We start from the raw sequence: 125,893 nt of genomic DNA, 5'->3' as shown, positions 1-125,893 counted from the left end.
TATGCAGTTTCTCTCTCTCTCTCTGTCAGTGTTTTTAACTAACAAATGTATGTTGAGGTTTTAAAAGGAAAAGAAAAGGATAAAGTCAGCCAGTTACAAAACGGACGCGGTTGTTGAAAAGCCAAAGGATTATGCTTTAAGTAATACAATTAGAACTATCGTCATCTGTTGTAGTAAAAATGCCATCATAGCAGTCTCTAATCCCAGTGCTCAGGAGGCAAAAGCAGATGAAATTCTGTGAGTTCAAAACCAGCCTGGTCTTACATAGTTCCAGGCCAGAGCTACAAAATGAGAACCACTGTATTTTGTTAAGTTTGCTGTATAAAGAAGTCTAAGAACCGTTACAGAATGGGCAAGTTCCACTATAGCCAAAGATGACCTTGAATTCCTGATCTGCCTGGCCCCGCCTTTCCTGTACTAGTGGTTCCCTTTCATCTAAAAGCAAGACAACCATCTTGGATAAGGCTAAGGATTCTGAAGTCTGAATGCCGGGCTTCAAATTCCACTTCTGTGACCTGCAACAATTTCTTCATCTAAGAAGTGAGGCAGGGGGTTGGGGATTTAGCTCAGTGGTAGAGCGCTTGCCTAGGAAGCGCAAGGCCCTGGGTTCGGTCCCCAGCTCCGAAAAAAAAAAAGAACCAAAAAAAAAAGAACCAAAAAAAAGAACTGAGGCAGATCTCACAGCATTATTTAAGAATTAAATGAGTAAATGTAGGAAGAACCTTAAAATAGTGATCAGATCACAGAAAACATTGTGTGAGACCCAGGTTTTTGTTTTTAATACAAAGTACTGAGCATACATGAAAGGAGAGATGGCTCAGCACTGACTGCCCTTCCAGAGGTCCTGAGTTCAAATCCCAGCAACCATATGGTGGCTCACAACCATCTGTAAATATTTTTTTAAAAAAAGGAAGAGTCGCCCGGCCCGCAGCAGCTCTCGGCTCCCAGACCCGGTGAGAGAGAGACCCAACCGCCTGGTCAGGTGGGGACTCCTGAGGCTGCAGAGCGGAAGAGACCACCAACACTGCTCACCCCTGCCCACATCCCTGGCCCAAGAGAAACTGTATAAGGCCTCTGGGCTCCCATGGGGGAGGGCCCAGGAGCAGCAGGACACCTGCCTGAGACACCGCCTTAACCTGAAAGAAACAGACCAGATAATCAGTTCTCTGCACCCAAATCCCGTGGGAGGGAGAGCTAAACCTTCAGAGAGGCAGACAAGCCTGGGAAACCAGAAGAGACTGCTCCCTGCACACACATCTCGGACGCCAGAGGAAAAAGCCAAAGACCATCTGGAACCCTGGTGCACTGAAGCTCCCGGAAGGGGCGGCACAGGTCTTCCTGGTTGCTGCCGCTGCAGAGAGCCCCTGGGCAGCACCCCACGAGCTAACTTGAGCCTCGGGACCACAGGTAAGACCAAATTTTCTGCTGCAAGAAAGCTGCCTGGTGAACTCAAGACACAGGCCCACAGGAACAACTGAAGACCTGTAGAGAGGAAAAACTACACGCCAGAAAGCAGATCATTCTGTCCCCATAACTGACTGAAAGAGAGGAAAACAGGTCTACAGCACTCCTGACACACAGGCTTATAGGACAGTCTAGCCACTGTCAGAAATAGCAGAACAAAGTAACACTAGAGATAATCTGATGGTGAGAGGCAAGCGCAGGAACCCAAGCAACAGAAACCAAGACTACATGCCATCATCGGAGCCCAATTCTCCCACCAAAACAAATATGGAATATCCAAACACACCAGAAAAGCAAGATCTAGTTTCAAAATCATATTTGATCATGATGCTGGAGGACTTCAAGAAAGACATGAACACACTTAGGGAAACACAGGAAAACATTAATAAACAAGTAGAAGCCTACAGAGAGGAATCGCAAAAATCCCTGAAAGAATTCCAGGAAAACACAATCAAACAGTTGAAGGAATTAAAATGGAAATAGAAGCAATCAAGAAAGAACACATGGAAACAACCCTGGATATAGAAAACCAAAAGAAGAGACAAGGAGCTGTAGATACAAGCTTCACCAACAGAATACAAGAGATGGAAGAGAGAATCTCAGGAGCAGAAGATTCCATAGAAATCATTGACTCAACTGTCAAAGATAATGTAAAGCAGAAAAAGCTACTGGTCCAAAACATACAGGAAATCCAGGACTCAATGAGAAGATCAAACCTAAGGATAATAGGTATAGAAGAGAGTGAAGACTCCCAGCTCAAAGGACCAGTAAATATCTTCAACAAAATCATAGAAGAAAACTTCCCTAACCTAAAAAAAGAGATACCCATAGACATACAAGAAGCCTACAGAACTCCAAATAGATTGGACCAGAAAAGAAACACCTCCCGTCACATAATTGTCAAAACACCAAACGCACAAAATAAAGAAAGACTATTAAAAGCAGTAAGGGAAAAAGGTCAAGTAACATATAAAGGGAGACCTATCAGAATCACACCAGACTTCTCGCCAGAAACTATGAAGGCCAGAAGATCCTGGACTGATGTCATACAGACCCTAAGAGAACACAAATGCCAGCCCAGGTTACTGTATCCAGCAAAACTCTCAATTAACATTGATGGAGAAACCAAGATATTCCATGACAAAACCAAATTTACACAATATCTTTCTACAAATCCAGCACTACAAAGGATAATAAATGGTAAAGCCCAACATAAGGAGGCAAGCTATACCCTAGAAGAAGCAAGAAACTAATCGTCTTGGCAACAAAACAAAGAGAATGAAAGCACACAAACATAACCTCACATCCAAATATGAATATAAAGGGAAACAATAATCACTATTCCTTAATATCTCTCAATATCAATGGCCTCAACTCCCCAATAAAAAAACATAGATTAGCAAACTGGATACGCAACGAGGACCCTGCATTCTGCTGCCTACAGGAAACACACCTCAGAGACAAAGACAGACACTACCTCAGAGTGAAAGGCTGGAAAACAACTTTCCAAGCAAATGGTCAGAAGAAGCAAGCTGGAGTAGCCATTCTAATATCAAATAAAATCAATTTCCAACTAAAAGTCATCAAAAAAGATAAGGAAGGACACTTCATATTCATCAAAGGAAAAATTCACCAAGATGAACTCTCAATCCTAAATACCTATGCCCCAAATACAAGGGCACCTACATACGTAAAAGAAACCTTACTAAAGCTCAAAACACACATTGCACCACACACAATAATAGTGGGAGATTTCAACACCCCACTCTCATCAATGGACAGATCATGGAAACAGAAATTAAACAGTGATGTCGACAGACTAAGAGAAGTCATGAGCCAAATGGACTTAACCGATATTTATAGAACATTCTATCCTAAAGCAAAAGGATATACCTTCTTCTCAGCTCCTCATGGTACTTTCTCCAAAATTGACCATATAATTGGTCAAAAAACGGGCCTCAACAGGTACAGAAAGATAGAAATAATCCCATGCGTGCTATCGGACCACCACGGCCTAAAACTGGTCTTCAATAACAATAAGGGAAGAATGCCCACATATACGTGGAAATTGAACAATGCTCTACTCAATGATAACCTGGTCAAGGAAGAAATAAAGAAAGAAATTAAAAACTTTTTAGAATTTAATGAAAATGAAGATACAACATACTCAAACTTATGGGACACAATGAAAGCTGTGCTAAGAGGAAAACTCATAGCGCTGAGTGCCTGCAGAAAGAAACAGGAAAGAGCATATGACAGCAGCTTGACCACACACCTAAAAGCTCTAGAACAAAAAGAAGCAAATACACCCAGGAGGAGTAGAAGGCAGGAAATAATCAAACTCAGAGCTGAAATCAACGAAGTAGAAACAAAAAGGACCATAGAAAGAATCAACAGAACCAAAAGTTGGTTCTTTGAGAAAATCAACAAGATAGATAAACCCTTAGCCAGACTAACGAGAGGACACAGAGAGTGCGTCCAAATTAACAAAATCAGAAATGAAAAGGGAGACATAACTACAGATTCAGAGGAAATTCAAAAAATCATCAGATCTTACTATAAAAACCTATATTCAACAAAACTTGAAAATCTTCAGGAAATGGACAATTTCCTAGACAGATACCAGGTATCGAAGTTAAATCAGGAACAGATAAACCAGTTAAACAACCCCATAACTCCTAAGGAAATAGAAGCAGTCATTAAAGGTCTCCCAACCAAAAAGAGCCCAGGTCCAGACGGGTTTAGTGTAGAATTCTATCAAACCTTCATAGAAGACCTCATACCAATATTATCCAAACTATTCCACAAAATTGAAACAGATGGAGCCCTACCGAATTCCTTCTATGAAGCCACAATTACTCTTATACCTAAACCACACAAAGACACAACAAAGAAAGAGAACTTCAGACCAATTTCCCTTATGAATATCGACGCAAAAATACTCAATAAAATTCTGGCAAACCGAATTCAAGAGCACATCAAAACAATCATCCACCATGATCAAGTAGGCTTCATCCCAGGCATGCAGGGATGGTTTAATATACGGAAAACCATCAACGTGATCCATTATATAAACAAACTGAAAGAACAGAACCACATGATCTTTTCATTAGATGCTGAGAAAGCATTTGACAAAATTCAACACCCCTTCATGATAAAAGTCCTGGAAAGAATAGGAATTCAAGGCCCATACCTAAACATAGTAAAAGCCATATACAGCAAACCAGTTGCTAACATTAAACTAAATGGAGAGAAACTTGAAGCAATCCCACTAAAATCAGGGACTAGACAAGGCTGCCCACTCTCTCCCTACTTATTCAATATAGTTCTTGAAGTTCTAGCCAGAGCAATCAGACAACAAAAGGAGATCAAAGGGATACAGATCGGAAAAGAAGAGGTCAAAATATCACTATTTGCAGATGACATGATAGTATATTTAAGTGATCCCAAAAGTTCCACCAGAGAACTACTAAAGCTGATAAACAACTTCAGCAAAGTGGCTGGGTATAAAATTAACTCAAATAAATCAGTTGCCTTCCTCTATACAAAAGAGAAACAAGCCGAGAAAGAAATTAGGGAAACGACACCCTTCATAATAGACCCAAATAATATAAAGTACCTCGGTGTGACTTTAACCAAGCAAGTAAAAGATCTGTACAATAAGAACTTCAAGACACTGAGGAAAGAAATTGAAGAAGACCTCAGAAGATGGAAAGATCTCCCATGCTCATGGATTGGCAGGATTAATATAGTAAAAATGGCCATTTTACCAAAAGCAATCTACAGATTCAATGCAATCCCCATCAAAATACCAATCCAATTCTTCAAAGAGTTAGACAGAACAATTTGCAAATTCATCTGGAATAACAAAAAACCCAGGATAGCTAAAGCTATCCTCAACAATAAAAGGACTTCAGGGGGAATCACTATCCCTGAACTCAAGCAGTATTACAGAGCAATAGTGATAAAAACTGCATGGTATTGGTACAGAGACAGACAGATAGACCAATGGAATAGAATTGAAGACCCAGAAATGAACCCACACACCTATGGTCACTTGATTTTTGACAAAGGAGCCAAAACCATCCAATGGAAAAAAGATAGCATTTTCAGCAAATGGTGCTGGTTCAACTGGAGGGCAACATGTAGAAGAATGCAGATCGATCCATGCTTATCACCCTGTACAAAGCTTAAGTCCAAGTGGATCAAGGACCTCCACATCAAACCAGACACACTCAAACTAATAGAAGAAAAACTAGGGAAGCATCTGGAACACATGGGCACTGGAAAAAATTTCCTGAACAAAACACCAATGGCTTATGCTCTAAGATCAAGAATCGACAAATGGGATCTCATAAAACTGCAAAGCTTCTGTAAGGCAAAGGACACTGTGGTTAGGACAAAACGGCAACCAACAGATTGGGAAAAGATCTTTACCAATCCTACAACAGATAGAGGCCTTATATCCAAAATATACAAAGAACTCAAGAAGTTAGACCGCAGGGAAACAAATAACCCTATTAAAAAATGGGGTTCAGAGCTAAACAAAGAATTCACAGCTGAGGAATGCCGAATGGCTGAGAAACACCTAAAGAAATGTTCAACATCTTTAGTCATAAGGGAAATGCAAATCAAAACAACCCTGAGATTTCACCTCACACCAGTGAGAATGGCTAAGATCAAAAACTCAGGTGACAGCAGATGCTGGCGAGGATGTGGAGAAAGAGGAACACTCCTCCATTATTGGTGGGATTGCAAACTGGTAAAACCATTCTGGAAATCAGTCTGGAGGTTCCTCAGAAAATTGGACATTGAACTGCCTGAGGATCCAGCTATACCTCTCTTGGGCATATACCCAAAAGATGCCTCAACATATAAAAGAGAAACGTGCTCCACTATGTTCATCGCAGCCTTATTTATAATAGCCAGAAAATGGAAAGAACCCAGATGCCCTTCAACAGAGGAATGGATACAGAAAATGTGGTACATCTACACAATGGAATATTACTCAGCTATCAAAAACAACGAGTTTATGAAATTCGTAGGCAAATGGTTGGAACTGGAAAATATCATCCTGAGTGAGCTAACCCAATCACAGAAAGACATACATGGTATGCACTCATTGATAAGTGGCTATTAGCCCAAATGCTTGAATTACCCTAGATCCCTAGAACAAACGAAACTCAAGACGGATGATCAAAATGTGAATGCTTCACTCCTTCTTTAAATGAGGAAAAAGAATACCCTTGGCAGGGAAGGGAGAGGCAAAGATTAAAACAGAGACTGAAGGAACACCCATTCAGAGCCTGCCCCACATATGGCCCATACATATACAGCCACCCAATTAGACAAGATGGATGAAGCAAAGAAGTGCAGACCGACAGGAGCCGGATGTAGATCGCTCCTGAGAGACACAGCCAGAATACAGCAAATACAGAGGCGAATGCCAGCAGCAAACCACTGAACTGAGAATAGGTCCCCTATTGAAGGAATCAGAGAAAGAACTGGAAGAGCTTGAAGGGGCTCGAGACCCCAAAAGTACAACAATGCCAAGCAACCAGAGCTTCCAGGGACTAAGCCACTACCTAAAGACTATACATGGACTGACCCTGGACTCTGACCCCATAGGTAGCAATGAATATCCTAGTAAGAGCACCAGTGGAAGGGGAAGCCCTGGGTCCTGCTAAGACTGAACCCCCAGTGAACTAGTCTATGGGGGGAGGGCGGCAATGGGGGGAGGGTTGGGAGGGGAACACCCATAAGGAAGGGGAGGGGGGAGGGGGATGTTTGCCCGGAAACCGGGAATGGGAATAACACTCGAAATGTATATAAGAAATACTCAAGTTAATAAAAAAAAAAAAGGAAGAGTCATTCTTAAATCATATACAAAATGAGAAATTCCAAAGATCTTTTAAATTACTGATTTATTTTTCTCTCTGTGTAAGCCAGACAACAGTCCACCCTTCTCCTATTGCCTAATTCTGGATGATTCTCAAATCAAGTCTCACTCACTCAGGAAGCCTTTCTAGGTAAAGCAGACTGAGAGGGCTCCCCTCTCACAGACTTCAGTTACTATTTATTTCTGTTTTATTCCTCTTCCTTCCCATACCTTTGAGCCTACCTAACAAGAAAAAGCTATAGCAAGATTAAAATTCCAGTAGCATCTTAAGAAGTAAAACTGTGACTCCAAATGATAGTTGTAAGTAAATAAACATCTACTTGTAAGGCAGTATATGAAATTTTAAAAAGTATAAAACAATATACATTATCTGACTACTTTCTTTAATTTAGACTACCCCTTTATTCTTTCAGTCACTTCCTTCCGAATTTGTGTCAGGTGTTTTCCTGAATTTAAATATTAATTTGCTTTTATTTTGTGTATATGTGTGAGTGCTTTCCTATATGCATGTTACAGGATATTTAATGATTGTTCATAGAAGACCTAATTGCAAAATATCCAAGCTTAGAAGGATAATGCATTTGTGAGAGGCATTGAGGTGTGTCCTGTAGAGAGGCCGTTTGGGTGTGCCTCTAAAAGCTTCCTTAGTTAAAGCTAGAGAATGTGAAGTTCCTGTCAATTTTAAGGCAAATTGCTTAGGACAGTTCTTGTGGTCTTTGCTTTATGACCAGAGGCAAAGTCAGCTGGATGGCCTTGAGCCGCACCACCTTTCAGGTGAAATGGTTCTGCCCCTGTGGACTGAAAGACCCTCGCTCAAGTCGAGGGATGGCGCGCCCCAGGAAACACGAGAGACCGGTCTTGATATAAAAGCAAGAGGCCGTTTAATAACAACGAAGCTTCGGGCCGACATGTATCTCACGCAAGAGACAGGGGAGTCGACCCCGAAACTCAAAAGTCAGGGGTTTATATAGGGAAAGCTAGGGGGTTTTGGCGCAGTCACACACAATTGGCTCATTTAAACATAGCAGTGAGGTTACGAAGAAGAAGAAGAGTACATGCTAAAAGTCAGGGGCTTATCAGGGTCCGGAGGACATCTAGTTAAAGTATGACCCTGAGTAAACTGGGGGGCATGTCTTCTTGCCGGATGGCCCATGAATCAGTTCCGATAGCCTGGGCTGGATCCTGCATTCCTTTTCTTTATCTTTATGGCCTGCTATTCCTAGCGGCAATTTATTTATTTTTTTTTTGTGTCAAACCAGGAGAGGAAGAGAGGAAGAGAGGAAGAGAGAGAGAGAGAGAGAGAGAGAGAGAGAGAGAGAGAGAGAGGAAGAGCGGAGGCAATTTATATTTTTAAACCTTAAATTCGTATAATTTTCCTTTCAGGACCTGGCTTGGAGTCCCAACACCATTACAGTGACATGGGTCAGCCTATAGAAACTTCGTTTGTGGCCCGTGGACCTTTGAGAGCACTTGTCTTTTAACTTAGAAGAGCCTTATGGAGAGAGCCCCGAGCAGAAGATAGGGACTTTCCTCTTTGGCCTTGCAGCAACAACAGAGAAGCAGCGAACAGGACACAAGTAAAATAGTATTCTAGGAAAGAGAGCTGGGGAGCCCTCTTGGCTTTGGAGGAGCTCAAGAGAACTGTGGGCTAGCTCAGCACAATGACACAGATAGAGATTTCTAAAGAGCTGGTAGTTTAGTTGTAGAATCTGGCTTGTAAATAGACCTTTTGTATATAACTAGGAAAATAAAGTTACCTCACTTTATTTTGAGCAGGCTTTTACCTCAGTTCCCACCTCCCATGTCTTTTGGTGGAAATATCCAGTAATTTAAAGAGATAAATATTACATGGATGTGTGCCCTGCATGTGTCTGGTGCCCTGGGAACCCAAAAGAGCCTTGAATACCTGCAACTGGAATTCTAGTGGTTATAAGTTGCCCTATGGGTGTTGGCAACTGATCCCAGGTCCTCTGCAAGAGCAGCAAATGCTCTTAACTGCTTCGTGATCTATCCAGCCTTTACCAGTCTTTCCTAAAGACTTCCTCAGGCTGGTGAGATAATCCAGCAGGTAAAGGTACTTGTTGCCTAGGCTGACCACCTGAGGTTGACCTCCCAGACCAACAAGTAGAAGGAGATAATCGACTCTCTCAGGTTATTCGCCATGACACCAGGTTGTTCACACAGGAGCATAGGCACATCTTTTTCTTAAGTGTAAACGACAAAGACTTTCCTGAAGCAAAAGTTGGACAGAAGTCCTTCATCTAATACAACCTACCTCTTCTTATAACAATCTTCCCTGAATAACCATGGGTCATTGATTCTAGGACCTCCACAGTACACTCAGGTCTCTCATATACAACGTGATAGTGTTGTGCCAGAAAAATATTAGTGATCCCGCAAAAAACAGACAGGAGCCAATCCGGTGCAATCGCAATCGGGCCTTTCTATTTTATTCGAGCTAGCTTAGGCCTCTCGGTGGACTGCCATCACCAAGGACAGTTTTGGTGGTAAGGAACACTGAATATCCACTGAGGCAAGACTTCATAGAAAGCTACAAGTGGGGGAGGGGAGGTGGGGAAGGTACGTATGCATCTAATTGGAGAGCTACCTTTAGATTGGCCGGTGCTGGGAGTCATATCATAAACTTAATTTCTCCTTCCCTATGCATTGGTGGTTGTTAAGCAGGGGAAGGGCTTGTAACCTGGGGGGGGTGCAGATTTGTGGTGGGAATAACCTGGAGATGATGGTCTTCTTGGGGGTTAGCCTAGAGACTGGAGCTAGGCTCTGGCTTTGTTGGGAGGTTACTTGGAGACTAATGCTAGGTACCAGCCTGTTAGTTTACCTGAATTCAGGTCAGGTTCTCTAAAATGGAATCTGAACTCAGAAGATTTGGTCTCTCAGTAGTATGCAGTGTGGTGTGGTAGGAAATGCCTATAAGCCCAGCATGTAGGAGACAGAGGCAGAAGAGGCAAGAGCTCAATGTAAGGTCAGCTTTGTTACGTAATACATTTTCAACCTGTCTTTGTTGATAAAGAGTCTGGTCATCCAGTATCATGTGGTCCCATCCCACCCCCTGTCAGTCCACCCCTATCCCACCCTCTCACCACCACCCCCCCAATTCCTGCCCAAAGCCTTAGGTTACTGAATGAAGTCTGTGCCAAGATTGGTCTACATCCCTAGAAGTTATTGGGCAGGAGGTCCAGAAACCTTGAAAATAGTTCAGACTTGCTATTGCTGCTGGCTGTCCACCAGAACTAGACGGTCAGACACTACTGCTTAAAACAACACAGGCTTGGTTTGCAGGATATAGAGAATTCAAGCTGGAACTGAGCTAGAGACTTCCTCCCTGATGACGGGGCTTCATTGTGCTAGAAGATAGAATGAAATTTTTAGCCCACTCAAAAGGCAAGCATCGGGCACCCAGAGAGGGGTGAGCACCCCTCTACTCATGGGCACAGACATTTAAAGAAATGTTCAAATTACAAACTCTTGCAAGATTCTTTTTTTTTTTTTTTTTTTTGGAGCTGAGGACCGAACCCAGGTAGAGTGCTAGGCAAGCGCTCTACCACTGAGCTAAATCCCCTCAGCTCCTTGTATGTTAGTTCTACCTCCATAGAACTACTGTTTGTAAGTTGTTCTGAGGCCAGCAAGTTGGTTCAGTGAGTAAAAGCTCTTACTGCCTAGCCTAATGACTTGAGTTCAATCCTGGAGATCTGTACGGTGGAAAGAGAGAAGTGATTTTGCCAACTTGTCCTCAAACATCCACAGGTGTGCCCAGGGATGGAACTGAGGTCCTCAGGCTTGACAGCAAGCACTTTTACCACCTCACCAGCCTTCTCTGTCTCCATAGGTTGCCTTTTCCAGAACGAGCTATGGTAATAATTATGCGGAAGGCAACCTTGTTCCTGTAGGATTAGACATCTCGTAACTAAACCTTCCAGTGTGATCTTTCCCTAGTACACATTTTCAGAATGTCGGGTTCTTAGGTTTTTGAAGATTTTGATATTTGTCAAAATTTTTCTATAGAAATTTTCTTCCAGTTTACATCCCTTTTAGCATTGCGGAGAAATATACCGATCCCACAACCCCCTTGTCAGTCTCCTGCCACCACCTCCAGGGAGTTCATTACCTTTTATTTCTGAGTTAGCATTGTCAAATCCGTATAATGAAATGTTTTAGAAATGGAAATCTCTTCTTTTATTTGCTGAATAATAAAGAGAATTCATGCTTATGCTGCTATCATTTTAAATTATTTGCAAATTGAAAGGTTAGAAATAGTGTTTCATTATTTCATTTGTGTTTCTTCAACTGCTAACGAAGATAAACATTTTGTCAGAAAAAAGTATTATCTTTGTGCCACTTAAACGACACAAATCCAATGGGTAGGTGATAAATAGTAGAGCACAGCATGACACACATACATCAAATTATTGAGCAGCAATTCCAACATACTCTTTCGCTAGGCATTCCACCAGCACACAGGGAAGAATCGATTTATTTTTTTATTTTTTTTTTTATTTATTGAAGCAGGGAGCATGAGATTACAGTGCTTGTGCAGAGGTCAGAGGGCAACTTGTTCTCTCTGTCCACCATGTAGATCCCAGGGGCTCTCTGGAGCTGGAGTTACGTGTAGTTATGAGCTGTCTGACATGGGTGCTAATAACAAAGCCTGGGTCCTCTGGGAGAGCAGTATAGGCTCTTAGTCATCTCTCCAGCCTCTAATTAGAAGTGGCTAGAGTCAATCTCACAGAGATGCTCTGATCTCTGCCTCAGGAGTCCTGAGATTAAAGGCAAGCACCACCATGCCTAGATAAAACTTTCCCTAAAAAAAAAAAAAAAAAAAAAAAAGTCAATCTGGCTCTGTAGAGATGGCTCAGTGGTTAAGGGCACTGACTGCTCTTCCAGAGGTCCTGAGTTCAATTCCCAGCAAGCACATGGTGGCTCACAACCATCTGTAATGAGATCTGATGCCCTCTTCTGGTGTGTCTGAAGACAGTGACAGTGTACTCATATAAATAAAAATAAATAAATCTTTTTTTTAAAAAAAATTAGGGGTTGGGGATTTAGCTCAGTGGTAGAGCGCTTGCCTAGCAACCGCAAGGCCCTGGGTTCGGTCCCCAGCTCTGAAAAAAAGAAAAAAAAATTAATCTGCTGGGCTGTGGTAGCACACGCCTTTAATCCCAACACTCTGGAGTCAGAGAGGCAGGTGGATCTCTAAATTCAAGGCTACTCTGGTCTATAGAGCAAGTTTCAGGACAGCCAGGCTGCACAGAAAATCCCTATCTCAAATAAATAAATAAATAAATAAATAAATAAATAAATAAATAAATAAATAAATAAATAAATAAATAAATAAATAAAAAATCAATCTGGCCAGGCATGGTGGCAAACACCTTTAATCCCACACTGGGGAGGCAGAGACAGGCAGATCACTTGTGAACTCCAGGCCAGTCTGGTCTTCACATTGAGTTCCTGATCAGCCAGAGCCATAGAGTGATCTGTAACAGTTAAAACATTCCCTCCTGCAGGGAAGCTCTTTAAGCAGGAAGGAAAACAAATCAAAGTAGTGTCCAGGAAATCCCCTGCAACCGACCAGATTCTTTAGGCCCTAACTTGTCAGAGTAACCAACAACAGTGGCAAAGAAGCCTCCAACAGCAAACCCACTGCCTGAAAGAAGCAGAAACCAGCGGAGCTGCTCCCGGGAGGTTTCCGTCAACTGAGGAACCAGAAAGGTCACTCTTCGAGTGGTTGAGCTGCCTACAGCTTGTGTAACCTATGTCCAGCTTTTGTGAGCTGTTACTCATGCTGGGGTGGGTCTTGGTGATGCAGCTGTCTTTGAGTTCATTTTTGTTCCTATAAGTGACCCCTCACCCATATCCCTGGAAGTAACCCTAATAGAATCCATTGGTTCACCAAGTTATGCTTTGTTCTGCCGTGGGATCCCTATCTGGGGTGAGTAGATGTGTGTGTTGGGTCTTCCTAGGAAAAGTAGTTTTTGTTATTTAACACATAGAGAGATACTGGAGTGAGGGAGAGAGAGAGGGGGGGGGAGGGAGATTATCTAAAAGAGAGGAAAGACATGAAGTTCACATTCTGTCCATCCCAAAACACCATGTCACTGCATTACTAGGAAGATGAAAGGGGAGCCGTTGAGATGAATCGGGGTACAGGCGTTTCCAGGCAAGCCTGGTTATCTGAGTCTGAGCTCCAGAACCCACCCACAGGGGAAGGAGAGGGCCAACTCCTGAGAGTTATCCTCTGATCCCCACCAGCCCATGTTCGACACTCACACCCGTACCATGCACACACACGTAGCATTAAAATGCTTTTTTTTAAAAAGAGTTGTTTTGACTGGGCTGTGGTAGTACATGACTTTAATCCCAGCACTCAAGTGGCAGAGGCAGGTGGGTCTCTGTGAGTTTGAGGCCAGCCTGGTTTATATAGCGAGCAGGACAGCTAGAGATATATAATAAAGAGACCTTGTCTCAAAAGGTTGGCAGGGGAGGTGGGTTGGGGAGCTGGTTGTGGTGGCACACAGCAGAAGCAGGCAGAGGCAGAAGCAATTAATGTGAGTTTGAGGCCAGCTTGGTCTACAGAGTTGGTTCTGGGCCAGGCAGAGGTACATAGTGAGTCCCTTCCAAAAATCAGAAGCGGTGGGGCTGGTGATATGGCTCAACAGATAAAAGTGCTTGACCAACCAGGCCTGAAGATACCCACAGTGGGAGCCAAGAACCAACCCCCAAAACCTGCCCTCTCACCTCCACACATCCACACATTTTCTCTCACATACACCTCTCCATATAATAACAGTGCAGATGTGTTGTTACTGTTGTGTTTTTTAAGCTGAGAATGAAGAGAAAGCAGAAAGCACATGCCACAAATATCTTCATAAGAAATGATACACCAAGAAGTTGGTTAGGCTACATCAGAAGCACGGGACTTTAGCCACACAAACCATGAAGTGTAAGTGTTGGTTTTAATTAATCTGCCACTGTGCAATAAGAAAAATACTTTTAGAACTAGGAGAGAAAGATAGATGTCGTGACACCAGTAATTTCAGCATTTGTATGGCTGAAACAGGAGGATTTCCATGAGTTTGAGGCCAGCATTCACACTAAGTTAGTCCTAGGCTAGCTAAGGCTAAAGACTAAAACCCTGTCTCGATACCAAAATAGAGCGCCGTGAAAAAAATTAAAAGATAAAAGGCCCAAAAGAAGAACAACACAGATATATGTGCTGTGGAGATTTGTCCTTCCTGGGGAAGGTCTGACTTCCTTTGGAAATTCCCTGAAGAGTGGGAGGAGTGAAACCAGCCTGACAACAGTGGGAATGTGACTGGAAACCAGGTTCACTCGTGAGAGTGACACTTGAGTCAGGCACACTTCTCTAACTGAGTGCAACCTGAGTTCAAGACCATAGACCTACGTCGTCATGGCTAACACCCTCACCACACATCAAAGTGGGGAGGATGATACAGACCTTAGGACATAAAACTTGGAACCTCTGTGGTATGCATTTCTACCTTTGGCTGGTTATTTGCTTTAGTTTCTTCAGACAGGGTCTGGCTGTGTAGCCCAGGCTATCCTTGAACTCAATCCCACGCCAGCATTCTAAGTGCTGGGGCAGGAATGTATCATTGCTCTTCACTGTGTCATTTCATTAGTGTTGTTGAACTACATCTGTCAATCCCAAGTTCTGAGACTTGTTCCAGAAGAGTTTCGAACTTTCTAGTAATCATGGGAACCTAGCTCGTTTAAAGTGTATGAATCTGGGGTTGGGGATTTAGCTCAGTTGTAGAGTGCTTGCTTAGCAAGCTCAAGGCCCTGGGTTCGGTCCTCAGCTCCGAAAAAAAAAAAGTGCATGAATATGCACAGAATGCATGAAATTGGCACACTGACTTATTTAAGAGGCATCAACGTCTCTCATACTATCAGACTCTCTCAGGGGAGGGGAGACTTGGTAGACCTCACTAGGAGCAAACTTGGGCATCTAAGGAAACTTGTAGTTCAGAGTAAAGACTGTAAATTGTCCCAGAATTGGTACTGAGCACATCTACACTAACATGTGCAAGTTCGTTTTCTCAATATACCATAATGTAACAAGCCAAAAAACCAAAGGGACAGAGGAGACTGACGAATAACTAATTTCAAGAAAAGATAACAAGGTAAAATATATGGAATCCGGGGTTGGGGATTTAGCTCAGCAGTAGAGCGCTTGCCTAGCAAGCACAAGGCCCTGGGTTCGGTCCCCAGCTCCGAAAAAAAAGAAAAAAAAAATATGGAATCCCTATTCTAGATGTGTGAGTCAAAGCTACAGGAAGAAGCCATTTTAAACCATCAGATTGGCAAAGGAAAATTGTTAGATATTATACCACATCGTGAGGCCCAGGGAAACCTGGTCTAGTAGCCTCACACATCCCAGGAGGGATTCAGAATGAGTGCAACTTCTGTGAAGGGCAACGTGGAAATGTGTCAGAAAACTGCTAATACACTGTCCCAATACTAAATAACTCTCCCATTAAGGTTTGAGTCACTTTCCTTACATTCTGGATCTGAGATAGCTCTGTGTTTGGGTTGTATCTATCCGTAAAGTATGGCAGAAGCCACGTTGTGCTGGAGCCTAACCTCTGAAGGCTTGTGTCTTCTACTGCCTTGCTGGAACTCTGCCTTTGGACCAGCTGGTACTAAGAACTGGAAACCCACCAAGGAGACTGTGAAGGAAGGCTGAAAGGATGGGGGAGCAGCAGCTGCTAGTGCTGGGAAAGAAACAAGATAGCAGTTGCTGCGGCTGGAGAAATGGCAACTCATGTTATGTAGTCCTCATGTGACTGGCCTCTGGCAATGAGAGAGAGGGGAGAGGGAGGGGGGAGAGATTGATTTAGTAATGTTTCAAACAGTATTTGGGCTTGTTTACTGTATGTGTGTGTGTACTATGAGGATGTGTGTGTATGTGTAGGTATGTATGAGGTATGTGGATGTGGAATGTGTGTGTGTAGGTACATAGGTATATTATATATGTGTGTGGTATGCAGATTGTGATGTGGTGTGTGTGTGTGTGTATGCTTGTAGGTATGTGTGTGTGGAATGTATGTGTGGATGTGTGTAGGCATGTGTATATGGTATGTGTGTGTGCTATGTGATTGTGGGGTATGTGGATGGGTGTGTGTGTGTGTGTGTGTCTGTGTGTGTGTGTGTGTACCTTAGTATGCATATTTAGGTAAGAGGACTATTTGACTTCAGAGCTATCTTATTGGCTTTTTCGTGGTTTTAAGTAGGGAGATGGTAGGGCAGAATGGGAAAATTCCATTTGGTATCTCCTAACTCTATGTATTTACAATGTTTTCAGCCTTAGTTTAGGCTTGTTCCCCAACTAGCTCTTAGCTTATATTAACCCTTTTATACTACTCTGTGTTCTGCCATGCAGCTGATTACCTCTCCTCAGTTTCATACATCCAATTTCCTCATCATCTTCGTGGAGAATCTCCTTCTCAGAGTTCCTATCTCGGCTGGATGTCCCACCTTACTATTCTGCCTTTTGCTGTAGGTCATAGGCTTTTTATTTTAACCAATCAGAAAGTGTCTTAGACAGACAAGAAAGAACAGAGACACATCTTCACACAGTGTACAAAAAACATCACTCTAACGGATGAGCAAAAAGAGAAATTATGCCTTTCCTAGGCAGAACTTGGAGGAATTCCTACTTCCCTTTCTTTCTTTCTTTCTTTCTTTCTTTCACTCTCTCTCTCTTTCTTTCTTTCTTTCTTTTTGTGCTTTGTCTCTGTGTATCCTGGCTGTCCTGGAACTAGTTCTATAGGCCAGGCTGGCTTTGAACTCAAGGATCCACCTCTCTCTGCTTCCTGATTGCTGTGATTACAGGGTGTCACCATCTGGAGACTGGAGGACATTTTTTCCCCCAAGGGTTTACTCAAGGTTTGGAAATGAAACGATAGTGAAAAGGCTAGGCTGATTCCGTGGTGACAGTCATCAAATTGGCAGTTCAGGAGATTAGGCCTAAAAACCCAAGCTTCGGGCAGCAAATCAGAAACTGCCCCACCATCTGGCCTGAAACAAGGACAGTGGGTCAGCAGTTTCCAGCCATCCCCCACCCCCCAGTAATGAATGTTCTTAGAGATAGAGTAAGACAAAACCCACCTACCCTGGAATTTCCCAGGTCGGAGCTCCCTTTGGTGTCTCTCTCTCTTGGTAATGGAGAGGCCCCAGCATGCTGAACTTCCGCAGAATAAAACACTCCTTGCATTTACATACTATTTGAGTTTGGGCTGTCATTCTTCAGTGAATCATGGACCCTTACAATAGCTGACTCATTCCTTTCCGCAGTGGTTAAAATTTTCTCAGAGCCATAGGTTCGATCTCTAGCACAGAAAATAAAACAAGCAAAGCGAAAGACCAATCCAAGATAAACAAAAAAGACAAAACAGAAACAACAAAACCCTTTCCATCCATATGTAAGATGGCTCAGGAGGTTTGAAGGGGACTCAGAACAAGGAAAGGCTCTGCGGCAGTATCTGGCTACGGTTAGCGCGGCCTCGCTGCTTGGACCTTGTGACAGTAACTGCGTGTTACTAGAGCCCCTTTTCATAGATGTACATGCCCGGTGGAGGCTCTCACAAACTCCATTAGAAAAGTCATAATAAGGAGCTAAAGAGCCAGTTCCGTTGTTAAGGGCGCTTGCTGCTCTGAAAGAGGACCTGAGTTGAGCTCCCAGCATCCACGAGGAGGCTCGAAAGCATCTATAACTCTAGTTGAAAGGACTCACTGCCCTCTTCTGGCGTCCTCGAGCACTCCATTTATTGGTGCACTTAAACAGGCAGGCAAAGCTCTCAAATGCATTTTTAAAAGTTATGGCGTTATATTGTCTAGGGTTCTGTGAGGCCATTCTACACCCCGTTCTCCGTTAAGAGAGAGGAAGATGCAGCAGATGGAGAGTTTGTAGCTGGATATCCCACCTCTGTTCCTCTGGCGGAGTAAGTCTGAAACGAGCTTTACACCCTCTCTCGGAAGATTAAGCTCCAGCTCTTCGCCTCTATTGGCTCCCTTCCTTTTTCGCAGACATCTGTTTCCTCACTGCCAGCTCTTTTCCCCCATAAACTTCTGTGCTCGAAACTTGGTCTCAGCGTTACCTCCAAAACTACCTGAGCCACCAGAAATTAGAAGGTCTGATATCTTGTTCATCTTTGAAAACTTCTCAAACCAGAGCTTTCTCCGAGAACGTAAAAATCTCTTTGAAGCAAGGGATTTTTGACTGGGAGTTCAGTGAGACTTTTGTTCTGTTTGCCTGTACTAAAGGAAGTAGAAAAAATAGTGGGTCTAGCGAGATGGCTTAGTGGTGAAGACACAGCACAGGCCGATTTTTATTAAGTTGACTCGAGTTAGATTCATTGGGGAAGAAGGATTATGGTAGATATTGATCATCAACGTTATGGGTTCTAGAATCACGAAGGAGTCAAGTCTCTGGGCATGCCTGCAGGAGTCACCTGTATTAGGTTATGAAGAAATAAAGTTTCATAGATGTGAGAAACCAAGTTGTAAAAACAAGGTTTTGAGAAATACATCTGACGTCAGGTTGCCTAATGTTATGACAAGGTTTTGGTGGTCAAGATATTGAGTCAGAAGACCAGGCTATTTTGACCGAGCTAAAGTTAAGAGAAAACAAAAATAACTATTCTCCGAAAGACACCCCCTACCCCTCCCTGTGGTAAGTTCTGAGAACAACCGCAAGATGTCACCCTGACCCTGCCCGACCATCCAGTTCACCCACCCACCAAAGGACCTGCCAACTTAGCCCTTTCCCAGTGATTCACCAAGGTGTAGGGCTGGATGAGGAAAGTGACCAACTGAGCCAAGAACAGCCCCTTGAGCAGGCCAGCCAATACCTGACCAGATCCTTTGTCCTGTGCACCACCAATGAGAATGAGCCAGCTCACCCTGTTGCTGAAGTCTGCCCTCTGTAACAAATAAAAGTTTGTGCTTTTTGAGTTCAGGGTTTCCTCTCCCTGCGTGGATGAGCAACCCCATGTACGTGGATTAAAAAATCTTATACCCTCATGCTATTGCAGCGGTCACTTTGTCAGTCTGTGCTCTGTGGGTTGCGCTCCTGAGGTAAGGCCAATATGGGGTCTTACAACATTTTGGTGCATTTGGTGTTAGCCCTGGCTACCTTTGTGAGGCATTGGGTAGATTGGGTTAATTGAGATAAGAAGACCTACCTTAAATATGCACAGCACCGTTCCATATGCTGGAATCCTGGACCACATGAGAAGGAGCAAGCTAGCTGAGCATTGGCGTTCGTCTGAGAAAGCAATGGGGCCAGCCTCTGGAACTCCGCCGCCATCGCAGGATGACTCGTAACCTTAAACTGTGAGCTGAAATAAACTTGTCTAAGTTGCTTTTGTCGGGGTATTTTATTACAGGAGAAGTAACTAAGACTACAAGGTAAGGTTTAGGGAACTGAGAGGAGAAACAGATTCTTAGAGTAGCCCTTTAAAACTTTCAAACCTTAACATTTTCAGCTAACAGTCCTCAAAATGTTTGTCATTTCCTAGTTTAAAATGAGCAAAAAGAACAGCTCGGGGTCCTAAACTGGTCACAAAGTGAAAGGTTTTCTCAGAGCTCTATGGTTTTCTTGAAAGTCCCCTTAGTGGAGAGGTGGTGGTAGTGTGTGCCTTTAATCCCAGCACTTGGGAGGCAGAGGCAGGTTTATCTGAGTTCAAGGCCAGCCTGGTCTGATGAGCAAGTTCCAGGACAGCTAGGGCTGCAAAGAGAAACCCAGTCTTGGAAAAACAAACAACAATAGATCCCTTTAATCATCCCTCTAGTCTCGGTTTGGTTTGTTTTCTTGGAAGGTGCCTGGAGGAGGTGTCTTTGACCTTAGGCTGCCTGGTCCACACTGAGGCTCAGCCTGATAGCAGTGCCCTTTACTGCCTAGAAACACATAGCGTGTCACCTAGAAACCTCCGAATGACCTGCTGCACACTGGGAGTTCTCATGAACACCTTCCTTGGATTTAGCTCACCAGAATGGCTCACACAACTTAGGAAGACTTTTCACTTAATATAAAGACTACCACAAGGGACTCGGGTGGGCAGCCAGACGGAAGAGACGCACCGGGCAAGCATGAGAGACAGCATGAGAGACGTGGGGACACACCTCCTCACTCTCTGTAGAGCGCCATCCTGGAAGCCTCCACCTGGTCAGCTGTGCCAAAGCTCCATGGGCTCTAGAACCTGCACTAAGTAGGCATAACCGATTACATCATCGCTCAACAGGGATCCGCTCAGACATCAGTAGGTTCCTCACATCCTCCAGAGGGTTAAGTGCTGAAGCTCCCAACCTCTGTCTCTTTTGTGAACAGCTTCAAGAGGGTGCCCTAGCCACCTCATTAGCATGATAAGGATTCTTATCACTCCCAGAGATCTGAAGGGCATTAGGAGGTTTGTGTCAGGAGAGAGAATAAATTATTATTATTATTATTATTATTATTATTATTATTATTATTATATTTTGTTGTTGTTGTTATTCACAGCAACAGAGGTAAGGCGGTTGGAAGTCACAGAGCTCAGGACAGCTTCTGTTCGCTCAGAGAGCATGGGTTTGGTGAGTTCTAAGAACCTCCACTCGCTAATGCTTTGCATCACAGCAAGCACTCCATAAGCACTGTAATTTCACTTACTTTACAAAAGAAGGTAGTACAAAAGAAGTACTACCATATGCTGGGATCAAGCTACGCACTGACCTATGTTACTCTACATTGCGCAAAAATGGTGCTTCTCTAGACTCTGCCTTGCCCAGAGAGACTCCATTTTACAAACAGCTTTTTACTCCATTCTGAGTGCAAACACAGAGACAAAATGACTCTGCACCTTGGCAGACCAGTAAACAACACCAGCTGTTCAGCACCACCCACAGGCACAGAGGGATAAATAACTTATTCTTAAAAGTAAGAGAAAAAAAGGTGCCACTTTATACATTTTTTCAAAGTAAAGCGGGACTAAAGGAGCACATGGAGATATTAAAATCATTTGGAAAGCCAGACCCGAGAACTTACCAGAACTTACCTGAGAAAGGGTATAGGAAAAGAATATATGTATGTATGTATGTATGTATGTATGTATGTATGTATATATATATATATGTGTGTATATATACATATATGTATATACATATATATGTGTGTACATAGATAGATAGATAGATATAGACATGAAAAGGAATGAAAGGTTCTCTTGCACAATTGTGCTCTTTCTCTTGCTGCCCTAAGAAAATGCAATAAAGGGGTTGGATTGTCATTATAGACATTTCTGGAGTAGGAGCATGGGACAGAGATAGAAGTGGCACACTCCACTACAGCTGAACACTCTTAACAAGACCTCATAACATAAACACTATGTAAGAAAAGGAAGAAATTTCTATCCCAGGGCCTGAAGTAGTCAACATAAATGTCTTGTTAACTAATTGGGATAACAGGTCTAGACAGATGGCTCAGCAGTCAAAAACACTCGCTCTTGCTGAGGACCAGACGTCAAATTCCCAGCTGCCAAGTGGTGGCTCACAGCTGTCCATAGCTCCAGTCCCAGGGATCCAATGCTGCCTTCTGACCTCTGGCACCAGGCATGCATGTGGCACACAGACATAACAATCATGGACCAAAAAATAAATAAATAAATAAAAAAGAATAAATGAAAAAATATGCAACCAACTAGATATATGCATATGCTAATAAAAGTTGAAATCCTCAATGAAAAAAATACACTTATAATATCTCCTTACATTTATAAATCAAATTTAAAGGCCATTTGTTGGGTTGAATGAGTTTGTTTTTACATTGGTCACTTCAAGCCTAGTTTTCTGGCATGAAGGCATGAGGGTATGACATTCCAGGACTGTTATACATGTGCACAGTTTTATTTACTGGGGTCATTAATAGCCTCTAACCTTCTAGGTAAACATTAACTTCGGAGCATTAGCATATGATGACTCACTAGTTTTAAACCCTTTTTCCCTTATATGTACATGTTAGGGCCATTGGGGCTTCAGCCTTTAAGCCCTTATGCCAAGACACAGGAACAAATCCACATATATTATCTGCAGAGTGCCACGGTTTACATAAGACCGGCTTAGTTCAAATCAGATTGTTAGTTTTGTATCCCGAATTAGTTCCTGCCAATCTAGCAACTGAGAAAATTCCTTTGTAAAAGGAAAAGAGCTTCCAAGCATGACCTACCAATTGTTTTAATGGCTTTTCAATGAAGGGTGAAGTGCTAAGTTATGTAGCCTGCAGGCGCTCCATAAATATATTTAGACTGATTCTTCTAGCAGCCCACATAGAAAAAGATCCAAATATGTGCAGCTTCAATCTTCGAATAGTGTTTCTTCTAGGAAGATTTATGAGGGAGCCGCTACAATGTATGTGAACCACCCAGAGCCCAAAACCACGTTGGGCTGGAGATCTTTCCTGGGCAGAGAGCCATATGCTGGTTAAAAGAGAAAGAGAGCTGCAGAGTGAGCTCACACGCTAGGCATATCATTTCCTACTAAATGGTCAACTCGGCTCACAATAAATCCGCCATAATCTTGCTGCGTGTCACTCTTCCTATAGTTATTTAGGTTTTGTCATACACTGAGTATCCTTTGAGAGTCAAGATTGTTACGAAAAGTATCGGCTGGGGATCACCAAGGCCAGTTTCTGAGCACAAAGGAGATTTATTTGTCCCAGAGGGACAGAGGACAGGAAATAAGAGACAAAGACAGGAGATACAGGACAAGGGAGAAGGGGAAGGGAATAAGGGAGAGGGGGAAGGGATATTTGTCTCAGAGGACAAAGGACTGCCTCTGGATAGAGAGGACACAGATGTGGCCCATAGGAAAATGGCAGTTTATAAAGAAGGTACAAGGGGAAACCCTGTGTCAGGATGAGGTGTTTAATTTTAATTAAGCATGTTAATTAGATGAGCCAAGGCGGGGGGGTTTAATTGCCAGACTTCAGTACTTTGATAGTTGAACCTTGGTAGTTAACTACTAGCCCTGTCCCTCTCATTGGGAGAGCAGGCTCTGCACCACACCTGGACAGCACAAATAAAGCTGACCCGTGTGGTGTGTGTGTGTGTGTGTGTGTGTGTGTATCCAAGAGTGCAAGGGTGGGTGGGGTGGTGAGCTGGCCCCACCCCTGTCTGCCAGGTGCTGCTGACCTTGGTGGTAGGAGAGCTGGTGAGCTAACCAACTCAGCTACCCCCCAGCCCCAATCAGATCCAGGGCTTTGAACTGGCCCACCCCAACATCTACACCATCTATAAACTGCTGGAGTGTGTGAAGGCGCCAGTCCTGCCTATTCAAAGCTGCTGGATGTCTATGACATGGGGCAACAACAGGAAATCTAAGGGGAGTCAAGGTGAAGGTTTCCTATTGAGAGTGTAGCAGAAGCTAGAAGCCTTGAACCAGACCAATGACTCATCGCAATGAACATTTCCAAGTAAAGATGTGTGGACAAAAGAGTATACCATATGACACACTTCAGCTTCCAAGATGAGAGATTTTTTTTTTCTTCCTGCGAGGAGGTTGCAAGGCCAGAGAGTGGAGATAAAGGAACAGGGAGACAAGAGGGAGTAAGATGATGATGTAAAATTCACAAAGAATGAATAAAACGTTTTTTTTAAAAAGCGCACATACATATTGAGATGTTTGCACCCACCTCTCCCTTGGGTATGTTAAACTATCCTTCTATTTTACAGTAACTTTTATTTTATGTGTATCAGTATTTTGCCTGCGTGTATGTCTATGTGACGGTGTCTGATCCTGAGACAGGAGTTACAGACAGGTTTGAGCGGCCATTCGAATGCTGGGAATAGAAGTCTGGGTCCTCCGGAAGAACAACCAGTGCTTTTAACCACCACCTCTCCAGCCCCAACTATCCTTTTCTAAAACCTACCCCAGAATACGCTAGAAATACGAGGGTGGCCCACAGACATGGGCTGGAAGCAAGAGAAGCCAAGCTGTGTGCTCGCTAAGTTGTGCAGGGATGCCACATTTTATGGCTTCTGAATCCTCCAGTTTAAAACTAGACTCTCCGCATGGTTCTTAGTTGAGAAGCCCATTTTCTGACATTTACAAGAGATTGTGTCCCTTTCCAGAAAGAAAATGTAGCATGTATAAGCCACCCCACTCTCACAGATGCAGAATCACGGGATGCCTTAGGTACCTTGGCAGCAGATACAACGGCATTTTCAACTACCTACTCCCCCTGCTGCAATTTCCATCTAAGTACAGAAACAGCCGCCTTTTGCCCTGGCTCTGATTTGAGAATCCTCCACAGGCTTTAGCTCCGGGGAGGATTCTCATTAATGAGGCAAAGTCTGCCATCTGGTGGCGAGAAATAAAAAGCCATTTGCTCTCTCTCATCTAATGCTTATTTTAAATATTTTTTCAATCTTAATTTTTTATTTACTTTTGTTAACTCCAGCATTACTTGTGATAATTATGCCAAAGGCTCCTTACTGATGATAATAATGGGACCCTTTAGGGAATAATTGTCAGCAGATAGCTGAAACTCAATCTTTTTTTTTTTTTTTCTTTTCGGAGCTGGGGACCGAACCCAGGGCCTTGCGCTTCCTAGGTAAGCGCTCTACCACTGAGCTAAATCCCCAGCCCCCTTGAAACTCAATCTCTTAAGTCACCTTAAGAGTGTTTCAAACAGCCAGAAGCAGCAGATGGGGGACATTCATAAACAAACACTGAGTCACACTATAACCTGTATTAGTTGGTTTACAGGTAAAAACATGTAGACCACGCCCGTCCTGCTTCAGTGACTGATGGACAGGTTAGAAAAACCAATCAAGTAGTTCTTCCTTCCTTTGTCCCTTTGAAAGGCTGCTCAAGACTTTTTGGGTTATGTTTTTGGTTTGTTTGTGCTTTGAGACAGGATACCTCTAGTCCTACTGTTCTGGACCAGACTGACCTCAGACTTAGAGAGATCCTCCTGTCTCTGCCTCCTGAATGTAAGGGTTAAAGCATGGCTTGCTTTTATGGACAGGAGTGAATTATGAGTCCATTGAGAGGAGCGCCAGTCTCCAAATACACACACACACACACACACATACACACACACATACAGAGAGAGAGAGAGAGAGAGACAGACAGACAGACAGACAGACAGACACGCACACACCAGAAGGTCTTCCAGACATTTGGTTTGGTTGTGGATCTCTGCCTGAGAATGAAGATACCCCAGCCTCTCCAGGACTGAGTACTTCCGCTTCCACCTATATCATCAGCCCCATTCGTCCTTTCCATCTAGACTAAGCTCTCACAGTGAGGATGCTATTGCAACAGCATTACCATAGTAGTCACTGGGCAAGCTCTTAGAAATGCAAATTGCCTGGCCGCTTCCCAGATGAAAAAGAATCGGAAACTGTGGGTGTTCAGATCTCCAAGTGATTTTGATGCAAACTGTATTTTGACCAGCGCAGAACTGGAGACTGAAGGGAGAGGAAGGGAAGGAGGCCCAGGAGCCCATCAGCCAGCCTAGTTACTTCCCCTGAGTGGCCGAGAAAACAAAACAGCCCCACATGGAAAAACACAGGGTCGTCTTAGAAGGTTTTGCCAATTCCACTTGGCACCGTTGCTGTGAACATAACCTCCAAATTAGCCTTGGTGAGACAGGTTATGGTACTGTGATCTTTATACAGAAGTCAGAGACTCAGACGTCATTTCACGTTGCTTTAGAGAGAGAGACCTCTACGGTGTCCAGAATAAGTAACTGGGACTGTCCCCGTCCCAGTATCCTTTTCTCCATTCCTTCAAAACTCATGGAAGACTCACCTCCCTTCTTTATAGTGGAAGACTGGAAAGTGCCCCGAGATAGAATTGACTCCATCAAGTCCCAGGGGCAACCAAGCCCCTTGCTCTGTTGGATGGTTACAGTGCCACCCTAGTTAAACATGCAGTACCACAGCAATAAACTACAGCAAGTATTATTCCTTGTTATTTTTACTCTGCCCTCCTTGCACACCCCCACCCTATCCTTTATTTGTCTGTGCCTCCCTACTTGCGTTTCTAGCTCAGGACCAGGGTGGCAGACTGTCAGTCTCATCTGAAGAAACTACTCATTTTAGGAAGAAAGTAGTAACTGAATTCAGGCATTTCCCCTTTCCCTCCATGACTTCTCCCAGCAGTGAGGACACACAAAAAGCACAGGACAGATGCGGTGGGAGTGGGAGACAGGCTCCATATGTCCTAAGTCCGGGGTCACCTAGGTGTGGAGTCCGCGGGACTCAGCTGCTGACTAGAAGAGGGGCGTGGGCGCGGAGCGGAGCCCTCCCCCGCCGCCCCGAGCTGGGTGACTGACTGCCAGGCCGCATCTGCTCCAAATTTACGACGCCTCCTCCGGCCGCGGGCGTCCTCTCCACGGCCTCTTTACCAAGTGCTGCCCCAGCTGAGGCCCCTCCCCCGGGGAGGGGAAGGCCACGCCCGCGCTCGCCGGCCGGGGGCGGGGAGCAGGTGTGAAGCGAGGGGCGCAGCGGCGCGCGTGGTCACCCTCCACCGCGCCGCGGAGACCGGGCCTCGCCCCGGCGCGCACACAATGGCGTGGGGCCAGTTGCCTGGCGGCTCATTACTCCAGCCCGCCAGGGAGCGGCTGATGGTGAAAGTGGGAGCCAAAAGCGCTGCTACTCGGTCGCTGAGAAGATACCCGGGCTGAGGCGCGCAGGGATGATGGAGAGGTCTGCACCGGAGACCAACGGTCAACCGGAGGGGCGAGTCCCTGGCGGGGCGCTGGATGGCAGGGCTGGGGAGGGACCAATGCACAACTTTCGCTGTGCCCGGTATCCTCGATGGCCCATTGTGTGTCGCCGCGCGATGCCAGCCTACGTCTCACCGCCGCTCCCTCCGCGTGGGTGCAATTCATTCTCCCAGCCGCCCTGCCCTTTCTTCACTAAGTGAGCAGCCCTAGCCGCAGATGCGTGCCTAGCAAAGGGATTCTCCTTAAATAAAGGAGAAATGCAAAGAGGAAAGAGACTTTACGGAAATCATTCACACGGTGCTGCTCGGTCTCTCAACGTGCCTTTCGATGAGCGGTCTTTCCCTAGTTTCCCCTTTCCGCCCCAGACGCTCTCCCTCTCCAGTTTAACAGCCCCTTTCTAGCTGCTGGGTCCTGGGGTCCAGTCATACCTTCGTTTGTTTATTCTCCTAGGTAGTAGAAGCCTTTAGCCTCTGCAAGGATGAAGCCTGGCTACCTGTACTGTCCACCTTTAACACTTGGGTAAAGATCTTAGGGACAGGTTCTAGGTGGCGATACTTAACTCCCAAGGTCCTTATCGTGTAGTGTCCCATGCCCAGGAATTCAGGTGGCTTTATTTAACTATCCTCTCTAGAAAGTGATCTAAAAAATGGACTAAAAAAAAGGGTTTATGAGAGCGAGGTCTGGTAGCCAGGGTTTGAGTTCACTGGTGAGGTGGATTGGATGAAAGTCAACTTTGATCAGATCCAAATGTCACAGTCTGTCACAGCCCATGGACCAAATTCAGAGCACAGGCACGTTTGGGCCTATAAATGTATTCTATATACACTGTGCTGTCCAAACTATTGTCATGGATAACACAAACACACAAAGTTAGAACCCTCAGATGTCCAGCTCAGCACTTCACATCCAATATCTGTCAATATCAATATCAGTCCCAGCATCTGCTCATGGTTTTGGAGCAAATACCAGAAACCTTACAACTTCTTCTGTAAATATTTCAAGATAGTCCTTTTGAAAATAAGGACTAAAGAAATCTTTTAAATAGCATTAGTGGGCCAACGAGGTGGCTCTGTGGGAAAATATGCTTGCCACCAAACCTTATAGTCGATTTTGATTCGATCCCCAGACCCACAGAGTAGAAGGAGAAAACCATCCCTCCTCACAAGTTGTTCTCTAACTTCCGCGTATGAATTCTGACGCATGCGCAATCCTATACATACGCGCACACATAGAGATGGCAGTTAAAACGTTTTAAATAAAAATAAAGAACAATGGGATTAGCATATCTAAAATCACACTTCTTTATCACCAAATCTACAAATCTGATGATGGGTTATCTTTAGAAAGGATTCCAGCTCATGTGAAGAGGAAGTCATGGAAAGAGAGTCTCAATTTGCCCGCCTCCAATGAAACAATACACATACTCCACCACTGTTCCCAGCTGTCTTATTCCCTTCAGTGTTCAAACTTAGACCCAAATGAATATATACAGTGTGTTGTCTCTTTTAATCTGCTGTCCTCCCCACCCCTTAATTATTTTTTTTTCTCCTTGCAATTCATTTGTTGAGGAAACCAGGTCATTTGTTCTGTGGAGTTTCCAGTCTGGGTTTGGTTGAATGTATCCCTATGGTGTCATTTGACATGTTTTTCTGCCCCTATTATTTCCTGTAAATTGGCTGTTAGATATAGAGGCATGATCAATTAACGCTTGGGTCCCCCTCCCCCGCCCAGAGTGCGTCATAGGCGATGTGTCTCCACATGTGTCTATCAGGAGTAATGTCTGCTTTTCTGCGTTGTCATATGAGCATGCAGTGACAGTGATTACCCAGGTTCATTATTCAGGGGAGACAGCTAATTCATGACATTCTGTCTCTATGATTTCCTCATTATGAGCTAAGATACTTTTCTTTTTTTTTTTTTTTTTTTTTTCTTTTCGGAGCTGGGGAGCTAAGATACTTTTCTAAGGTGAACCTGCCTTCAACTATTTGTTTATCCTCTTTTGAGTAAGAAAGGCAAGATAGATGTTTGGCTTGAACCCTCTCTGTAGATTAGGCTGATCTCAGAGATCCACCTGCCTCTGCTTCCCAAGTGCTGGGACTAAAGGTGTGCACCATGCCCTGCTTACTTAGTACTTTTTAAATAACCAGGTTGATTTGTAGGTATCTTCTAAAGGTGAGTGGTGGTTTTTTAAGTCCAATCCAAACCAAATCGAAACCCACCCTGATGGAGGGCTAGGGTTTGGTTCAGTGGTAGAGCATTTGCCTGGTATTTGATAAACCCTAGATTTTGTCTCCAGCACTTCCAAAACTAGCCAAAAAGGAAGGCATTACAATTTAGACTTAAATACAGTTGACGTGTTTTAGACTTCATGTATGTTGACCGCTACTTTAAAGTGAGATTTCATAGGGAAACCACTAAGCTCTGGGGTCTGTTCTTTGTCCTGTTTCTAGAAGATTAGAGCAGACTTTTCCTCAGGGGTATCATCCCTCCAGTGGTCACTTAACCCTGCCTTGCTATCTATTTCTTGGGTTGTTGCAGCTGTGTGTGTGTGTGTGTGTGTGTGTGTGTGTGTGTGTGTGTATGTGTGGAGGTCAGAAGACAACCTGTGGGTTGGAATATATCTAGCTGACCAACACACACACACACACACACACACACACACACACACAACCTTGACTGCATGGAAGTGTTCTTGCTACTTACCAAGAGGAGAAAGCAGATGATGTTGGGGGTGGGGGAGCAAGTGGCCTGTGCCTTACCTTCTATTTGAGCTGAGCCAGAGGCCTAGGACATCTCAAGAAAATCTCCTTCCTGATTCTCAGAGCATGCTTTGCAGAAGAACATTGGGAGTATTCTAAATGCCTCTTTTACCCCCCACACCCAGTCACCTTGCATGCTAATTAGCCTCCCCGCCTTCATTCCAGGCTCCTCCCATTCATTCTTCTTTGCACCAAGGTTTTCCAAAACATAAGTCTTGTAGTTTTAAAATCCACCACAAATTCATTATTGCCTTTGGAATTTAACATTGAAAGGCTGGGCTGCCTTCCACCTATCCTGTCACCTTGTCATGGCCAGCTACAGTGAATTATGGCCCGGCTCTATACACACTTGTCTATGTAGTTTTGCCCTTTCTATTAGCTCTTTGCTTCTAACTCCCATTTACAGGTGAAGACCCAGCCTGAGGCTTGAACTTAAGAAACTGGTTTTGATCCGCCTTGGCAGGTTGGTATTCAGCATACCACTTTGCCTCCCTCTCCACAGCACGCGGTGTTTTCCTTAAGAATAGCACTTAGTGGGGGCTGGAGAGGTGGCTCAGTGGTTAGGAGCACCGACTGCTCTTCCAGAGGTCCTGAGTTCAAATCCCAGCAACCACATGGTGCTCACAACCATCTATAATGAGATCTGATGTCCTCTTTTGGTGTGACTGAAGACAGCTACAGTGTACAGCATATAATAAATACATCTTAAAAAAAATAGCACTTTGCTACTGGTGACTTTTTGCTTTGTTTGGATATTTAAGTGTATTTGGACCTGTGCTCCTAACCAGCGCTTTGTCTGTATTTCAACACCTGGAAGAGGTGGTGAGTAAATGAAGTCAGATGAAAGAAATGGGTCGGTTGTGCGGAAGAAGATCTTCAAAGCCTTACAAAACGGAGAAAAGACTCCACAATGGCTCCTGGAAACTTCGGGGAAACAGCCCAAAGCCGAGCTTTTGGCTAAGTCGCGCCTGGTCCTACCTGAGCTCAGTCATCCTCCAGTGTGTGGATCTGTAGGTCTGTGTGTACTAGTGTAGCGCCTGCCCGGCCAACCACTCCTTCCTCCCGCTGGGAGGATAATTAAAGCGCCAAACGGCGGAGCGGGCGGGCAGTGTTCCCGGGGGCGCATTTCATCGGGGCTGATTAATGAGGCCGGGGAGTTAATGAGGAGAAAGCTAAACGGTGGAGCTGAGCAGAGGAAGACCTCTCTGCGGCCCTGGAGGGGGTCCTCCGAAGGCATCTCCCGCCCTCTTCTCAGTGGCAGCAGCAGTAGCGCCAGCCACATGGTGCCCCTGGCTCCACTCTCAGCATTTACTCAGGGGAGGGGGTGGCCTTACCACAGCCAGCCTCAATGTAGAAGTCATCTTGTCCTTCATCTGTGGATGCTGAACAGACAGAACCTGACCGTGCATCCAAAACAGCAAAGGACTTCAGGAGAGCCCACTTTCATTTTCTTTAGGGGAAACTTTGAACCAGCGTCTCAGACCACCTGCAGATTTCACTCCTGGCCAGAACTGAGAAACAGCTCTGCTATCGCCAACCCAGTGACCTCAGGCAGGTTTAGTCCTGTAGACTAATGCACATGTAAACAGGAGTCATATTCCAACCAACCAAACATGGCTCGCCGTTATCTGGAATGGACAATAAGAATTTGCTGTGTAGTTCTGGCTTATTCTTCCCAACAACTCTAGCAAGCAGGCTCTAACATTAATACCTCCATCCCACAGATTAGGGCACTGAAACAGGGGACCATGACATAGTCCACACCCAACCTAGCTACCTGTCTGCTGTGATCCAGTGACCCAGCACTTAAAGCAGTAGAGCTGGGAACTGAGTGCACAAAGGCATAGACATCAGAGTCTTCATTCCTAGCATTGAGCTATAGGTGTTGTTCTCAAAGCGATTGCCAGGAGTGGAACCCTCAAACCTAAAGAGAATAGCGATGATGATCTTTCCAAGAGTCTGTCCTTGGTCCTTAACCACTTCGGGTCTGCATGAGATGGCTCAGGAATCAAGAGTGTCTGTTGCTCTTGCAGGACTGGACTTTGATTCCTAGCATCCACATTGGGCAATTCCAGGGGATCCAATGACCTCTTCTGGCTCCTGTGGACCCCAGCAATCATGCCCCACACACACACGGGGAGGTGGGGCAAAGGAAGAGAATAAGGACTTTTTTTTAAAAGGAATGTCTTGAAATCAACCAGTTTCCAACATAGAGCAGATGAGTTAGAGATTCGCAGACTTCTTCTGGACCGGTATCTTCTACTGAATTAAGGACACTGAAGCTACTCAGGTCCACGGAAAACAAATCTATCTGCCCCTTCTTGTCAGACACTAAATGAACCCTGAAAACCCCACCCTTACTGATGCTACCCCCCCCCAACACCCAAACACAGGGAGAACCAGCAGCACCTACAAAAGGGGAAGCATCAATAATTTTCTCCGAAGGACCTTGAGTCTAGAGAAACCAATATTTAACATACCCATTTACATTGAAAGCGTGATTCTGATTATGAGATGGTAATGAGGGGATTAGCTAGAAGAGAGAGCCCCCTGCTTGCTGCCCTCGCCCATTATTTCCAACATCTCTCCCTCACCAGGCAGGGTGGGCTTACTCCTGGAAGAGGAGCGTGGGGGAGGGGGGTTGGGCCCTCCCAGAGGGAGAGCATCCAAGATGCCAGAGCAGGGCCAGGGCCCTTCAAGACCCATGTGAGAGCCCCTTATTCATGTCTGGAATCAATTAGCCCAGGAGAGGTGATGGGTGAGATGGGAGGCACCTGACATTGGTCCTTCCTAGTCACCTCCTCTTCTCCTCTTCTCCCCCATCTCCCTAAAGGAGCTCTCTCTCTTCAGTGGGATTCTGTTGATATATATATATATATATATATATATATATATATATATATATTATACACACATACACATACACACACACACACAGTCTTAGGACTCTACACACTGGTGTATGCACAAAAGCACAGCACTTGGAAAGTGGAGGTGAAATGAGCGGTTCAAGGTCATCCTTGGCTACATGATGAGTTTGAGGCCTGCCCGAGCTACATAAGATTTCGTCTCAAAGAACTGAAATCCAAACCAAAGTGTGGGTTGGGAGAGACAAGAGAAAGAGAGAAGACAGGAGAGTACAACACCTCAGCCTGGCTCCTCTGTCTAAATCCCCTGCCTCTCTGAAACGGTGTCCTCATTGTCCTTGTCCAGAGCACAGCTTTCCTTTTAACCAGGCAGCAGTTTACCTCTGGCTCTTCCAATGAGGCAAGCAGTGGGGATGGAGATCACCCAAGGGGGTCACCCATCCAGAGGCCCCGTTTGTTGGTGGACAATAGTGTTCAGACAGGATAATTCGGTGTGTGATTGTGGTCACGCCCCCCCTTTTGTGCCCCTTTCAGAGCCAATCTCCCAGGCCCAGATGGGTTAATCCATAATGCAGAAGAGCAAGTAATTGGCTGTCAGCCCAGCCCCCTGAACCCCCTCCCTATTAGTGCCACTGCCCTAATGAAGCCCAGCTTGGAGGGCCCCCTTCTCAATGAGGTGCCGGCCCCAACTCAGCCAGACACACATGTGTCTCTGCTGCTCTGCCTGAAGCTTGGCTCCCTTTAGGGACCCCCAGCCCAGCCTCCCCGGGGTGACCCAGCTGCCAGGGCTGCAGCGGCCTTGGGGGGAGGCTGTGATGGATGGGAGGGAGTTAGTTAATAGAGTCCAAAACACATGGGCCCTGTCTCCACACACATTGCTCCCATCCCTGACACTTTCGCAGCGTCTGCTGGCAGCATCCCTTGTCTCTTAAAGGTAGCCCCGTGGAATAGTCCCCAAACTCATGTCGGACATGAGCAATGCTGAAATACAGCATTAAATGGAGTTGGTGAAGCTGCTTTCTTGGACACTGGCCCAACTCCTTGCTACATATCCCGTGTTTGCCAATTTAAGTCTCCGTGGGACTTTTGGCCAGAGGTGGATTGCAGGGCTCCACAGTCTCTTTCTTAACCAACAGCTTTTCTTTTCTTCCCGGTTTGCCTTCCCATCTCTGTCTCTTGACCATGTTTCTATTGCCACTCACTTCCAAACCAATTCTTCAGTTTCGAGGCAGGATCTGCACCAAGACCAGCAGAGGAGACTGACTCTACAATCAGGAGCTGTTTTGCCTAGCACATCAGGCTTGAGTTCCCTGACTGGAAGGAGTCAAGCCGAGTGGGATGACATTTGTTTAGAATCTCACAGAAGGCCGTGTCAGGGGATGTTTGCAAAAAGGACTATCGTCATTTGACTCCCCCCACACTTACATGCTAACCTCTCTGCTCCCTCCTTTCGTCTAATGCAAAGGTGGACCATCATACCAAACCAAGGAGGGAAAGAGGTATGGTTGCTATCTGGTCTCAGGCAGTTCTCCAGTGTCCATTGAGGAGAGGAGCTCTGCAGCCTGAGGGTTCCAACTAGCCCTTTATAAGTGATCTTTTAAAGTCCTTTTCCTTATTGAAGTTGAAAATCAGGTTGGTGTGTGAGCATGTTGGCATATGCTTATCATCCCAGCATTAGGTGAGGGAAGAGGTTCCTGAGTTCAAGGTCGGCCAGAGCTACATATTGAAACCCTGTTTCAAATAAGGAAAAGTATGGAAAGAATGGGGGGGGGGGAGGATATATTCTTTCTTATCGGATTCAACAGTTGCTTACCCATTCAGTTTCTTCTTTTCTACTTCCCTATGCCTAAGTCATTTCACACAATAAAACTGAGTGTCTATGCCAGGCATAGCACTTATCATTTTTATACCTGAATTGTAATTGCAGATTCATTCCTGTTTTCTTCTCCTTTTTCAGTGGCAGGGCTTTTGTCGTGGGTTGGGTAAATCTTCTCATCTTGGAGTATTTAGAGATAGGGGCCTGAGACTATCAATGCTCAAATCCGTAAGGGGTTCCAGTCACAGTAAGAAATCCCTTTGTGATTAAGCCTCCTGCTGATAAGTGCAAGGTGAAAGGGACAGAGACAAGTGACTGAGGAGAGTCCAGCCCCATTTATGATGAGATGGGTGAACAACACGGGTGGTGAAATAGCATTCAGAGGTTGCTCCTAGGAAATGCTGAATATGTATGAACTATGCAATCAGGACCGAGGAGGTAAGGCTTAAAGAATAAACGGGGCTGCAGGATGGGGGTGGTCAATAGGCACAGAGAAAGATAAAAAGACGGGAGCACGCAAAGGAATGAAGAAAAGGAAAAAAATATTTTCTGCCCAGTAACTTCTCCTTCTATTCTTTTGCTCTCTCTGTAGATGGGGAACGAGGTTCCAGCAAGGCTGGACTTATCAGATTGTGCTCTTCTATGGGGAGCTCAGAGAGATTTTTGGAGTCACCTGTACTTTAAGGATGAGCTCCTGGAGAGCCAATGGCAAAGAACACCTCATGGTGTGAGAAACCAACAGGGAGCAAAGGGTCCCTGTTGATTCGGGAGATAAATCTGGGATTCAAGGAGAATAGAAAAAAAAAATTCTATGAACTCATAAGCAACAACAAAGCATGAACGACTCTCAGCTATGTGACCTGGAAAACTCACATATGTGTTTAACACAAAAGCATTTCCCTCTGAATGGGACTCATTAGAGACAAGGGAATATTCCTCTTTAATTGAAAAGTGGGACATTCTCTGCAGGACTTAGGGGATTTGAAGATCCTAATTGGTCTCTTCCTTTGTTAATTTCATTCCCACCAAAGAAGAAGGGCCAAGGGAGGGGGAAAAAGAGGGAGAGAGATGAAAGAAATTGAGAAGAAATGTAAGAGTCCGTTTTTAGACCTTCCAGAGACCGGAGAAATGCCAGGTATTACAAATATGACCAAATACAGATCGCAGCAGGATTATTCCAGGAGGATTTCAGACTTAAAAAACAGAATAGCAGAAAAGGAGTCATAGGTCTCGGTGAATTTCATACAGCAAAGTGACTGTAGATGTCATTGTGCCCCTTGAATTATGCATGAGGGTGGGATATGTTCATGTGGGAGGTGGGGCAAGGGAGCTTTTCTTCTGCTAAGGAAATGCAGAGCTTTCACGAGGATACTGTAAGCCTTTCTGATTAAGCCTATCTGTGTAGGGTCCTGGAGCCTCTGTTTCCTAATCAGAGAGCTCTGGGCTACTTCCTTAATCACTCTGCTCATCTCCCTGTCTATAACATATGAACAATAACTGTATCTAATTTTAGTTATTAGAGTTAACAGAGTAAATACACCAAACATATACAAAACAGCCTTAGTAATGGTATGTTTATAATAAATATCTTCATCATTAAATGAGGCTTTCTAATAATGTGTCATATGTATGGTGGGCACCATAAATACAAAGAGAAAGAAACTCGCTTGCTCTTTAAGCAGGACTTGGAATTTATGGGGAAGAAATAAGAAAATAAAACACTGTCTATGAGAGCCAGCCATGTAGCTGAGTTGGCAGAATCCTTGTTTAATATACACCAAATGCACCAGGCCCTGGGTTTTCCCCTCAGCGTTATATAAACTGAGTATAATGTCATATGCTTCTAATTCCAGCACTTGTGAAGCAGAGTCAGGAGGACCAGACGTTCAGGGTCATGTTATTTGCATAGAGGGTTTGAGGCAACATCAAAAATAATACCATCTATGAAGGCATATAGGAATAAACCAAATGGCCTGGGGAAAGGCTCTACACTAGGAGATTCAGGAAGATGCACAAATCAGGTAACTAAGGCTGGATCAACAGGTAGAAGGAATTTAGAAACTGCTTAATGTGGGGAGATTGGCAGAATATTCTTGGAAGAAATAGCAAGGTGCAGAAGTATAAAGACACATAGACAAGGATAAGAGGGAGGTCAATGTTGGGATAGAGATGGGTAGGGGGGTGAGGTGACAGTAAAGAGTAATGACAATATTTTGGGAAGGTAGACAGCTCCTTAAGGCTATGATGAATGTTGTCTATTGCCTGTATGGAGATCTATCTACAGAAAGGAGGGAGCCACTGTGATGTAACATGATCAGATTGTACAGAGGCAGACATGTACTTCAGTGACTGGCACTTAGTAGGTGCCTTCTAAGTGGTAGTTGGACAAATGTATAATAACTCCCTATAGTGCTGGCTTTGCAGTAGTCTGGGTGAAAAGATGGCAGAAATCTAAACTGGCCCAGCGAAAATGGAGACATATAAGAGGTGACGATAGCACTTGGAAACTCACTAGAGTGGCATGGTCACTTTGATGCTTGAGACATGAAGTTAGAAAAAGTTCAGAAAAAAAAGAGCATTTATTATTGAAACTCAACAGTGATATAAACATTAGAAGAACTGTAACAAAACTGTTGCAGATGTAAAGGAATAAAGCTTTAAGATTATTAAAGGTAAGCCTGGTAGCTAATCTGACAACTGGCATCCCTGGACTTAGGGGTGGAATAAACTTCTTATGGTTAGATCTGAGTTAGTCTCCTCCTCTCTAAAACATGGTAATATTCTGGTACCCTCCATCTTTTTTTTTTTTGGTTCTTTTTTTTTTCGGAGCTGGGGACCGAACACAGGGCCTTGCGCTTCCTAGGCAAGCGCTCTACCACTGAGCTAAATCCCCAACCCCCCTCCACCTTTTTTTTAAAGATTTATTTATTTATTATATATAAGTATACCATAGCTATCTTCAGACACACCAGAAGAGGGCATTGGATCCCCATTACAGACGGTTGTGAGCCACCATGTGGTTGCTGGGAATTGAACTCAGGACCTCTGGAAGAGCAATCAGTGCTCTTAACCACTGAGATATCTCTCCAAACCAAGGTGCTACCCAGCCCTTACTTTTGTTGTTGTTATTGCTTTTAATTTTTGTTTTAATTAATATATTGATTAATTAATTAATTTTTTGGAGACAGGATTTCTTTGTTTCTCTCTGGATTACTGAAACTCACTTTGTAGACAAGGCTGGCTTCCGACTCAGAGGTCACCTGCCTCTGACTCTCTGAGTGCTGAGATTAAAGGCAAGCGCCACTGTACCCGACTCAATCCTTACTTCTAAGGCAATGACATCTCTTTTTTTCTTTTGTACAGTTTGCTCCCAGATCGCTGCTACTTTCTCCAACTCTTTCTTCCTCAGCTCTCACACTCTGTGACTTTAATATGAACTCAAACAACCCATCCACTACCTTTGCTGCATTGCCTGATCTCCTGTTGTCCCACAACCTTGTCTACTAGCCATGCGTTTCTGTGACTTGTGGTCACATCCTATTAGACCATCATAAATAGTAAGAACTCCATGACCTCAATTTCAAGCATTTTTATGTTCTATCTCCACTTCCTGTTTCTTGACTAGTATACTTATTATTACTTCTTTAAGTAATTTTTAATGTGTTGTTGTTATTAATGTGCATGTTGGAGGTCAGAAGACAACTTGATGGAATCACTTCTGTGCTTCTGTCTTTATGTGGGTTGCAGGGTTTTGACTCAGGTTTGCATCCTTCGAGCCGTCTTCTCAGACAGCACTACTGTTATTTTCATTCCAGCAAGTCTTAGATCAGAACGGGACAGCCTACTGATCTCAATTCCCTTCCATTGGCTTCAACTTCTTTTCACATAGCTTCTTCAGTTTTTTAATTCATGGCCTCATTTCCATCCTTACCTTAAACTGATATGGCCACTCGTCAGGGTGTTTCCTGTGTACATCCTCCCCCAACTTTCACTGGTGTGAGCTTGTCTGGCTCATCCACAGCTATGGACAAAGGCAACTAGCTAATCGTATCTCCTGTACCTGTGCTCAGAGAGCCAAATGGAATGACAAGGCCATGTAAAGACTTGTAATTCATGACCACTAGCCACAGGTTGGTTTCTGCTAAGTTCACTCTCTCTTGATAGTGTTGCTTTCTATCTTATGGAGAATAGGAAACAACCAGAAGAGCAGGGACTCTTGTGGGCTGCCAATACTACATCTTACCACCTCCCTCCACTGTGTCCCTACCTGCTATTCTATGTCTTGTTGGGGTGCATGTAGAGGTCAGAAGACAACTTGACAGAGTCAATTCTGTGCTCTGTCTTTATGTGGGTTCCAGGGTTTGAACTCATGATGCCCGACTTGCACCCTTTGAGCCATCTCAACTATAAGTCCTAGCCAAGTGAACTCATTGACTTGCCCATTAGACTTCCCCTTTCCTGCTTGGGGATATTGCTCCTGAAACTCTCTTTTCTTGTGTCATAATTTCTCCCTTTCAATGACAATCTTAATGACTATATCAACATGAGTGTTTCTTTCAACTTAATACATTTTATCTTATTTTTCAACTATCTCATCCCCCCCACCCAACCCCAAGCCGAATTTCAATAAGACTCTAATTTCTGTTTATCCTTGAATCCACTCTAGGCTTTCTCTAGTCTATCACATCTACTCTTAACAAGGGCAATAGTGGCATTCCCATGATTAAATCCAGGTCCATCTGAACTGTTCTCATAGCTCTTGAGGCTGGGAAGTCCAAGCAAAAGTGCCGACAAAGTCAATGGTAGGGCCTTTCTTCCTTTTCTTAATTCCTAGATAGAATCACATAATGAAAGAGTTTAGACACCTCTAGGATCAGGATCTAATCTCACTTTTGATGGTACCACCCTCATGACATTATGTATGATGTATCAAAATATCATGAAGATGTATATTATTTTTGTATGTGTGTTAAAGATTCATGAATTGTTTTCTAAAAAAAAATCTGTTTTTTTTCACAATTCAACTTACTATTTAATATTAGCTGATTTGACTAATTTAACTTATTTATTGTCATGTATGACCTCCACCAGAAAGCAAGCTGGTCTGAAAGCTTTATTTCTTTTTTTTTCTTTTTTCTTTTTTTCAGAGCTGGGGACCAAACCCAGGGCCTTGCGCTTGCTAGGCAAACGCTCTACCACTGAGCTAAATCCCCAACCCCTGAAAGCTTTATTTCTGAGGAGTAGCTTTCATGGTACCAGAAGGTGCCATACAAGCTCCCTGTTATGGTAAACATTATTTGGGGGTTTCTACCCCACTTTAGATCATTTAGTTCCCACATAAAAGATATAAAACCTTTATATTTGTAATGTCTTAGAGCACCAGAGCTGGACAGATATCAACCTTCTGTGCTAATTTTTTTTTAATTCCCTATCAGTAATCCTGAGATCTGACTTGCCATGTTCTGCCTGGGTCTTTCCTACTCCAACTGGCCAACCCTCATGACCATGTACTCAGGACCCACCTATTCCATGGCATCTTGCTTGCTAGGCAAGCGCTCTATCACTGAACTAAATCCCCGACCCCTCCATGGCTCCTTCTTTCTCCTCCTATCCTCCTGTTCTCTCTGCTTCAGACCCCAAGCTTCAGCCCTGAAGCCACACCGACCTCTTTTCTGCGCAGCTCAGACTGTAGGCATCTTTTTTAACCAATAATTTTAAACCAAGGAACAAGCTTTGCACAGTAAAAGCTAGTATAAGTGAGAATTCACTCATCTGAGGCAACTAGACCTTGAGATACAGAATTTAACACTACAATACATAGCCACAAACCAAACCTCAACAGCTCCCAAAAGAAAAAAGCAACCACACTAGGACCATAACAATTACTGACAGGGCTTGATAACCCTGAGGGTGTGGTAGTGGCACATCTATGTTGGTGATAACCAATAGCTCTCAAATTGGATTTAATAACCACTCAACAAGAGGGAAATTACACCTAATATTGGAAACCCAGTCAACTACACAAGGGTAATGAAGTTGTAGATTTATAACTGCCACTTTACTAAACCAGAATAACTAACTACATTCCAAATTTTTGTTCTTATTTATTTATTTATTTATTATGAGTACCCTGTTGCTGTCTTCAGACACACCAGAAGAGGGCATCAGGTCTCATTACAGACGGCTGTGAGCCACCATGTGGTTGCTGGGAATTGAACTCAGGACCTCAGGAAGAACAGTCGGTGCTCTTGATCGCTGAGCCATCTCTCCAGCACCAAATTTTTGTTCTTATACCCACGCATAAGTGTAGTCCTTACCCGTCACCAAGGAAACGTCTCTTTGTAACAGACAGAGATGATTAGAGACAACCACAATCAGAAATACAGAGTGGTAGAACCCAGTCCCAGGAGACAATCTACACCACATACAATGTCTATACCCAAGGCTCTGGACATATTGCAGAAGATGGGGCAGAAAGACTTTAAGAGCCAGAGGAACATGGAGTTTGCTGTGAAATTGTTTCCTGATGTCAGGAGCTATACTCATAGAGTCTCACCAACACAACTTCCTAACCATGAGCTGTATAACGGCAGTGGGCATGCTAATGTGAACGGGAGAAAGTTCATGGGGCCTTTCAACCCTACACAAAGAACCATGGTGGGGCTGGGGATTTAGCTCAGTGGTAGAGCGCTTACCTAGGAAGCGCAAGGCCCTGGGTTCGGTCCCCAGCTCCGAAAAAAAAAAAAAAAAAAAAAAAAAGAACCAAAAAAAAAAAGAACCATGGGCAACAAAGGAATGCTGAGAGCGGGAGAAACAGTCCAGTGTCAAATAGTCATCCCTGAAAATGATGGCTTGCAACTTCAGCACTCAAGGGGCTGAAGAGCAGGAGTGTGAGGTCAAGGCCAGCTTATTCAATGCAGACTATCACAAAAGAAAGCTGTATGCTGCTATGAGACTTTAGGTAGTTTACTTAATTAAAGTAACTGTTTACTGACGACATGGTCTCATATAGCTCATACTGACCTCAAAACTCACTGGGAAGCCTTGAACTTCTGATCATCTTGTTTCCACATCCCAAGTAATGAGGTCACAAGCATTTGCTCACCACATCTTGCCTAAGGATAATGTTTTCTACCCTTAAAAAAATTTGTTTTGCATTTGGGCTGGAGATTGGCTTAATGATTAAGAACACTGGCTGCTTTTCTGAAGGACCCTGTTTATATTCCCAGTACCTACATGCCAGCCTCTAGCTGTAAGTAACTCAGACAAATGTGCACACAAAACACTCGTACACATACAGTAAACATATAAGCTAACGTTTATTATTTATTTGTGTGTGTGTGTGTGTGTGTGTGTGTGTGTGTGTGTGTGCTCGCTCATGGAGGCCACACATGCATGTGGAGGTCAGAGGACATGTTGAAGGAATTGGTTCTCTTGTTCCACCATGTGGTTTCATCTGACTTGGGGGGAGGGGCTTTCCTGGCTGACCCCTCTCCCAGGCCCCCACAGATAAGGTACAGCAGGGGAGACAGCAAGGTGGGTCAGTGAGTAAAGGCAATTGCCACCAAACCTGACAACCTGAATTTTATCCACTCAAACATACACGATGTTAGGAAATAACCAGTCCCCATGGGCTGCCATCCAACCTCCACAAACATCCCATCGTATGGTTCCCCCCATTCCTCCAACACAAATAAACATATTTATTAAGAAAAAAATGCTTTTAAAAGGGTCTAAAGAGATGGCTCAGTGGTTAAGAAGTTTGAGTTCAGTTCTCCAGATCCACATCGGGCAGCTCTCGACCACCTGCAACTCCATCTACACACACATGTAAATGTGTACACATACATGCACATACACATAAATAAAGATAAAACAATAACTAAGTTTTTTGTCTAAGTGCAGCTAGCCACAAGGGTTGGGAAGTCAAGGCAAGGTCAGGAGTTGGGGCTAAAGAGACAGCTCAGCAATTAAGAACACTAGCTGCTCTCCCAGGTCAGGGTTCAATTTCCAACACCCACTTGACGGCTTACAACTTGCCCTCTTCAGGCACTACATGTACATGGTGCATAGCTACAGGTAAAACACCCGTACGTATTACAACAGCAATAATAAAATGAATAAAAAAAGATCAGGACTTCAAGGCTATCCTTGGCTACATAGTCAGTACAATCTGTGGTACATGTGTGAAAGAAACCAGAATTTATTCAACTGGGGTGTGGTAGTACAGACTTCCAATTCTAGGAAGAGGAGCAGGGGTTTGAAATCAGCCTGCGCTATACAGCAAACCCTCCTAAAAAACAAATGGCTTGGCCCGGTGGTGTTCACTGTAATCCGAGCACCAGGAGTCTGAGCAGGAAGATTTTAATTTAATTTTAATCTAGCCTGGCCTACATAGTAAGAGCTTGTATCAAATATCCAAACCAGCTGGGCATTGTTGCACGTGCCTTCAATCTCAGCATTGGGAGGCAGAGACAGGAAGAACTCTAAGTTCAATCAAAACCAGCCTGTCCTACAAAGAAGTCTCTGGCCAAACGGGGTTACATGGTGAGACCCTGCCTTAAACAAACAAACAAACACTGTGCACCTCTGACCAACACCACCAAAATCTGAAACAAACAAAACTACAGAATAATAAAATGTAAATAAAAAATGTACCCTGCAGATATGCTAACATGCAAAGGCGCGCGCGTGTGTGTGTGTGTGTGTGTGTGTGTGTGTGCGCGCGCACGAAGCTTATTTTGTAACGCTGTCTACAAAACAAAATCCAGAAATAAACTAAATGTGACTAAGTAGGAGACTGATCATAAGGGCACTGTATGGCTGTGCACCGTTCAGCATAATATGGTGGTACTCAGGTTCCCAAAGGATAATGATGTATGTGCTCAGATGCTTTTTGAAAACTTCAAAAGGGCTAACGATGTGGAGAAAACAGTCCCAGTTTTCTCACCCTTTGTTATATCTGCAATGAGATGTGTACACTTTCACCCAAGTGCCTCCCAGATTTCTGGACTTGGTTGGGTGTATGGCAAAGCGTGCCCCTGCAGGGCTTTCCACTGGAACCCTGTAGGGAAAGGGATACTCTGGGGCAGGGGGCCTGGCTTATTATTTCAGCTACTACAGGGTCTCAGCCAAGGAACCTTGCTCCTGCCAGGGGAAGCCCCTGCTGTCTGCCTGCCAGCTGGGTGCTGCTCTTTGCTCTCTATCCCCCCTCCTATCACCTCTCCCCACCCCACCTCCGCACCTCCCCCAGCCCCGCTGGCTGGGTCATTGGACCCAGAATCATCATTCTGAAGTTAGCAACCCTGTTGGGGCTATTCTTGGCATAGCTCAGTGGGGGTGGGGCAGATGTTAGGTCCGTGTGTCCCTTTCCCCTCCCACACAGACAAACACACCCACCCACACATATGTTCAATGGGTATCTATAACCTGGGAAGAGATCCAGGCAGGGAGGATGCTGGGAGGCAGTAAGCTCTAGGGGGATATAAACAGAGTTCTCTCTCTCTCTCTCTCTCTCTCTCTCTCTCTCTCTCTCTCTCTGGAAGAGGCAGAGGCAAAATAATCAGTGTGAGATTGCAGGGGCTGTCTTCAGACTATCCTCTGGGGCAATCACATGCCAGCAGCTCATCCACTACCAGCTGGCATATGGGTGTTAGACCACCATGAAGCCCTCCCATATGGCCCCCAGCATGGTCACTGAAAATTCCCAGCCACATTCTCTGGCCTTTGTGCTGGCACTAGGCCAGCAAATGTTAGCCTGGGGTACTATTCTCTTATCCAATCCAGATTCATATTCTCTCTCTCTCTCTCTCTCTCTCTCTCTCTCTCTCTCTCTCTCTCTCTGACAGGTGGGGAGTCCCTTAAGAGTCCCTTGACTCCCCAAACACCATTCATGTCAGATTCCTGTATGACACAATCACTTTCTTCCTTAGTGCAATCTCCAAAATGAAACCCAGAGAAAGATGTCTGCCTCATCAATCCCCTGCCCCATGCTCTCTTCTGCAGTTCCACCAGTAAACACACACTCCTTTCCCTTTGAGACCAGAACTCTTTCAGGGTATACACTCGACCCTTCCCACTCCTATGCCCCTTGTCACTTTTCTTCTTTGCCAGCTCCCCTTTGAAACCTCCTTTTCTCTCCCCTGCACTTTCTAAAGTTCAATAGTATGTAGAAACACACTATTGGCAAAAGGAAGTTCCTCGAATAATATAAAGAAGTCCTCAGCTGGCTATGGCCCATGCCTGTAATCCTAGACCTTGGGATGTAAAACAGGGGTTCCAGACCATCCTTGTCAGGTGAGACCACTTTGGGCTACATGAGACCAACTCAGCCAACAAACAAGATGCACAAAACAAAACAAGCAACCAGAGGAAGTGGAGTTGCTTGACATTGAGCTCTGGTTCTTTCATCCCAAGACGGAAGCTTACAAGTCAAAGGCACAAGCGAAGCCCTCCAAGGGCAATATATAGGCAGTGTGTTTTGTGCTTGCAGGGCACCGCAGATTGGAAAACGGAGGTGGGGGTATTGCTGTCTATCGAGCTAAGCAAAAGACAAAAGCCAGCGTTGTGGTATTTTTGGTTGCAATCTGGTGTGAGGAGGTAAGCAGGAGTCACGTTCTTTGTACAATGCCTTTGGAAGCAACTCGAAGGGCAGCTGTGCGTGAAGAGGTGAAGGGCTTTTTTCCTGTCTGTCCTAGGACAAGGGGTAGGGGCCGCTGCAGAACTACTGGACCCGTGACCCCTGTTGGGTCATCTCTTCCTTCTCTGGGTTCCACCTTTGCCAGTGGAGAGTCTCTGGGGACCCTGGTGGATGAGGAGGTGGGAAAGGAGACGGAAGTAACTTGTGATGTAGATGGCATAACTTAACCTTCTAGCCATCTCCCTCGAGTCCTTAACCCTCTTTTGTCTTTAGATCTGGCTGGTTTTCTGAGAGGTAATATTCTAGAGATACTGCAAACATATCGAAGGAAAGAGTGGAGACAAACAGGAAACTAGGAAGGTTTATTATTATTTTTTTATTTTTTAGAAGTTAATTTAAAAATAGGAGGGAGGGAAGGAGGGAAGAAGGGAGGAAGGAAGGGAAGAAGGGAGGAAGAAAGAGGGAAGGAGGGAGGGAAGGAGGGAGGGAAGAAGAAGAAGAAGAAGAAGAAGAAGAAGAAGAAGAAGAAGAAGAAGAAGAAGAAGAAGAAGAAAGAGAGAGAGAGAGAGAGAGAGAGAGAGAGAGAGAGAGAGAGAGAGAGAGAGAGAGAGGTGAGATTCACAAGATGGACCAGACAGGGGCCAAGAGTCCTAGAAAGATGGCTTTCCTCCGTTTGTTCAGCATTCAAATCCAGATGACAGGGATTAGGAAGCAGCGGTGCCCACGGGCTGCGCTGCCATCTCCGCTTAGGGAACCCAGAGCAAATACGCCCTGATCCCCACATAAAGGGCCAATTAACTGTGCGGTCTCCGGAAACAAATCCGCTAACAGGGTGACAAGCCCCTAGACACCGGCGGGGGGTGTGTTTGCCCAGAGGCCGGCCGGGAGCAAATCAAGGGATTAGGATAGGGCAAAATCTGCATGGTTGGGGTTACCAGCCTTCCCAGCTCCAAAGCAAGGCCTGGTGCGGTGAAGTTAAATTTCTGCCCTACTTGGGCTTCTAATGTGATGGAACCCGCAAGACCGGCCAGCAGAAGGCCAAGCAAAAGGTCCCTAGGATCCTGAACCCGAGGATCAGAGCAGATTAAACAGTCCGATTCATCCTTAACCTAGAAGAGATTGGTCTAGAATGGTGGTGTCTTCTGATTGGCAAATACAGGACTTCAGCACACACACCCTTTACCTCTCCTGCTGAATGTGGTATAGCCCTGCATCATGGCCCTGCGACCAGGGTCTGATGGGGGAAAAAAAAACCCTTCTCTTTAGTGCCCTAACCTATCCCATCCGCAAGATCTGCCCAGATTTCGTCTTCAGTGGATGCACCAGGGACCAGTTCAGCACCCACAGATGACACACTGACATATTAGCTCCCAGGACTCTAAGTCCCGTGGGACTGTTGAGCCCCATCAAACACCACCATTTAGTTCATCCCGCCTTGAGGTCTCTGGTCCTGGGCAGAGGACTCCGAAGCACTAAACGTCCCAGACCGTTGGTAAGAGAGTGGATTGCTGGCGGAAGGAGTCTCAGGTTTCTTTGCTCGTTGACCTGCTTTCGGTTTGGAATCGCCGCAGCTTCACCTTCCACCCCGGGATTGAGTAGCCTAGAGAGCTCTCAGAGTGTCTTCCGGTGCAGGCGTCCCCTTACGGATCAGAAGCAGCCACTGCACGGCGGCCTTTCCGCGGAACCCACAAGACGGGGAACCCAGGATCTCTTGCTCTTACCTTCAACAACATTTCCAGTGTAGAAAAAGTGTGTGCAGAAGAGGGGCAAAAGCAAAGATGGTTGACTGCGACATCTCCAAGGTCAAAATAACCCTAGACAAGACAGAACTGGGGCTTTGGTTTTCCTGTTGCACACCCCACCCGACCCCAACCCCGAGGATAACCAGATGTTATCCAGTTCCAGTAATTTCGCACAATCTGGCACTTTGCTTCCTTTGTTCTAGACTTTGTTCTCTTCAAAACTGTAAAACAGCTTCTAAAACACGTCAGAGAGGAGCGATGCACTATGCTAATAGGTGCGAGAGCTGCCTGGATTTTCGGAGTCTCCTCCAGTTTTATTCAGTTCTGAACATCCTGCAGGAATTCCTGACTGGGGCGTCTGGGGCAGGACTCCAGGTCAAGTTGGGAGACTATATACCGTGGACTTCGACTGCCAAACCACAGGGCTAAGGGGGAATCAGGGTGCGCAGATGGGGCGGGAGGTGATCCAGCAGTGGAATTCTCTTCCTCCTAGTGTCCTAGCATCCTAGCATCCTGCGCTCACCTCTCCAAGCCCCAGAATTTGGAAGGGACTGGAATGGAAGCTGGGACATTAGAGCTCAACAGCGTTTGCTCTTCCAATGCCTCAGTTTCCCTGACGTTCAAGAAAGGATATAATTCCTGCTATAATTTTAGAAAGAAGGGCAGAGTCTGACAGAGGTTCAGTCCGCATCTTGGGTGCTCTGAGAGAGGAAAACTCTCCCGCCAGGTTCAGAGCAACATTTGATGAGAGGAGTGTGGGGCGGGGATTCTAACTTGCGCGCTGCCCTGCTAGTGGCCGTTCTGGTGGAGGTGGGGGTATGGAGGGAGGCGGATTAAGCCCTTAATTACGGCGTGATCCGAGTGGCACCTGCTTTCCGCCCGCCCAGCTCCCAGGGGACTCTGGCACTGGAGGGTGGAGAGAAGAACCAGCGAAGGAGGACAGCCCGCGCAGAGGCACGGCCGTACCCAGGCACGCCTGCAGGACAGCGGCATCGTGGCTGCGGCAGCGCGCAAAGGCTGTGGAGGGGCTTACGGCTCCCGGCCCACGGGTTCCAGACCCAGGGGCTGGGCTCCGAGGCCCCCACCCAAGACCCAGGCAGGCCGCATTATGCTGCGCTACCTGCTTAAAACACTACTACAGATGAACTTGTTCGCGGACTCCCTGGCGGGAGACATCACCAACTCCAGCGAGCTACTCTTCGGTTTCAACTCCTCGCTGGCAGCGCTCAACCCTAGCCTGCTTCCTCCTGGAGACCCCTCTCTCAATGGTGAGACTGTTTGATGGGGACCTTAGATTTGGGGATCGGAATGAGAGGGCTACTTGGAGGGGAAGACAAGGTCTCCTTCCCTTCCAGGACGCAGAGGTGCCTGTCAGGACCTCCTGGGAAGTGGGGTCCCAAAGGAGCATCTGAGTTGGTGTATCTCCTCATCTCTCCTACTACCCACCTATCACGCCCACCCCAGGTGGGAGAACCGTGAAGGGCAAATTCCGAGCTAAGAAGGGACATTAGAAGAGGGCACGCTGTCGCCAGTCGGCCAAGGCTTAACCAGGCACTAGGTGATGCACTCAAGTAGCTGATGTCACCTCAAGGACCTAAAGTTTTCAAAAACCTTACTCAGAGCAGGGGTGGGAAAGCCCCCAACTTTGTAGGTGTTTTGATGCGGAGAGTCAAAGTCAGCGATCTTTTCAAGGAAACTTAGTAATAAGTTTGTATCCCCTGTGAGACTCACAGCTGACCCAGCCTGGCAGAGTAGTGGCGAGGTCGTTACCGCTAATTACAGTGATTAATAAATAACTTGAGACAGCGCTGCCTCCCTGAGCGCCGCAGGCAGTCTGGAGAGAAGCCTGATCGTGCTCCCGGCTGGCGTCGGGAACTCTTCCTCTGGGAAGCCTCTGTCCCACTGAGGCTAGGTCGCCAGACTCTGGCCAGGGTCCACATTTTCGGGCGTCTTAATGATGGGGGAGGCGCGTTCTCTCTCTCTCTCTCTCTCTCTCTCTCTCTCTCTCTCTCTCTCTCTCTCTCTCTCTCTCTCTCTCTCGTACTCAGGTGCAGGGGAGGAGCCCCAGAGCCCTATTTGCATGGTCATTAGCTATTCATTAGGCTGCTGTCGAAGCATCTCTGGAGACCAGGAACCAGCAGGAAGAAATTCCAGGGAAAGGGAGCCCTGGGCTGCCTCTGCAGGAATTAGGGGGGAAGAATGGACCAGAAGGGTGTTGATAGAAGGAGTAGGGCTGGGATTCTCCAGTCTTATCACCTTTGAGGAGTCCCAAGAGACTAAGCAGTTATTTTCACCGACTTTCTTGACTCACCTAGAGCTTCACACAAGACATCTATCCTCTCATTCCAGCTTGAAAAGCCAGTGAGGGAAGAGGACTGTTAGTCGCTACACACTGCCACTAGGGAAACACAGCTATGGGGGGTAAAGAATAGGGCAGTGATCACAAAAGCTGCATAGAACAAAGTCTTGGCAGCAGGGAACCTAAATGCATTTTCATCACATGTGAGGGGTTTGCGATGTGGAGATAGATGGGTTTACAAATTCTAGAGCCTGGAGTCTCACTCAGGTAGAGACTGTAGGAGCCATAAGAAAGTGCTGGGAAGGAAAGGATATTAAATAGCAGTAAACTTGTCATAGCTACTGATGTGCTTTACATCCTTTTGGGGTTTTGGACTTCTACATTGCACGTAAAGTGAAATTTAGAGACGAGCTTTGTGTGTGTGTGTGTGTGTGTGTGTGTGTGTGTGTGTGTGTGTGTGTGTGTGTGTGTGTGTTTTGAGACCTAGACTAGCTATGTAACCCAGTCAGCCTCTGAACTCCTAATCCAAATGCCTTTACATATTTACATCCAGAGCCTACAGGCATGGGCCACCAATGGGCTGAAGTTAAATAATACGTCCAATTTACTAACTCTGAGAAGTGTCAAGCCTGAGGTTCCAGCTCAGAGCATTTCAATGCCAAAGCCTGGGCTCTAGCCATTCCAGGGGCCTCTCCTCGGTGGAGTGTTTCCAAACCAGGATTGGGGTGGAACGGAGAAAAGAGACACGGAGAGCAGAGATTCCATCTAGAAGGGAAAGGACTGAAAAATTTATTCTCTTCTATACGTGGGAGAGAAATTGATTTTATTCCGAGCAGTCAAATCAACCCCACCAGGGTGGAGCCTGCACCCGCCACGTCCCAGCTTTCTCTATACCAGAACTCTTAAAAGGAAGGGCAAGAAACGAAACCTAATCCCCCACTGGGCTTAGAACCAAGAGGCCCCCGAGGATCTTGGAACAGGGTAGGAGGGGTGGGGGCGAGAGAGATCCACAGAACAGATGCGCCCAGCAGTCCCTGGTTATTTAAGGTCACCGGATTGTGAAAGTCTTCAGCGCCGCCTATTGGCAGAAGCGGATAGCTCTGACTGAGTGCTCAGAGTCAGTATTTAACTATTCCATATCTGTATAGGTGAAAACGAGGATGGGGACACAAATGGGGGAGTGGGGACATTTGTGGGTGAGGATGACACCTGGATTCCAAACTTGAGGCGGGAGATGAACCAGCTTCAGAACGGAGGTCTGTAGGACAGGAGAAAGGAAGGGGCAGAATCTACAGAGAAATTGTTTCAAGAAAGTAAGGAAGGAAAGGAATTTCTTTCCTGATTTTTAAAATTGTACCTTTCAGGAAAAGCAGCGCCACTCAAATTTCCACTTCCGCCATGTTTAGTTTCTGTGATATCACAGGATCCATGGAAATAATAATAATAATAATAATAATAATAATAATAATAATAATAGATTATCTGGGGCCTCATAGTATTCAAATTAAGAACCTTTCTAGTCTTAGCCCCAACTCTCAACACTTTTTCTTAAATGAAGGACAATTTGCTTTGTCCATTTCACCTTGGGGGGCAGGGATCACTCAGAGGTGAATAATCTAGTGTCTGCTACGGTACAGCATGCATGGTTGGTTGCTCACTGAGCAAGAATTACATGTGTGAGTCAGTGTGTGTGAGTGCAGACCAACTTGCTAGGGTACAGGTTCCTCGCTAAACTATGCTCAGCCATCTCTCACTTACACTAGTCAAGAAAGGAGGCCTGGATCTCAAGGAGGCCCAGAAAGCCTTCCTAGGAGTTTGTGCCCGGATCCTTCTATAGATCTGCCTATCTGAGGGCATTTCCTTTTCAGGCTAAGACGATATCAGAGCCTACAGAGGTGGGCTGATGCAGATGGCTCTCTAGCAAAGAAAACATGAGAGATGAGCGAGGCAGAGTGTTCTCTTACACTCTAGAGCAAGCCGTGGTTTTTTTTTTTCCCCAGTTGCCTTGCCTGGGCACTTTGAGTTACCTCCTTCTCCAGGGTCAAGAGTTGGACCCGAGGATGCCATGCCACGCATCGTGGAGCAGCCGCCAGATCTGCTCGTTTCCAGGGGCGAGCCGGCCACTCTGCCCTGCCGTGCTGAAGGCCGGCCTCGACCCAACATCGAGTGGTACAAGAATGGGGCGCGCGTGGCCACTGCACGCGAGGATCCGCGGGCTCACCGCCTGCTGCTGCCCAGCGGCGCCCTCTTCTTTCCCCGCATCGTGCACGGGCGTCGCTCTCGGCCTGACGAGGGTGTCTACACCTGTGTGGCTCGCAACTACCTGGGAGCAGCCGCTAGCAGAAACGCCTCTCTGGAAGTAGCTGGTGAGAGTTTGGTCAGCTGGTGCTTCTAGAGCCTGGGGCACTCGGCAAGACCGACGGAGAGTTGCCTGGGGGGGGGGCAGGGCGGGGTGGGGTCAGCCCACTGAATCTCTTTTTGGAACGAAGACCTTTGGTCTCTAACGCCAAACCTTGACCGTGGGGAAAGAAGTAGGTTTGACTTGGTATTTCAGAAAACCGGGTCAGTCGGGACCCCCTCCCGGGACACTCAGCTCCTGTTAACCTCATTCTACCTTGTTTATTTTTCTGACCTTTCTCCCCATGGCCCCTTCTCTATTCTCAGTCCTCCGAGATGATTTCCGGCAATCTCCTGGGAACGTGGTGGTAGCAGTGGGGGAGCCAGCAGTAATGGAATGCGTGCCCCCTAAGGGTCACCCAGAGCCTTTGGTGACCTGGAAGAAGGGCAATACAAAGCTTAAGGAAGAGGAGGGAAGGATCACCGTGAGTGTGTGTGTGTGTGTGTGTGTGTGTGTGTGTGTGTGTGTGTATGTCAGTGTGTCAGAGAGAGAGAGAGAGAGAGAGAGAGAGAGAGAGAGAGAGAGAGAGAGAATATGCATGTAGGCAATGAGCCTACAGGAGGAAGACTCAAAGAAGGAAGTCTAAAATCTAAGACTGCTTTTTAGCCTCTGGGTTGTGACTCCTTTGGGGGTTGCATATCAAATATTCTGCACATCACACATTTACATTACAGTTCATAAGAGCCACAGAATTACAGTTATGAACTATCAAGAAAAAAATTTATGGTTGGCGGTCGCCACACCCTTATGAGAATACATACAGGAGAAACTATGTATTAAAGGGTTGCAGCATTAGGAAGGTTGAGAACCACTAGTCTTAAGGGTCTTGAGACCTAGTAATAATGTCTTGTTATTGTATAGTAGACGGTCTGAAATTAAGCTACTAAGTAAAGAACTGAGTTTTGTTTTGTTTTGTTTTGTTTTAAAGTGGAGAGAACTGGGTGTGCTGATGCATACCTCTAATCCCAGCCCTTGGGAGGCAGAGGCAGCCCATCTGTTCTACAAAATGAGTTCTAGGACATCCATAGCTAAACAGAGAAACCCTGTCTCAACCTCCCTCCCCCAAAAAAATTCAAGAGAGAACACCATGATGCCCCAAACCCCCATATCTGACACATGAATCAACTTCATTAGTTTTCTTAATTAACTTACTATAAGAACCAAAAAAGAAATTTACACACACATATACAAGCACACACACACACACACACACACACACACACAAACATTTTGATGACTGTAAAGGACCAATGTTACCCTTGTTATTCTCCAGATACGTGGAGGAAAGCTGATGATGTCACATACATTCAAGAGTGATGCTGGCATGTACATGTGTGTAGCCTCCAACATGGCTGGAGAACGAGAGAGTGGGGCAGCTGAACTTGTGGTACTGGGTAGGCACCGGGCATTTTGGAGTTATGGGAGTGTGTAGCCCAGTGAGCAAATAACTGTGCAGAACAGAACCCCTGACAGTTCAATGGCTCCTACTCTGTAGAGCGTCCCTCATTTCTGCGTAGACCAATAAACCAGGTTGTCCTGGCTGATGCCCCTGTGAATTTCCTGTGTGAGGTGCAGGGAGATCCCCAGCCCAATCTACGCTGGCGCAAGGATGATGGGGAGCTGCCCACTGGCAGGTGAGAAGCCCCTTCCTTCTGACTGCAGAAGGATCCAAGGAATCCCAGACCCTCCCTGACCATGGCATAGAGAAATTTATTTCCCAGAACTAGTGGTCCCTGGCTTAACTTATTTCATAGAGTGGGTGCCATCTTCTTTTGTACCATGTGAATCCTGCCTTGCCTATCTTGACCCTGGTGTTTGCTCTGGGGGAGAGAGAAGGGGTTTGTAGCTGTGGCCAACCCAGCTTGATATGGGGAGTGGAGCAGGTATGAGATTCGGAGTGACCACAGCCTTTGGATCGAGCAAGTGAGTGCTGAAGACGAGGGGACTTACACCTGTGTGGCGGAAAACAGTGTGGGCCGAGCAGAGGCATCTGGCTCCCTCAGTGTTCACGGTGAGGGCTCCTCCTGGGTCAGCTTGCAGGGGTGGTATGAGGGGTGATGTTGGAGGAGAATGGGGAGAGAGAACAGAACAGGAGGTATGGGTAGATCATGAGAGATACTTCTGGAGGGAGAAAAGATAAAACCAAGGAGATTTGAGCGAGGATGGATGTCTGCTTTGTTAAGCCAGCTTTGCACTCCCTACCACTGAATCCCAGCTCCCTTTTCTGTCTCTCTCCTTCCCAGTCCCACCACAGTTTGTGACTAAGCCCCAGAACCAGACAGCAGCTCCTGGAGAAAACGTGTCTTTCCAATGTGAGACCAAAGGAAACCCACCACCTGCCATCTTCTGGCAGAAGGAAGGGAGTCAAGTGGGTAGAGCATTCCAAAGCTCCGACCGATTTTCCTTCTGGATCTTTCTCTCCCTCCACTTTCTGCAAACTTCTCTCTCAGCTTCCTGTCCCAGAAACTCTTGCAGGTTGAGAGGAGCAAATAAGGCGATGAGGATAAAAAGGACCAGGTCATTTCGACACTTGGACAACTCAATGATAATATGTTAGGTGGTGCGGAACAGTTCTGAGAGGATCTTTATGTGCTGTCTTGAAAGTAGAAATCCAGATAAGTTATTCTTCCCCCAAGCCCTCTAGGCCTTGGCTTTTGGACCTGGAAACCAAGTATTGAAGGAATTAACTCTTCTTAGGGTAGATGAGTTGCTCTATTGATTGCTCATTTCACCAGCGGCACTCATAACCGTCTCCTTTCCACCCAGTGAACAAATCCAGATCACACTACCCAATAGAATGGAAGTTACAACTTAAGTGATTTTCTCTGTGGAAGGAGGGTCACTATAGTAAACTACAGTAAATCTACACTTCAGGAAAACTACAAGATCTTTGTTCCAAACCCATGGCCACAATTCCCCAACATCTCCAGTTCTTGTGACTGTTGCATTTTAATTAGGTCCTCATGGGGATGAAAATGGTGTTGGTAGGAGGGAGTAAGAGGGGAATCAGAGTCTCAGCCTGACCTGTTGTCCAGAGACTAAAACTTGTTTTCTCTCCTCTCCACATGTCTCTCTAAAGTAAAATGCTAAGACAGAAAATATTTAGCCTTTATCATGCTGTTTTATGAAACATTCCCATGATTCCTTCATACTGAGTTTGATCCCTAAGCTCTGAGAGTCAAATTTGGGGAAATTGGGGCTTATAAAGATATACTGGGCCAGAGATTTTATTTATTTTAGTTGTTGTTGGTTAATTATTCTTCTTCTTCTTCTTCTTCTTCTTCTTCTTCTTCTTCTTCTTCTTCTTCTTCTTCTTCTTCTTCTTCTTCCTCCTCCTCCTCCTCCTCCTCCTCCTCCTCTTCCTCTTCCTCTCCTCTTCCTCTTCTTCTGATTTGTTTGTTTATTTATTTATTTAATGTATGTGAGTACACTGTTTCAGACATAACAAAAGAGGGCATCAGATCCCATTACAGATGGTTGTGAGCCACCATGTGGTTGCTGGGAATTGAACTCAGGACCTCTAGAAGAGCAGTTAATGCTCATAACTGCTGAGCCATCTCTCCAGCCCCTAGTTCTTCTTTTTAAAAAGATTTGTTTATGCTCATTGGTGTTTTGCTCGCATGTATGTTTGTGTGAGGGTGTCAGATCTACTAGAACTGGAGTTACAGACAGGTGTGAACTGCTATGTGGTTGCTGGGAACTGAACCCAGGTCCTCTAGAAGAGCAGCCAGTGCTCTTAACCACTGAGCCATCTCCCCTGGCCCCAGATAGTTCATCTTCTGAGCTAAGGCCAGTCTCTTAACTTGTGATCCTCCTGCCTTATCTCATAGCTAAGTTTCTTAGAGGTTGTCAACCAATAAAGTCACAGAACGGGGACATGGAAGCTGAGAGCTTCTAATAAATGTCCATTACTTTTGTCAGTTGGCTAACTAATTGACCAGGGTCATGTCAATGACTGGAGGCAGAGTGCAAACTAAAATCTTAAGGCTTCTCTCAGCAGGAATAGGGCTCTCTACACACTGCCAATTCCCTATCTTGTTTTCTTGCTCCATTCCAGGTCTTGCTTTTCCCTAGTCAGTCACTCCAGCCCATGGGACGCCTCTTAGTCTCTCCAAGAGGCCAGCTCAACATCACTGAAGTAAAGATCGGGGATGGTGGCTACTATGTGTGCCAGGCTGTCAGTGTGGCTGGTAGCATCCTGGCTAAGGCCCTGTTAGAGATAAAAGGAGGTACGTGTCTGTGGAGAGAGGGTTGGACCCAGGATCCATTCTTTTAAGAGGTCTGTTTCCATTGGATGTTGTTCAATGTGTCTTAAAGGGAAATGGCATTTTCCTGAGGGACATTCTTGATGTTTGGAAACGAGCAGCAAAATGGTCCCAGGCAGAGACTAGACATGATTGTTAAAGCCGTCTTGGAGGACAAGGAGGGAGGGATGAGATGATGAGCCATATAAGGCAGAAGGACAAAGGTTTCCTGACCCAAGTTCTCCCTCTCTCTCTCAGCCTCCATAGATGGACTACCTCCCATCATTCTCCAGGGACCAGCCAATCAGACATTGGTACTTGGCTCTTCTGTGTGGCTGCCATGCAGAGTGATTGGAAACCCTCAGCCCAATGTCCAATGGAAGAAGGATGAGACGTGGCTGCAGGGGGATAACTCACAGTTCAACTTAATGGACAACGGCACACTATACATTGCCAGTGTACAGGTGAGTGCCATCCCTGGAGTCCCTGTAACTGGAAAATAGCTATCTGGTCCACATTCCAACTCTAGTAAGTACCAACTAGGCATCTAATCCATTTCTACCTCTCTGCTCTCTCAGACTTCCTAAAGTATCCAGCATCTTCCTCATCCTTCTGTTACCTGCCTCTCCACCCCTTCACCCTACTGTGCTCCACTTCCAGTGGGGCAGCACTCTACCTTCTCCTACAGGAGATGGACATGGGTTTCTACAGCTGTGTGGCCAAGAGTTCCATAGGGGAGGCCACATGGAATAGCTGGCTTAGGAAGCGAGGTAAGTTAATTCACTAGTCTAGTCTTGCCAGTAGCTTTCTCCAAATTTGTTTTTTAAAAATAGTCATTATCTTCTGAGCCCCAGGATTAATTTTGTCTTCCAAATGCTATGTTGGTGGGGATGGGGATGGACTGGTACACTTGGGAGGCAGATGTGAATCTGGGCTAATATACTATGTTACCTCTTAGCCATTGCCATTCTTGGAGTCCTATAGCATTTCTAGGAAGGAGGCAGGTCTCACTTTCTTCCCCAGTCTCTCTCTCTAATGATAATCTATCACTGCAGAACATTGGGGAGCATCACCAGGTCCAGCAACAGAACCCGGTAATCCTCCAGGCCCTCCCTCTCAGCCAATAGTCACAGAGGTAACCACAAACAGCATTACCTTGACCTGGAAGCCCAATCCACAGTCTGGGGCCAGAGCTACCTCCTATGTGATAGAGGCCTTCAGGTATGGAGACTATTTTGTGCGTCTATATATGTGTGCTTGCAAGTCTGCATGTGTGTATGTCTACGTGCACACAGAGACCACAGCGTAGTATCAAATGGCCTCCCGTATGGTCTGTGAGACAAAGTCTGGCTTTGAACCTGTCTCTCACTAATTGGTTAGACAGGCTGACTGACTACTCAGCTTTGGGGATTTGCCTATCTCTCTGCCCTCTTCCCCCAGCAAATGCTAAGGTTACAGATGCATGCCACCACACCTGGGGTTTATGTGGGTGCATTGGATCTGAACTCAGGTCCTCATACTTACTCAGTAGTCAATTTACCTACTGAGCTATCTCTCCAGGCCCACGGAGACGACTATTGATACAGTTAAGAAGGGGGGTGGGATCCTATGTCCTTAGGGCATTTGCTATTTTGAGAGAACGATTCTCTACCCCCTCCCCCAAGGAGGTAGTATGGTTCTGCAGGGAATGGGTGAGCCTGAGTTGGGCATTCCTGGCTTAGACAGTCCTGTCATCTCCTTCCTTCTTAGCCAAGCAGCTGGCAACACGTGGCGGACGGTGGCAGATGGGGTACAGCTGGAAACGCACACCGTCAGCGGCCTGCAGCCCAATACCATCTACCTATTCCTCGTGAGAGCTGTTGGAGCCTGGGGCCTCAGTGAACCCAGTCCTGTCTCTGAGCCTGTTCAAACCCAGGGTAAGGCCAGAGGCCTTATGGGTATGTGTATGATTGAGTGAGAGCAGGGAGTAGCCCCCACCCCATCCAAACCACAGAATGGTGGTGGTTCACCGGGCTTTCTTTTGATATGCCAGGTCTATACTGACAGCCCAGATTACAGCCGGATGTCATGTTTCTCTCTCCTGAAGGCCCAAGGAAGGGAGGAGGGGGAAATGAGGGCGCCTGATAGGCAGCCATCTTAGTCATCCTTCTCAGGAGCTCCCTTACCGTTGAGCCTCCTAACCACATATAGTACAGATTGTTAAGACTAGAAGGGACTTGGAGGGAATCAAGCCCATATGAGAGACAATGAGTTGAGGTCTTGAACGGATGCAGAAAAGAAGAAAAAAGAGACCATTCATATTAGCTGCTCCTCCTGGTTACCTCTGTAAAAGACTCCCCTAACACGGCTGTGCTGTAATGCATTGCAGTCTGTGAGCCTGGCACAGACAGAACACAAACATAGCCTTAGTACACACTTCTTGCCTTCGGTGGCCTCTGCTGACTGGGCTCTTTGGTCAACAGACAGCAGCCTATCTAGGCCAGTGGAGGACCCGTGGAAAGGCCAGCAAGGACTGGCTGAAGTGGCCGTGCGAATGCAGGAGCCCATAGTCCTTGGACCCAGAACTCTGCAGGTGTCCTGGACTGTGAGTGTGGCACAGGGATGTGGTGAAAGTTGGCATGGTGGTGGGGGGACATGAGGGCATCTGTGGAGCGAGGGGGAGAAGTTGGGGAGAGGCTAGGGAAGGCAGGAGTGGACTAGGGGCGGGGCTTGGAGGTCCGTGTGGTTCCAGCCTCCTCCCAGGACTCGAACACACTTTTTTCTATTTCCTTTAGGTAGAGGGCCCTGGCCAGCTGGTTCAGGGATTCCGTGTGTCTTGGAGGATTGCAGGCCTTGACCAGGGAAGCTGGACAGCGCTAGACGTACAGAGTCCACACAAGCAAAGTACTGTGCTAAGAGGCCTCCCCCCAGGGTCCCAAATACAGATCAAGGTGCAAGTCCAAGGCCAGGAGGGGCTGGGGGCTGAAAGCCCCTCTGTGACCCGGAGCATTCCTGAAGAGGGTAAGGATGTGATGCAGAGTGATAGAGACTGGAGAGGAGGGAAGGGAGGGTGCCTTTCTGTTCTGTCATGTATGGGCTGGGAGAACTAAGCTTGGGGTAGCTTGCAATGACTGTCTGTGCCTTTCTTCTTACCACGCTCCACCCTGGGCCAGCCCCCAGTGGCCCCCCTCAGGGAGTGGCTGTGGCCTTGGGGGGTGATCGCAACAGCAGTATCACTGTATCCTGGGAGCCTCCACTTCCCTCCCAGCAAAATGGGGTTATCACTGAATACCAGGTACAGGGTTGGGCTGGGGGATTGGGTGAGTGGTCTGGGGGCTGGGAGTGGGGTGGAGGAGGTGAGACATAGAGCCTAAAGCTATGGTGGAGGGAACCTAGGTCTGGCTTTGGGTCTGGGAAGAGTCTGGGAGAGAAGAAAAGGGTTCACATTTTCCCTAGCTAAATCCCGTTTCTCCTTGGGGCCTAAATCCAATTCCTGACCTTACTTGTATCTGGGATCTCCCTAGATCTGGTGCCTGGGTAATGAAAGCCGATTCCACCTCAATCGATCTGCAGCAGGCTGGGCACGCTCTGTGATGTTCCGGGGACTGCTACCGGGCCTGCTCTATCGAGCCATAGTGGCAGCAGCTACCAGCGCTGGCGTGGGCGTGGCCAGTGCCCCAGTGCTAGTGCAGCTGCGTGAGTCCGATGGTGGGCATGGGAGAGAAGAGCTAGAGAACTTGGGGGAGCCAAGAGTGTCAGAGCTTTAAGTCCCTCACTCGGGAGGCGGAGGTAGATGACTCTGTGAATTCGAGGCCAGCCTGGTCTACATAGAGAGCTCCAGGCTAGCCAAGGATACAGTGAGATCTTGTCTCAAAATAAATAAATAGAATGAAATTAGGCAATAAAAAAATAAAAGTGATTAGAAAAATAGCTTGGGGGAATACTGGGGTTAGCTGGGCTTACGGATCCGGAATGGCGCCTTCCGAGCCCCTGGATTTCGGGTTCGTCTCCTTTTATCTCTCTGACCCCCACAGCATTCCCTCCGGTTGCGGAGCCCGGGCCTGAGGTCAGCGAGGGGCTGGCGGAACGGTTGGCTAGGGTGCTGCGGAAGCCTGCTTTCCTGGCTGGCAGCAGCGCGGCCTGTGGGGCGCTGCTTCTCGGGCTCTGCGCCGCCCTCTATCGGCGCCAGAAGCAACGCAAAGAGCTCAGTCATTATACCGGTGAGAGCCACGCCTCCAGGCACTAGGAGACTACATGGGTGGGGCTTCGGGGGATATGGGACCTCCACTGAGCGAGTGGGTGGAGCCTAAGGTGTGTCCACAGGGACCACAGTCCACCGGAATGGGGAGTGGCGCTAAAAGTGGAGAATAAGCTTGGTAGTGAGAGTGCGGGTCCAGAGGGGGAAGTACCCAGATTTGGACAGAGGTGTTGGATAGAGCACAGGGATGCTGGCTTTTGCAGCTCAACCTCAGGAAAGAGGAAAGTATTTTCCAAGTCAGAGGACCTGTATGACCCTTGATATTTAGACTGCTCAGCTCAAAGATCCACTTCTTAATAAAAGTAATCTCTGAAGTTTGGTTACATGTTGGAATCACTTGGGGAAGCTTTAGGGGGAAAAAAAGTGAAAATGAAGCCAGATGTGACTCTCACCTGTATTTCCAGGGAAGGGGGACTGGCAGAAGCAGGAGGATAGTGAGTTCGAGGCAGTTTGGGCTACATGAAATCTTGGTGGGAGGGAAAGAGAGAGAGGTGGGGGAGAGAGAGAGAGAGAGAGAGAGAGAGAGAGAGAGAGAGAGAGAGAGAGAGAGAGAGGCAGAGGCAGAGAAAGAGAAAGAGACAGACAGACGAGTCCCATTCTAAAAAATTAGTATAAAATTGGCCCAATGTGCAACGTGAGTAGATTTGGGTCCAGGATCAAGGAGTACACAAGCAAATGGGTTTCCTACAAACAAATGGGTTTCCTAACCACTCACCTCACTTTCCCTCTTCTTTTTCTTCCGGGTTCCTCTTTGGAAGCCTCCTTTGCCTACACACCTGCAGGTAAGCGTCTCTACTCTTCAGGGTTGAGAACCCCAATACCAGCTCTTCTCTTACCACTTTCTCCTTTATCTTCCTCAGTGTCCTTTCCACACTCAGAGGGCCTTTCTGGATCCAGTTCCAGGTAATTCTTGTGGCCTTTCTAACGACTGTTGTTTCTACAGACAGAGTGTCCCTTCCACTCCAGGCCTGACCACCTCTCAATGTCCAGCCTCTCCCAGTTCCTACTCCTAACCATCATGTCTGTCCCGTGACTCTTGATTTCTGCCATTCTCCTCCCTTTGCTGGCTTCTTTTGGCTCCCCATTCCCAATATTCACCTGCTCCCCTCAGGCCACCCATGGGCCTTGGCCCTGCTGCCTACCCATGGCTGGCAGACTCCTGGCCCCACCCATCTCGAAGTCCCTCAGCTCAGGAACCCCGGGGGAGCTGCTGCCCGAGCAATCCTGATCCAGATGATAGATACTACAATGGTGAGCAGCTCTAATACCCTTAAGGAGGTACACCTACCCCACCCCCAAGACTTAGCCCTCTTCCACCCTCGCTTCTCACTCTGTCAGCTTCCTGGGGCACACTGAAAGGATCTGAGGAACCCTGGCCTTCCTGCGTTTGGTTAATCCTTGCAGGACTGGGGAATGGACCTTGAGTTATAGCACAGCCATCAGACCTTAACCTTTGCCTCGGTTTGACATGTCAGACTTGGGGTGGGGGAAGTGGATCCTATGGAATCTCCTTCTGCCTGCCCTCTTCCTCTGTCCCCTATGTCTGTGTGTCTGTCTCCTCCCCCGGGCCTCCGTCTTTCTCCTCCTCAGAGGCAGGAATCTCCCTGTACTTGGCTCAGACTGCACGGGGTGCTAATGCCCCTGGCGAGGGTCCTGTCTACAGCACCATTGACCCAGTAGGGGAAGAGCTACAGACCTTCCACGGAGGGTTCCCTCAACATTCTTCTGGGGACCCAAGCACCTGGAGCCAGTATGCTCCCCCCGAATGGAGCGAGGGGGACAGTGGTATGACCCCAATTCTTAACTTCCTCGTTTTAGTCCTATCCACAACATCCTCCATCCTCGGGCACCCGGCCTGTCACTTCCTTTTGACACACTGACTCGTCTCTGGCTCTTTTCTGAATGCTCCTGGCATGCCCCTCTCTCCTCTCCTCAGGAGCCAGGGGAGGCAAAGGGAAGCTTCTAGGCAAACCTGTGCAGATGCCCTCTTTGAGCTGGCCAGAAGCCCTGCCGCCACCTCCCCCTTCCTGTGAATTGAGCTGCCCAGAGGGGCCTGAGGAGGAGCTGAAGGGCAGGTAGGGACACTGCCAGCAGCACGTGCCCTTCATGTTTAGAGAAGCCCCAGAGCAGGGAGTGGTCAGAGATGCTTCCAGAGGAAAGTGGGAAGCTTCTCAGTCCTTTGCTTCTCACCTTCCTTCTCCACCTCAGTTCAGATCTGGAAGAGTGGTGCCCACCAATGCCTGAGAAAAAACACTTGATTGACTCACGTTCCAGTGGTGCGTGCATGGTGGCTCCAGCCCGAGGGGAAACTCCCTCCCCTACCTCTTCTTACGGACAGCAGTCCACAGCCACTCTTACCCCCTCACCTCCTGACCCTCCCCAGCCCCCTAGCGACATCCCACATCTCCATCAGATGCCCAGGTGAGGAGTTGTTGAGTGTCCCGAGTCTCATAGGCCCTCAGTATATAACTGGTTTGGTGGGAGGATGGATATATAGGTGAAGAGGGGCCAGAGGGCTCACGGCTGTGTTCAGGTGGCAGCATGACATGGGAAGGAAGATGACGTCGAGCAGAGCTCTCACTCATCTTTCAGGTGGTCTCTATTTGGAGTGGGTCTGTAGACTTCTGAGGCATTGCCTGTAAACACGGATGTCCTCACACTTCCCTGGTTGGAGGCCCTGTGGGGGACAAATCGTGTCTCGCCTAAGTATTAGGTTGAGCGTACAGTACAGTGCCTGGCACACAGTAAGCTCTTGCTTTTGTGGCGTGAGCAAATGCTGAGGCCTTATGTCATTGCAGGAGGGTGCCCCTTGGACCAAGTTCTCCTCTCAGCGTATCCCAGCCTGCTCTGAGTAGCCATGATGGAAGGCCTGTTGGCCTGGGTGCTGGCCCTATAGTCTCTTATCACCCTAGCCCCAGTCCTGTCCCTAGTACAGCCAGCAGTGCACCAGGTGAGTCTGCCCACATTCAACTTGCCCCCACCTCACTGTCTCCCCTCAAAGCTTGTTTTCCCTTTACCTTCGACCTCCTTTCTCAATGCCTTCCCATACCTGTCCCCCATTGTCTCTTAATACTACAGGGAGAACTCGCCAGGTAACTGGAGAGATGACTCCCCCACTCCATGGACACCGTGCCCGAATCCGGAAGAAAACCAAGGCTCTTCCACATAGAAGGGAACACAGTCCTGGGGGTGAGAAGGGCCTGGGAGACGGTGACAGTAGGGAGAATGGGCAGGAAACCGAGAGGAATGGAACAGGAGACACCAAACCTTGGATCATTTATTTGCCTCCCAGTGTCAGGGTGTATTACTGTCGAGAGAAGCAGGAGACTTGGCTAAAAAACAAGTTTTCTCCTCAGACTTGCCCCCACCACCCTTGCCACCACCAGAGGAAGAGACGAGCTGGCCCTTGGGTCTGAGAGCAGCAGGCAGCATGTCTTCCCTAGAGCGAGAGCACAGTGGGGAGAGGAGAGTGGCCCAGGCAGTGCCTCTAGGGGCCCAACCTCCAGGGGCCCAACGTGGCCCCCACCCTGATGGTAAGGAGAGCCAGGGCAATGGGAGGGGCCTGGAGGCTTGCAGAAGTCCCCAAAGTCCCCAGATTCCGTTGGATTCACGTGTCTGATCAACATTGATATTGTCTCTTATCTCTTTCACTTCCTCTAAGTAAAGGTCCTCAGATTCCCCAAAATTCCCTCCCCTCACTCCTAAGGACTAAAGCCAAGGATGAGGGAAAACTAGGGTCTGGGTGCTGTGTCCTTCGTTCCCTAATCTCTCTGTGCTCAGGAACACCCCACATGTTCTTGAACCCATGTCATGTCAAGGTCATGTGTTAGTTAGGCCTTTAACCTGCCGGTGCCCATCCCTCAGTCATTACCCAGAGCTGGGAGAGTGTGCAGGGTGGCCAGCGGACAAGTGGTGACAGTCTGCTTCCTCTTGTGGGCTCAGCTGCACTTCTGGGTTGTGCTGCAGAAGAGGCCTGGCTTCCATACGGCAGACCAAGCTTCCTGAGCCATGGCCAGGGCACCAGCACCTGCTCTACCGCTGGTAGCAATTCTTCTAGGGGTTCCAACAGCTCTCGAGGTTCTCGGGGCTCTCGGGGCCCTGGACGCAGCCGAAGCCGGAGCCAGAGTCAGAGCCAGAGGCCGGGACGGAATCGCCGACAGGTGGGAGTCAAAGGACTAAAGAAGCAGAGCAAAGGACTGGGAGGATAGGCCAGAGGGAAACAGGGAAGAAGTAAAGGGCTCCAGAGGAGACTGCAAAGAGAAGACCCAGGAGGGCTGTAAGGGAGGAGTCCTTCAGAAGAACTGACAAGGGCTGAGGGCGTAATGACACAAAAGAAGAGAGTCTGGGTCCACCACAGGAGGAGTAGACTAGAAAAAAGGCTGGTCCCTCCTGTGCATGTCCAGTGACAGAAGAGCAGGCCCTCCCTCCTGGCATTTCACACACTTTTCTCCTTAGGAACCAAGATGACCCTTCCTGAAGCAACGAGCATATTGAAAGTGCCACAGGGCAAAAATGGGGACCCCTTCCCTGGTCAGCAGACATGAGTCACGAGGAGCAAGGATGGACCACCTTTCCTCCCGGCAATGATGCTCGTGACTCACTGAAGCACACGGTCTCAACAGTTCTAGTTGCTATGGGAACCGGAGGACTAGCTCTTTCCTTTCCATCCCTTTATGACTGAGACATGTCTGTACAAAAGGAGAAAAGAAAAAGCCTCTGCTCTGAGTCCTGGCCCCGACTTGTTTTGTGCGGTGTTGTAAGCACAGCAGGCTATGAAGGGCTGTAGATCAACACACACGGGTAGCTTCTGCATCCTTTGGAATTTCTGTTAAAATCACAAGATAAGGACAGATGATAAGTGACACTGGCTGGCCTGATTCCCAGAGGAACAGAAGCCACTCTCCTCCAGTGTGTGTCAGTCCACTGTCCCCCAGTGTGTCAGTCCACTGTCCACCAGTGTGTCAGTCCACTGTCCCCCAGTGTGTCAGTCCACTCTCCTCCAGTGTGTGTCAGTCCACTGTCCCCCAGTGTCTCAGTCCACTGTCCCCCAGTGTGTCAGTCCACTGTCCCCCAGTGTGTCAGTCCACTCTCCTCCAGTGTGTCAGTCCACTGTCCCCAGTGTGTCAGTCCACTGTCCTCCAGTGTGTCAGTCCACTGTCCTCCAGTGTGTCAGTCCACTGTCCTCCAGTGTGTCAGTCCACTCTCCTCCAGTGTGTCAGTCCACTGTCCCCCAGTGTGTCAGTCCACTGTCCCCCAGTGTGTCAGTCCACTGTCCCCCAGTGTGTCAGTCCACTGTCCTCCAGTGTGTCAGTCCACTCTCCTCCAGTGTGTGTCAGTCAACTGTCCCCAGTGTGTCAGTCCACTGTCCCCCAGTGTGTCAGTCCACTGTCCTCCAGTGTGTCAGTCCACTGTCCCCCAGTATGTCAGTCCACTGTCCCCCAGTGTGTCAGTCCACTGTCCTCCAGTGTGTCAGTCCACTGTCCTCCAGTGTGTCAGTCCACTCTCCTCCAGTGTGTGTCAGTCCACTGTCCGCATTGTGTCAGTCCACTCTCCCCGAGTGTGTCAGTCCACTGTCCTCCACTGTGTCAGTCCACTGTCCCCGAGTGTGTAAGTCCGCTGTCCTCCACTGTGTCAGTCCACTGTCCCCAGTGTGTCAGTCCACTGTCCCCCAGTGTGTCAGTCCACTGTCCCCCAGTGTGTCAGTCCACTGTCCTCCAGTGTGTCAGTCCACTGTCCTCCAGTGTGTCAGTCCACTGTCCCCCAGTGTGTCAGTCCACTGTCCCCCAGTGTGTCAGTCCACTGTCCTCCAGTGTGTCAGTCCACTGTCCTCCAGTGTGTCAGTCCACTGTCCCCAGTGTGTCAGTACAGTATCCTCCAGTGTGTCAGTTCACTGTCCCCCAGTGTGTCAGTCCACTGTCCTCCAGTGTGTGTCAGTCCACTGTCCCCCAGTGTGTCAGTCCACAGTCCCCCAGTGTGTCAGTCCACTGTCCTCCAGTGTGTCAGTCCACTGTCCTCGAGTGTGTCAGTCCACTGTCCCCCAGTGTGTCAGTCCACTGTCCCCCAGTGTGTCAGTTCACTGTCCCCCAGTGTGTCAGTCCACTCTCCTCCAGTGTGTGTCAGTCCACTGTCCCCCAGTGTGTCAGTCCACTGTCCTCCAGTGTGTCAGTCCACTGTCCCCCAGTGTGTCAGTCCACTGTCCCCCAGTGTGTCAGTCCACTGTCCCCCAGTGTGTCAGTCCACTGTCCCCCAGTGTGTCAGTTCACTGTCCCCCAGTGTGTCAGTCCACTCTCCTCCAGTGTGTATCAGTCCACTGTCCTCCAGTGTGTCAGTCCACTCTCCCCCAGTGTGTCAGTCCACTGTCCTCCAGTGTGTCAGTCCACTGTCCTCCAGTGTGTCAGTCCACTGTCCTCCAGTGTGTCAGTCCACTGTCCTCCAGTGTGTCAGTCCACTGTCCCCCAGTGTGTCAGTCCACTGTCCTCCAGTGTGTCAGTCCACTGTCCCCCAGTGTGTCAGTCCACTGTCCTCCAGTGTGTCAGTCCACTGTCCCCCAAGTGTCAGTCCACTGTCCGCCAGTGTGTCAGTCCACTGTCCCCATTGTGTCAGTCCACTGTCCCCCAGTGTGTCAGTCCACTGTCCCCCAGTGTGTCAGTCCACTCTCCTCCAGTTTGTGTCAGTCCACTGTCCCCATTGTGTCAGTCCACTGTCCCCCAGTGTGTCAGTCCACTGTCCTCCAGTGTGTCAGTCCACTATCCCCCAGTGTGTCAGTCCACTGTCCCCCAGTGTGTCAGTCCACTGTCCCCCAGTGTGTCAGTCCACTGTCCCCCAGTGTGTCAGTTCACTGTCCCCCAGTGTGTCAGTCCACTCTCCTCCAGTGTGTATCAGTCCACTGTCCTCCAGTGTGTCAGTCCACTGTCCCCCAGTGTGTCAGTCCACTGTCCTCCAGTGTGTCAGTCCACTGTCCCCCAGTGTGTCAGTCCACTGTCCTCCAGTGTGTCAGTCCACTGTCCTCCAGTGTGTCAGTCCACTGTCCCCCAGTGTGTCAGTCCACTGTCCTCCAGTGTGTCAGTCCACTGTCCCCAGTGTGTCAGTCCACTGTCCCCCAGTGTGTCAGTCCACTGTCCCCCAGTGTATCAGTCCACTGTCCCCCAGTGTGTCAGTCCACTGTCCTCCAGTGTGTCAGTCCACTGTCTCCCAGTGTGTCAGTCCACTGTCCCCCAGTGTGTCAGTCCACTGTCCCCCAGTGTGTCAGTTCACTGTCCCCCAGTGTGTCAGTCCACTGTCCCCCAGTGTGTCAGTCCACTGTCCCCCAGTGTGTCAGTCCACTGTCCCCCAGTGTGTCAGTCCACTGTCCCCAGTGTGTCAGTCCACTGTCCCCCAGTGTGTCAGTCCACTGTCCCCCAGTGTGTCAGTCCACTGTCCCCATTGTGTGAGTCCACTGTCCCCCAGTGTGTCAGTCCACTATCCCCCAGTGTGTCAGTCCACTCTCCTCCAGTTTGTGTCAGTCCACTGTCCCCATTGTGTCAGTCCACTGTCCCCCAGTGTGTCAGGCCACTGTCCTCCAGTGTGTCAGGCCACTGTCCCCCAGTGTGTCAGTCCACAGTCCCCCAGTGTGTCAGTCCACTGTCCCCCAGTGTGTCAGTCCACTGTCCCCCAGTGTGACAGTTCACTGTCCCCCAGTGTGTCAGTCCACTCTCCTCCAGTGTGTATCAGTCCACTGTCCTCCAGTGTGTCAGTCCACTGTCCCCCAGTGTGTCAGTCCACTGTCCTCCAGTGTGTCAGTCCACTGTCCCCCAGTGTGTCAGTCCACTGTCCTCCAGTGTGTCAGTCCACTGTCCCCCAGTGTGTCAGTCCACTGTCCTCCAGTGTGTCAGTCCACTGTCCCCCAGTGTGTCAGTCCACTGTCCTCCAGTGTGTCAGTCCACTGTCCTCCAGTGTGTCAGTCCACTGTCCTCCAGTGTGTCAGTCCACTGTCCCCCAGTGTGTCAGTCCACTGTCCTCCAGTGTGTCAGTCCACTGTCCCCAGTGTGTCAGTCCACTGTCCCCCAGTGTGTCAGTCCAATGTCCCCCAGTGTGTCAGTCCACTGTCCTCCAGTGTGTCAGTCCACTGTCCCCCAGTGTGTCAGTCCACTGTCCCCCAGTGTGTCAGTCCACTGTCCTCCAGCGTGTCAGTCCACTGTCCCCCAGTGTGTCAGACCACTGTCCCCCAGTGTGTCAGTCCACTGTCCCCCAGTGTGTCAGTCCACTCTCCTCCAGTGTGTATCAGTCCACTGTCCTCCAGTGTGTCAGTCCACTGTCCCCCAGTGTGTCAGTCCACTCTCCTCCAGTGTGTATCAGTCCACTGTCCTCCATGTGTCAGTCCACTGTCCCCCAGTGTGTCAGTCCACTGTCCTCCAGTGTGTCAGTCCACTGTCCTCCAGTGTGTCAGTCCACTGTCCTCCAGTGTGTCAGTCCACTGTCCCCCAGTGTGTCAGTCCACTGTCCTCCAGTGTGTCAGTCCATTGTCCCCCAGTGTGTCAGTCCACTGTCCCCCAATGTGTCAGTCCACTGTCCTCCAGTGTGTCAGTCCACTGTCCCCCAGTGTGTCAGTCCACTGTCCTCCAGTGTGTCAGTCCACTGTCCCCCAGTGTGTCAGTCCACTGTCCCCCAGTGTGTCAGTCCACTGTCCCCCAGTGTGTCAGTCCACTGTCCTCCAGTGTGTCAGTTCACTGTCCCCCAGTGTGTCAGTCCACTGTCCCCCAGTGTGTCAGTCCACTGTCCCCCAGTGTGTCAGTTCACTGTCCCCCAGTGTGTCAGTCCACTGTCCCCCAGTGTGTCAGTCCACTGTCCCCAGTATGTCAGTCGACTGTCCCCAGTGTGTCAGTCCACGGTCCCCCAGTGTGTCAGTCCACTGTCCCCCAGTGTATCAGTCCACTGTCCCCCAGTGTGTCAGTCCACTGTCCCCATTGTGTCAGCCCACTGTCCCCCAGTGTGTCAGTCCACTGTCCCCCAGTGTGTCAGTCCACTCTCCTCCAGTTTGTGTCAGTCCACTGTCCCCATTGTGTCAGTCCACTGTCCCCCAGTGTGTCAGTCCACTGTCCTCCAGTGTGTCAGTCCACTGTCCCCCAGTGTGTCAGTCCACTGTCCCCCAGTGTGTCAGTCCACTGTCCCCCAGTGTGTCAGTTCACTGTCCCCCAGTGTGTCAGTCCACTCTCCTCCAGTGTGTATCAGTCCACTGTCCTCCAGTGTGTCAGTCCACTGTCCCCCAGTGTGTCAGTCCACTGTCCTCCAGTGTGTCAGTCCACTGTCCCCCAGTGTGTCAGTCCACTGTCCTCCAGTGTGTCAGTCCACTGTCCCCCAGTGTGTCAGTCCACTGTCCTCAAGTGTGTCAGTCCACTGTCCCCAGTGTGTCAGTCCACTGTCCCCCAGTGTGTCAGTCCACTGTCCCCCAGTGTGTCAGTCCACTGTCCTCCAGTGTGTCAGTCCACTGTCCCCCAGTGTGTCAGTCCACTGTCCCCCAGTGTGTCAGTCCACTGTCCCCCAGTGTGTCAGTCCACTGTCCCCAGTGTGTCAGTCCACTGTCCCCAGTGTGTCACCACTGTCCCCCAGTGTGTCAGTCCACTGTCCCCCAGTGTGTCAGTCCACTGTCCCCCAGTGTGTATCAGTCCACTCTCCTCCAGTGTGTCAGTCCACTGTCCCCCAGTGTGTCAGTCCACTGTCCCCCAGTGTGTCAGTCCACTGTCCCCCAGTGTGTCAGTCCAATGTCCCCCAGTGTGTCAGTCCACTGTCCCCCAGTGTGTCAGTCCACTGTCCTCCAGTGTGTCAGTCCACTGTCCCCCAGTGTGTCAGTCCACTGTCCTCCAGTGTGTCAGTCCACTGTCCCCCAGTGTGTCAGTCCACTGTCCCCCAGTGTGTCAGTCCACTGTCCCCCAGTGTGTCAGTCCACTGTCCCCCAGTGTGTCAGTCCACTGTCCCCCAGTGTGTCAGTCCACTGTCCCCAGTGTGTCAGTCCACTGTCCCCAGTGTGTCAGTCCACTGTCCCCCAGTGTGTCAGTCCACTGTCCCCCAGTGTGTCAGTCCACTGTCCCCCAGTGTGTCAGTCCACTGTCCCCATTGTGTCAGTCCACTGTCCCCCAGTGTGTCAGTCCACTGTCCCCCAGTGTGTCAGTCCACTCTCCTCCAGTTTGTGTCAGTCCACTGTCCCCATTGTGTCAGTCCACTGTCCGCCAGTGTGTCAGTCCACTGTCCCCCAGTGTGTCAGTCCACTGTCCCCCAATGTGTCAGTCCACTGTCCCCCAGTGTGTCAGTCCACTGTCCCCCAGTGTGTCAGTCCACTGTCCCCCATTGTGTCAGTTCACTGTCCCCCAGTGTGTCAGTCCACTCTCCTCCAGTGTGTATCAGTCCACTGTCCTCCAGTGTGTCAGTCCACTGTCCCCCAGTGTGTCAGTCCACTGTCCTCCAGTGTGTCAGTCCACTGTCCCCCAGTGTGTCAGTCCACTGTCCTCCAGTGTGTCAGTCCACTGTCCCCCAGTGTGTCAGTCCACTGTCCCCCATTGTGTCAGTTCACTGTCCCCCAGTGTGTCAGTCCACTGTCCCCCAGTGTGTCAGTCCACTGTCCCCCAGTGTGTCAGTCCACTGTCCCCCAGTGTGTCAGTCCACTGTCCCCCATTGTGTCAGTTCACTGTCCCCCAGTGTGTCAGTCCACTGTCCCCCAGTGTGTCAGTCCACTCTCCTCCAGTTTGTGTCAGTCCACTGTCCCCATTGTGTCAGTCCACTGTCCGCCAGTGTGTCAGTCCACTGTCCCCCAGAGTGTCAGTCCACTGTCCCCCAGTGTGTCAGTCCACTGTCCCCCAGTGTGTCAGTCCACTGTCCCCCAGTGTGTCAGTCCACTGTCCCCCATTGTGTCAGTTCACTGTCCCCCAGTGTGTCAGTCCACTCTCCTCCAGTGTGTATCAGTCCACTGTCCTCCAGTGTGTCAGTGCACTGTCCCCCAGTGTGTCAATCCACTGTCCTCCAGAGTGTCAGTCCACTGTCCCCCAGTGTGTCAGTCCACTCTCCTCCAGTGTGTCAGTCCACTGTCCCCAGTGTGTCAGTCCACTGTCCTCCAGTGTGTCAGTCCACTGTCCTCCAGTGTGTCAGTCCACTGTCCCCCAGTGAGTCAGTCCACTGTCCCCCAGTGTGTCAGTCCACTGTCCCCCAGTGTGTCAGTCCACTGTCCCCCATTGTGTCAGTTCACTGTCCCCCAGTGTGTCAGTCCACTGTCCCCCAGTGTGTCAGTCCACTCTCCTCCAGTTTGTGTCAGTCCACTGTCCCCATTGTGTCAGTCCACTGTCCGCCAGTGTGTCAGTCCACTGTCCCCCAGAGTGTCAGTCCACTGTCCCCAGTGTGTCAGTCCACTGTCCCCCAGTGTGTCAGTCCACTGTCCCCCAGTGTGTCAGTCCACTGTCCCCCATTGTGTCAGTTCACTGTCCCCCAGTGTGTCAGTCCACTCTCCTCCAGTGTGTATCAGTCCACTGTCCTCCAGTGTGTCAGTGCACTGTCCCCCAGTGTGTCAATCCACTGTCCTCCAGAGTGTCAGTCCACTGTCCCCCAGTGTGTCAGTCCACTGTCCTCCAGTGTGTCAGTCCACTGTCCCCCAGTGTGTCAGTCCACTGTCCTCCAGTGTGTCAGTCCACTGTCCCCCAGTGTGTCAGTCCACTCTCCTCCAGTGTGTCAGTCCACTGTCCCCAGTGTGTCAGTCCACTGTCCTCCAGTGTGTCAGTCCACTGTCCTCCAGTGTGTCAGTCCACTGTCCTCCAGTGTGTCAGTCCACTCTCCTCCAGTGTGTCAGTCCACTGTCCCCCAGTGTGTCAGTCCACTGTCCCCCAGTGTGTCAGTCCACTGTCCCCCAGTGTGTCAGTCAACTGTCCTCCAATGTGTCACTCCACTCTCCTCCAGTGTGTGTCAGTCAACTGTCCTCAGTGTGTCAGTCCACTGTCCCTCAGTGTGTCAGTCCACTGTCCTCCAGTGTGTCAGTCCACTGTCCCCCAGTATGTCAGTCCACTGTCCCCCAGTGTGTCAGTCCACTGTCCTCCAGTGTGTCAGTCCACTGTCCTCCAGTGTGTCAGTCCACTCTCCTCCAGTGTGTGTCAGTCCACTGTCCCCATTGTGTCAGTCCACTCTCCCCGAGTGTGTCAGTCCACTGTCCTCCACTGTGTCAGTCCACTGTCCCCGAGTGTGTAAGTCCGCTGTCCTCCACTGTGTCAGTCCACTGTCCCCAGTGTGTCAGTCCACTGCCCCCCAGTGTGTCAGTCCACTGTCCCCAGTGTGTCAGTCCACTGTCCTCCAGTGTGTCAGTCCACTGTCCTCCAGTGTGTCAGTCCACTGTCCCCCAGTGTGTCAGTCCACTGTCCCCCAGTGTGTCAGTCCACTGTCCTCCAGTGTGTCAGTCCACTGTCCACCAGTGTGTCAGTCCACTGTCCCCAGTGTGTCAGTCCACTGTCCTCCAGTGTGTCAATCCACTGTCCTCCAGTGTGTCAGTCCACTGTCCCCCAGTGTGTCAGTCCACTGTCCTCCAGTGTGTCAGTCCACTGTCCCCAGTGTGTCAGTCCACTGTCCCCCAGTGTGTCAGTCCACTGTCCCCCAGTGTGTCAGTCCACTGTCCCCCAGTGTGTCAGTCCACTGTCCTCCAGTGTGTCAGTCCACTGTCCCCCAGTGTGTCAGTCCACTGTCCCCCAGTGTGTCAGGCCACTGTCCCCCAGTGTGTCAGTCCACTGTCCCCCAGTGTGTCAGTCCACTGTCCCCCAGTGTGTCAGTCCACTGTCCCCCAGTGTGTCAGTCCACTGTCCCCAGTGTGTCAGTCCACTGTCCCCAGTGTGTCAGTCCACTGTCCCCCAGTGTGTCAGTCCACTGTCCCCCAGTGTGTCAGTCCACTGTCCTCCAGTGTGTCAGTCCACTGTCCCCCAGTGTGTCAGTCCACTGTCCTCCAGTGTGTCAGTCCACTGTCCTCCAGTGTGTCAGTCCACTGTCCTCCAGTGTGTCAGTCCACTGTCCCCCAGTGTGTCAGTCCACTGTCCCCAGTGTGTCAGTGCACTGTCCCCCAGTGTGTCAGTCCACTGTCCCCCAGTGTGTCAGTCCACTGTCCCCCAGTGTGTCAGTCCACTGTCCCCCAGTGTGTCAGTCCACTGTCCTCCAGTGTGTCAGTTCACTGTCCCCCAGTGTGTCAGTCCACTGTCCCCCAGTGTGTCAGTCCACTGTCCCCCAGTGTGTCAGACCACTGTCCCCCAGTGTGTCAGTCCACTGTCCTCCAGTGTGTATCAGTCCACTGTCCTCCAGTGTGTCAGTCCACTGTCCCCCAGTGTGTCAGTCCACTCTCCTCCAGTGTGTATCAGTCCACTGTCCTCCAGTGTGTCAGTCCACTGTCCCCCAGTGTGTCAGTCCACTGTCCTCCAGTGTGTCAGTCCACTGTCCTCCAGTGTGTCAGTCCACTGTCCTCCAGTGTGTCAGTCCACTGTCCCCCAGTGTGTCAGTCCACTGTCCTCCAGTGTGTCAGTCCATTGTCCCCCAGTGTGTCAGTCCACTGTCCCCCAGTGTGTCAGTCCACTGTCCTCCAGTGTGTCAGTCCACTGTCCCCCAGTGTGTCAGTCCACTGTCCTCCAGTGTGTCAGTCCACTGTCCCCCAGTGTGTCAGTCCACTGTCCCCCAGTGTGTCAGTCCACTGTCCCCCAGTGTGTCAGTCCACTGTCCTCCAGTGTGTCAGTTCACTGTCCCCCAGTGTGTCAGTCCACTGTCCCCCAGTGTGTCAGTCCACTGTCCCCCAGTGTGTCAGTCCACTGTCCCCCAGTGTGTCAGTTCACTGTCCCCCAGTGTGTCAGTCCACTGTCCCCCAGTGTGTCAGTCCACTGTCCCGAGTATGTCAGTCGACTGTCCCCAGTGTGTCAGTCCACGGTCCCCCAGTGTGTCAGTCCACTGTCCCCCAGTGTGTCAGTCCACTGTCCCCCAGTGTGTCAGTCCACTGTCCCCATTGTGTCAGCCCACTGTCCCCCAGTGTGTCAGTCCACTGTCCCCCAGTGTGTCAGTCCACTCTCCTCCAGTTTGTGTCAGTCCACTGTCCCCATTGTGTCAGTCCACTGTCCCCCAGTGTGTCAGTCCACTGTCCTCCAGTGTGTCAGTCCACTGTCCCCCAGTGTGTCAGTCCACTGTCCCCCAGTGTGTCAGTCCACTGTCCCCCAGTGTGTCAGTTCACTGTCCCCCAGTGTGTCAGTCCACTCTCCTCCAGTGTGTATCAGTCCACTGTCCTCCAGTGTGTCAGTCCACTGTCCCCCAGTGTGTCAGTCCACTGTCCTCCAGTGTGTCAGTCCACTGTCCCCCAGTGTGTCAGTCCACTGTCCTCCAGTGTGTCAGTCCACTGTCCCCCAGTGTGTCAGTCCACTGTCCTCCAGTGTGTCAGTCCACTGTCCCCCAGTGTGTCAGTCCACTGTCCTCCAGTGTGTCAGTCCACTGTCCCCAGTGTGTCAGTCCACTGTCCCCCAGTGTGTCAGTCCACTGTCCCCCAGTGTGTCAGTCCACTGTCCTCCAGTGTGTCAGTCCACTGTCCCCCAGTGTGTCAGTCCACTGTCCCCCAGTGTGTCAGTCCACTGTCCCCCAGTGTGTCAGTCCACTGTCCCCAGTGTGTCAGTCCACTGTCCCCAGTGTGTCAGTCCACTGTCCCCCAGTGTGTCAGTCCACTGTCCCCCAGTGTGTCAGTCCACTGTCCCCCAGTGTGTATCAGTCCACTCTCCTCCAGTGTGTCAGTCCACTGTCCCCCAGTGTGTCAGTCCACTGTCCCCCAGTGTGTCAGTCCACTGTCCCCCAGTGTGTCAGTCCACTGTCCCCCAGTGTGTCAGTCCACTGTCCCCCAGTGTGTCAGTCCACTGTCCTCCAGTGTGTCAGTCCACTGTCCTCCAGTGTGTCAGTGCACTGTCCCCCAGTGTGTCAGTCCACTGTCCCCATTGTGTCAGTCCACTGTCCCCAGTGTGTCAGTCCACTGTCCCCCAGTTTTTCAGTCCACTGTCCTCCAGTGTGTCAGTCCACTGTCCCCATTGTGTCAGTCCACTGTCCCCAGTGTGTCAGTTCACTGTCCCCCATTGTGTCAGTCCACTGTCCCCCAGAGTGTCAGTCCACTGTCCCCAGTGTGTCAGTCCACTGTCCTCCAGTGTGTCAGTTCAATGTCCTCCAGTGTGTCAGTCCACTGTCCTCCAGTGTGTCAGTCCACTGTCCCCTAGTGTGTCAATCCACTGTCCCTTAGTGTGTCAGTCCACTGTCCCCCAGTGTGTCAGTCCACTGTCCTCCAGTGTGTCAGTCCACTGTCCCCAGTGTGTCAGTTCACTGTCCCCCAGTGTGTCAGTTCACTGTCCCCCAGTGTGTCAGTCCACTGTCCCCCAGTGTGTCAGTCCACTGTCCCCCAGTGTGTCAGTTCACTGTCCTCCAGTGTGTTAGTCCACTGTCCCCCAGTGTGTCAGTCCACTGTCCCCCAGTGTGTCAGTCCACTGTCCCCCAGTGTGTCAGTCCACTGCCCCCCAGTGTGTCAGTCCTCTGTCCCCATTGTGTCAGTCCACTGTCCCCATTGTGTCAGTCCACTGTCCCCCAATGTGTCAGTCCACTGTCCCCAGTGTGTCAGTCCACTGTCCCCCAGTGTGTTAGTCCACTGTCCCCCAGTGTGTCAGTCCACGGTCCCCCAGTGTGTCAGTCCACTGTCCCCATTGTGTCAGTCCACTGTCCCCCAGTGTGTCAGTCCACTGTCCCCCAGTGTGTCAGTCCACTCTCCTCCAGTTTGTGTCAGTCCACTGTCCCCATTGTGTCAGTCCACTGTCCCCCAGTGTGTCAGTCCACTGTCCCCATTGTGTCAGTCCACTGTCCCCAGTGTGTCAGTTCACTGTCCCCCAGTGTGTCAGTTCACTGTCCCCCAGTGTGTCCGCCCACTGTCCCCATTTTGTCAGTCCAATGTCCCCCAGTGTATCAGTCCACTGTCCCCCAGTGTGTCAGTCCACTGTCCCCCAGTGTGTCAGTCCACTGTCCCCATTGTGTCAGTCCACTGTCCCCAGTGTTTCAGTCCACTGTCCCCCAGTTTTTCAGTCCACTGTCCTCCAGTGTGTCAGTCCACTGTCCCCATTGTGTCAGTCCACTGTCCCCAGTGTGTCAGTTCACTGTCCCCCATTGTGTCAGTCCACTGTCCCCCAGTGTGTCAGTCCACTGTCCCCAGTGTGTCAGTCCACTGTCCTCCAGTGTGTCAGTTCACTGTCCTCCAGTGTGTCAGTCCACTGTCCCCCAGTGTGTCAGTCCACTGTCCCCCAGTGTGTCAGTCCACTCTCCCTTAGTGTGTCAGTTCACTGTCCCCCAGTGTGTCAGTCCACTGTCCTCCAGTGTGTCAGTCCACTGTCCCCAGTGTGTCAGTTCACTGTCCCCCAGTGTGTCAGTTCACTGTCCCCCAGTGTGTCAGTCCACTGTCCCCCAGTGTGTCAGTCCACTGTCCCCATTGTGTCAGTCCACTGTCCTCCATTGTGTCAGTTCACTGTCCTCCAGTGTGTCAGTCCACTGTCCCCCAGTGTGTCAGTTCACTCTCCCCCAGTGTGTCAGTCCACTGTCCCCCAGTGTGTCAGTTCACTGTCCCCCAGTGTGTCAGTTCACTGTCCCCCAGTGTGTCAGTCCACTGTCCCCCAGTGTGTCAGTCCACTGTCCCCCAGTGTGTCAGTCCACTGTCCCCATTGTGTCAGTCCACTGTCCTCCATTGTGTCAGTTCACTGTCCTCCAGTGTGTCAGTCCACTGTCCCCAGTGTGTCAGTTCACTCTCCCCCAGTGTGTCAGTACACTGTCCCCCAGTGTGTCAGTTCACTGTCCCCCAGTGTGTCAGTTCACTGTCCCCCAGTGTGTCAGTCCACTGTCCCCGAGTGTGTCAGTCCACTGTCCCCGAGTGTGTCAGTCCACTGTCCCCCAGTGTGTCAGTCCACTGTCCCCCAATGTGTCAGTCCACTGCCCCCCAGTGTGTCAGTCCACTGTCCCCATTGTGTCAGTCCACTGTCCCCATTGTGTCAGTCCACTGTCCCCCAGTGTGTCAGTCCACTGTCCCCATTGTGTCAGTCCATTGTCCCCCAGTGTGTCAGTCCACTGTCCCCCAGTGTGTCAGTCCACTGTCCCCAGTGTGTCAGTTCACTGTCCCCCAGTGTGTCAGTTCACTGTCCCCCAGTGTGTCAGTCCACTGTCCCCCAGTGTGTCAGTCCACTGTCCCCATTGTGTCAGTCCACTGTCCTCCATTGTGTCAGTTCACTGTCCTCCAGTGTGTCAGTCCACTGTCCCCCAGTGTGTCAGTCCACTGTCCCCCTTGTGTCAGTCCATTGTCCCCCAGTGTGTCAGTCCACTGTCCCCCAGTGTGTCAGTCCACTGTCCTCCACTGTGTCAGTTCACTGTCCCCCAGTGTGTCAGTTCACTGTCCCCCAGTGTGTCAGTTCACTGTCCCCCAGTGTGTCAGTCCACTGTCCCCCAGTGTGTCAGTCCACTGTCCCCATTGTGTCAGTCCACTGTCCTCCAGTGTGTCATTTCACTGTCCTCCAGTGTGTCAGTCCACTGTCCCCCAGTGTGTCAGTCCACTGTCCCCTAGTGTGTCAGTCCACTGTCACCAGTGTGTCAGTCCACTGTCCCCCAGTGTGTCAGTCCACTGTCCCCCAGTGTGTCAGTCCAGTGTCCCCCAGTGTGTCAGTTCACTGTCCCCCAGTGTGTCAGTCCTCTGTCCTCCAGTGTGTTAATCCACTGTCCCCCAGTGTGTCAGTCCACTGTCCCCAGTGTGTCAGTCCACTGTCCCCCAGTGTGTTAGTCGTCTGTCCACCAGTGTGTTAGTCCACTACTCACTGACATACAAGCAACTTTAGGAAGGAAAGGGTTATTTTGCTCAGCTTTTTAGGCCTAGCTGACAGTTGGCTAGATCTTGTTTTGTGGCTATGGCGAGGCAAACCATCACTGTGGAGCAGAATTACCCACCTATAATATCCAAGAAGCAGAAAGAAGCATACAAGTGGCTAAGGCAAGATATGCCTGTTAGAGACATGATCCCAGTGGCTTTCTTTCTCCAGTCATACCACACTGTTAGTAGCCCATACATGAAACTGTGCTGGCATGATCCAGTCACCTCTCAATAATGACAACAGATACCTTTACCACCTAGGCCTGTTGGAGGGATAGTTTATCTCTACACCACAACACACTGTTACTATAGGGGTATTCATATAGCCAACACATAGATTATTGCCCCTTCTTCAGAGAACTGAGTCAACCTCTTCTTTGGTGCCCTTCTCCAGGGTCTATCTGCTCACTCACATCACAACAAATACAAGTTTAAAAACAAAACAAAACAAAACAAAACAAAACAAAACAAAGAGTATATGAGTGACATGCCAGCCAAGAATAAAGTATATGCTTCATAGCCCCAGGCTCCTTCACAGAGGGTGTCTGCCATAGACTTGCGTCATGGTCGCTGTCACTCTCACCCCATAGCTGACCCACACCTTGGCTGCTTGCTTCATCCTCAGTTCTCTAAATAGCTTGGACCTTCAGAGCCATGACATGGCCCTCCACTTTGACCTGAATATTGGTGTGTGCTGAAACCCTTTCCCCTTCAGTCTGGCAAACAGAGTTGGAATGGTTTCAAGAGGAATTTTGCCAGAAAGCTAAAGAAAGAAAGAAATCTAAAACAGGAAAAGAATTGAATGGGTGCGCCACACCCATTTTCAAGATCCTGCAAGCCAGTCAGGCTGGTTCACTGAGCATAGCTCAGAAATCAGCCACCCAGGTCATACTTCCTAACTCGGGGTGGTCTTCAGGAAGAGCTGCGGGGTTTAGGGAAGGAGCACCATTGGGCCCTGCTGCCGGCACACCCTCCCTCCACACACACCAGAGCTATCTTCTTTGGCCTCGATGGTGCTCTACAGCACAGTTCTGCCCATGACCTTACCCAGCACGTGTGAGAGAGATACAGGTAGCCTGCCCTCTAGTGGCCTTCACTGGTTCAGGACCCATGTCCTCCACCAGGGTCCATCTGTCCTGCAGTTGTGTCTAAAAAGTGTTCACTAGCCAAGTATCCCAGGTGATTCTACCTTCCCTGGAATTTAGCTGCCTGCCTGTCTAATTTTAAGACACCATCTGGAATCGGTGACTCCAGGGAGCCGAGCTGGGGCTGCAGAAAACAGGACCTGGCTCTCCAAGACCTATAGCACCTTAGACCCACTCGGCCCTCTTCACATTCCTTTTAAACGTGCAGGATATATCTCATTCCCTTCCATTGCACAGCAGGAAGAAATGAGGCCATTCACTGAGTCACAGTGAATATGTGATTCCCTCGCTAGCCAGGCAACGCTTAACATCTCTGCAGGCACCCTTCCCAAAAATAGAGCCCAAGGAATGATGTCACAGAACTCAAGTCTTTACAGTTTTACAGAATCAAGTTCCGTAAGCTCACAGTGGCAGTGGCATGGGAGGAGTACTTTGGTTCCACGTCCTCCCGCTTCCTTTCCTCCAGCCTCCTCCATTGATCCCACGTTGGAGCATTGACTGTGATGCTAGATAGGACCCACTGCATCCATGACTTTGCTCCTTTAGTTTCCTTGTATGGTGTGGCTGGGGGAAGGGCTGAGCTGGTCTCTAAGGAGTCCAAGTAAGTATGAGAGGGCTCTTCCATGGGTCCTCCACTATAGCCCTCCCCAACAGACATTTCGATCCTTCCTGAAGACATGGTTGGCTTCCCTTCTTTCCATGATCCACATGGGTGGGAGATAGGGGCCAGGCTTACTTAGGCCAAAGGTTCTAGTTGTGAAGAGAGAGTCTGACGTCCTGAAGATGCTGCCTTGTTCTCAGTGGGAATCCAAGACTCCCTAGATCATAATTTGGTTTGCTTTCATTTGTTTTAACAATCCCAGTGACAGGACTCTCCAAAAGCCCAGTGATGATGGACCTCTATTATAGAGAAGCATAAGCCAAGACCTCCACCTGGGAGAAGACCTGGGGACAGACAGGAGAGTGGTCTTGGTATTCTTCTGGCCATCTCAGGGACAATTCAGGAGGAATCTGGAAGTTGAAGGAGAATAGAGTTACAAAGACGCCAGGCTTCCTTTTGACTCTTTTCCAGGACTTCTCAACTAAGGTCACCATGTTAGCCAGTCAGCCAGATACTTACCACCAGCCTTGGGCACAACACCAGTGAGCCAACTTCGCTGGGAAGAGACTCTAGAATCAGGAGGCCAGGGAGGCAGCCCCCTCCCCAGCCTCTGGGTGTGGTTGATCTCAGCATCTTCCAACCAGTCTGGCCTCCACTCCCACAGTGGCAGAGAGAAGCTTCGGGTCAGAGAAAGATCATCCCGAGGGGATGGGGGTGATGAGGCATCTGACAAGGAAGGTAGATCAGTCAGCAGAAGGTTCAGTAGTCACCTGCTAGGGACCAATTTACAGCAGAAAGCTTCGGACTGGTTTAGGGTCCACATACACCCCTAAATATAAACCTAGCTTTAACTCAGCCCATCAGTTCCAGTGGTTGCAAACCCTGAGACCTGACGTGTGTGTTTCTTTACAGAGAGTAGTTTGGCTTGTTTTCTTCCAGGACAGCTCCAGCTCTCTGCACTCTCCCTTTCCTACCGTTGGGTATCCTCTTCCTTTTGCGATGGGGATCTTTGACCTGGATATAATTTTTTTTAAATAAAGGTTTATCTTGCTTTTTTAAGTATACATGTAAGCGTCTCTGTAAGTTAAAATGTCTGTGAGTACAATGCCCATGGAGGCCAGAAGATCCCCTGGAGCTAACATTACAGGTGATTTTCCAGCCATCTGACATGAATGATCAGACCAGGACGTGAGTGTTCTTCAAGGACACGGAAGGGTTCTTAACCACTTAGCCATCTCTCTAGCCCTGACCTGGGTAATTTTTGTCCTGTTCTTTGCTATAGGCTTTCTTGTTTTTCTTGAGGCCAAAGGGTAGAGTAAGGCTAATGAAGATACTATGCATGTGGGATCTCTTGTGTGTGTGTGTGTGTGTGTGTGTGTGTGTGAGAGAGAGAGAGAGAGAGAGAGAGAGTGTGTGTGTGTGAGAGAGAGAGAGTGTGTGTGTGTGAGAGAGAGTGTGTGTGTGTGTGAGAGAGAGTGTGTGTGTGTGTGTGAGAGAGAGAGTGTGTGTGTGTGTGAGAGAGAGAGAGAGTGTGTGTGTGTGTGAGAGAGAGAGAGAGAGAGGGAGAGAGAGAGAGAGAGAGAGAGAGAGAGAGAGAGAGAGAGAGAGAGAGAGAGAGTTGAACTTCCAAGGGACCAGTGATTACTAAATCACCTCTTGCAGACACACAGAGAGACTGAGCCCAGTGTTCTTCAGCCTCAGCCGTGGACAGGCAATCATGAGGCCTGGACGCTCAGCAGGAGCCAGGCAGCACATGAAGTGCCAGTTGAGAAAAGAGCAACTGTGGAGCAGCTCTTTCTGGGACCCACATCTGGTGAATCGCCTGGTTCTGGAGGTGGGCCTTTGGGCTGGATTCCTCTAGGCTTCATAACTGGACCATTTGTCTGTAACTGTGGGGCATCCCAAAGAGGTTGATGCATCCGTCTGACCTAGTGTACTCTGTGTTGGAAAAGACAGGTAAAGGACACTCTTCACGGAGTTCTTAATAATCCACGTGAAGCACTTCTCCAAATGCCCAGGACATACCACTCATTCAGTAAAAACTACCTCTCCTTTTTGAGATAAGATCCTACTATATATAGCTCAGGCTGGCCTGGAATTCATCATTTTTCTGTTTCTCCTTCCCAAATGCCGAAATTTCACGCATGTGCCACCACAATGAAACTAGTCCTTTAAGTGACCGTGAGGGCTAACAGTGACTAGGAAGCCTTGGCTCTTGTTTAGGGAATAAGGGAGCTATGTCCATTCTAAGGGAGGTGGGCGAGCCCACATACCAGTAAAGACACAGTCAGCTTCCCTGGGCTCCAGACTGAAACCGAAGCTGTCCACAGCCACTGCCAGGGCACGAGCAAAGTGAGCGTCAGCAAGGAAGGAGCCATCAGAAGAGCTAACCAGGCTGGCCCTGGCGCTGGGGACATTGTCCTCTGAAGCTGAGCCCCAACCATTGGCCAGGGAGCCCTCGCTGGGTGTAGGTGTGGGGCAGAGCCGAGGTGGGCACAGTAAGTTCCCGACCTCAGACCCCACGCCCCCACCAGCTCTGCCCATGTCTGCCAGTCCTGAGGAGGTTGGTATGCTGATATAGCCATAGGTTGCTGGGGGTGAAGGAGCTCTTGGCATAGGAGATACACTGTTCCTAAAGAGCAAAAAACGGGAGACAGTACGATGGTTAGGGCAGAGTAGCAGGAACATGGCAGTTGAGGCAGGCGTGTGCGCTTCCTAGCATGCTTAGCTGTAGTGTTTCAGCTCTCCTAGCATACTCACGTGGGTGTCTCCTCCCCATCACTGAGCTCCAGACACAGGGCTACCTCCTCAGGGGTGAGTACACTGTCCTGATCCTCCTCCTCTAAGGATGACAGTGAGGAGCTGGACAGGTTGCTGGATCCTGGGCTAGGAACAGAGAGGAAAGAGGCCTGGGGGCTGGAAGGCCTGGAAGAGTTGAGGACGGAGAGAGGGGCTGCTGGCAGTGGGTCAGAGGAGGGAGCTTGGAGCTTCTCCACACACCTGGGTGGGGGATGGGAGAGACGGCAGATTAGTTACTGTTAAATTATTCTGCAGGTCCACATCCCTCAGCCTCTGTCTCATCAACATTTCCCACGCCCTCGGTGTCCCAACTCTGTTTCCTGACCCATGCCCTCTTACTGGCTCTGCGGATCATGACTGGGGGCTCCACGAAGAGAAAGGGGTGTCGGAGGGAGTGGACGAGCTGCTAGCTCACTGGAGTTGCGGTGAAGTTGTGGTCCCAGGGCACGCCAGGCTACCACTGCTCCGGGAGCTTCTCGTGGGGAACAAGTGTTTGGGCCTGAGAAAAACAGATCCCTAGAATCCCATGCAGTCCGGAGATCCCAACCTGCTCAAACCCCAGTGTGAATGGTGAGCCTGAAAACCTGTCTTACCCCTTCACTTCCCCTTTAGGTATATTCTCTCACCCGGGCTTTGAGAAAGGTTCTTGGAGGCTCTGCTTCCCAACTCCCAGGCCCAGATTTCCATGGGGTGGCTACCCTGGAGCAGCGGGGAGCTGTTAGCTTGGTGCAGTTCTACAAGAGAAAGACAGCGGTTAGGGACAGTAAGAATAGGCTCTTCAGACCCCAATCGTAGGCCCTGTCTTTAGCCTTGTTATTCAATCACTCAGCCCTGGGACCTCGGATCTAGAGGGGACCTAGAGGGAGAAGGAGGGAGATCGCTACTCTTCTCTGCTCCCATCTTTCTCCAGCCCTGACAAACTGGGAAGCTCACTGGCTAGTTTAGCGGTATGGCCTCAGTGAAATGCATCAAGCTTTACGAACATCAAGTTCACATGCGAACGACCACTTCAAAGGATGGTGTGGAGGAGTCAATAATAGCAGATCGTTTAGCCCCTGGCTCCAGACATATTCCAAAACCAACTTTCTCTTCTCCAATGCGTGTATTCCAGTGTTCCTGATCTCTATCGCGTCCTACTGCTCCGCCCATCGATTTCTGCTCCTCGAAGACAAGTATTCTTCTCAGAGAGAATCTGTTAATAACTTTCATTTCTCACCTTGCAAGTAGTTAGCCTATGTGACTGTTTTCTTAACCAGGGAGGTTGGGAAGACAGGGCTAGGATGAGGTAAACCTCCTAAGTGAAAAGCTAAAAGGCACGCTAGGAAGTCCTGAGGCAGAATTCGAAGCTTCCTAGGAAGTATAGCTGTAGAAATGAGGGTGTGGCTCCATTGTAGGGCATGTGCTTAGCATGCGAAGCCCCTGATTTAAGCTCCAACGGCAAAGAGGGGGAAAAGGAAGAAAGAAGAGAGGGGGGAAAGAGAGGAAGGGAGAAAAGAAATAAATGACTGGAGAAAATAACTCCTCTTTTTCTAGAACTATTAACGTTCCAAGACGGATCATATATTCCATTAAAGTCAATGTGGCTTTCCACAGAAAAAGACTGTTGTTTGTTTGTTTGTTTGGTGTTTTTGAGGTTTAAAATCAGGGCCAGCTGCATGCCAACTGCGGGCTTTACCACTGAGTTTACGACCCCTAAATGAGACTTATTCCAACTATTTTAGCTGGCATTTCATTACCACTCAAGATTGATCATGCAATAGCCCAGAGGCAAAATGGGAAAGAGTGCCAGCTTATTAATATTTACAGTCCCATAAAATTGTCCATCTTGAACATGCTCTTAATTACACTTAATCCACCCTTACCTTTTTTTTTTTAACTGAAGTTGGATTTTTTTATCTACTTAAAAACAACTGACTATATCTCTTTAAACTGTTCAGAAAGTCCATAAAGATGGCAGGCGAAACACAGTATCTTGCCTTGTAGGGCAGCGGCTGGGAAAACAGCCCTCAAAGCAGAGACCTTCCTAAGGAATTCCCTGGAAATTCAGGAGCCTTTGGGGGACAAATCATCCTGGCTTCAAAGTTGAGCTCTGCACCTTATTTTGGGATTTTTTGAACAAGACACCCAACCATTGTGACAATTTTTCCCCTCTCTGTAAAATTAGAGGAACAAAGTCCATCCGACCGATCTGCCTTGAGGTTTAACATAACAAATGCAAGTAGAGGAGTGGCTTGAGAAATGGAGATTATAGTTGTTCTCTTCTAGAAAGTCAGAACAGGCAGCTGGAAATAAAGAGATCAATCTGTCCTATAAGTATTACAGGTATCTCTTCATATCATTGGGGACGGGGTCCAGCATCCCTTGGAAGAACAGTTTTCATCCCTGGATGGTTGAGTCTGCAAATACAGACTCCGTGTATATGGAGGGTTGATTATACACATTTGTCTCCGAGAAGCAAATTGGGAGTCGGTGTCCAAGCAGACCAGTGTATAATGTGTGGGGCACGAGTTCTGGAAAACCTGGGCTTTGTTTGTTTTTTGTTTTGTTTTTGTTTTTAGCGCTGATCCTCTTTGTCCAGGCTCCAACTATATTTGTTTGTTTGTCATCACAGATGGGGTTCGGAAGAGAGAAAAAGACGTGCCCTATGTCTCTTGTATCCACCACGCCGGGCATGCAGTGGTGCTCATTAAATGTTTTCTATGTCATATTGAGTTCAGAGCCAGGGCCCGCTACTGAAAAGAGGAGCTGAGCAAACCTCCGCTGCGGGTGGAGGTAAAGGTCTGTGTTCACTGAGAGACAAAGGCAAGGCTGGGCCTGATTTAAGCCAAAGGACCACATTAAGACTAATAGTCCCACCCCCATCTGCCCCAGAGCGTGGCTTTTCTCCCATCCTTACCCTGCTTCTTTTTGGCCTTCCAAGCCTCTGCAGGGGCCAGAGACATGCGTGGGGAACAGAGTCCCCTGCGGCTGCAGAGACTATCTGAGCTAGCCCAGGGGCTGGAGGTTCCGGTCAGCTTGGGTGGAAGGCGCCTAGCAGCTGGCGTCTGCGGGCTTGGCCGGACTGGAGGGCTGGAAGTCTGCTCTGCAATGAGGGAGCCGTAAAACGTGCTAGTGTCTGGAAGCAGGGGTACACCGGGGCTCCGGGGGTCCCAGGAGATCACTGACGTAAAAAACGACGAAAGGAGTTATAGGGAGCATATTGCACTCCTCCCCCACTTTGCATCCCTGAGGTCCCAGTGCAGGAGGCATAGTTACAGGAACGCCTGCCGTCCAGTGGGTCCCGAGGGTCCACTCCTAGTCGACTACTGAGGCTGCTGCTGCTGCTCAGATCTCTAGAGCCAGAGGTGGAGCGCCAGGTGTCTGCCAGCCATGGGGAGTCACTGTGGTCCATCCTGGGACAGTGGTGGGGTGACAAGGCGAGGCAGGGAGGAATAGGAACCCGATTAGTCAAGACGTCCAGCTCAGAGGAGTAGAAATGGCAGTGTCTGCTTTAACTTTATAGCTGTTTTTCAAATTTTGCACACCCCTGAGGGCGACCTCTGACTTGGTGTCCCTGAACTCATCTTTCGATCTTGGGATCAGGAAGGACCTAATTTGTCCAGAGCTGGGGGGGTTTTAGGAGCGACTGTTATCGATACTGAGACCAAAGGAACAAGTATGGAGGTAGGGAAACACAAATGGAAAGCCCCTACCTATCGCAGTTTAGCTGCACAACCCCGGAAATAAATCTACTCAGAGAGGGGAGCCACCCTGCTCCCTCAACTGTTAAATGCCACAGAGTCCCTCCATATAAGACTGAAGCTGTGAGACTTGAGTTGAGGAAGTTTGAAATCATTCTGCTGGCAGAGTAAAAGCTTGCTATAATGGCTACTGGCTTCCCACTGCCTCAATAATCCTTCAAGATCAGTGAGTTGCTAAGATTACTCTGCTTAGAGCCTTCAATTGCTCCCTGTTTACCAAGACAGAGTTCAGATGCTTAGCATGGCTAAGCTTCCTCGGTTGGGCTTCCAGCTTCCTAACACTATCCTTTGTTCTGAATTACATACCACATATCCCAGCCAGAACAATGCTTTACATTCCCCACGGACATAGCAAGCTATTTCTCCCTCTCCCCCCTCTTTGATAGGGTAAGTGCGGGGGCCCCTCTTTTTTTTTTTTTTGGTTCTTTTTTTTCTGGAGCTAGGGACCAAACCCAGGGCCTTGCGCTTGCTAGGCAAGCGCTCTACCACTGAGCTAAATCCCCAACCCCTACGGCCCCTCTTTCTTTGTTGCTCTGTCCCCTTCCATGTATCTGGTACACACTGCATGTCTAACTTCACTTTGCCCTTCTGTCTATCTCTGCCTATCCTGCAACTTCCTGGTGGATGGAGACTAGTCCAAAGGAATGGACGAGCCAATCTGCATAGAATTTCTCTCTCGAGGTCAAGGGAAGAGGTTTCAGAGGAGCAGAGCAGAGCAAAGGCAGGGTGAAGTGGGAAGAGAGAAGCCAGAGAGCAAAATAAAACCCAGGAACACGGTGCCAGGCAGCCTGGAACCTTGTTCTGGGCTGAGAGTATGAGAGCAAGTTGGTAGCCTGAGGGACTGACACATCCAGCACACAGTAGGTACACACTGACACATCCAGCACACAGTAGATACTCAATAAACTCCCCTCAATTCAGACCAGAGCGAAAAGACTAATGAAGTTGACAAAGAGAGGAAATGTTTCTCTAAGTGTAAAACTCAGCCGATGGTGTATGTGTGAATTGGAGGGAGAATGTATTTTTTTTTCTTAGAATTGTTCACACAACTACAGACTTACTCTGCTACTCTGCTAATTTAGCAGTTGAAGCAGAGGTACCTATTGTTCGGCCCTGGTTTGGAACAATGAATGAATCTATGACCTAGGAGCCGGACGCCCCCTACTGGAATCATGCAGCATGTGCAAGACAGACGGATGGTTCAAGAGGCAAGCGCTATCAGGTAGGCAGTGGAAGGCAGAGGGGACTAGACACCAGGGCTGCTCATCTTCTGACAGCCACAGAAGGTCTCTCAGCTGATGAGAGAACTACATGTTTGTTGTCACATGGAGTCCAGGAGAGCTTCAGATACTAGGACCCTATACTGCCTGGCAGGAGTGTAGACTAAAACCCCACCTAATTCTCTGCCAAGATTCCACTCACTCTGACCTCTCTAAGGGCTCCTTTTTGGCCTCTCACCTGTGTTTTAAAATGGCATCCTCACTGGTGTATCTGTAGAGACCTGGAAGAAAATGAGGGAACAGTTACATGAAGAAAGATCCCAAGCATCTTCCTAGAGATCAAAGCCCCTGCGGCATTCTGGCTGGGCCAGGGGAGACCTATATATGTGGGCTCTCTTTTCTCACCTGGGCCCAGGTGCACCCCAGCTTTCCGTCGCCTGTAGATACACACAGCAATGCCTAGGAGCAGCAACCAGAGCAGGACGGCACCACTGGCAATGACTTCTGGTCGTTTCAAGGTGGCCCTCAGCTGTTCCAGGGTCCAGGAAACATGTTTACTGGGGTCTCGTGCTGATTGCTCCATGGCCTGCTCTGTTTGGGATGTGGAGCTCAGAGGGAGGGCAAATGGGACAATGTGGGACCAACAGACGAGAGAGAGAGAGAGAGAGAGAGAGAGAGAGAGAGAGAGAGAAGCTGGAAATGTATGACAGGAACAGGAAGACAGAGGGACAACATGGGGTGGGGTAGAAGATATGGATAAAACCTTTCCCTCACCTAAAAGGAGGCAGACAGGGATACTGGGCTCTCCAGCCCCAGCACCAGTGACTGCAGCCACCTGCACACAATAGGAGCCTGGCATTCGTGCGGCAATCTCCAGCTGTGTCTGTTCACCCACTACGGTCCAGTTGGCAGCAGGCAATGAGGCATTGCCCAGGCTCCAGACCTAGGGCATGAGCAAAGGTGAGCAACTGCCTGTAGTACCATCCTAGCAGCCGAGCCCTTCATGTGCAGATGGGCATGTGGTCTTCCTAAGGGTGCTAGCTTCCTTGTGGCTGTCCCATGAGACAACACCACAGTCCCTATACCCTCTCCTCTACCAAGAGGAGAGAGAGAGACTTCTTTCTAGACAGACAGAAAGGCAAAGCAATCTGTTACAATGCACCCGGGACACGTGGTTCCATGTGCGTTCGAGTCACCAAGAGGCTTGCTAAAATACAGGTGTTAAGCCTCGTCTTCGCTCCTCCTAAGGAGTTTCCAGGTGATTTGCCTCTTGCCAGCCCAGCATTTCGAGCACTCTAGTGTTAAAGACTTAAATCTAACCCAGTCTGTTTTGATTTCTGTTCTTTCTCTTCCATCTATGACCATGACCCGGCTTTCCATGTGTCAATTAGAGATAATAGCCTAAGGCTGCTTGTGAGATGCTATGAGACAGTAGTTTATGAGAGGCTTGGCAGTGTCTGGCAGACTAAGTAGGCCCTTGCTCACTTGCTCAAGGAAAGCAAATCCCTTCACTTTTTGACCTAGAGGCTGGTTTGTAGCAGTTAGGGCAAGGCTACGTGGAACTCCAGGGGTCAGTGTCATTTTGGAGGAATACCTGGTAGCCACGGATGAAACCGTTATGGTTTTCAGCAGGAGGTGGGGCCCAACTCACAAAGACACTACCGTTGCCAGGTCTTAGGGTCACTTCTTGAGGTGGGGCACTGGGCACTGGAGAAAAGGAAGAGATTGTTAGAAGTGCTAAGGGAGGGGATTCTGTGCGAGGGTGAAGAGAGAGACTGGGCTATTGAGAGGCAGAGTTCCACAAGGAAAGCCACCTCCTCCAGCTGTTTGCCTCCCTGAGCACAGGAGAATCCACAAGTAGGAGTTCCCCTAACCTCCCAGCACTTCCAGACTTGATTGGAATAGATAAAGAACCATCTTCCCCCGGCCTAGCAGGATCCTGACTCACCCTGTTCAGGCAGCCTCAGGAGCAACACATTGCTATCAGGGCCTCGAGCCCGGCCGGAGGACGGTCTCACTTTGAATTCGTAGTCTTGGCCCCAGCGGAGACCCCCAAGCTTTGCATTCAGCAAGCCATCCAGCAGCACCTCTGTCCATGGAGATCCCTGGTCCCTGGGGTCCCTCTGCGCCCTGAACAGGGCTGTGTATGACTGGGCAGGTGCAGCAGGGCCGCTCACCTGGGGAGAGGTCAGAGTAAGGACAGGGAACTAGGGAGTCCATGGGAGCTCTCCGTGTCTTCAGGGTCCTCTGCCTCACCTTCCAGCTGAGCCACACAGCTGGCCCAGGCTTGGGGCCTTTTACAGGTTCTGGGTTCAGCAGGGTCACATTTTCCAGCTGAATTCGAACAGCCAGAAGCTCTAGATGCTCCTTGTGGTCCGGTGACTCTGTGGGGAGATCACAGGGATGGGATGGAGGAGTGGAACCTATCTTCATCTTGGATAAACTTGGCTCCCAGAGTTTCCAGGTCTAGAGTATTCCTATGTGCGTTCTAGCCTCACATAGGGAGGACCCTGAACCCCATACCTGGCCACCACACTAACTGGAGTCTCCTACTTTGCCTTGCACTTTGAGTGTGGGTTCACATGTGTGTATGTGAGTGAGCGTGGCTATGGAAGCCAAAAGCTCCCTTACTGCTGTTCTCCATCTTGTTTTTTGTGAGACAAACTGAACCTGGAACCCACTGGGCAGACTTGTCCGTCTAGCTAGCTTCTGGGATTCACTTGTCTGTACTCCACATCTGTCTGTACTGGAATCATCAACATATACTGTCATAGTCTGCTTTTATATGGGTGCTGGGCTGCTTGAGTCTTCACATATATGAAGCAAGCATGTTACACACAGAGTTATCTCCTGAGCCCTTATTGGATTTTAGATGACTCCTGTCCTTACCCTGGATAGACACCCTGGCTGCCCGACTCTCCCGTTGTCCGGCATTGTTGGTGGCCATACACATATAGGTCCCCGTGTCATTCTTCTCTGCTCTTGCCACCATCAGAGAATCCCCAGACACCTGTCAGGGTCAAATACTCCATGAAATCTTCAGTGTGAGAAACTTAGAGGGCGGAGGGCAATTTGAGGTCTCCTTGCCCTCCTGTCCTCAGATCTTCCAAGGGACATGCCACTGGAGAGCGGGTCAGTTGCTTGATGTGCCCAGGACAGGATGATATATGGACAAAGGAGTTCCCAGGAATGGGGCTTCACTCACTGTGCGCTTCCCTGGCTGGAGGACCAGGGGTTTCCCATCTTTCCACCAGGAGACTGAAGGCTTTGGGTAGCCCCAGGGAGGACCACACTCGAGAACCAAGCTCTCGCCCACCACGGCCACTGTGTCCCGAGGTTGGATTCGGAAGTCCTCCTGGAGGACTATTGGGGAGGTCAGCGGATCAGCAGGAAGCGTGTCTACCCACCCCGAGTCCTTTGCTTATCCTAACGCGCTTACCCAGTTCTGCTGTACCGGTTTCCTTGCCCGTTTATGTCTAGTTTAACCTTCATCCCAAGACCGCACCCGAGCCTCCCTTCATAGATAGACCCTCGTATTTCCTTGGACACAAACATCGCAGCCTAACTCTGCCTCACCCTGAGCCTACCCTCCCAAGCCTCACCAGCCACAGACAGCCTAGCACCCCGGCTCACTGCTGTGCCCAGCCGGTTGCTGGCCTCACATGTGTAGACACCCAGGATTGCTGAGAGAATGTTCTGGTCGTCTTGCGGCCGTCCATGGGTAGGGGGCCGATGTAGCAGGAGGGTCCCATCTGATTGGAGGTAATGTAGGTCTGGGGTCGCCATGCTGAGGGGCTGCCCATTCAGCAGCCAGCGGATAGTGGGAGGTGGTTGGCCCGATGCTCTGCAACTCATCTTGGCCGGCCCGGAGCCCTGAAGTAGCTGGTCCTGGGGATGAACTAGGATCTGGGGTGGAGAATCCAGAGCCTTGCCTCCTAAGAGGGAAAGAGAGACTTCTGTATTGCACTCCTTCTGTGTCTTGTGTAGGAGTCTGTAGTCTTGTGTGTTGGTTTATATTACTGAACATCTATTTCCAAATAAGAAGCTAACTAGGAGGGGAGGGGGCCTGAGTTCATAGGTCAAGGTCTGAATAGCTCGTTCTGTCTCTGATGCACACACAGAGACATGCTCAAACCCATACCCCAACCCTCATCTAGGCCTCTGGCACTTCACTGCTAATTAGAAGAAAAACACCAGACAAAAGAGATCCTCCTTTGTCCTGCTGGCCTTGGATCCAGACAGGGATCTGGCCAGGAACCCGGGAGCAGCCTCGAACCCAGGAGCATGCGTTAAGAGAGGGAGGGCCCACTCACCCATGATGAAAAGAAGCAGTAGAGGCAGAGGACACTTAGTCCCCAGGAGGCCCATTCCTCCAGAGTCAACGGCTGCTCTCAGCTCCTCTCCTTGTCCCATACACTTTTGTCCTGTTGTTCTGAGCTCACTGCAGTAAGGGAAGAAGGGGAGGGGTGGGGTGGTGGTAGTTGTTTGTGACTGAGCCTCTGTCCCAGTAGGGAAGCAGCTTTGAGGAAACGGATGCTTCCTGCCTGGCCCTCGGTGCCTTAGAAAACTGGGAGGGGACCAGAGGTGAGAAACTCTCTGACCTCTACACTTCAGCTGTAATCCCCGGGATGGGGCGCTAACTGCTAAGGGTTTACTTCACGTCTGAGTTAGGGTTTCTTAAATGAAACCCTCACACTGATCCTAATTGTACCCATGTCCTTAGTCTGCCAACGCCACACCTCTATTCAGAACTTACACCTAGATCTTAGTCTCTACGGTTTTACCACTAGCCAGACACCTAATAGAGGATGATGAAGACCAGAGGTTGAGCCTCAGACACAGGAGTGAGGAGTTGAGTCCTAAGGGGTTTCCAGCCAAGAAATCAAGGGGCACACGGGGTTGGGGGGCCCATGTAGCAAGTGTGTATCTCTGGTCCGTTCCCTGAGTCTTGGGAGGCTAGAAAGTAGGAATGACGCAGAACCTTAAAGCTTTGAAAATCCATGGACTGTGTCCACATTTTCTTCAAAAGACTTGGAGGGGCTGGAGAGGTGGCTCAGTGGTTAGGAGCACCGACTGCTCTTCCAGAGGTCCTGAGTTCAATTCCCAGCAACCTCATGGTGGCTCACAACCATCTGTAAAGAGATCTGATGCCCTCTTCTGGTGTGACTGAAGACAGCCACGGTGTACTTATGGTGTACTTATATGTAATAAATAAATCTTTAAAAATTAAAAAAAAAAAGACTTGGAAATGATGTCTGTGGGCTCTTGGGCAGATTCCTTCATCCGAAAAGCCAGTTTTCATATCTGTAAAATGGGGATATTAATAGTAGATTCCACCTTGAGATCCAGAGTAAAGCTGGAATGAGAGGAATCAGATAGACAAAATTACCCGGTGCAGACAGTGCTTGACACACAAGTGTCACTTGTGTTGGCTTGTTTTATCCCATCACTGAAACTCTCTGCAGTGGCACAAGGCCTGGGGAAGATGTGGGGTGAAGCCTTTCGCTAGGCTCGCCTGGCCGGACACCTGTCTTCTATGGCTACCTGGCAAACAACCCACATAGCAAATACGTTGACTGCGTTGGCTCCTCCCTGAAACCCAGAGAGGCTGCTTTCTTCTCGGAGCCCAGCTCCTGTTCACCAGCCTCTTCCTTCCACATCTGGAATCTCAGCCATTTCCTAGAGCTGTTCTCGGAAGGCCAAGGTCAGGCTCTCGGCCTCAGCGGAAGAGCGCGCAGGCTTTGTTCTTAATTGTTCTGGTCAGTTTCTCTGGAGGCCCCGCACCCAGCTGACCCTTCTCTCTTCCTCCTCCCTCCATGTTGGCTTCCAGGGTCAGCCTCAGCCCTAACCACGGCACTTCTGTGCTTCATCTCTCTCTCCTGAGGCAGACTAAGAGTGATTAAGACAGAATTAATGAAAGAAAATACTATAGTCTCTGCAAACTGAGTGGGTCTATAGGCTACAGAATAGATGTGAATATAAATGGAAGGACCGGAATCAGGGCGGGGTGCTGGCACGTGGCTGAAATCCCAGCATACAGAGGATCATGAATTTGAGTCTAGTCCAGGCTGGACCCTGTCTCAAACAAAACAAAACAAAACAAAACAAAACAAAACAAAACCAAAAACTAAAGCAAAGCAAAAATGGAAGCACTAAGGGCGTTTGGCCAAGTCTGTGCCTTCTTTGGAGGATATGTGGGGTCAGATTGACGAAAGGGACATTCACATGGCTGAAGTCAGTCAAAGATGAGACAGGAAAGGGTGTGGCAGGCAGATTCAATGGACCTGGGATTTCCCAGGTACACAGGGTCCAAGAATGGCTGAGTTCCAAAAGAATACTATCACTGGTGACAGACAGTCCCTTTTCAGTCTCTTTTGCTTCTACTATGAGAACTTACCAAGTTCTCTGCTAATGTTCCAAGACCAACTTGATCTTACTATGATCTTTCTATGATCGAGAAAGACGGTATATATTTTCCTCAGAAGAAAAAACTGGTCAGTCTCAAAGGAGCTCAGATTTATCCCCAGCTCCATGCTCAGCGGGGTAGAAAGAACAGCAGAGCAGAAAAAACAGAGAGTGGGGTGCTGTAACATAGCAGTGGAACCCCGAGTCTGTGGGAGTAGGAGAGTAGCCTCTACCCATAGTCACATGTCCTGTCCCATACGTAAAGCTCACTATTCAGAAGAGTCATCTGTTGAGAACTGAAGTCGATCAGAGGGAACATTTACTGTGGACCATTCCCGCAGGCCATTAAGACTCCAAATGCGGGCTGGAGAGATGACTCAGTAGTTAAGAGCACTGATTGCTCTTCCAGAGGTCCTGAGTTCAATTCCCAGCAACCACATGGTGCCTCACAACCATCTGTAATGAGATCGATGCCTTCTTCTGGTGTGTCTGAAGACAGCTACCGTGTACTTATATATAATAAATAAATCTTTAAAAAAAGACTCCAAATGCATCCAGGCCAACTCAGGGACACACATTCATTTCCAGCACTCCGATTGTCTCATTTCCACAGGCTAAGGAAGAGCCTACCACATGAGTCACCGGGATGATGTAGGTGCCTGGAAGCCACCTCCTGTTTGTTTTTATTTTGGGGAAAGTTTGCTACTTTAGGGGTCTGGTGACATGCAAGCCCAGTGACTGTTTAAATTGTACCTTCCTTCACCCCTGGTTCTAGTGTTTCATATCCTATATTTTTGGTTGTGAGCCTAGCCTTTAACGGCTGAGCCATCTCTTTAGCCCATTTCATGAGTATCTTATTTTTGGCTATTTGCAAGAGAGAGAAGAGAGAGAAAGGACCAGGTACACTTTTGAGTAGACCTTTAGAGCGAATTTTTCTTTACGTCTGGCTCCTTGCTTCCCTGGATTCCTGTAGTGTGTTTTATGCACATGCAGCTGGGGACTCCTCTTCTAGCTGTCAGGGTCAAAGGGCAAACTTAGGTGGTATTTGAAGCCAGATACAGACAAGTATCTATTCTTCTGAACATGTGACCTGAAATAAGTTGTATAACCCCTTTGAGTTCATTTCTTCACCTATGAAACATCCTGAGGGCTATGTTGTATCCAGAACATTAAGTATGTTTTTTAAAATGCGATATATGACCCTTAAATGTCCTTGGTACTATTCATCCTAAGATTTGCCAGAGAAAAATCAAGCCCACCATTTTGAGCCAAGTTTAAGGCAAGATTTATTAAATATTAAATGCTGACCAAGAGATGGACTTTAGTCAGGACCATTCTCTGAAATCTCCCAGCTGAGAATGGCCCTGAGCCATGTGCTACAGGGGTTTATAAGGATGAACCTATAGTTACTTTCCCATGAGGCTTTGAAAAGAACTACAATTCCCAGCATTCTAAGAAGTTACTAGGCCCTTGGGGCTCACAGGTTAATTTTGGGCATTAAAATACAGCACGGCCCTCTTCCTGACCAGCCTAACTATAGTGAACCACAGCCAACCCTAGATACACGAGGACCTAAAGGTCTCACCTGTTTTGTGTCTTTTTTTCCTTTCTTTTCTTTTTTTTTCTCTTTTCTTTCCTGCTTCTTTTGAAAAATGATTTATTTCTATTTTATGTATATGGGTGTTTCCTCTGCCTGTGTGTCTGGGCTCTACCTGCCTGCAGTGCCCTAAGAAGGTATTGGATGTCCTGAGACTAGAGTTACAGATAGTTGTGAGCCCATTTGGGAGTGTTGGGAGGTGAACCCTGGTCTTCTGCGAGAGCAGCCACCTCTGTAGCCCTTGCTCAAGTCAGGTGGTGCCAATTTCTGTAAGTTTTTCTTTTTGTCCCAAGCTGCCAAAGGCTAGAGGGAAAGTGAGTCAAGCCAGGGCACAACGATGACTCTTTGTTGGTTGGGAACAGTGTCCTGATGTCATTTTGTTGTCTCAACTTATCTCTTAGTGCTTTGTTCTGTTTCAGAAACCTGAAATCACATGTGCATATACACACAAACACTCTCTGAAATTTTTTTTCTTTTCTTTCTTTTTTTTTTTTTTTTGGAGCTGGGGACCAAATCTGAAATTTTTTTTTACTTCGTGTGTGTGTGTGTGTGTGTGTGTGTGTGTGTGTGAGAGAGAGAGAGAGAGAGAGAGAGAGGTGTGTGTGTGTGTGTGTGAGAGAGAGAGAGAGAAAGGGGTGTGTGTGTGTGTGTGAGAGAGAGAGAGAGAGAGAGAGAAAGGGGTGTGTGTGTGTGAGAGAGAGAGAGAGAGAGAGAGAAAGGGGTGTGTGTGTGTGAGAGAGAGAGAGGTGTGTGTGAGAGAGAGAGAGAGAGAGAGAGAGAGAGAGAGAGAGAGAAAGGGGTGTGTGTGTGTGTGAGAGAGAGAGAGAGGTGTGTGTGTGAGAGAGAGAGAGAGAGAGAGAGAGAGAGAGAGAGAGAGAGAAAGGGGTGTGTGTGTGTGTGTGAGAGAGAGAGAGAGGTGTGTGTGTGTGTGTGTGTGTGAGAGAGAGAGAGAGAGGGGGGTGTGTGTGTGTGTGAGAGAGAGAGATGTGTGTGTGTGTGTGTGTGAGAGAGAGAGAGAGAGAGAGAGAGAGAGAAAGGGGTGTGTGTGTGTGTGTGTGTGAGAGAGGTGTGTGTGTGTGTGTGTGAGAGAGAGAGAAAGAGAGAGAGAGAGAAAAGGGTGTGTGTGAGAGAGAGAGAGAGAGAGAGAGAGAAAGGGGTGTGTGTGTGTGTGAGAGAGAGAGAGAGAGACAGAGACAGAGACAGAGACAGAGACAGAGAGTGAGACAGACAGAAAGTGAGACACAGAGAGACACAGAGAGAGAGAGTGACAGTGAGGAGGCAGTTAGAGAGGAAAGGACACCTTGTAGGAGTTGATTCTCTCTACGAAGTTCTAGGTTGTCAGGCTCGATGCGAGTGCCTTTCCTCACTCTCTAACTCATCTTACCAGCTGCAACACATCTTTTCTCTCAACTCCCCATCACCTTCATTTTTTTTTTCAAGGAATTATGGGTCACACCTACACGAAACATTGCCCAACTGGAGGTTTCAAAGGCTGATGTCATCTACAGATATACATTTTATGCTCATTCTGCTACGCCTCCTAGACAAACACCACCAGACATACCTGTGTGGAAACAAGTTGTGCTCCCACCTGGGAGGCATTAGTACCTTGGGGGAATATGTGGTATCTCAATAAGAGGGAATTAGGAAGGACTCACTACTGTAGAACTGAGTCATATCGGGAACATTTATGAAGAGGGACCAAGGAGACAAGGATCCTGAATTAGGTGCGATCAGGAAGAAAGGGTACTCTATAATGCTTTCTTTCCAGAACAGTACCAGAATCTTGCTTCACAATGTAGTGCCTAGTTTCCTTTCATATTCTCTTATGGCTAGCACTGATGCCTTAGTCAGGGTTTCTGTTGCTGGGATAAAACACCATGACCAACAGCACCATGGGGAGAAAGGAGTTTATTTGGCTTATACTTCCATAACACTGTTGTTTATAATTTAAGGAAGTCAGGGCAGAGACTCAAATAAGGAAAAAGCAGGGGAGCAGGGGCTGAGGCAGAGGCCATGCAGGAGTGCTGCTGACTGGCTTGCTCCCTATCGCTTGTTCAGCTTACTTTCTTATAGACCTCAGGGTCCCTAGCCCAGGGATGACACCACCTTTAAAGGACTTAGCCCTCCTTTTGGAGGTAGTGTCTTAATTAAGGCACCCTCCTCCACATGACTCTCACTTGTGTCAAATTTACATAAAAACTAGCCAACACAACTACCTCAAAATTTCATTTGAACGAATCCTCCCCCAAAGCCTAGGATCACGCAGCAAAGAGGACTTTGCCAGTTGTAGGGACTTTAATCTTGGCTTTTCTAGTTCCCAAAACTGTAAGAAATAAGTCTATGTTCTTTATATATTACTCAGTCTTAGATATTCTGTTACAGCAACACAAAATGAACTGAGATAGACTCCTGTTCTAATAATCTTAAGGGTTTAATGGTTTCTCTAGAGCAAGCTGAATGGAGTTCTAGAATGGGTTCTAGAATCCCAGAACTTGATAGCAGAGATCGGAGGTTCAGGAGTTCAGTGCCATCCTCGGCTACATAACAAGCTTGAGAATAGACCGAGATTGTCATAGACTAAAACAACAAGAAATCCACAGTGAAATAGTAAAATAAGTTTTCTAGAGCATATGCCAAGGAGGAGAATGTCTGGGCCTTGGGATGTCTACATATTAACCTTAGAGGATATTCACATTTTCTCTTCAAAATGAGTTTTCCTTAAAATCAGTTTTTTTGATGTCCTTGAACCACTGAATCCTCAGAACAACTGGTCAGCTCTAAATTTTATTTATTTATTCATCTATCTGCCTGTCTGTCTATCTATCTATCTATCTATCTATCTATCTATCTATCTATCTATCTATCTATCTATCTATCATCTAGGGTCTTGTTATATGTCCCAGGCTGGAGTTGAATTCACCATCTTCTGGTCTCAGCCTCCTACATCTGGGATTATGAGTACGTCCACCACTAGTGTGGGCGTTTGCATGAGAATGGCCCCCATAGGATCCTGTGCTTGAATTCTTGGTTCTCGTTCGTTGAACTCTTTGGGAAGGATTCCAAGGTGTGACCTTGTTGGAAGAGAAGTGTTACTGGAGATGAGCTTTGAGGTTTCAACAACCTACTTTCTCAGAAGTGTCTGCTATTTTTGCCTATTGAGCTCCTTGAAGATTTTGTGGAATTTTTTATTCAAATAGATTGAACACATAGCAAGGGCCGCTATTCTACAACACAGCCTTCTGATTCACAAGTAGGCTTATTTCACTATTGAGGACATCTTTCACCCCTTTCAGTACAGCTTTACAATTTGTATCATCTTTTTTTTTTTTTCTTTTTCTTTTTTCTTTTTTTTTGGAGCTGGGGACCGAACTCAGGGCCTTGCGCTTGCTAGGCAAGCGCTCTACCACTGAGCTAAATCCCCAACCCCAATTTGTATCATCTTTCACATTAGTGTACTTAGCTAATGTTTTACACTGTACTGTAGATGATTGCAAAGGTAGCCACAGTGCCTCCCACCACACCTTATGCCTGCTATTTGCAATGTTTGCTTCCTCTCATCAAGAAGGGAACTGCGACCAGCAAAATGGAGACAGGTAAAAAAACACGTGATCCATAAGCCCATGGTAGGAGGAGAGAACTGACTTCCCAAAATTGTCCTGTGACCTCTACACATAACAGGTGTGCACTTGCTCTCACACATACGCCATGAGATAACACACACGCATGCGCAGGTGCGCGTACACACACACACACACACACACACACACACACACACACACACACCCCATACATGTATGTATACACGCCAACCCTCAATAACAATTGAAAATGATTTTTTTTTTCAAAGAAAAAAGAGACCGCTTTTTCAACTCATCGAAGTCGGACTGGCTTTGTGATTTGCTTTGATTAACAGAATACAGCGTAAGCACTGCTGAAGAACTTCCAGGACCAAGCCTTAGAAGCCTTGCAAAAGTCACTTTCATCTCTTAACCTGTGGGGACTACTAGCTTGGTTTAGGCACAGAGAACACAGATCAACTATTATAGCCGGGGAGTTCTCAACCTACTTGGGCATTTGTCATCAGACACGTGAAGAATTCAATCACCCAGCTCCAATTCAAGCGGTTGGATGACACAATCATATAAATGACCCCAGGAAGCCACAGCCAATGAATTGCCTCTTTGAGTCCAGCACAAATTGTCAATATGAGGAACTGCAAGCAAATAAAATAGTTATTGTTTTAAGTCACTTAGTTGCAGAGCAGATGGTGACCTTTGCTACATAGAAAAATTGTCTCATTTAAATAAAGTGACAATTTCCTCTTTGTTATTATTTTTTTACTCTATCGGTACAATATTAAATATGGTCGTGGTCGTTTACTTCTTTATTTTCAAAAGGGTTATTTCTGATGTATAACTGTGAATAATGTACACTGTGTTTTTTTAGATGTTATCAGAACTTAAAAGTTTCCTTTCCTTTCTTTCTTTTCTACTCTACTAAAAACTTTAAAAAAAATAACTTTGTAAAGTTTATTTTATGTGCATTGGTGTGAGGGTGTCAGATCCCTTGGAACTGGAGTAACAGACAGTAACGAGCTCCCATGTGTATAGTATGGATTGAATCTGGGTCCTTTGGAAGAATAAACAGTGCTCTTGACCACCAAGCCATGTCTTTAGCCCTACTTAAATTTTTTTTAGTCAAGAATAAACATCAGATTTTTACAAATATTTGTTTTGCAATGTTTTGAGATGATTTGTCTCCTTTAATTTGTTAGTGTGGCCAGCGATATTTATGAAAGGTGACGGGAATGCTGGTGTCTTGGAGTTCTCCTAAGAGCAAGTTGTAAAAGCCTGAGTCTGATCGCTGAGTTATTCTTAGGCTTCCTGTTCACCGGTAATTTCTCACTCCCTCACGTGGTTTTGTTACTGTCGTCAGTAACAGTGTTCAGAGGATGTCAGTGCCGTATCTTTGAACTTCCAGAACTGAGCATCAAATAAATCCCTTCTCTTTTTAAGGCTTACCTGCTTCAGGTGCTTCGTTTCGGTAATTTAAAAAAGAAAAATGGATCAGTGAGAAAGGCATTTTGGTAAAGACAGGAGGAGCTGATGTTGACTCAGGTAAGCAGGAAGTAAGGCTATGCTACTGCTTGTGTATCTTTCTAGATGTCCTCTTTATTTTAATATTAATTAATCAATTAACTAACTGACTTTCGGTTTTTCGAGACAGGGTTTCTCTGTGTAGACACGAGGAATTCATTTTTCATTTTATATCCACTCAGAAACTAGACACTGGAGCACTTGCTCTCTATCCTGAGTATAGGGTACTCAGCTTCTGCAGCTAATTCACCCAACCTAGCGGATGTAAGGCTAGCAGCTGCATCCTCTGGTTAGCGCCTCAATAGGGACACAGCAGGAAGCTAGGTAAAGGCAGGGAATTGTGGGAGAAAAGGGGCGGGGAAATTATTTCTGCTCTTTGTTCTCTGTACCTGGAAGACTCTCGGAGCCTGTGTTCACTTGTTGAAAAAACTCAGTGCAAGTCTTCACATGAAGTCAATCATAAATTGAATAAGAGGTTGTAAAAGAGAATGCCTACATAAATATAAATACACAAGGAGCAGTTATCTGGCTTAAATTTCACCATTTGTTAACATCTCGCAGGGTCATGGAAAAGTTTTAGACTATAACTAAGCCATCCTTGAAGTTTTGACAAATTGAGTCAATATCTTCTCTCCCGTTTTTTGTACCTGAGGTCTTGTGGTGTGCATTTTTTTTATGACCTTCGATTAATAGTTTCTGTGACCCCATGGAATGTGCCCTAGGTTTTAGAAGTCTGCTGTTATCTCAGAAGCAATTACGAAGTCCTGTTAACAAAGGGACTCCAGCGGTCTCTGTGGGTGTTGCCATTTGGAAACAATGGTAACCCTTGTATGCTAGAAGTTTCTGCAGAGTAAACGCTCTTTGTTTTTGCATACTATCAGAGTCTGGGATCGGTCTCCATCAATTTTTCCGTACCCTAACAGACATTCTCCTTATTTTTATAGTACGCTTATTTGCAGTACTGGGGTATTGAACTCAAGGCCTTGCATTGCTAGACAGGTGCTCTATCATTGCATTACTTTAGTTCCTCTTGTTACCCAGTGTAATTTATTTTGAGACACCGTCTTGCTCAATTGCCCAGACTGGCTTCGAATTCACAATGTAGTCTAAACAGACCTTGACTTTTTGATCCTCCTTAACATATGAGTAGCCTGGATTATGGGTGTGTACCATCACCACGCCCGCCTGTAGTCCATTTGTTTTATATAAATAGCCACATAGCTTCTGTTGGCTTAGTGTTTGCTTAGTATATCTTTTCTTTCAACTTTTCAATATATTTCAATCCAATGGCATATGTAAGGGTTTTTAAAAATGCAATCTACTAGATAAATTTAGATCATTTACAATTTAGCCTTTTCCCTATTATTTAAGTTTTTGCATTTTATTGTCTGCAGTTTTTTTTTTCTCTCCTTTTCTCTTTTCTTGGAAGTTGAAGAATGGATTGGATTTATATCTGTATCCTTAATGTGCTTCCTTCTTTATTGGTAAATAAGTATATACTTAATATAAAACTATAGTATAGCAAGTGGAAACATTATAATAATCGTACATGGATATATGTACTAAAAGTGTATATAGTTTGCTACACAGTTCAAGCTGGGTTGAAATTCCTTGTGCAGCCAATTTTGATCTTGGACCTCTGACCTTTAGGTGTTATTCATTTCTACTCAATGAATACTTATTAAAACCTGAAGTTATTACCTTAACCACTTCCTCTTTCCCAAAGAATTCAAATACGTTGAAATAGTTTAATTCTGGTAAATCCTCTCAACTTAAGCCCTATTATTTGCCTGTATTCTGTTTCCCAGGCTTTGGGGACTGCAGACTAAACACTATCATTTTACAAGGCATTGTTCAGATCCACTTATCATTTACTCACCTGTCCTTGTTTCTCAAGCCTTTATTTTGGCATACTTTTCTGTCACGCATTTTTGTCTACCATTTATGCATGTTAATTATTTCATATATTTGCAAGTTTTAGAAAACATCTAGGGCTAGAGGGATGGCTCAGTGTTTAAGAGCACTGGCTGTTCTTCCAGAGGACCTGAGTTTGATTTCTGGCACCCACATGGTAGCTCATAATCATCTGTGGTTTCAATTCAGGGTATATCTCATGTCCTCTTTTGGCCTCCGAAGACAACGTGTGCATGAGTGTACAGACATACAGAAAGACAAAACATCTATACACATAAAATAAAAATAAAGGAAAAAATTTAAAAAGGAAACATTATCGATTATCTTTTAAAATAATGGCTTTCCTGGCTGGATGTATTAAGCCAAGCTTTTAATCTCAGCACTCAGGAGGCAGGGCAGGCAGGTCTCTTTGAGTCTGAAACCAGCCTAGTAGTCTATCAGCATACTGAGACTCTGCCTCTGAAAAGACACACACACACACACACACACACACACACACACACACACACACACACACACGCAGCTCCCTGGGGCTGATGAAATGGCTCACCTGCTGCAGAGGACCCAAGCTGGGCTCCCAGACTCTTGTCAGACAGCTTACAGCCACCTCTAACTGCAGCACCAAGGGATGTGACCCTGGAAGGCCTCTGACCTGCAAGGGCACCTGTCCTTATGTGCACATACCCCCACACACATATAATGAAGAATAAGATAAATCTTTAGAAAAAATAATGGCTTCCCTTCCATTAGTCCCTCCATGGAGGTCTGAATAAAATGTGCTACGTTTTCATTCTACGTGACATAACCCTTAGTCTCCTTTTCACATTTTCATCTTCATGTCTTCCGGTTTGAACAGTGTCAGAGCTATGTTCAAGTTAGCTATCCGTCTCTTCAGACTTAATTGATGTGCATTTTAATGCCTTTGGCTACTTTTTGCTGCTGTTGTGCTTCTTTTGAGACATGGTCTTATATTACCCATGCTGTTCTCCTGATCCTCCTGCCCTCGTTTTGTATAATTACATTATTTGATTACTCTGTGTGTGTGTGTGTGTGTGTGTGTGTCCATGCAACACAGCATTCATGTGGAGGTCAGGGGGCTACTGGTAGGGGTCAGTTCCACCAGCTAAGTTCTGGGGATCAAGCTCAGGGTGTAAGCTTCGATGTCAAGTGCCTTAACCTGCTGAGCCATCTCACCAGCCCTGTTTTTATGAACGTTTACCTTGTTCCTTTTCTGACTCGGTCACTGTTACAGCCTTTGTAGTCTTTGTTGTCTCCTGTTCCTTTCAGCATTCCATAATAAATTGTTTCATGCTCAGTCATGCTCGTTTCCTTATATATTTATTAACCTTTTCTTGTTGTTGTTTATGTTAATTCTTCCCAATGCCTGAGATAGGGCTTTACTATGTAGCCCAGGCTGGCACTAATCTTGTGTCCCACCTTCATCTACATCCCAGTTGCTGAGGTCACAGGCATCCCCATACCCTCTAATTCATCTTTGATTTTAGTAACAGAAAAATTAAATCTCCACAGAAGATTAGCAGTTTCATTGGCCAGCCATCTTGTGCACCTCCAGCAGGGAGCCCCCTTCCTAGGACATCAACTTAATTTATGAATCTCAGATCCAGCTCTTCTTACCCTGCCAGTGGGCTAAGCATAAATTTTCAATACAACTCTAATGCAAACAAACTATGCGGATAATTCCTTATCTTATTAGTACTAAAGCACTCTGGATCTATCTGGATTTCATTTTGTATCTGGTTCTCTGGAAATTCCTCCCGGTAATATAAACTAAATATAGTATACTCAGGCAGGATCGAGCTGTTCTGAAACAGGAAGAACTTTGGAATACCCAGTTTCAAGTATCCAGCCTCAGCTGGGTTAGTCATGACTCCCCTACTGCAATCTGGCTTTCACTCCTGCTCACGATGACTGGGACTCCTTATGCCCCCTTGTTGCCAAATTTAACATGTTCTTTTTTCTTTTATACTTTGGTTTTCTTCTTTCCTGGGGATCAAATGCGAGGCAAGCACCATATCTAGGTGCTACACGTTAATCCCTAACCTTGCCTTTGAATTCTTTTTCATACGTGAAGCCCTCTAAGGTCCTGGCTGTTCTATCACCCCACCCCACCCCACCCCACCCCTTTGATTTCTTTGACACAAGGCATCACTATGTGCTTCAGTTGGTCTTGACCTTGAGGTCGTCTTGGTTGAGCTTTTCAAGCACTGAGATGCTAGACGTGCACTATTAGTCACATCTGTTCTGCCATTCCTGAAAGTCCCTTCTCTGATCATGTGACAGCCTTTCCACCTATACTTCAACCCATCTTTCTCTGTATGCTTTTGTTTTTTAGCCTTCTCTGTGAGATCCTTTCAACTCAACTTCACAAAATACAGTATCTGAGACCCCAGAGGCCTAACGAGTACCTTAAATATCTGAGTACCTTAAATTGTGTCTATTTCTGTTATTGCTTTTACACACTGTGTTATAACAATCTGTTCACTTACTGTCTTCCCCTGTGAGAGTGTTTTCTGAGTAGAAGTCACAGCACAATTACATCTTTATCCCATGTCTGGGATACAGTCAATGGTACACAAACGAATGTTTGTTTAGTAACTAAGAGAACACATGAATGAATGAATGAATGAATGAATGAATGAGAGTGGTGGCTTGGGAATGGATGGTTTGCAATATGGGAAGAAAGTTACGGCAGTAAAGGAAGGTAAGAGAAAAAGGAGATAACTTGTAAATTCAGGTTGTTCGTCTGTTTCGTTTGCTTATGTGGAAATAAAATTATTTCATTTCATCAAAAGTTTATTGAGCATCCAGGTTGTGCTATGCACTCGGCTAGATGCTAAGTGAATACAAAGATGAAGATCAAAACAAAGCAAAACAAAAATTAAAAAAAAAAAAAAACCACTGCCTTACTTACCCCCGATTTAAGGCAAACTTGGCTTGAGTCTGGGAAGCCAGCCCGGCCGGGATTCAGCACCAGGGTGTGGCATGCTCTCGTGCACCCTATCCCTCACCCCTGTACCTCAAGGCTGAGCAACAGGTAGCCCTCTGCATCTTACATCTCCTAGGCTGCCTGCACTGTCACCTACACGCACTATTTTACCGTGGATGAGGCACCTGGGAAGGTTAGTGGACTGTGGGTTCTGGCTAAGGAAGGAGAGCTGCAAACGCGCCTGACACAGGAGCAGGTAGACCATCAGGATGGGGGAGAGAGAGTCGTGCTGCTTGGGTGAGGGGATGCAGGCAAACTAGAAATCTTGGTGCCTGCAGGGCTGGGGGGAAGTGTATTCTGATGTGGAGGTGAAGGATACAGGGCCTTGTTCATGAGATGATGCAGAAGCAAAGATGAGGGTTAGGAGTTGAGGGACAAGCGATGCAAGGGTCCCTGGGGGCATTAGGGAAGAGAGGGCAGAACACCCGGAGTCTTCTTGGCTTTTATCTATTATTCGTGTGCTGTTTTTACACAGTACATCATTTCCTTTTCTCAAAATGCCCAAAGAAGTGATGGCTTGGGAGCGGCCCAGTCCGTTTTGTCTTCCGACTGGAGTACGGATTAGGGAGCTGGCTCTGTCCATTGCCCTGGGTTCTGAGCCTCTAAGAGCAAGGCAGGAGGGGAGCAGGAGGCTAGGGGGTGGGCCGTCATTGCTTTGACATGTCGGGGCATGTAAAGCTTCTTTCTCTTTTCATGTCTCCCTGGGGAGTAGAATCTTATTTTTCTTACAGCTCAAGGAAGCTTCTCAACCTTCCTGGGGATGATTGGAAGTTTGTTTCTTAAAACAACAGCCGGGAAGAAGGGCATGAATGGTCAAAACCAGATCCTTCTCAGGGACAGCTTGCTAGGTCAGGGGTGAGTGGGCGTGCAAGTCTCTAGGAACAAGTCCACCCACATTCTCATGAAAACTGACAGGAAGAAAGACCAGTACGGCACACTTTTGGGGAGACCATTGGAGGCCACCAAGCACTGTGAGCTTGAAATTTTGTCCTTGCCTTGTCCCGGGTTCCAAGGGTCTCAGGAATGCACCCGGGATTCTCTCTCATCACCTGGAGAGATGGGGAAGCAGGTGTCCAGAATAGGTCCTTAAGACAACGACTCCTTTGTAATCAGAACAGGCCCTGTATACGCAGGAACCACCATCAGTCTTGTCTTTAGTTTTAGTGTGCGTTTGGGGGTAAGTGGCCTCTAAATTGGGCTAAGGGAAAAACTACCACAGACTTTAGGGATCGGAGGCATGTGGGATTGGGAGGTGGTTTGGAAGCATAAACGCTTCCAGGGGGCGCATAGGATCGGCTCACTGGGTAAAATTACTGTTAGTTTCCATAAAATCCTTTAGGGGATTGGGCCAGAAATTTAATAATCTATGTAGTCCTAAGAGGGCACAGCTCATACCCACTGAGAACACAGTCAGAGAACACAGCCAGTAAACCCAGCGCACATGCAACCGGGTTTAACACCAAGATCAGCGCTCCACCCATTTGTGCAAGTTCACACACGTCATGCATCCTAAACGGGGATCAGGCCTGATCTCCCCTCACCCCTGGCCAGAGGCACCGGGACTTCTCAGCCTCCCCCCGGCCGCGGAGAGCAGACCGTGGGCAACCGCAGAGGGTTCCCGAGGAGGCTCAGGCACTGATTTCCACCTGCCCAGCCTCGTCCTGCTCCCGGATTCTGTGCACGCCAGCAGTCCGCAGTGAGCGCGAGGAGCTGCGTGAGCGGCCGGGCGAGCTCGGGGCCCGCGGTGGCGACGTGTGCGTCCGGCCCGTGGCGGGGGAGCGCGCTGGAGAGCGCGGGTAGCGGCGGGCTGAGCGGATGGGGAGCCCCGGAGAGCGTCCTGGGACGGGCGGCGACACGGAGTAGCCAGGCGGGCCGGGTTCTGTGGTGCTTCGTGGCTCTGTAGCGGGATTCTCATCCGGCTCTGAGGAGTCCTACAAACACAGGCGCCGAAAGGGTCAGTGGTCCCCTGAACCCAATCTGGGAGTGCTTTTTCTTAGGCACTGGAACTACAGAGGCACACGCAGGATTGTGTGTGCAGGGTGTCCCTTGGAGTTTCCACCCACACCTCCATGTCCAGCTAGGTGGCAGACAACACCTTGTTTGATCCAGGCACATGGCAGGTATTCAGTGAACTCAGTGCCACATCTATTCTCTTTCAGTTCTGGTTGTCGCAAATGGGTCTATTGCACGTGAGCAGAGAACAGCAGAGGGGCTTGGATGACCACCAAGTAGGCCATGTGAATAGACTGGACATCGTGGGAGCTAGGCTGGTCCATGAGATTGGCCTCTGACTGTCACTCATTTGCTTGTTTAGCCCTTCACAAGTTGCTTTGTCTCTCTGACCTATTTTCCAATCTCTAAAGTGGGGATTTTTGCAAATACTATGAAGAAATGGCCACATCACACGCTCCCTAGCTCGCTGTAGGGTCTCCTTGACAGAGGAGCCTACCTTGTCCTTCAGGATATAGAGCGCCATTGGATTCTTCCGCTCCTGTTCTCCACTTCGGGGTAGGGTGTCTGCTGCATAGGGAAGGCAAGAATGGGGGTCTGGTCCACGGACCAGTGCTTTTCAACTTTGCTAATGCTGTAACCCTTAATACAGTTTCTCATGTTGTGGTGACCCTCAGTCATAAAATTATTTTTGTTGCTACTTCATAGCTGTGATTTTGCTATTGTTATGAATAATAATGTAAATATCTGTTTCGTGATGATCTTAGGCGATCCTTGTGGAAAGGTTGTTAGGGGCTATGGCCCACAGGTTGAGAACCTCTGCTGTACACATCCAGCACCTATATTCTGTATTCGCACCTCCCTTGACTCTGGTGAGTTGCTTATCGCCCTCTTTCCCTTTTCCCAGCAGGCTTCTCGGGTCTGGATGCTGATGGACTGGGCCCACGGGCAGCTGAGAGCTTACCTTCTGATTTGAGGCGGTCATCATTCTGATCCATGTATTCCAAGGAGTTTTGCTTCTCCAACTTTCTCTTCTTCCTGCAAATCAAACCAGCCCCCACCAAGAACAGAGCTATTGACTACAGGATATGGATACAAAGGGTTCTAGCGGACACAGAAGAAGCCTTGTGATGGGAAGATGGGCTGGGAATGGTAGTCTTTGGAATAAGGCACATCTAGGTTTGCACGTTAAAACTGTTGTCAGCTGTGGGTAGGCTATTTATCCAATGTGAGTTTTAGATTTTTTTTTTCCCTGTAAACTGTACTGCCTTGACTTAAAGGGCAGCCCACTAACCCAGCTGGCTGTCAAACCCAAGGAGAAATCACCATCAACAGTGCCCTAGGGGTCAGAGGTAACTGAGCCCAGATGCAGTTCCAAACACAATGGAAAAATACACTTGGAAAGGTACACACTAGGAGGAAAAAAAATTCAAAGAGACGAAGGCAGAATTGGGAGCTGGGGTGAGGAATGGCTCATTTGGTAAAATGATTGTCTTATAAGCATGAGGGCCCGAGTCTAACGCTAAGAATCCACATAAGAAAGATAGGTGTAGTCGCATACAATTGTAGTCCCAGCACTAAGAAAGCAAAGACAGGCAGAAGAATAACAGCAAAGGTGGACTTCTGACATCCACACACATGTGCATTTATACACACATGGACCAAACCAACATGTATGCATTCTTATAGAAACTATAGAAACACACACACACACACACACACACACACATGGGGAAAGAGAGAGAGAGAGAGAGAGGGAGAGGGAGAGGGAGAGGGAGAGAGAGAGAGAGAGAGAGAGAGAGAGAGAGAGAGAGAGAGAGAGAGTGTAAGAGTACTTGAGAAATAAGGATATAGCTCAGTAGTGGAATGACTGCCTAGTATGAACATGAACCCCAGATTCAATGCTAGAAACATTAAACTTGGGGTTGAAACGGACTGAAGAAAAACTAAGGTGTGGACGTTGACTAGTTACCTAGACTTCTTTGAGGGTTTCCAGCAGGCACAGACTGTGACCAGGGTCACAAGGAGGAAGATGCCTCCTGTAGACAAGATGATATAGAGGGAGCTTCTTCCTGAGGAAAGAGAAACAGAGAGGTAGGGGCACTTTGAGAAGGGGAACGGGTGTGGTGACTAGAAGACTATCAGGGGAGGGAAGAGAAAAGGGCCCAGGCAGCACGAATACAAGATACACAAAGGCAGAGCTCACCTGGAGCCTGCCTCCCACTTGTGGCTGTCCTTCAAGGACTGTCAGCCCACCTCTACCCCTGCCTCACTCCCTCTAGACCAGCGGTTCTCAACCTATGGGTTGTGATCTCCCTGGGGTGGTGTCAAACAACCCTTTCACAGGGCTTGCCTAAGACAACACAGATATTTTTATTATGATTCATAACAGCAGTAAAACTAAAGTTACAAAGTAGTGATGAGGATAATTTTATGGTTGGGGGTGGGTCATCACAACATGAGGAACTGTATTAAAGGGTCTCAGCGTTAGGGAGGTTGAGGACCACTGCTCTAGACAGTCTCTCTCTGGAATGCCCTTTGTCCCAGTGGATATTTGCATCTTGGGGAGGCAGGGAAACTTACTATACACGGTGATCTTGACGGGCAAGCTGCGGACCTGGCTGATAGGGTTCTCCACCACACAGCTGTACAGGTCATCATCTTCCATGAGTACTCGGGTGATGGTGAGCACCTTTTGGTCAGGGGACAGGAGCATTCGGGAGTCATTGAGGAGGGGCTTGCCATCCTTCAGCCAGGTGTAGCTAGGCTTGGTGCCGTTCTCGTGGGAGCAGTTGAGGGTGAAGGCCTCGCTGAGCTCCAGCACAGTGGTCGAAGCCACTAACACCTGTGGCCTTGAAATGGGCACTGAGACCCGGGGATGGGAGGACGGAGATGCCTGTGAGTCATAGTCTACAACGTGCTCCCTCCCCCTTCTTTATTCTCCCATCTTCAATGTCTAATAGTTCAGTCTGTCGGCTGAGGAGTCCCTCTAAGATCCCTAGCTTACTCCTGTCCCATAGCCCGTCCATCCATCCATCCATCCATCCATCCATCATCCATCCATCATCCATCCATCCATCCACCCATCCACCTATCCATGCATCCATCCACCCACCCATCCACCTATCCATGCATCCATCCACCTATCCATCCACCTATCCATGCATCCATCCACCCACCCATCCACCTATCCATCCATCCATCCACCCACCCATCCATCCATCCATCCATCCATCATCCATCCAGCCACCCATCCATCCATCCATCCATCCATCCATCCATCCACCCATCCACCTATCCACCTATCCATGCATCCATCCACCCACCTATCCATGCATCCATCCACCCACCCATCCACCTATCCATGCATCCATCCACCCACCCATCCACCTATCCATCCATCCATCCACCCACCCATCCACCCATCCATCCATCCATCATCCATCCATCCATCCACCCATCCATCCATCCATCCATCCATCCATCATCCATCCATCCATCATCCATCCACCCACCCATCCATCCATCCACCCACCCATCCACCTATCCATCCACCTATCCATGCATCCACTCATTCATTCTTCATCCACTTAAGCAACCTCTAGACTGAACAACAAAGTCATGGTGAATGCCCTCACTCCCTTCTTCCTAAATGCCATTTCAAAACCACTGGGCTTTTACTTAAACTGATAGCCCAGGAGACATTTTAGTTGGGGGAAACTAGGACCAATTCTCGAGGTTTAACACTAGACTCTATCAGTTGTATGAGCTTGGGTTATTCCCTGTACCTCTGAAGAGAGTGACATTATCTATCTCCTGATTACTGTAAACGTTGAGTGGGCTGGCCCACGCATGGCCCTCGATCCATGTTAGCTGTGCCTCGGTACCACTAATGACCACTCAGACTTTGCATCGCGTTTTCATGGGTCTAGCCTTAGCCCAGTCTGGTCCCGCCTGCTTCCCTGCCCAGGGCGTTACCATCCACAGTGAGGTTGATGGTCTTCTCTCCAGTGAAGGTATCGTCAGTGATGGAGATCTCCACTTCATAGGTTCCTTCGTCCGCCGACTGCAGGTCGCTGAGAAGCAAGGAGCCATTTTCAAAGAGCCGGATACGGTCTCGATAGTCAGGCCGCAGAGTGCCAATGACCTCTGTGCCTATAGACTGCACCACGGTCACTGGCTTGTCACGCTTCAGCTGCCACTTCACCACGGGCTTGTCGCTGCTGGTGCTACTGTATTGCACAGAAAGCAGGGCCGACTTCCCCACTGTGCCGTGGATCAGACGTACTGGGCTGGTGATGTTCACCCCCTCCAGGGGGACTGCAAACAGAGGCCCATTGGGGAAGAGGGCAGTGTCAGGCCCTCAGCTCCAGAGCCCACTTCCTCCTTCAAGCCCTATGATCTGCCTCACACCTTCAGACCCTTAACTTCCTGCCAGTCCTGGCTTCTTCCCCATCAGCACCATCTCCTCTCCTATGGAAGTTCTTTGCTCCCTCTCCTCTGTCTTTCTTTCCTTATAGATATCCCAGGTCTTCTATGGTTTCGTCTCTCTGGCATTTTCCTCATTGCCTACCTCTTGCAGAAGATTACACATATGCACTGTCTACATGTTCCTTTCATAGAAATATTTATTGAACATCCTATGAGTCAAGTTTGATATGAAGGTAGTATGGCAGGAAATAGAGAAAACATGGGAACTTAGATTCCTAAAGAAAGAGGAATGTGTCTTAAGACAGTTCTCAGGAAGAGGAAGCTCAGGGGTCCAAATACACGGGCACTTCCCAGGCACAACAAGAATCACTGTGTCCTTACCCCAGGTATAACTGTACCTTACCAGGAGGGCTCAGTAGAAAACAGTTCTATAGATGGAATGGAAGTTCTGGGAATTCACCTAAATCCCAGCCCCACTTGCATTCTCTACAGAGGAAGAATTTGAATGAAGAGAATAAAGACTTTGGAGACTTAGGGCCTTCCAAGATGGCGGTCTACTCCTTACTGCATTTGGATAAACAATTTTTCTAAGCCCCATTCTTTTCACTTATAAAATAAAACTAGTGACTATAACTGGGCTCTAGACTATCATCCCAGCTCTTTGGAGGTAGAGGCAGGAGGATGAGAAATTCAAGATCATTCATGACCTACACTATGAGTTGAAGTATGAGGCCAGCCTAGGACACATGAGACCCTGTCAAAGTGGGGTGGGGATAAAATTAGGAATGAAGGACTGTGCTTTTTTTCTTTTTCTTTTTCACTTGTGCTATATGGTCCAGACCAAATCAAGAGCTAAGTGAACTAAAAGGTTGGTTATGGTAAACAACATCTATTTAAACAACTTTTATTTGCTAAACACAGTCAATTCACTTAAAGTGAGGTGCTTTGTTATGTATGGGTTCCTCCTTTCTATAAAAGGTCAAGGAAAGGCCACTTTCCCGCCTCTCTGTGGCTCAGCTTTTCTCTTTGCACAATAGTTAGTTAGACCAGATGATCTCTAAGCGATTTCCAAATTTCACATTCTACCCGCCATCAGCCCGGTATCCCCAAACCTCAAGAGATGGCCCTGCAGACTAAAGCTACCATAGGGGGGATTAGCTGAATACCATTTGCTTATAGGAAGGAAGCCCTGAGTTGAGGAAGGTAGAATGTTCAAAGATAACTATTTGGAAGCTTTTTCTTTTGTTTGGTCTTGAGAGTCTTGCTATGCTGTCTAGGCTGACCTCAATCTCACAATCTTCCTGCTTCTGCTTCCAGAGTACTGGGATGATGTTTTTATACTGATCTTTGAAATGACTTCTCGGGTATTCAAGGCTGGACTCAAACTTGCTCTACGGCCAAGAATGATCTTGAATGTATGATATTCCTGCCTCTACCTCCCGAGTCCTGAGATGGTAGACATGTGTCACCACACACAGTTTATGCAGCGCTTAGGATGATCCTAGAGCTTCATGCATACTACGCAAGTGCTTTTTAAACTGAGTTACACCCCAGCACCTCAAGCATTACTTTTTTTTTTTTTAAGATTTATTTATTTTTTGTATATAAGTACACTGTAGCTGTTTTCAGACACACCAGAAGAGGGCATCAGATCCCATTACAGAGGGTTGTGAGCCACCATGTGGTTGCTGGGAATTGAACTCAGGACCTCTGAAAGAACAGTCAGTGCTATTAACCACTGAGCCATCCCTCCAGCCCTCAAGCATTACTTTTAAAGATTTATTTTTATTTTATGTGTTTGAATGTTTTGCCTGAATGTATGTATGTGTACCACACGCATATCTGGTGCCCGGGGAAGAAAGAAGAGGGTGTCAAGGCCTGTGGAAATGAAATTACAGATAGTGTGACCTGTCTCACAGGTGCTGAGAATGGAACATGGGTCCTCTGCAAGAACGAGTGCTTGTAACTGCTGAGCCATCTCTCCAACCTTAAAGGTCATGCTTATCTTTGCTTTTTAATAATCTGTATGTATGTGTGTCTATGTGAATGTGTATTATATGAGTATGGGTTCCTGTGGAAGCCAGAAGAGACACTGGATTATTTGGAATTGAAGATAGAGGCTCTTGTGAGCCCCTTGACTTGAGTGCTGGAAACTGAACTCCTCTGTCTTTTGGGAGATCAAGAAGTGCTCTTAACTGCTCAGCCTTCTCTCAAACATTTGTTTTCCTTTCTTTTTTAAAGACAAGGTTCTACTGTGCAGTCCTGGCTGGCCTGCATCCTGCTATATATACCAGGCCGACACACCTGCCTCTGCCTCCAAAGTGCTGTGATTAAATGTATTTGACATCATTCCTGGCCTGATCTCAAACATTTTTTAAAGCAACAGTATTTTTGTTTTTCTAAAAATCTTACATAAAAAGTGGAAATAAGTGAAAGATGATTCCATCTACCTAATTTGTTTGGCAGAAGAGACAATGGGGACCCAAGTTCTCTCCTCCCCAGTAACAGAGCTGCTAGAAATTTCTGTGGTCCTGTGTGTCAGACTAAAAATCCACCTGGCCAGACGTTCCGTAAAGTTTCTTTCAGCTTTCAGTATCGCCATGACTTAAATGGGATTACATGTCTAACACCTACTAGGTTCCATTCTCAGCTAGATTTTAAAAAGCAAGCTTTCAAATTTCCCTGAGCAGGCAAAGGAGCTTGGTGTGTATGACTTGGTGATGTTCCAGTAGTGAGGAGGTATCCGCTCACTTCCCAGAACCCTGTCTGAAATCGTAGGATCAGCACATACGTAATGTGTGGAGTCACTCAGAGGTCAGCAAATTGGAGTCAGGAAGGGCTGGAGAGGCGGCACAGTGGTTAAATTGTATACAGCTCTCACAGAGGACCAAGTTAGGTGCCAGCACCCATATCAGGTGGCTCACAAGTACTTGTAACCCCAGCTCCAGGGGATCTGATGTCCTCTGTGGGCACTTAATACATACATGTACATATATAACACATACATGTAAAAAAATAAAATAAGTATTTTAAAATTTTGAGGGACTGGAGAGATGGCTCAGCAGTTAAAAGCATTGACTGCTCTGCTTGAAGACCTGCCTTTGTCTTTCAATTTCCAGCACCCAAATGGCACCTTACAAGTTTCTGTAACTCCAGTTTCAGTTCCAACTTCACACAGGCATACACACAGGTGAAACAATCAATGCAAACAAAATCAAAATAAGTAAATTATTAAAAAAATTAAAATTTTGAGTAACAGCCCTGCTGTGGTTTGGATGTGTCTTGAACCTCCAGCATTTCCGTGTTAAGCTTTTCCCCCATGGTGGAGGTATTAGGAGAGAGTGGAGTGGGTAAGCTCACTGGGAGCACCATCCTTGGAGGGAATTAAGAAAGTTATTGTGGGGGGTTGGGGATTTAGCTCAGTGGTAGAGCGCTTGCCTAACAAGCGCAAGGCCCTGGGTTTGGTCCCCAGCTCCGGAAAAAAAAAAAAGAAAAGAAAAAAGAAAGAAAGTTATTGTGGGACTTTGTGCTCATTCTCCAGAAATTAAATTGTTATAAAAGAATGAGCCTAAGCTCCCTCAACCCCAGGCTGGCTTCCTGTGTTACTGATCTCTCTTTTTCATAGGCACTCTTTGATGCCATCTTTTGTATCATGATAGCATGAAAAGAGGTGGAGGGTATTTTCCAGAGCTGATGTTACATTGTTTGGAAGTTCCACCTCCAAAACTATAAGCTAAATAAATTCTTCTTTAGAAACTGTTTAGCCATGGATACTTTGTTATAGAAATGCAGAACTGACTAATACAGATCTCAAGTACCAAATTCCCAGGCTTCTCATTTCATTGTACCAGCGATATTCCCGGACCTCAGACAAGTAGAGGTATTTTTTAAAAAGATTTATTCATTATTTACTTTTTAAAAAAGATTTGTTCATTTATTATATGTACACTATAGCTGTCTTCAGACACACCAGAAGAGGGCATCAGATCTCTTTACAGATGGTTGTGAGCCACCATGTGGTTGCTGGGAATTGAACTCAGGACCTCTGGAAAAGCAGTGGGCACTCTTTTATTATTTAATGTATATGCGTACACTGTAGCTTTCTTTAGACACACCAGAAGAGGGCATCAGTCCCACTATAGATGGTTGTGAGCCACCATGTGGTTGCTGGGAATTGAACTCAAGTCCTATGGAAGAACATTCTGTGCTCTTGACCTCTGAACCATCTCTCCAGCCCCATAGAAGGTATTAATAACCTTTCTTACTCCTGTAATCTCTGCTCTCTTTCCTGGATTATATTGCCTCCTTTTCCATCCCAAGTTTCCCAGTAGCCATTTTTGGTGATGTTTTCCCCTTAATTCTGCCTTTTTTTAAAAAATCAATTTAGATTAGATTTGGATAAAAGCATGGAGAAGATGCAGCCTTTAACTGTCTCCTAATTTGCCCTAGCCCAGTAGGCTGCCCTCCTTATGTTGTGAACATGGGCAGGCCCACAAGAAGGGATGCACCCACACTCATTGTAAGACGATGGCGCCATCTTTCTTAGACTCTGGTGACAAGAACATTTTTGCTAAGCATGCACAGTTGCCTAGAAACTGGAAAGAATCTAAGTTTGGGTTTCATAACTTTCAGGAGGCACGGAGAATTGGGACAGGAGCCAAAGCAGGACACAGAAACGAGGAAATGGCTAACACCTCAGGCTCAGAGTAGTAATAAAAGGGAGGAGGATTATTCAACCTGGAGAAGCAATTAACGTAATCCTTGTCTCAGAGGCATCATTCTGAGGAAAGTCTCCGTTCTCACCGTAGGCAAAACAAAAGGAAATTACCATATCTACGAGATGTTCCTATCTAACTAAACAATGCCCGGGCATTAGGTCAGTAGCTTCTACTCAAGGAGGATTTGACCTCCTTTGACTCTGAGGAAAGGCAAACTTCAAGAGTGTATCCAAGGAACTCTGGTCTCTTCATGCTGCATCCCTTAAAACCTTCTACTGGTTTTCGTGTCTTTATGGGACAAAGTCTTCATTTTGCCTTAAAGTCACCTTTCAAAAGCATCAGTGGGATGGTGCCCAACTCATGCTGTAGTTTGCCTCTCTTCGCCTAACCCACATTCTCTGGCACTAGAAACCACACTTGTAACCTTTTTCATCTGAAGCAACTTTTGTTTGCTGGGTTCTGTCTCATTCCATTCGTTTGACTGTCTTAGATGCCTTTTCCTCGGCTTTCCCCAAATGTATTATTTCTTTTTTGAAGTGTGGTGACCAGACCCCTCATACAATAACCCAAGGGTAGCAAGAAATTTTTTTCTCTGAAAGGAAGAACATTTTGTTTTCTGCTTTTGGTCTTTAATAATCTTCCCTCCTGTTTAGTGATGATCCCGAGATGATCTTGAGGTAGGCGAGACAGATAGGCACAGAGGGAAAAGAGAAAAGCTGTATGGTGGCTGGATGGTGACGGAACTATAGAGCTAGGTTACAGAAGATATCATAAGACCGCTGAGATAGAAAAAGTTAACTTGACCCAGAACCACCTAACGCCACCAACAAAAATAACTACTGCGTGTCCTCTAATCCAGTCTTATGATATATCTTTAGCAAAGATATATCATCTCAGAAAAAATTAATAATAGTAAAATAATAATAATAATAATAATAAACGTTGATCTATAATTTAGTACACTACTATTCAAATCTCAGGAAACTTCCTTTCCTATTGTTGTAAAGACAGATCAACAGAGTAGACCATAGCACATTTGTATATGATGTGCCAATTTATGCCAAAGGTGACGTTAGTGCAGCAAGGAGAGGGTTTGTTGTCCTTGTATGACAGGACCACTGCTTCAGAGCTGCTCTCTCCCTTTGCCCTTCTCAAAGGTGCCCCTCTCTGATGTTTTTGCTACTCTCTTTTGCCAGGCATCCCCAATTCTGGTGCAACTGTCCTGCTAGTACTCTAAAGAGACACTGTGCTGTCCCTATGACCCTCAGACATTGAAACAATGGTCTCCAACGAACTGGAATACCTCAGGAACCTTACTATTGGAGAAGGAAAGGCTGAAGCCTAACGCCACCCAGGGGGGAAAGTTCCTGTAGGTCTCACTTGTCAACCATCTTGCTCAAACAATGATGGGTTAGTGATAGACTGGACCACATTGTTGACCAGGACTGCTTAGTTATATATACCTCTTGTTCTATGTATAAACCTAAAACTCATGTCTGTACCCCAAGGTCTGACTTGTAGGGATGGGTCACTGGGCCTTTTTCTGTTCCTCTTCCCTTTGTGGCTACACTGGATACTCTTCTGTGCTTTTTACTATTTCTTGTCTTCTTCTTTTATATTTGTTTGTGAAGGGCACAGTATGTGCCCTAATGCACACTTTAGTTCTCTCCCCCCATTATGTGTGTACCAGGGATCCCAGTTAGATTATGAGACTTGTCAACAAGTACCTACTGACTGAGTCACCTCGCCAGTCCCTTGCTGTCTTTTTAATTGGCCTATCGAGGACAAGGGTCTGAACCTAGCTTGTTAGACTTGCCAGGGCCAAGCCTCTGATTCTAACAGTTCTGGTAACGTCATCTAATGGTTAGGCTCTGCTAACTCTGGTGACCTTTGTAACTTTGTCCTTAGTCTTTGGTTATGTGCACTGACCAACATAAAACTCATACACTGATGTGAGGTTTAACTCAAAGCAAATAACATCCATCCAAAAAGAGCTACAGAAACTGGTCAGTCCCAGGGGGTTGAGGTCCACTTCGATGTTCCAGAGGAGGAGGTACATAGCTTGGATGAGAAAGGCCTCTACTCAACGTTCAGACTTCCTGACGTACCCTCCACTCCCACAAAATGTTTGTATTCTTCCCCCCTAATGTGTGTGTGTGTGTGTGTGTGCATGCACCTGCACATGTGCTCACTTACGCTGAGGCCAGAGGAGGACACTGCATGTCTGCCTTTATTACTCTCTGCCTTGTTCCTGGGGATAGGGTCTCTCTGAACACGGAGCTAGGCTGGTAGTCAGGACCCCAACAATCTTCCTGTCTCCTCTATAACTCCTCATGCTGGGTTTAACAGGCATGAACTTGTCATCACCAGTCTTTTTATGTGGGTTCTGAGCATTTGAACTCCGGTCTTTACGCTTATGCAACAAGTACTCTTATCCACTGAGCCATCTCCTCGGGCTCTAAGGTGGAGCTTTAAGGATGATAGCCACTTACGGACAACTCATGAATACATAGTTTCCTTCCCACCAACTCTGGGCTCCCCAGTACTGACCACTGAGTGGCAGATTGCCTGGACTTATTCCAATAGCAATTATTATAACAAATAGTTCTGGGACATATGGTGATAAATATGTTGGGCATATATCAGTTCTACATAGACTGGAGATCTAAGTATAAAAGGGTAAACAACATTTTAAACAGGACATGGGAATGGATATAGACTCCTTAGAGTACATACACACACACACACCCACACACACACACACACACACACACACACACACATGCTTACTTAAAATAATAAAAACAGGGGCTGGAGAGATGGCTCTGAGGTTAAGAGCACTGTCTGCTCTTCCAGAGGTCCTGAGTTCAATTCCCAGCGACCACATAGTGGCTCACAACCACCTATACTCAGGTCTGGTGCCCTCTTCTGGCCTGTAGTTGCATACATGCAGGCAGAAAGCTGTATGATGTATACATAATAAATAAATAAATGTTTAAAAAATAATAAAAACAAATCCTAAACCCTCTTTTTAAAGACTTAGAGCAGGTATTTCAAAGAAAAATATATCCAATTGGCTGATATGAATATAAGAAAAACTCAACTTGATTATCGACTTGGTTATCATGGCAATGTAAGCTTAAACTATAATTTGATTCCATTTCATACTAGCTAGGACAAGGAGATTGGGAGATGATTGGCTCATAAAGGCATTAACTTTGTCAATGGGTTAATTCATCAATGGTAGGTTCTCTAAGAGGACTATTAAAATGTAGGGCCTGCTTGGAGGAATGGGTGGCCTCCTTGGAGTCACTTGGTTCTAGTGCTTCTGAGTCTGTGCTTAGTATCAGAACATCTCAATGTTAGAGGACATGTGGGAGAGGAAATAAGCTCCTAGCAGTGTATATTGTGAATAAGAATCTGCATGTACACTCTGTAACTTGATAATCACATGAGAAGAATGTGAGACCAACTGGCCTTAGTCCTATGTGCTTTCCCAACTACACACAGAGAGACAATAATGAAGGAAAATCACAGGAAGAAATAAGAAGAAGAAAAAAAAAAAAACAACATCATGAATTAAAAAGGCAAGGCTCGACCGCCTGACTGGAGGAACAAGATTGAAGTTTGGATTGATTATTATCCTTTGTTCTTGTTCCCTATAGCGCGGGTTAGTTAGTGATGGTCTGAGTAAGGAGGATCCTCGAATGGTAATAACTGCTAGATTGCTGGCTCTGTGAATAATGTGTTGTTTAAAGATTCACTTCCTGCTTCTGTTCATTGGCTTCTGTAGTAACAGGCAACACAAACTACTTGGGTTCATATCTTGGTGAGTGCAAAGCCAAAATAAACATTGCCAAGCCATAAAAGTGGAGTGGAGAAAGATTTATTACCTGAAGTAGAGAAGGAAAACATTAAGATTTATTTCTAAAGCAATGCCTTCTTTAAACAAAGGAAGAGTGGGGATTTCATTCTCGGAGTCTATACATACCCGTATAGTGGTTGGCCAAACCCTAAGCTTTATTGCTTAGAGGGTGTACCCTGGGCATGCCAGTATGATATGGAGTACATGTTTAGAAGATTGTACAATGGCGGTAATGCCTCTGAGCATGCTCAGCTTGCACCACCAAGTATATGCTGAAAATGAGGCTCTCCAGAGGCACATTAATACAGAGTCTTCTTTGAAGGTGCCTGCTTCAGCAGCTAAAAGCGACTGAAATAAATATATAATTGGGTGATTCTGAGGTGACAGCATGGTTTATTCTTTTTTTGAAACAAGGTTTCACTATATAGCCTTGGCTGACCTGGAATTACTATGTAAACTAGACTGGCCTTGAACTCACATAGATCCTCCTGCCTCTGCCTCCCCCAAAGTGTTGAGATTAAAGGTGTATGCCATCGACTTAGCCATATCTGTTTCTTTGTTCTGGGGGATGATTATATGGGCTCATTCACTTGTTAAGGGCACATCAGACTATATCCTTAAGCCTAGTGCTTTTTCCTCTATGGCATTTTTCAGTTACATAATTTGTTAAATTGAAAAACATCACCACTGCTCCTTGGTAGGGAATTTAGGCTAAAAAGATACTGGGTGCAATGGCTCATACATGTAATCCCAGAACTCAGGAGGCACCAAGGCATGAGAGTTGTCTAAAGTTCACAGATACATGGACCACAGTGTCAGACTGTTCTCAGTATCCACCCACATCTTAAAATTCAGCACAGAAACCAAGCAGAGGATCAGAAGAATCCAAAAAATAAAAACTCCAATGCTTGGATTCATATCTTTTAATGTTCATCAAGGTGTCAACACCTTAGACTCTGGAAAAGGCTTATTTGAACATTCTGTGAATTGTGCTATGGTGAGTTTAAGAAGCTGAGTTTGGCCTGATTTGGGGTAAGCAAGATGGTTTGGTGGGTAGGGGTTCTTGTCACCAAACCTGATTACCTGGGACCCACAGAGTGGAAAGAGAGAACTGGCTTCTGAAACCTCCATAGTTTTGGGCCCTACTCCCACAAAATAAGCAGATAACTGTGAAAACAAAGGGTGGGGGGGGGGAGAGAAGGAGGAGGAAGAAGCTGTGGTGGAGAAAACCTGAATACCAACATCAGAACCTGGACTTCATTTTATGTGGATGAGTGTTTTGTCAGCGTGTATGATATGCACAGGCATGTGCAGTGCCTCTCTGTGTGTGTGTGTGTGTGTGTGTGTGTGTGTGTGTGTGAGAGAGAGAGAGAGAGAGAGAGAGAGAGAGAGAGAGAGAGAGAGTCAGAAGAGGCCACCATGTGGGTGCTTAGAACCAAAGCTAGGTCTTCCACAAGAGCGGTGGGTACCATTAACAGAGCCACCCCTCTGACCCTTTCCATGCCAATCTTAAAACTACATTTCCCAGCTTTTATTGCAGTTAGGTATGGACATGTGTCAAAATTCTAGCCAATAGAATTAGTGAAAGTGGTATGCTCAACTCAGAGACTTATGTTTGGAAAGTCTTCCCTTATATGTCTTTTTATTGTTGTACTTGTTAATTTGCTAAGTTTGTTTTTTGGTTTTTATTTTTTTGTGGGGGGGGGTTAATTCTCTTTTTGGCCAGGCTTGATGGTCCAGGTGGAGTCTGGCAAATCTGTAAATCTGAGGCCACTCTGGTTTAAATAGCACCTTCTAGGCCAGCCAGAGCTAGAGTAAGAAGGCCCTGTCTCAAACAAACAAAAAATAAACAAACAGACAGACAAACAAGCTCTCTATCTGGAATGAATAGAGGCAAATTCCACAGTACTGAAATCCTCCTAATCCATCCCCAAGCCCTGCATCTCACAATCCGACTTCTTTTGGCAATAGGGTCTTTTCAGAGCCAAGGAATTGAGATGAGGTCACACTGTAGTAGGGTGGATCCATTTCCGCACAAGTCCTTGTGAAAACTGGGACATTTGAACACTGACACGCAAACAGGAAAACGCCACCTGAAGGCTGGAATTTTGCTACCGAGAGCCAAAGATGCCCGTCCTTAGTGCTCTTGGAGGGGGTGTGGATTGTCGGTACTTTGATCTCCAAGGTCTGCTTTTCAGAACTGCAAGACACCAACTTTCCGCTACCTAACTAACCCTGCCCCGTCTGTGTTGTTTTGTTTCATGGGTTCAGAAGAATGAAATCGGCTTTCGTCCTCATCTATTTCGCCTCGTTTCTCTTTCAGTGCCTCACTGAAGACTGAGAGATCCAAAAAGTATATCTGATCCTGCCAGTTCCCGAATTAAAGATCATACAGCTTCCCCATCCACCATTTGTAGACTCTTTCTCATTTTCTGAGAAAGGTTTACAAGGCTTTTACTGAACTCAGTTCACACTCTCCCCTCAGCAATGCTGAACTTCTGGGCTCCGCCTAAACACACGAGGAGACTATTTCAAGCTCTTGACCTTTGTCTGTTTCCCAACAATAATCTCACTCACGCTCCTACCTATTTCCCTCATCTTCTAAGACTCAGTGCAGACATTCTTTCTACAAAGAAACATTCCCTGCTTTTCAACGCCCACCAGCATCCTGCCCCACCAGCCCCAGCTTCCTGGATGAAGGCAGGTGACTTTTTTTCCCCTGACTCCTGCTTTTTGTTAAAATGATCTATGTATCCGCTTGCCACATTAAGATGTGCATTTCTAGGCTCCGTGTAATCGTATGCACACATAAATATATCTACAGCACTTATAAGAAGATCAGTTCTCTATGGAATTGGTAGGGGGCGCTGTAAGAGGTAGGTGTCTATGGCTTGGAGTATATCATGACTGGACTGATTGCTATCCTAAACCAGGAGGCTCGTTATCTACAAAGCTTCTTTCATCTTTCAAGCTGTTTGACACTCAGAGAAGCCATCGGGGAGGTTTGGGAGGTGCAAAACCAAGATTTGCCCTCCTTCTCCTCCCACCAAGAGCTCACATAAGCTCTTAAAAAGAATGCTGGACTGGCCCACGCCAGCAAGTCATCCCATAAGAAGTGGCGTGATGCCTTCCAGCTAATGTACTGAATGCCGTGGGCGCTCCAAAGTCATGCAGCCTTTCGGGGAGGGGGGCCAGGGGGGCCAGGCGGGAAGCACAGGGAGTGAACAGATATATTCAACACTGATTTCTGAATTCACTGAGTTGCTTCCCACAGCCACTGAGCTCTCTCCCCTCCTCCAGCCCGGGAGGTATTCAGACTCTGCTCTCCCTTTACTTCTGTCAAAAGCCCCCCCCCCCCCCCCGATTCTTTTCTCCAGACCCTCTGGTCTCCTACCTGGTTGGATGAGAAGCAGGTAGACAAAAGGAGAGAGGCGCAGGGCCCTGGAGGCTCTTGACAGGGCTTCCCTTTCTCTCTTCATTTTGGGTGGCGTTCTCCAGCTCTGGTGCAGACAATTAGCATGATTTCTCCACTCCGGGCACGTCCCTTTGTACCACTCGGAGTTTCTCTGCCCGGGCACAACCCTGCCAACTTCCCTCTGAATACAGAGAGCTCTGTGTGTTGCTGGCCTTGTTCTCTCCTCTCCCTTTGCTCAGACCTAGCATTTTCTACTTTCCATGCCCTTTGCCCCCCCTAGATTGGACAGGAGTATCTGTTTAGATGCTAATCTAGATTGCAGGTTCCATCCCTGGTGGTCCAGCGGTTCTTGGCTTGTCTCGCAGTAAAGTCCCACTCCCAAGGCAGAGGCACATCTGGGCTCAGTGTCCCAACTTTTACAAGACTCTACCTCACATTCTTCCTTCTGTTTCCGGACAGACTTCTAATAAGAGAGAAAAGGTGGCCAGGTAGGGATGGGAGGAGGCGCTTTTGGATATATCGGGAAATGAGAGACCCCGAAGAATTACTGAAGACGTGGAAAACCCTGTTTTAGACCACAAGGAGAAAATTGGAAAAGGGTTTGATTTCGGTTTCTTTCATGCCTGTTCTAGTTGGGATTGTCTCCTGTCACAGGTTCAGACAGATGCTGGGAGCATCTTTCCAGAATCCACTGTCATCCCCTCACCTGCAGCAAGTGTTCTAGGACATGTCAGAGTAAAAACGAGGTTAATGTTCCACAATCCAGCACCCTTGGGTTCTGCTCTCAGTGTGATAGCCTAGCCCGCCCTCCCGGCCATGCCTTCTCATAAAATGCTTGGTAACTCTGTGGTAATGGAATGGACTCCATACCTTTGAGCCCTTGATTTTCACCTGTGTAAAGTGGCTAAAACAATATCCTCCTTGGAGGAATGATTGGGAGGATTGGTGAAGAGTTGCTATAGAATGCCCAGCGAATGCTTAGTTAGGGAGAACGCCTGTGAGTGAGTGTGGCAGTACATGCCAGTAATACCAGCACTACAGAGGCAGGGGCAGGAAGGTTGGGAGTTCAAGGCTAATCTGAGGTTCACAGTGATACCCTTGTTTCAAAAAACCAAAACAGGTATAGTGGTGCATGCCTCTGATCCCAGCACTCATAGGATTGGGCACTTGGAGAATTGCTCTGATTTTGAGACAAGTTTGTGCTACATCAGAAACCCCAAACCAACCAACAAAACACACACACACACACACACACACACACACACACACACACAAAAGGACATTTTATTTTTCTTCATTATATGTGGAGGTACTTAATCTTAAAGTTAAAACTAGTCTATGTTGATAGACTTAAACTTTGAGAGCCACCCAACAGTCTCGCTCCCCCCCCTTATTTTTATATTTAATACATTTAAATTAAGACATACTTCATATATCAGGAAATTCACCCTTTTAGTATGTACAGTTCAGTGGCTTTGGTATTTTCACAGGGTTCTGAGGCTACCACAAATATCCAATTTTAGCTCTCCCCAAATAGCATGTCTTCTCTTAGCTGTAACTAATGGTACTTCCTCTTTCCAGCCCCATTAACTACTGACCTACTTTCTGTCTGCATGGATTTTTGCTTGTTATGGGTTATGGGTATTGATGACACCACACCTATTTATAACTTTTTATGGAACTCCCAAACTGTTTTCCAAAGGACCTAAGTCAATTATATTCTTGCTAGCAATTCACGGGTGGCACTGTAGGATACGTCCCATGTTTGTTTGTCTTTGTTCTTGAGACAAGATCTTATAGACCTTGATTGCTTTCCAACTGGCTGTGTAGTTGAGGGTGACCTTGGACTCCGGATCCTCCTGCTACCATGTCTCAAGTATTGGAATTTCAAGTATGCATCACTCTGCCCTATTTTATCAGCCCTCTCCCTTTTAAAAGGCAAATTAAAAATATTTTTTAAAATCCGTTGACTATTTTCTACATGTA

At 47.6% G+C, this 125,893-nt stretch overlaps 3 protein-coding genes and 1 long non-coding RNA gene across 9 annotated transcripts; 2 read left to right on the top strand and 2 right to left on the bottom strand.

The window, feature by feature from the left end:
* Positions 1–47,911: 47,911 nt before the first annotated feature.
* On the top strand, positions 47,912–64,839 carry Robo3 (roundabout guidance receptor 3). The gene is given in 28 exon segments (NM_001394075.1): positions 47,912–48,204; positions 51,275–51,601; positions 51,900–52,057; positions 52,907–53,027; positions 53,129–53,267; positions 53,517–53,644; positions 53,877–54,001; positions 55,691–55,862; positions 56,136–56,341; positions 56,566–56,647; positions 56,933–57,098; positions 57,627–57,793; positions 58,340–58,461; positions 58,652–58,877; positions 59,030–59,151; positions 59,381–59,552; positions 59,891–60,076; positions 60,873–60,896; positions 60,975–61,017; positions 61,226–61,365; positions 61,705–61,899; positions 62,051–62,189; positions 62,323–62,535; positions 62,913–63,064; positions 63,193–63,303; positions 63,471–63,647; positions 64,057–64,274; positions 64,570–64,839. Coding segments are annotated over 28 exon segments (4,203 nt in total). The 5' UTR covers positions 47,912–48,044; the 3' UTR covers positions 64,582–64,839.
* Positions 64,840–78,262: 13,423 nt separating this feature from the next.
* On the bottom strand, positions 78,263–91,999 carry Robo4 (roundabout guidance receptor 4). Of its 3 annotated transcripts, none has more exons than XM_087560048.1 (18): positions 91,820–91,927; positions 91,109–91,441; positions 90,712–90,869; positions 90,396–90,516; positions 89,763–89,890; positions 89,455–89,683; positions 89,101–89,213; positions 88,281–88,449; positions 87,912–88,092; positions 87,745–87,787; positions 85,802–85,938; positions 85,443–85,706; positions 83,173–83,280; positions 82,886–83,045; positions 82,508–82,747; positions 82,021–82,379; positions 80,267–80,473; positions 78,263–80,157 (listed from the first exon to the last, which is right to left on the bottom strand). In XM_087560048.1, exons 9-18 carry the CDS (start codon positions 88,087–88,089, stop codon positions 80,147–80,149), a joined length of 1,707 nt encoding a protein of 568 aa, XP_087416174.1. In that variant the 5' UTR covers positions 88,090–88,092; positions 88,281–88,449; positions 89,101–89,213; positions 89,455–89,683; positions 89,763–89,890; positions 90,396–90,516; positions 90,712–90,869; positions 91,109–91,441; positions 91,820–91,927; the 3' UTR covers positions 78,263–80,146.
* An 8,433-nt stretch (positions 92,000–100,432) lies between these two features.
* Positions 100,433–109,203, top strand: LOC120094115 (uncharacterized). 2 transcript variants are annotated; one of them, XR_015627172.1, is made up of 2 exons: positions 100,433–100,628; positions 108,386–109,203. It is a non-coding gene; the product is annotated as an uncharacterized LOC120094115 (long non-coding RNA). The 2 variants fall into 2 exon arrangements; XR_015627171.1 differs by lacking the exon at positions 100,433–100,628 and adding an exon at positions 107,020–107,482.
* Hepacam (hepatic and glial cell adhesion molecule) lies at positions 105,318–124,012 on the bottom strand. Of its 3 annotated transcripts, none has more exon segments than NM_001429434.1 (7): positions 105,318–107,459; positions 107,978–108,048; positions 108,443–108,516; positions 109,451–109,550; positions 110,062–110,343; positions 111,457–111,798; positions 123,887–124,012. In NM_001429434.1, coding segments are annotated over 7 exon segments (1,257 nt in total). In that variant the 5' UTR covers positions 123,972–124,012; the 3' UTR covers positions 105,318–107,156.
* Positions 124,013–125,893: the final 1,881 nt, after the last annotated feature.

This window comes from Rattus norvegicus, chromosome 8 (assembly GCF_021556685.1).
Source record: "Rattus norvegicus strain SHRSP/BbbUtx chromosome 8, alternate assembly SHRSP_T2T, whole genome shotgun sequence".
NCBI classification, from domain to species: Eukaryota; Metazoa; Chordata; class Mammalia; order Rodentia; family Muridae; genus Rattus; species Rattus norvegicus.
Note: the sequence above shows the minus strand (reverse complement) of the source record. Positions and strands in the feature narration are given on the sequence as shown.

Coding starts and splice junctions, on each gene's coding strand:
- Robo4 (XM_087560047.1), bottom strand. CDS start 90,498: ATGGTGGCAAGAGCAGAGAAGAATGACACGGGGACCTATATGTGTATG. Junction 89,214..89,454: donor CCTGAGGCTGCCTGAACAGG/GTGAGTCAGGAT, acceptor CCTTTTCTCCAG/TGCCCAGTGCCCCACCTCAA. Junction 82,748..82,885: donor AGTCATGATCCGCAGAGCCA/GTAAGAGGGCAT, acceptor TCCCCCACCCAG/GTGTGTGGAGAAGCTCCAAG.